General features: G+C 39.6%; 4 protein-coding genes across 10 annotated transcripts in view; 3 read left to right on the forward strand and 1 right to left on the reverse strand.

Moving 5' to 3' along the window:
* Positions 1-313: 313 nt before the first annotated feature.
* On the forward strand, positions 314-30,968 carry Acbd5 (acyl-CoA binding domain containing 5). 5 transcript variants are annotated; one of them, XM_090319038.1, is made up of 14 exons: positions 314-409; positions 1,758-1,926; positions 9,348-9,468; positions 11,196-11,268; positions 14,219-14,333; positions 14,572-14,604; positions 15,650-15,784; positions 17,462-17,659; positions 20,477-20,583; positions 23,210-23,474; positions 23,867-24,066; positions 25,084-25,128; positions 25,665-25,771; positions 29,065-30,968. In XM_090319038.1, exons 1-14 carry the CDS (start codon positions 314-316, stop codon positions 29,078-29,080), a joined length of 1,680 nt encoding a protein of 559 aa, XP_090175164.1. In that variant the 3' UTR covers positions 29,081-30,968. The 5 variants fall into 5 exon arrangements, with proteins under 5 accessions (XP_090175164.1, XP_090175165.1, XP_090175166.1 ...); XM_090319040.1 differs by lacking the exon at positions 314-409 and adding an exon at positions 1,466-1,557; XM_090319039.1 differs by lacking the exon at positions 14,572-14,604.
* A 2,420-nt stretch (positions 30,969-33,388) lies between these two features.
* Positions 33,389-57,083, reverse strand: Mastl (microtubule associated serine/threonine kinase like). 2 transcript variants are annotated; one of them, XM_090319037.1, is made up of 12 exons: positions 56,853-57,083; positions 55,232-55,369; positions 53,768-53,907; positions 53,239-53,327; positions 51,670-51,776; positions 50,979-51,129; positions 49,519-49,691; positions 46,681-47,820; positions 44,506-44,644; positions 40,724-40,837; positions 39,443-39,544; positions 33,389-34,519 (listed from the first exon to the last, which is right to left on the reverse strand). In XM_090319037.1, exons 1-12 carry the CDS (start codon positions 57,036-57,038, stop codon positions 34,362-34,364), a joined length of 2,637 nt encoding a protein of 878 aa, XP_090175163.1. In that variant the 5' UTR covers positions 57,039-57,083; the 3' UTR covers positions 33,389-34,361. The 2 variants fall into 2 exon arrangements, with proteins under 2 accessions (XP_090175163.1, XP_090175161.1); XM_090319035.1 differs by having other exon boundaries at positions 44,506-44,647.
* A 127-nt stretch (positions 57,084-57,210) lies between these two features.
* Positions 57,211-92,189, forward strand: Yme1l1 (YME1 like 1 ATPase). 2 transcript variants are annotated; one of them, XM_090319063.1, is made up of 19 exons: positions 57,211-57,588; positions 62,895-63,026; positions 64,904-65,066; positions 66,923-67,021; positions 68,416-68,525; positions 70,066-70,216; positions 71,062-71,145; positions 74,341-74,423; positions 76,956-77,046; positions 78,828-78,980; positions 80,191-80,323; positions 82,156-82,218; positions 83,912-84,024; positions 85,200-85,355; positions 87,641-87,792; positions 88,459-88,585; positions 88,679-88,752; positions 90,255-90,341; positions 91,540-92,189. In XM_090319063.1, the coding sequence occupies exons 1-19, from the start codon at positions 57,559-57,561 to the stop codon at positions 91,681-91,683; spliced, it is 2,145 nt and encodes a 714-aa protein (XP_090175189.1). In that variant the 5' UTR covers positions 57,211-57,558; the 3' UTR covers positions 91,684-92,189. The 2 variants fall into 2 exon arrangements, with proteins under 2 accessions (XP_090175189.1, XP_090175188.1); XM_090319062.1 differs by lacking the exon at positions 57,211-57,588 and adding an exon at positions 58,014-58,183.
* Positions 92,190-132,999: 40,810 nt separating this feature from the next.
* Positions 133,000-144,179, forward strand: part of Epc1 (enhancer of polycomb 1) — an 86,780-nt gene continuing 75,600 nt past the window's right edge. Inside the window, exon 1 of the mRNA XM_090319066.1 lies at positions 133,000-133,200. Within this exon, the coding sequence (XP_090175192.1) occupies positions 133,198-133,200 (3 nt within the window). The 5' untranslated portion in view covers positions 133,000-133,197. The remainder of the gene's footprint in view (positions 133,201-144,179) is intronic.

The raw sequence follows: 144,179 nt of genomic DNA on the forward strand, positions 1-144,179 counted from the left end.
CATCAGATTCTCAGTAATGGCAGTCCTTATTCCCTAAATAGCACTCTGCACTCCAGCACATGATGTCAAAGTTAACAGGCAGCAAGAAATTAAGCCCCCTAATCTCCAATTCAAGCGGAGGTACACCAGAAGACCCCTCAAAGGAGCCACTGAGAGTCCCTCTGGGAGGAAGCGGATTGATGTAGTCCTGGGAAGGATGACAAAACGCGACCCAGCGGGATGGAGACATTTCCACCAAAATAAAAATTGTTCCGGCAAGACCGGAAGAGGCGGGAGGAACGCCGGGGGCGGAAGGAAGAGTGCGGAAGTGCCGATGGGAGAGGACTACATTTCCCATAATCCCGCGGGGCTGGGCGAGGGGCGGGCGTCGGGGACATTACCGGACGGGCCTTGTCCCGCAAGTAACAAGGTAAAGGCCGGTATCGCGGCTCCGAGACAAGGAGTGACTTTCGATCCACATCTAGTTTTGCATTAGTCACCCTCTTGATCCATGTGGAGCTGACGTGAACGACGTTTTTAACCGGGCGGCTTCGAGGCTTCCGGGCCGCGGGACTCCAGTCCCACCCCCTTTGGTACCCCCTCTCCGGGTTCCCCTCAAGCCTGGGGGTGCTCTGTAAGTGCCCGGGGGCGCCGCGGTTTGTGCTGGTGGGCGCAGGCCCGGGGGTACCCCTTTCCGGGACCACCAGCCATACGGTTTCTCCTTACTGTGTCCCGAAGCCTAAAGTCCTAAGCAGGGCAGCAGTTAGGCTGTGTCGCGGCTTCCCGGGGTTTCCGACGTGGGGCGGTGACGGGGACCTCCCGTCCTCCCTCCCGGCCCAGTGGCTGGCGACCTTTGCTCTCGGGTCGCCGGCTGCTCGGACGTCCCGGTCGGGGTTTAGAGGAAGCCGTCCAGGGTGAGCGGGCCAAGCCCTACTAAACACCTCCTTAATCCTTCGGAAGACCTAGCCCCCGAGGTTTTAGGGTGGTGCCCGGGGGCGCCGAGCTGAGCGGTGGGGATCTAAGATCCTCAGCTGGTGACCCCCCCAAGTTTTAGCCTCTCGGAGCCCCCCCGCGCAGGGCCGGCTCCGGAGACGGCGGGGGTCAATTTTCATTTTTGTTTTTGTCCTACTTTCCGAGCGGTCCCCGGGCACGCTGCCGGCCTGAGGTCCAGACGCAGAACCCCGCCGCATCCCCTAAACGCGCCCCTTGTTCATCGGGCGCTATCGCTTCGATCCAGCCTGGCTCGGTTTTCCCCACCCGAGCACCGGGGGACCCGGTGAAGACGGGTCCCGGGCCCCTAGGACGGCCGTCTGCTCTGCGCTCTCTCCCTTCCTCCCTCCCTCTTCCCGGTTCTCCGCGGCGGCCGCCGTGCGTCACGGCGGGGCGGGCGGGCGGGGTCTGCCGCGCCGTGGCGACCGCGGGCGCGGGTGGGACCTCGGGGGACTCCGGGGCGGGAGCGGGGCGGACGCCCGGGACCCTCGGCTGCGGCATGGGGGGTGTGGCCGCTCGGCAGGCATCCCCGGGCGGGGAGAGCTTCTCCGCGACCACGCTCGGCTACTAGAGATGCTCTTCCTCGCGGTGAGTCTACCCATCCTCGTGGGCCGGGTTTTCGGCTTTTAGTCACGCCCTCGGGGAGGAGGAGGAGGAGGAGGAAGGATCCGGGCCCCCGCGATCCGAGGCGGCTTGGATAGGGCAGGGCAAAGGAGAGCTGACCAGCTGCGCCCGGGGGCCTCCACCCCTTGGGGCTGGTTGAACGGCGGCTGCACTCCATGTTCCAGTTTCATGCGGGCTCCTGGGAAAGCTGGTGCTGCTGCTGCTGCCTGATTCCCGCCGTCACACCTGGGGATCGGGGCCGGCGCTGGCAGCTGGCGATGGCGGACACACGATCGGTGCACGAAACCAGGTTCGAGGCTGCGGTGAAGGTGATCCAGAGTTTGCCGAAAAATGGTACGTGCCCTGCCCCCCCACCCCCACTCTGGAGAAGCTTTCGGCGGAGGCCCCAGTGTCTAACGCTCCCTGTCTCCCTAGTCTAGCCTACTTCTTTTTTTCTTTCTTTCTGTTGAAAAGGAATGTCATGGGAGGGGAAGTTTTAAATGGAGAGCAGGTGCCTGAAAGCAGCCTGAGCCCCGCGAATGAAATCACCCAAAAGTGAAGCAGTCTGTATGCATGTAAACAAATCCTCTCAGGATAGGATTTGAGTAGGGATAGACTTGTCAGGTGTTGCCTTAGCAAAGACCACAACTGAAACCCTTGTGAACTTCTGATAGGAAAGGAAAGAACGCCTATCCATGTGTACAACGCTTTATTTTTATCCTCATGTATATGTTGACTACTTTTGTACAGTTAATTCTATCATGCTAGTGTTCCCTTTATGAATTTTTCATTCTAGATGATCTTTTACACCTTGGGAGAAAAGGCAGAGCTAATGCCTTGTACTTAAGGTGCCTTTTCTCTTTATTGTTGGTTTTCAATAACTTGATGTGTCTACATGTGATTTTCTTATTTTTTTCTTTTACAATTTGCAGAGCTTTCTGCATGTGTTATTTTTGTGTGACCAGTTCTTAGAAGTTGTCAGCCTTTTAATTTTTCTTTTTTCACTTTCTATTTTTTTTCCCGGTCTGTGGGACTTGAACCTTGGGCCTGGGTGTTGTCCCTGAGCTCTTCAGCTCAAGTCTATTGCCCTGCCCCTAGGGACACTTCTGATTTTCTGGTGTTAATTGGCCATAAGAATCTCACGAACTTTAGTGCACAGGCTGGCTTTAAAGCTTGATCCTCAGATCCCAGGGTCCTTGAGTAGCTAGGATTACGGGCCTGAGCCACCGGGCCCAGCTTAGCCTTAATTTTTTTTTTTTTTTTTTTTTGGCCAGTCCTGGGCTTGAGCTCAGGGCCTGAGCACTGTCCTTGGACTTTCTCAAGACTAGAGCTCTACCACTTGAGCCTCAGCACCATTTCCGGCTTTTTTCTATGTATGTAGTACCAAGGAATCGAACCCGGGTCTTCGTGCATGCTAGGCAAGCATGCTACCACTAGGCCAAACTCCCGGCCCGCCTTTACTTTTTATTTACTTTTTCGGTTCTAAGTGGAGAAGCCTGAAAAGGGAGACACTTTTCAAGTCATGTCCTCATAAATTATATGATTAATTTTCCCCTACAATTATTATTATTATTATTAGTGTCAGTGCTGGGGCTTCAACTCAGGGCCTGGGTGCTGTCCCTGAGGTTTTTTTTTTGCCTCTGATAGCACTGTACCACTTGAGCTACAGCTCCACTTCCAGTTGTTGTTGTTGGTTTTTTGTTTTGTTTTGTTGGTGATTAATTAACACCTGGCCACAATAAATTACTTTGTGTGTGCTAGGCAGGCACTCTGCCACTAGGCTAAACTCCAGGCCCCTAAACTATTTTTCTTTCTTCCTTTCTTTCTTTTCTTTTTTTGGTGGGTCATGGAGCTTGAATTTAGCCTGGGCTCTGGGCACTGTCCCTGAACTCTTGAGCTCAAGGCTCCTACCCTACCCTTGAGCCAAGCACCACTTCCCATTTTCTAGAGGTAAACTAGAGATTAGAGTTCTTTTCTGCCCAGGCTGGCTTTGAACCCCGATCCTCAGATCACAGCCTCCTGAGTAGCTAGGATTACAGGTGTGAGCCACCGCACCAGCAAACTAATTTTTTTTTAATGCTTTTAAGCATTATTACCAAGTCAGAGCTGTAAACCCAAGAAAATACCACATGAATATACTGTTCTGTTATTTAATATGTTCTGGGTTTTCATTAGTTATCATTTGGCTAAGTAATCAATATTCAACACAGTTCACTCAATTAAAAGTTTATTAAAGGCCAGGCCCACTGGCTCATGCCTGTAATCCTAGTTACTCAGGAGGCTGAGATCTGAGGATCGCAGTTCAAAGCCAGCCCAGGCACTAAAAAGTCCATGAAACTCTTATCTCCAATTAATCACCAGAAAACTGGAAGTCGTGTTGTGGCTCAAAGTGATCAAGCATTAGCCTTTAGCTGAAGTGCTCAGGGACAGCACTTATGCTCAGAGTTCTAGCCCGATGACCAACAACAAAATGTTCATTAAAGCCGGTGTAGTGGGGACGGGGAGTTAGGCCTAGTGGTAGAGAGCTTGCCTAGCATGCATGAAGACCTGGGTTTGATTCTTCAGTACCACATACATAGAAAAAAAGCCAGAAGTGGGGGGCCGGGAGTTTGGCCTAGTGGTAGAGTGCTTGCCCAGCATGCATGAAGACCTGGGTTCGATTCCTTGGTACCCCACATACATAGCAAAAAGCCGGAAGTGGTGCTGAGGCTCAAGTGGTAGAGTGCTAGCCTTGAGAAAGTCCAAGGACAGTGCTCAAGCCCTGAGCTCAAGCCCAGGACTGGCAAAAAAAAAAAAAAGCCAGAAGTGGTGGTGAGGCTCAAGTGGTAGTGTGCTAGCCTTGAGAAAGCCCAAGGACAGTGCTCAGGCCCTGAGCTCAAGCCTAGGACTGGCAAAAAACAAAACAAAAAAAAACAAAAAAAGCCAGTGAGGTAACTCATACCTGTAATCCTAACCACTGTGGAGGCTGAGATCTAAGGATCTTGGTTCAAAACCAGCCCAGGGACTAATGTCTGAAGTCTTTTAAAAATTGATAAAGCGGGCGGGGAGTTTGGCCTAGTGGTAGAGAGCTTGCCTAGCATGCATGAAGACCCGGGTTCGATTCCTTGGTACCACATACATAGAAAAAAGCCAGAAGTGGTGCAGAGCTCAAGTGGTAGAGCTCTAGCCTTGAGAAAGTCCAAGGACATTACTCAGGCCCTGAGTTCAAGCCCAGGACTGGCCAAAAAAAAAAATTGATAAAGCTGGATAGATTTGATGTCTTTAGTCTACTTAAAAAACTTAGCTTCTGGAGCAGGGAGTTTGGCCTAGTGGTTGAGAGTGTTTGCCTAGCATGCAGGAATACCCAGGTTCGATTCCTCGGTACTACATGCATAAAAAAAGCAGGAAATGGTGCTGTGCCATCAAGTGGCAGAGTTCTAGCCTTGAGAAATCCCAAGGACAGTGCTCAGGCCCTGAGTTCAAGCCCTGACACTGGCAAATAAAAACAATATTAGTCTTCTGTTCAAGAAGTAATGTACCTACTATCTGATTAATGTAACTGTAACCCCTCTGTATATCACCCCAACAATAAAAAATTATCTTCTATTAAGAAATCTGTGAAAATTGGTTTGTAATTATTTTTTTTAATGTGAGTTCTGTGGGGCTTGAACTCAGATCTTTGCTTAAGGCTAGAACTCTACCACTTGAGCCACAGCTTTCTGTCTGTCTTTTTTTGTTGTTGTTAGTTTTTTTTTAAATTTATTTATTATTTATTTATTTTCCAGTGTTAGGCTTGAGCTCAGGGCCTGAGCCCTGTTCTTGGACTTTCTCAAGGCTAGAGCTCTACCACTTGAGCCTTAGCACCACTTGTAGCTTTTTTCTATGTATGTGATACGGAGGAATCAAACCCAGGTCTTCGTGCATGCTAGGCAAGCACTCTACCACTAGGCCAAACTCCTAGCCGCCCCTCGTTAATTAGTTTTAAGAATTTCCTGGACTTTCCTGACCCAGGCTGGCTTCAAACTGAGATCCTCAGATCTGTCTCCTGAGTAGCTAGTATTAAAGGTGTGAGAATAACAGGCTCCTGGAAAAATTTGCATTTCTCTTACTTGAAAAAGTATTGTAAGCTTGTAATCCCAGCTTCTTGGGAAGCTTGAGCAGGCAAATGACAACTTTGAAGTCAACACACATGCACACACAGATAGGAATTGCAGATAACTTGTCAGGGTAAATTAGTGGTACAGTGGTTGAGATTCTAGCTGTCATGAGCATGTGAACAATTCACCAATAGGCACTTTATTGATTAAAATAGTTTAGCACAATTACTATATTCTAATCCTAAACTGCCTAATTCTAGGCTGCCTAACCGGCACACCTGCTGGGCTCACCTCTCTGAGGTCTCTTAGTCCCAGGGTCCATCAGAGTCTGTTGCTCGATGAGGAACAAGCCACCAGCCCTGATGCATGCCATCTTCCTCGAGGGTCCCCTCAGACAAGGAGCTGCTCCAGCAGGCCAAAGGTTCTGGAACCTCACTGGCCAGCAGAAGAGCTGTTCCTTCTTCTGGGTCCTTTGTTTATACCCATCCTTGGCTCCTCCTTCCTGGCCCAAACTCTGCCTTGCTGGATTTGGATTGGCTACGTCCTGGCCCAAACTCCTTCTTGCTTGATTTAGATTGGTTATGCCTATGGATGCCTCTCTCCTGATTGGTTATGTCCAGAAAAGTCTCTTCCTTGGTGTGCTGGTGGCTTACTCTAGCTGGTTCCATGGTTACACTATCTATATGGTCATGTGCCTTGACTGGCTGTTTTCTTGGTTGCTCTATCCCTATGGCTTTGTGCTGTTTTATCTCTATGGCCATATTCTTTTAGGCACAGTTTTGCCTTGTCAGTATATTTCTTTAAGTATATTATCTGTATGGCATTCCATTGCTTTTCATTCTAATCATACTCATTATTACCCCCTGTTCTACCTTCACCTTTTTTTTTTTTTAACGTTTCTGGAGCTTGAACTCAGGGCATTGGTACTGTCTTTGAGCTTTCTCAAGGCTAGTGCTCTACCACTTGAGCCACAGTACCACTTCAGGCTTTTTCTGTGTATGTGGTACTGAGGAATTGAACCCAGGGCTTTGTGCATGCTAGGCAAGCAGTCTACCAACTAGGCCAAACTCCTGGCCCCTCTACTGAAGTTACTATTTGTTACATTTGATTTGCATTACATATTGATTATCATTCTTCCCTGTATTTTTCCACTCTGCTTTATAAAGAGCAACTGGATCATGGAAATCCTGTCACTAATAGAATTTTTTTTTTGCCAGTCCTGGGACTTGAACTCAGGGCCTACACACTATCCTTGGGCTTTCACAAGGCTACAGCTCTACCACCTGAGCCGCAGCACCACTTCCAGTTTGTTCTATGTATGTAGTGATGAAGAATCAAACCCGGGTCTTTGTGTATGCTAGGCAAGCAATCTACCACTAGGCCAAACTCCCAGCCATTCTAATAGATACTTTTAATTATGTATATATTATATAAATAATTATTACCATTATTTTAGAATTAATTATGCACTCTTCACCAGACCTGAAACACCGGCTCTGAACTTGTCTATGGTAATGTCCATGGCTTTTATAAATTACTAGGTTTTGATTACAGGTTATGTCTTTTTATTATACAAGGTTTAGTATAGAGGGGTTTGTGGGTTCATTTTTACACTTTGTTTTAAAATTTCAGAGATTCAGACTCAAGCAATATATCTGATCCTTTTGCTCCTTGGTTCCTTCTTTACCACCTGAGTCATGCCTCTAACTTCCAGAGTTGGTTTATTTTGTTTTGGTCCATCCTGGGGCTTGAACTCTGGGCCTTGGTGCTGTCCCTGAGTTCTTCAGCTCAAGGTTACTGTTCTACCACTTGAGCCCCAGTCTCACTTCCCATTTTGTAGTGATTAATTGGAGATAAGAGTCTCAACGTTCTTAGTGCCTGGGCTGGCTTTGAAACACAATCCTCAGATCTCAGCCTCCTGAGTAGCTAGGATTACAGGCATGAGCCACTGCGCCCAGCTATTTTTTTTTTTTTGCCAGTCCTAGGGCTTGAACTTAGGGCCTGGGCTTTGTCCTTGGGCTTTCTCAAGGCTAGAACTACCACTTGAACCACAGGACCACTTTTGGCTTTTCCTATGTATGTGGTACCAAGGAATTGAACCCAAGTCTTCGTGCATGCTAAGCAAACACCTTACCACTACATCAAACTCCTGGTCCTGCCATGCTGTCTTTTTTTTTTTTTTAATTTTTATTGTAATTAATAGAGGGGTTACAGTTATATTCACCAGATAGAAGAAGCATTACTTCACACACATTGATACCCCTTGCCATGCTATCTTATCCCCCATTTTTTAATGTTTTATTACATTTATTTTAGAAAGGTTTTTCAAAGATTTTTTTATTCTTTTGTCTATGTTGTTATCTTTTATAAAATTGTATTATGAAGTAGTTTTATAAAGAGGTTACAATTCTGTAAGACAGGTTATGAGAACAATGCATCTTGGTCAGTGTCATGCCTTGCATCATGACCTTCATTCTTCCCCCTCCCATCTGTACCCCAAGTTATGTAGTTCAGTTGTGTTTTTTGTTTTTATTGTCAGGATTATACATAGAGGGGTTAATATTTCCCATCTTTATGCTTTCAATTTCCAGCTTCTGAATAACAAGGATTACCAAAGTAAACTACACCCAGCCTCCTTTTAATTTTATATATATATAATTTTCAATGCATATTCTATAATCCTTTATATATTGATATTGTTTTGGAAATATTATTTTGTATATCTTCTTTTTTTGCTGGTCCTGGGGCTTGAACTCAGGGCCTGAGTACTATCCTTGGGTTTCTCAAGGCTAGCGCTCTACCACATGAGCCACAGCACCACTTCTGGATTTTTCTATGTATGTGGTACTGAGGAATCAAACTTGGGTCTTTGTGCATGCTAGGCAAGCACTGTACCACTAGGCCAAACTCCTGGCCCCACTGTTGCACTTTTATTATACATGTAATTTTTATTTATGCTAATCAAGTTTGATTTGTCATTTGTTATGTTTTACATAGTGTTAATATACTTTTTAACTATTTATTTTTATTTATTTATTTTTGCCAGTTCTGGGGCTTGAACTCAGGGCCTGAGCACGGTCCTTGAGCTTTCTCAAGGCTACAGCTCTACCACTTGATCCACAGAATCACTTCCAGCTTTTTTCTATGTATGTGGTACTAAGGAATCAAATCTGGGTCTTCGTGCATGTTAGGCAAGCACTCTACCACTAGGCTAAACTCTTAGCCTACATTTGAACATTTTAATGATTATTTTGGTTACATCGTTAAGGTATTCATTTATTTTATTTTAGTTGTTGAACTATGCTTAGCAGTTACTGAAGTTTTAGATTTCAGAAGTTTTTTGTTTGTTTTGTTTTTGTTTGCCAGTCCTAGGCCTTTAACTCAGTGCCTGAGCATTGTCCTTGGGCTATCTCAAGGCAAGAGCTCTACCACTTGAGCCACAGCACCACTTCCAGCTTTTTTCTATGTATATGGTACCAAGGAATTGAACCTGGGTCTTCTTGCATGCTTGGCAAGCACTCTACCACTAGGCCAAACTCCTGGCTCCTGGATTTCAGAGTTTTATGAACTCAAAGGAGTAGAGAAATAAATTTTAGTTTCTAAGGTAAAAATAGATGATCTGAACTACTAATTCAGTATAAAATAGCTATTAGTACAGTATGGTTAAGCTATCAGGTTATCTGTTAATATTTCCAACAGGATCATTCCAGCCAACAAATGAAATGATGCTCAAGTTTTATAGTTTCTATAAACAAGCAACTGAAGGACCCTGTAAACTTTCAAGGCCTGGATTCTGGGATCCTATTGGAAGATATAAATGGTAAGTTTACTTAGAGAACTAAGAGAAACTTCATTTTAATGCTATAATTATCTTACTGCTATTACTTATAGTGTTATATATTATTCTGTGCATACAGTGTTCTAGATACTACACAGAACTTTTATCCTCCAGAAGTTCTTAATACAGTTTTACATAAATCAGGAAAGACGCGAAGGAGACTATAAAACCAGGAGGGGTTAGTATAGTATAGGCATATCACTGATGGAAAGCATCTTTCGTTGATTTTTCTCTCTCTTACAATGTGAACCACCAGTGCTTTGCTTCTCCACATTATATTTCTTAATCTTTTCTTTTGTGAAGTTGCTTTTTTTTCCCCTCCAAAGAACTCCTAAACATAGCAGGGCGTGGGTGGCTCATACCTGTATTTCTAGTTACTCAGGAGGCTGAGAGCTGAGGTTCAAAGCCAAACCAGGCACAGACCATGAGACTATTATCTCCAAATAACCACTGGAAAACCAGAAGTGGTACTATGGTTCAAAGTGGTAGAGCACTGGACCTAAGCTGACAAGCTCAGGGACAGTGTCACGCTCAAAGTTCAAACCCCATGACTGACAAAAGAAAAAGGTAAAAAAAAAAAACAAAACTCCTAAACAAAATCCTGCCACACAAAAAAGTAATGCCTTTTGTGCTTGTTTAGGGACATTGTTTGCTTTGGCCCTGTAAGATAATATGTAACTAGGAATATGCTCAGGTATTGCCACATGAATTTTTATCTAAGCTGTCACTTCAGAACCACTCTGCTTGTATAGAAAGTGATCATTTTTTTTTTGCCAGTCCTTAGGCCTTGAAATCAGTGCCTCAGGACTGTCCTTGGACTTTCTCAAGTCTAGAGCTCTACCACTTGAGCCACAGTATCACTTCTGGTTTTTTCTATGTATGTGTTACCAAGGAATCGAGCCTGGGTCTTTGTGCGTGCTAGACAAGACTCTATTACTAGGCCAAACTCCCAGCCCGATTTTTAATTTTTTTTTTAAGGACTGTCCTTTAAGACATGTACTCTACTACTTTAGCCATAGTGTCTCTTCTAGCTTTTTTGAGTAGTTTATTGGAGATAAGCGTCTCATGGTGTTTCCTGTCTGGGCTGGCTTTGGACTGTGCTCCTTAGATCTCAGCCTCCTGAGTAGCTAGGATTACAGGTGTGAGCCACTGGTGCGCCTGGCTGTTCTAGTTACTTTTCACACACAGTCTCCTGTTTTGCCCAGTTAGATCCCTGGAGTTCATTCCTCCTGGTTTTAGCTTTTACCCTTAGCTGGAATGACAGGCCTATGCCAACACACCTAGGAATTGTTTGTAAAGGGGTCTTTCAAACTTTTGCCTGGACTATGAACTGCAGTTCTCCTCATTTCAGTCTCATCTAGCTAGGACTACAAGTATAAGCTACTGTGAGCTCCAGCTAGACTAAGATTTGAACTCACTGAGAGTTACTTTCAATCATTGGCTGGCATGAGTCACGTTTCCAGCTCATCTATTACTGTTCTTTATTATGATGTAAAAGTTTTTAGGAAATATTTATGAAAAGCTTATAGTCTCTGTGGTTTCTTAATATATGGATGAGTGAAATACCTAATTGTTTTAAAAATTTCCAGTCTAGTAACTCTTCTAGTTTCCTTTAAGGTGACACATTTATTGAAAAGAAGTGCTTGAAATATATAATGACTTAAAGTAAAACTTATTTTAAATAATTAATAAAAATAATTTATTTCTAGGGATGCTTGGAATTCATTGGGTGATATGACTAAAGAGGAGGCAATGATTGCATATGTTGAAGAAATGAAAAAGGTAAGGAAAATAATTCATATTGGATAATAAAAGTATGTGAAGAAGATCTAGTTTGTTTATATTTTCTTGGCATTGTTGGGAATTGAGCCCAGGGCCTGATGCATGCAGTATTTCACAGTAAGCTACATTTATAACTGCTCTTAATTGTTTGTTTGTGTGTTAGCCAATCCTGGAGGTTGAATTCAGAGCCTACAATCTGCCTCTTAGCTTTTTCACTCAAAGCTGACGCTCTACCACTTGAGCCACAGATCTACTTTTTGAAATAAGAGTCTCATAGCTTTTCCTGCCTGGGCTGACTTCCAACGATGATCCTCAGAAATCAGACTTCTAAGTAGCTAGGATTGCAGGCATGAGCCAGTTTTCTTGTGGTTAATTGGAGATAAGAGTTTCAATGACTTTTGTGCAGGGCTGACTGAACCATGATCCCCAGATCTCAGCCTCCTGAGTAGCTAGGATTATAGGCATGTGCCATCAGCGCCTGGCTTATACTTGGCTTATTTTTATCAGCCAATGTAGGTAGTTGTTTCAAGGAACAATAGCATAGTATGTCACTGTAAGTCATGGATTATTAAATTTATTAGGGTTTTTTCTACTTTATTGAAGTTCATGTTAGGGTGAGTGTTTTTTCATAAAGATGTTTCACATTGTGGTCATAATGTTATTACAGGCATGATATACTGGTGACTGAGTTAGTCATAGCTTTTTGTCCTAATAAATCTTAGAACTAGAAAGAGAATTTCCAAATCTGTCTTATCTCCTTCCAGCTCATTGGCTGCCTTTCACTGTGGTCTTCTCTCTGTCTTTTTTTTTTTTTTTTTGCCAGTCCTGGGCTTGAGCTCAGGGCCTGAGCACTGTCCTTGGACTTCCTCAAGGCTAGAGCTCTACCACTTGAGCCTCAGCATCATTCCGGCTTTTTCTTTTGTATGTATGTGGTACCGAGGAATCTAACCCGGGCCTTTGTGCATGCTAGGCAAGCACTCTACCACTAGGCCAAACTCCCGGCCCTTGTCTCCGTCTTTTTTTCGTACCAATTCTTTATCTTCCATACCTGATGACTTTAATGCCCAGCTGGCATTTTTTGACACAGGACAATCTGGAGTGCATTGCCCATAGTAGCCTTGGGTTTTCCACAACTAACCCCCGCCAGGCTTGGCCTGGCTCCTCTTCTCTGCTCCCCCCCCATCCTCCCCCGTTCTCTCTCCCATTTCCTTGCCCTCTACCCTCACGGCTGTTTTCTAATCTCTTTATACACAGTTCAAAGTTGTGTCCTTTGTTACATTTTCACAATCTTTATTTAGTGGACTTTAATACAGAGGGCAGACATGAACTCTGTTGACTAATCAGGAACACAGAAACAAAGGACTCTTTCAAAGGGAGTGAGAAAGAGAATCTGAAGCCTTTTGGATTTGGTAACTGTTTCTGTTACATTAAATGTATAATAGAAGCCGGGCGGAGTGGCTAACGCCTGTAATCCTAGCTACCAGGAGACTGAGGATCAAGGTTCAAAGCCAGCTCGGACACTGAAGTCCATGACACTCTTATCTCCAATTAACCACCAGAGAACTGGAAGGGATGCTGTGGTTCCAGGGGTATGGCGGTAGCCTTGAGCTGTTCAAGCCCCAGGACCAACTCGGGCTCCCACCCCCTCCCCCGCAAAAAAAAATGTAGTATAGAGGTTGGGCAATGTGTCTCTCATGCCTGTAATCGATCAATCAATCATAGCTAAACTACTGTGGAGGCTGAGATCTGAGGATCACATGATTCAAAGGCAGGCAAGGCAGAAAAGTCTGTGAGACTCTCTTATCTTCAATTAACCAGCAGAAAGCCAGAAGTAGATCTATAGTTCAAATAGTAGAGTGCCAACCTGGAGTGCAAATTTTAAGCTACAGTACTCAGGGGCTCAGTTCAAGTCCTACTACTAGAATATATAAACACAAACAGACACTTCAGTATATATTTCTATATTACAACACAGAATTCCCACATTGAAGTTTTACCCATTTCTCATATCCAGTTCTACTAATAAATGATAATGACATAGTCACAGTTTAATGGTATAGTTGTAGTTTCAAGGGAGGTGATGAAGAATGTGTATTGTCTTTTTTTTTTTTTTTTTGTCAGTCCTGGGGCTTGAATTCAAGGCCTGGACACTGTTCTTAAACTTCTTTTGCTCAAAACTAGCATCCTACCACTTGAGCCACAGCTCCACTTTAAGCTTTTTCTCTTTATGTAGTACTGAGGAATTGAATCCAAGGCTTCATGCATGATAGGCTGGCACTCTCCCACTAGGCCACCGTCCTGGCCCCCAGTATGTGATTTAATGTTTCACATGGTTCAAATGGTCAAAGAGTACTTTTTTTTTTTTTTTTTTGCCAGTCCTGGGCTTAAGCTCAGGGCCTGAGCACTGTCCTTGGATTTTCCTCAAGGCTAGAGCTCTACCACTTGAGCCTCAGCACCACTTCCGGCTTTTTTCTAGGTATGTGGTACCGAGGAATCGAACCCGGGTCTTCGTGCATGTTAGGCAAGCACTTTAACCACTAGGCCAAACTCCCGGCCTCAAAGAGTACTTTTGGATCATTAATTAGGTATGAGTTTTTTTCTAGGAGTATATGTGCATTAAATATGCAATTAATCTAGATCCCTTGGCAGTCTATTAATGAATTTCAACTGTCAAAATTATTAATAGGGGCTGAGAGTTTGACCTAGTGGTGCTTGCCTAGCATGCACGAAGACTGGGGTTCGATTCTTTGGTACCACATACATAGAAAGAGCTAGAAGTGCTAGGACAGTGGCTCAAGTGGTAGAGCCCTAGCCTTGAGAAAGCCCAAGGACAATGCTCAGGCCCTGGCCAAAAAATATTAATAAATTGGAAAGCATAAATTACTTGGTAGGAATAGAGATTAAATGAATAGTTTATGATTTCACAATATTTGTCTCCTTTTGATTACAGATTATTGAAACTATGCCTATGACTGATAAAGTTGAAGAACTGCTGCAAGTCATAGGTCCATTTTATGAAATTGTAGAAGATAAACATTGTGGCAGGAGTTCTGACTTAACCTCAGGTTGGACTTTTTTTTTTTACCTTTTTCTATTTTTTTGAGATAGGGTCTTACTCTAGTTCAGGCTATCCTTGCTAGCCTATATTAGCCTTAAATTCACAATTTTCCTGCCCTTAGCCTCCCAAGTACTGGGACTACAGGTGTGCGCCATTGTGCTTGACTCTTGGTTAACCTCTAAAATTTAACAACTAACCTATTATGCTTATATGTCTAATTTTTTCTTTTACTTTTTACATGCTAGTCCGATTGGAGAAAATCTCTAAATACTTAGAAGGTAGGAATAATGAAATCCACATAAAATTTTAGTATTTCCAGGCAAGACAATTCTGCATGAATTTATATAGCATGTAAATTTGTCACTCAGGAATTTTCAATCAAACACATTATATGAAGTTCTAAATAGTATAAACTTTTTTTTTTTGCTGGTCATGGGGCTTGAACTCAGTCTGGGCATTGTCCCTGAGCTCTTCAGCTCAAAGCTACCACCCTACCCTTGATCCAAGCCCCACTTCCTTTTTTCTAGAGGTTAATTGCAGATAAGAGTCTCAGATCCTTTTGTGCCTGGGCTGGCTTTGAACCTTGATCTCAGCCTCCTGAGTAGCTAGGGTTACAAGCATGAGCCCATGCGCCCAGCACTATAAACTTTTAAGGTTTAAATCCTTAATAAGTTATGAAAACATCCTATATGGTTGCTTTAGCATATACAAAATTATAGCAATTTACAGTGGTGTTTTACTGAATTATTTTCTATGTTGCTTTATAAATTATATTACAATACCATGGATTAAATGATTTTCTAGTTAATTTTAAACATGGGTATGTTTATAGGATGGTTTAACTCTAACATAGCAAGATAATCTAAGACATCAAGTAACTTGCTTTTTTTGTATGTATTGTGTGTGTGTGTGTGTGTGTGTGTGTGTGTTTGATATATTTGAATGCTGGTACTGGGACTTGAACTCAGGGCCTGGATACTGTTCTTGAGCTTTTTCACTCAAGGTCTAGGCTCTACTGCTTAAGTCACAGCTCTTCTTCTTTTTGTTGGTTAATTGGAGTTAGCTTCACCAACTTTTTTGCCTGTGCAGAATTTGAACAGTGATCCTCAGATCTCAGCTTAAATAAGCTTTGAACCTGGCTTTGAACAGGGATCTTCAGATCTCAGCCTCCTCAGTAGCTATGATTATAAGCGTGAGCCACCACCACCAGTGCCAGGCTTAAAATTCAAGAATATTAATTCAGAATTGTTTTATTTATTAAAAAATTAAAATTTTGCAATCTTTTATTACATTAGTGATGTAAGTGGTTAATTTATGTTTTAGATCTTGGTAATGTTCTAACTTCTACTCCAAATGCCAAAACTGTTAACGGCAAAGCAGAAAGCAGTGACAGTGGAGCGGAGTCTGAGGAAGATGAGGCTGAAGAAGAAGCAAAGGGAGTAAAACAAATTGATAATGGTAAGTTTGGATATCAGGTTACAACCTAGCCTTGAGCAAAATAATGAAGCTCCAGGACACTGCCCAGACCCTGAGTTTAATTCCTAGGACTGGCAAAAAAAAAGGCTATTTAGACATTGTTATAAGTAGATACTGTATGAGATTAGTGCCCATCATGGGAGGTCACCTGTTAATCAAATGGCTCTAATACATTAAGCATACATTAAACAGTGTTATTTGAAGTCTGACAAGAATAGATAGGCACAGTGTGTAGCTCGCACCTGTAATCCTAGCTACTCAGGAGGCTGAGATCTGAGGATCACAGTTCAAAGCCAGTCCGGGGACTAAAGTCCAGGAGACTCTTATCTCCAATTAACCACTAGAAAACTGGAAGTAGTGCTGTGGTTCCAGGGGTAGGGTGGTAGCCTTGAGCTGAAGAGCCCAGTCTCAGAGTTTAAAAAAAAAAAAAAAAAGTACTACATTCCACGAATGTAGTATTTAAAAGGTGGTGTTTCTGATACAGAGATGTATATGTTACCAAGAATCAGAAACAATTTATCAATTTAACAATTTATCTTATCAAGATTAAAGTAGACCCCAGATAATAGAATTCAGGTACGTTAATTGTGCGTTTATGCGCGTTTGCACATGCAGGTTCATGACTGTGTGCCAGTGACAGTACTAGGACTTGAACTCAGGGCCTCAGGCTCTTACTTGACATTATGCCTCTTAAACCATACCTCTACTTCTGCCTTTTTGTTGGTTAATTTGAGATAAAAGTCTCACCAACGAAGTGGCTCTTTGGCTCAAAGTGATAGAGCACTAGCCTTGAGCTAAAGAGCTCAGGGACAGAGCCCAGGCACAGAGTTCAAGCCCCACAACTGGGAATCTGGCCTAGTAGTAGAGTGCTTGCCTAGCATGCATGAAGACCAGGGTTCAATTCCTCAGTACCATATACAGAGAACAAGTCAGAAGTGGTACTGTGGCTCAAGTGGTAAAGCCCAAAGACAGTGCTCAGTCCCTGAGGTCAAGCTCCAGGACTGGCAAAAAAAAAAAAAAAAAAAAGAAAACTCTCACAGAACTGGCCCCCTGAGAAATTATTTTCTTTAATTTTATTGTTGGGGTAATGTATAGAGCAGCTACAGTTACATTCATCAGTGGGTGCATTACTTCTTGCACATTGATAACCCCTTTTCATGTTTTTGTCCCCGTTTCCCACTCCCACCCCCTCGGGAATTATTTTCTTAAGAGACTGTAGAATAAATGATTATATTACATTATTGCATTAATAATCCATTCCCATTAATATTCAGTTTTAAAGTAAATCTCACTTTTTAGGTGAGTTCTTTGAATACAGTACTTTTTCAAAGAGTGCTTCAACTCTCTGATCCAGGTAGGAAAACCTTTAGAGGGAAATGACTAATGGCTGTTGGAATATTCCATTCAGGGGCCTACTGATAAGAGTGCTTGCTTAGCATGCATGAGCCCTAGATTCAATTCTTTGGTATCACATACACTGAAAAAGCCAGAAGTGGTGCTGTGGCTCAAGTGGTAGAGTGGTAGCTTTGAGAAAGCCCAAGGACAGTGTCCAGGCCCTGAGTTTAAGCCTCAGAACTGATTAAAAAAAAAAAGGGAAAGAATATTATTTGCAGAAGGTAACTTACTATGAACTTTTCTGAATCTCTCTTCTACTTAAAGATAAGAAAATAAAGAAACCAACAGATAAGAATTTGGAACTTATTGTCACTAATGGCTATGACAAAGACAGCTTTGTTCAGAACATGCAGCATGACATTCACCCTGCTTCTTCCCTAAAAGACAGAAATGCTGAAGAAGGAAAACCTACACAGCAGAACTTGGAGATAACTGCAAACGTTGTTTTCTGTGTTCATGAAGGTATCTTCAAATACTTTTTAGCCATTTTCCCATGACTCAAATATTCTTTTAGTAATTGGGGGATATTTAGGAATGATTAAAAAAACTTATTGAGTAACATCTTAAGAGTATATTAATAGTATGAGTATTTGGCTTTGAAGACCTCAAATACAACTGGACATGGTAACATATACAGGACTCCAGGCATTCACATACAAACAGTTGTACTAAAGGAGGATATTTTTAGGAGAGGAATCCAAAGGCTGAACAGATAAAATATTTATCCAAATGAATTATCTGAATTGCAGAAAATAGAAATCATAGACTTTGTTATTGTCAATTGTTGCTTGTTGTTCCCTCCCTTCTTTCTCTCTCTCTCTCTCTCTCTCTCTCTCTCTCATCTTTTTAGGTGGGAATGTGGTACAGAAGCAGAAGGAGAGAAGGGTGAACAAATGCAGTTATAGTATTTGGTAGATACTATGGAAAATGAATTATGCAATTTGGGGGCAGGGACAGCAGGGGAAAACTGGGGGTAAGCAAAGAAGAGTTGACATTGTCTAAGTCCTTAACTGACTTATGAAATGGTAACCCTCTGTACAATACCTTAACAACAACAATGCAGTTACATATCTATCACTTGAAAAGCGTGTCTAACTTTGAGAGGCAGAATTAGGACCAGGATCTTTTCCCCCTTAAGACATGGTTTTACTCTGCAGCCCAGGCTGGTTGTCAATTTCCATCATGCCTCTGTCTCCACAACTTTTTTTTTTTGCCCGTCCAGGGGCTTGAACTCAGGGCCTGGGCACTGTCCTTGGGCTTTCTCAAGGCTAGTTGCTCTGCCACTTGAGCCACAGTACCACTTTTGGCTTTTTTTCTGTGTATGTGGTACCAAGGAATTAAACCCATGGCTTTGTGCATAGTAGACAAGCCCTCTACCCTAGGCCATAGTCCCAGCTCCAGAACTTTTATTATGACATAGGGTTATTATGTTCTTATATGGTAGTTTAAAATCTTTGACATTTTTATTCCTGATTTTTGTTGTTTTTTGAAAGCACTGAGGATTGAATTCAAGACCTTGTGCTTTCAGGTCAAGTGCTCTACCATTTCAACCATAGCTTCAGTTTTTCTGATTCCTTTCCTCCTTTTCATGTACTGGTGTTTGACCTCAGGACCTATAGTTTTGCTTGGCTTTTACACTCATAGGTGGTGAGTCATACCTCCATTTCCAGCTTTTTGCTGGCTATTGGAAATAATCTTTAGGATTTGTCTGCCAGAGCTGGCTCTGAACCTCAGATCTCAGCCTCTTCAGCAGCTAAAATGACAGGCATGAGCTCCTGGCTCTTGGCCTGACATTTACCTTGCAGTTATATAAGGCGTTTGCTTTCTAATCAGGAAAATAAATTATAGTCCTTTTCCTTCTTTTTCTTTTCTTTTTTTGTTTTGATTTTGGGGCTTGAACCCAGGGCTTGGGAATAGTCCCTGAGCTTTTTTGCTCAAGCCTAGTGGTCTACCACATTTGAGTCACAGCACCACTTCTGGTTTTCTGGTGATTAATTGTAGATTAGAATTGCATAGACTTTTCTGCCCCAATTGGCTTCAAACCATGATCCTCAGATCTCAATCTCCTGAGTAGCTAGGATTATAGGCATGAGTCACTGACCCTTGGCTAGCCTTTATATTTAGATGTCTAGAGGGAATCTATAGTATGTCTGTACAGAATCATTAATGTTGCTGTCATTCTATCCAGAAGTCAATGGGTAAGAAGTTTGAATATTTACATTTAAAATTAGACTTCCTGTGTGGTAGTTATATGATTATATGATTATTAAATTTTCTAAAGTTTTATCCAGAAGGAAGCTTCATAGAATTCAATAAAAAAGGCTTTGCAATGTTTTCAAATAAGAATTATTGACATAAAGTTTCAGTAAGTAAAAAAAAAAAAATGACTTAGGGCCAGGAGTTTGGCCTAGTGGTAGAGTGCTTGCCTAAGCATGCATGAAGACCCAAGTTTGATTCCTTGGTACCACATACACAGAAAAGGCTGGAAGTGTTGCTATGGCTCAAGTGGTAGAGCTCTAGCCTTGAGAAAGCCCAAGGACAGTGCTCAGGCCCTGAGTTCACACCCAGGACTGGCAAAAAAAAAAAAAAAAAAAAAAAAGACTTAAAACATGGTTCATGCTTGTAAACCTAACTACTCAGGAGGTTGAGATCTGAGGATGCGTTTCAAAGCCAGCCTGGGCATGAAAGTCTATGAGACTCCTATCTCCAATTAACCACCATTGGAAGTGGTGCTGTGGCTCAAGTGGCAGAGCACTAATCTTGAGCTGAAGAGCTCAGGGTCAGCACTCAGGCCCAGAGTTCAAGCCCCACAACTGACAAAGCTTGTTTTAAAAAAGTAGTTGTGGCCGGGAATTTAGCCTAGTGGTACAGTGCTTGCCTAGCATGCACGAAGACCTGGGGTTCGATTCCTTGGTACCACATACATAGCAAAAAAGCCGGAAATAGTACTGAGGCTCAAGTGGTAGAGCTCTAGCCTTGAGAAAGTCCAAGGACAGTGCTCAGGCCCTGAGCTCAAGCCCAGGACTGGCAAAAAAAAAATAGTAGTTGTATGACTGGAATTCCAGCACTTAAGAGGCTGAGTCAGGAGGATTGTGAATTTGAGGCTAATATGGGATAGATGAATGGACAGATAGATAGAAAGTGTGACTTGAAAAAATCAAATTCGTCTCTCAGTATGAACATAATATACAGCTGATTAAGTTTGAAAATGGAATATTAAGATGTATTTTTCTTCCATTAGAGTATAATTATCCTACCTGGAAATTTGTTCATATTTAGATATAAATGATGATCATGTTGAAGATATTTCAGGAATTCAGCATTTGACAAGTGATTCAGACAGTGAAGTTTACTGTGATTCTATGGAACAGTTTGGACAAGAAGAGGTAAAAATGACATTTTTTGATTGGTAAGGTTTCAAAGTGGTATATCAGAATGTTCTTTACAACTTCTGTTAATAGCTGATGTACATTCTGTTTATCACTTTGAAAAACATACTCTTAAAATGTTTGATAATTTATATTTTATGGCATAAAGTATATATAATTCTAAAGTATTCAAAGAAAATTTAGTAATAGTTAATTTTCTATTATAATTTGAAATATATGCATATTTATTGATGTGTCCTGGGAGATATTGGGCAAGGATACAGATGATAAACAATTTATGTAAGCACCTTGATGAAAACTTTGACTAATGAAATGGAATAATTTGCAAACAAATAAATCTGTGTCTCACATTGACTATACTCCATTGTACTACAGTTTTTAGTAGAAGCCAGGTGCCAGTGGCCCATGGGGTAACCTAGTTATTCAGGAGGCTGAGATTTGAGGATCATGATTTGAAGCCAGCTGAGGCAGGAGAGCCCATGAGACATTTATCCTCTATCTCCACTTAACTACCAAAAGACCAAAAGTGGAGGTGTGGTTCAAGTGGGATAACATGTTCCTTAGGTGAAAAAACTGAGGGACAATGCCTAGGCCCTGAGTTCTAGCCCCAGTACTGGCACACTCACACACAGTGGAAAAATCAAATTTTAGTTAAGTTTTAACAACGAGAAAAAATCCTTTAAAGATCACAGAAAGTCTATAATTTTTCTTTCTGTAAGAACTTTCTGGTAATAATAAAATTATTTTAGAAAAAATATCTGGTTTTGCCATCTTTATATCGATCCTATCCACTCCTGTTGAACTAAAGATTTAGTTCAAGGTATCTGTCATTTATCTTTTGCCTTCCTGAAATAATGCTTTTTAACTTTCTGTGTTTCCCTCTTTTCATTTACAAATGTAGTTGAATTTGTTTTAAAGCAGGTAAAAACTTTTTTAATTTTTTATTGTAATTAATAAAAGGGTTACATGATATTTGCCAGATAGAAGGTGCATTAATTCACATACATTGATACCCTTTCATATGTCTTGGTACCCATTACCCTCTCTCCCCCCTTTTTTTTTGCCAGTCCTGGGGGCTGAACCCAGGGCCTGAGCACTGTCCTTTGGGCTTTCCTCAAGGCCATTGCTCTACCACTTGAACCACAGCACCACTTCTGGCTTTTCTATTATGTGGTATTGAGAAATCAAACCTGGGTCTTCATGCATGCTAGGCAAGCAGTCTACCACAAGGCCAAACTCCCAACCCCAAAGAATTACTTTCTGTGTGTGCATCATGGGGCTTGAACTTGGCCTGGGCACTGTCCCTGAGTCCTTCAGTTCAAGGATACCGCCCTACCCTTGAGCCAGGCTCCACTTCCTGTTTTCTAGAGGATAATTGGAGATGAGTCTCAGGTCCTTTTGTGCCCGGGCTGGGTTTGAACCTTGATCCTCAGATCTCAGCCTCCTGAGTAGCTAGGATGACAGGTGTGGGCCTTTCTACCCACCTCCAAAGAATCTTTAAACGTCAAAGGAGTAGCACAGATGGACAAAACAATGACAAACCATGTGCCAGTGGCTCATACCTATAATCTTTGACACTCAGGAAGCTATGACCCACAGGATCGATGTTCAAAGACAATCTGGGGAGGAAAGTTCCAAGGGACTGTATCTCCAATTAATCAGCAAAATGCTGGACTGGAGATGTTATTCACATAACAGAACACCAGCTTTGATCAAGAAAATAGAGTGAAAACAAGAGGCCCTGGGTTCAAGCCACAGAACCTACATAACGTGTGTGCACATGTGTGTGCTTGCATGCACACATAACACACATACTTTTATAAAGAGAGCTGAAGGCCAGTGGTCCACACTTGTAATCTTAGCTACTGAGGAGGCTGAGATCTGAGTATTGTGGCTCAAAATCAACTTGGGCAAGAAAGTCTTTGAGACACTTATCTCCAGTTAATCACAGAAAAAGCTGGAAGTGGTGCTGTAGCTCAAGTGGTACAGTGCTTACCTTGAGCAAAAGGAGGTTAGGGATAGGGACCAGGCCTAGAGTTCAAGGCCGAAGACCAGCCCCCCCCCCAAAAAAAGATAAATAGGCCAAACTGAAATGAGTGAAAACTGAAAATAATAAATGATAAAAAAAAACCAACCCTCTAGATTCCATTTTTTCCTCACATTTTTCCTCATTTCTACCACATTTTTTTTTTGTATCTAGGAAGTCAGATACAGATTGAACAAACTTTTAGGAAAAGAATATTTCCAACAATAACACAAAACTGCCAGTTTAGAAAAACATTATTTATTTCACCATGAAAATTTTACACTGTATAATTTATGTTCATGTCAACTGGGTACTGATTCATGCATGTAATCCTTAGTAAGGAGGTTGAGATCTGAGGATCATGGTTCGAAGCAAGCACAGGCAGAAAAGTCTGTGAGACTCTTATCTTCACTACACTACTCAGAAAAGGCTAGAAGTGGTGCTGTGGCTCAAGTGGTAGAGTGCTAGCCTTGAGCACAAAGCAGCTCAGGGAAAGTGCCCTGGAGTTCAATCTCCAGGACTGGCAACCAACCAACCAACCAACAACCCAAAACAATTTATGTTCACTTTTAATGAAGCTTCATTTTATATTTGTAGTCTTTTGACAGCTTGACATCAAATAATGGACCCTTCCAATATGACTTGGCTGCTCATCCCAATCAGCACTTGGGAAACGGCGGTGTTCCTGAAGACGGTCAAGGACTTCCTGGAAATGGCACCATGGGGAATGCGCAAATGGAAGCAGTTGAAGGAAAAGGTGAAGTAAAGTGTGGAGGAGAAGATGGCAGAAATAACAGTGGAACACCACACCGTGAGAAGCGAGCTGGTGAGACTGAGGAGTTCTCTGTCAGAAGAGGAAGAGGTGTGTATCACCTTACCCACTGTGCTTTTTCTTTTTTCTTTCTCTCCCCCTCCCCCTCCCAGTTCTGGAGCTTGAACTGAGGGCCTGAGCCCTGTCCTTGGGCTTTCTCAAGGCTAGAGCTCTACCACTTTAACCACAGCACCACATCTGGCTTTTTCTATGTATGTGATATTGAATTGAACCCCAGTCTTCGTGCATACTAGGCAAACACTCTACCACTAGGTCAACCTCCCAGCCCCTGGCTATGTATTTCTTTAATCCTAAAAGTTATGTCATGGTTGCTTTTATTCTATTTTGGACATTAAGCTTTAAAGAAATAACAGGAACGTGAATATAGTGTCTATTTTTGTAAGTTTCATTTAAGTCTAACTTGTGTTACTGCCTTAAAATAGGACATAGAACTCCACACTTGAGTGAAGGATCCAAGGGCCGGCAGATGGGAAGTGGAGGTGATGGAGAGCGCTGGGGTTCAGACAGAGGGTCAAGAGGCAGCCTCAATGAGCAGATTGCTCTTGTGCTCATGAGATTGCAGGAAGATATGCAGAATGTCCTTCAGAGACTTCATAAACTGGAAACTCTTACTGCTTCTCAGGTAAGGCTTCTGAATTGGTCTCTTCACTCCTTGATCCTTGTAAAATTGTGTAATCTGTGCTGCTTAGATTTACAGAAATCATGAATTTTGGGGGTTTTTATGAACAGTAAAAAGGATCTATTGGAAATACTGCCCTAAAAGCTAAATACCACTTAAAATAACAGGAAGTTTTCAGAACATAAAATAGCAGTACTCCATTGTGGGAAATGATCAGATACCTGGGATCAGAAAAATAATTGCTGCAGTTCAATGAACTAATAATGAAACTTTTACTAGTGCATTACAGTTTATTATTAAAAAATCCTGGCTGGGCTCAGTGGGTCACACCTGTAACCTTAGCTACTCAGGAGGCTGAGATCTGAGGACTGTGGTTCCAAACCAGCACTGGCACTAAAGTCTGTGAGACTCTTATTTCCAATTAACCACAAAAAACCGGAAGTGATGCTGTGGCTTCAGGGGTAGGGCGTAGCCAGACCCAGAGTTGAAGTCCCACGACTGACAATTAAAAAAAAAAAAAAAAAAAAAGTCCTGCTTTTGAGCCAGTCATGGTGGTAGATATCTGCAATCCCAGTTATTTGGGAGGTTAAAGGAGGATTGCAGGTGTAAGTCCTGCCCAGGCTACACAGTAAGTTGAAGGCCAATCTGCACCTCAAGAAAAGGGATAAGGATATAGCTCCCTGGTAGATTATGTGATGAGCATGTTTGTGAAGCCCAGGAGTATCCTCCATACTGACCAACAAACAATTGTAATCCTATCTACTCAGGAGGCTGACATCTGAGGTTCACAGTTAAAAGCCAGCCTGGGTATCCATGACACTCCAGTTAACCACCAGAAAAATGGAAGTGGCACTGTGGCTCAAAGTAGAAGAGTGCTAGTAGCCTTGAGCAAAAAATGCTCAGAGAGGGTACTCAGGGCCTAAGTTCAAGCCCCATGACACACACACACACACACACAATGTATGTTTGTTTGTTTTTTTCATTTTATCAAGTCTAAGTCATTTTGATCTGTATTCACAGGCAAAATCGGCAGCACTGCAGACTAGTAACCAGTCCTCCTCAAAGGTAAGAAATGGTTTTGTAAAATCTGTCAGGGGCCAGGAGCATGGCCTAGTGGTACAGTGCTTGCCTAGCATGCATGAAGCCCTGGGTTTGATTCTTCAGTACCACATATGCAGAAAAAAAGCCCAAAATGGCGCAGTAGCTCAAGTAGTACAGCACTAGCCTTGAGAAATCCCAAGGACAGTGCCCAGACCCTGAGTTAAAGATCCAGAACTGGCATAAATGAATGAATGAATGAATGAATGAATGTCAGGGTTTTATACAATTTACAACAGATTTAGATTATATGAGCTACTTATATCTTTTCAAATAAAATATACCATTTAAATCATTACAATTACAAAAGTCTTTTGGGATATGTTTAAGTATTTTTGGGATATGTTTAAGTATTTTTTACAGGGTGCTGAATTATGCTCTGGAATAAATACCTTCCCTTTATATCAGGAGTAAGATTTGTCAGTGGTTTTATTTATAAAATTCTGCTGTGTTTTTAAGTTTGTGTATGTAATAGTAAACTAATGACAGTTTCCCTCCCTCAGCAACCATCATGGTGGCCCTTTGAGATGTCTCCTGGTGCATTAACTTTTGCTATTATATGGCCTTTCATTGCCCAGTGGTTGGTGCATTTATATTATCAAAGAAGAAGGTAATACTATAGTTTAATATTTTGCAATGGTATATAAACTCGTACAACATACAGTAGACAGTACTTAGGCAGCAACTGAGGAAGTAGATCTAGTTCATGGACCGAACATTCAAATTGATCTTGAAGTGACAAAACTTGCGAAATATCTACTAGATTTCTGAGTACTTGTTAGACTTGAACATTTTTCACTTATAAACATCTGAGTTTTACATTTTTAATTTACATAATAAGGTAAAGACTCTATGCTTAGGTTTTATGACTTTTTGTTTTTCTTTCTTTTTGGGGGGGGGGGGGGTTACCAGTCCTGGGGCTTGAGCTTAGGCCCTGAGCATTGTCCTTGGACTTTCTCAAGGCTAGCGTTCTACCACTTGAGCCAAGACATTACTTCTGGATTTTTCTCTGTATGTTGTACTGAGGAAACAAACCCAGGTCTTTGTGCATGCTAGGCAAACACTACCACTAGGCCAAACTCCCAGCCCCAAGGGTTATGACTTGAGGAAATAATGCTCTTAAAATCTAATGCTTATTTTGGGGCCTTGTGATGATAACAGGAAGGGCTAAACAAACAACACTTGCTGCTTATTTTCTATCTACCTTTGAAATACAGAAATTGACAGTTGAAGAATGTTAACCTGGCGTTTGTATCTAGATTTAGGGATTACTATGAGAATAGAATGCCAGTTTGGTTTGACAGGAGGTAACTCAAATAGGTCTGATAATAACAGACTAAAATCTCTATAAGAGCCTTGAGGCTCTCTAGTCAGAAATAAACTGGAGGCCAAGAAATTCCTTGAATTTAAAAAATATTGTTAGCTGAAAGCTGTAGAAACCAAATTACTGTTGATTGTTGGGTGGATAGGCCAGTATTTTCTGAGTGCTCCACTAGTTGTGTGTTCAGTGTTTCATCACCATGTCACAGAAGTCACAACATGTGGGCGAAAGCAATGGGACAGTAATAAGAATGTGTAGTAGACACAGTCTCAAAAATCTATCAATCTAAATATTTACAAGTTTCTTAAGTATTCCTTCCTCAGTCTCCTACATTCTAGGATTATAGTGTGCTATTCTTATTATGTAAAAGGGTTAAGCAATGCTCTAATACTTCAGTTACCATATGGACAGACCGAAATTCCCATGTTGAATGAGCTATTTCAGTCTTGTTCACCCTTCCCCCCTTTCAGTTTGTTGGTTGTGAGGCTTGAACTCAGTGCCTAGGTTCTGTCCCTTAGCTTTTTTGCTCAAAGCTATCACTCTACCACTTTGAGCAATATGGATAATATGGATAATGGGAGGGGGGAATTCACAGAAAACAGAAAAGGTAGCAGGACTTAATTCACTCTGTTCCTCACCAAGCAACACCCTTCCTACTGGCTACACATGAAGATTCTTTCCTCCCCCTATGGATTTGACTTTTGTTAGTACTGTCTGTCTGCCCCCCAGCCTAAATAGTATTCCTACTGTTATGGATACATAAAATCCTGCCTTAAAAAGAAGAGTTATTGGGTCAGGAGTGTGGCCTAGTGGTAGAATGCTTGTCTAGCATGCATGAAGACTCAGGTTCAATTCCTTGGTACCACATACATAGAAAATGCAAGTCCCAGGAGTTAAGTCCCAGGACTGGGAAAAAAAGGAAGGAAGGGAAGGAGGGAGGGAGGGAGAGACAGGGAAATTATCTTTGGGGTTACCAATTCTGTTTTAAGTATTTAGCGTTTCGTTCATTTGTTTACTTCAGTGCTAAGTATTAGAACTTGAGTTATTTTTTCTGTCTTTGGTCTGTTACCCCCCTCAAAAAAAAAAAATACCCACAAATGTCTTAAGAGCTTGAAGCTTGAGGTTTTTGCCAGTCCTGGGGCTTGAACTCAGGGCCTGGGCACTGTCCTTGGTCTTTCTCAAGGCTAGGGCTCTACCACTTGAGCCACAGCATCATGTCTGGCCTTTTCTGAGTATGTGGTACCAAGGAATCAAACCCAGGTCTTGTGCATGCTAGGCAAGTACTGTACCACTAGGCCATGCTCCCGGCTCAGTTCTGAGGTTTTGAAAAGTAATCATTTCTGTTTATTCTATTGTATTAGAAGACTGGGGATTCTAAAACCAAATTTTGCACCCTATTTTAAGTCTGCAAATGACTGTGTAGCAATCCATATCACATGGGTTTTTAATAAGTATTACTTAATGTCAGGCACTACAGCTCTCGGGCAAATGGTCTTTAGAACCACCCACATCTGTCTTGCCTGTGTCTATCTTTTTAAGGCTGTTCCTCTTGGGCTCATTTTCTTCCTGCTTCAGGGATCATCTTTTGTTTGGTGAAAAAAAAAAGATCTGATTGTTTATGTTGTCATTGAAGCCAAGTTGGTATAACTAAGAGGATTGCTGCAGAGGCAAGGAATAATCTGATTATTTAAAAAAAAACATTCCTGCCACCAAGGGGATTGCATAAGAGTATTTCTACACAGAGGAATTAGTTTGTAACCAGAGTTTCAGGCATTTTGGCATCTTGAGTGCTAAGGAGAATATGGAGATTTTATAGCAGTTAAGCCTTCACAGATTGTTGTCTTTGTTAACAAAGTTATCTTTCTTACAGATAGCTCATTCAGTCTGCTATCAGTAAAATCTGCCCTATATCTATCTGTCAGTCTTCTAACTGTAAGTCTGTTTATCAAGATAGACAAAGAGCCTAGAGCAAAAGAAGTTCGAGGATAAAGCCCAGCCTCTGAGTTTAAGCCCTAGAGCCAAAAACAAACAAAACAAAGCAAAATACTACACAAAGACAAAACTGAGTGGTGATGGTATAGCCTGTGGTAGAGTGTAAACTTAGCATGCAAGATGTCCCAGGTTCAGTTCTACCACTATACATTTTACAAATGGATAAATAAATCTGATAAAATTAGCAGAAGTTGGGTGGGGAGCGTGGCCTACTGGCAGAGTGCTTGCCTAGAATGCACAAAGCCCTGGGTTCAATTCCTTAGTACCACCTACTCAGAAAAAGCCAGAAGTGGTGCTGTGGCTCAAGTGGCAGAGTGCTAGCCTTAAGCAAAAAGTATTCAAGGACAGCCTAGGCCCTGAGTTCAAGCTCCAGAACTGGCAAAAAAAAAATAATAATAATAATTGACACAAGTTATTGTCGCTTCTTTATTGGGCAAAGTCATACTACCATTTGTAACTTTGTATGTGTGTGTTTTTTTTTAAACTGAAATGTTGCCGTTACTATCCAGCACATTCTTTGGTAGAGATGTGCTTCATATTCATGTTACATTATTCTCATAGGAAATTGGTTTTTACTTTCTTTTTTAAAGAAAACTGAAGAAATAATTTTACCCAAGAAGACTGCTGGGCCTGGATGACTTAAGAATGAAATGGATGTGGAATTCACAAGAAAATCTTAGTTTGTGATAATTACATTTCTTTTGTTGTTGTTGTCCAGTAATTTGGTTTGTGTACATATATACATATATATTTTTTGCACTACACAATAATAACATTTTAAGGACTCATATCGCTGATACTTGAATAATCAGTCCCAATTAGGTTATCTAAGAAACATACAAGGATTTACCCTACTCTTGAACTTGAGAGACATTACGTTATAAATTATTGGTAATGTTTACCTGATTATGTCCCATAGAAAAATATAAGCTGCTTTCCCAAGGCAGTTGTGATTATAAGATCAGATATATAAGAGAATATTTTTAATTTTTAATTTTCTGAACTAAAAATGAGAAAGAATGCAAACTAAGTATGAATTTCAAATAAGGTTGAATTGATTGATATTATTGACAGATGGCTATGCCAAGTAGTAGGAAACTGCCAAAAGAAGAATCTTCTAGGCTCCTTTCTGGGCAGGATGTAATCTTCTTGGACACTTATAACTCAGAGTGATGTTTAGACAACATAACTAAAAATCAGAGTCCTTTACACTAATTTTTGCAAATAATTCACCAAACATACGTAACCTGCTGATGTAAATTATGAAGAATGAAAAAAAATTTAAATCCTAGTGTAGATTTAAAAGTATATTCCAGGCTTGCACATGATTAATAAGATTTTAATTTAATCATATACATTTCTTCCTTTATAATCATTTTTTTCTGTGAGGATATCTAGTTTCTGCTTCATAGGGTGCTTTGAAATATACAATGAAAACTTATTTATACTGTTTTTACCAAGGTTATAAAGGACACATGAAAATCACTTTCTGCAACTGGTGAACCACACAGACTGGACTCTTAACCTCTTAGTGCCTCAGTTTTTCCTTCGGGGTATAATATATGTATGTACCTACTTCACAAGAGTACTGGACAGATTTTCAAGAGAATGGACTATATGCTTCCATGTTGTAAGGCATGTCTAAATAATGGAAATTTAAGTCTATCTATCCCACCCTGCTTCATCTTTAGACCAAAAGCAAGATCTTTGAAAACTGTATTTGGAAAATTGTTTTTCCTCTATACCTTCCTAAGCTCCTGCTCACTTTGCTGTTCTTTGTACTTTACTGATTTCTTTGGTTTAAAGTTTTTCAAGCAAATGGTTTCAGCATTCGAGGTACGTACGATGTTGCCATTAGCATTGTGTTCAGAGTGTTAAAAGAGAAAGAATCCAATTCTTATGTACAAGGTAGAGCTTTGAAGAAAAAGTATGAAAACACAATTTGCTTTACCTAAACTCTTTTTCTTTCATGGTAACTTGGTGATTTAAAGAAAGAAATTTAAATCCCATCTTGATTATAATATGTCTGCCTAAAAGGATCTACTAATTATTGTTGAAAAAGTAACTATCCTCTACTTGCTTAGAAAAAAAATGAAGCAAGAAACTGAATTATGTGAAAAAATAAAGTTTAGATCTGTGGATTAGAGCTTCTTTTTGAAAATTAGATATCAACTTGGTATCAGAAAATGGTGGCTTTTTCTGAGTCTACAAATGAGTGAAATGCAAATTAAGACTAAAAACATTACAAAAGTCAAGGTTAACTAACTCCTAGGGATAACTTGCATCTTATTCCAAAGTTTTATTTTATAGTTTGAAAAGCACTTTACACACAGGTCTTGTATATAAAAGTAAAGATGTAATTATAGGGTATAGTACTAATGTTTTGTTTAATAAGAACCTCATTTTGAATCTTAAATTGACAGCTATTGTATTTTTTTAATGATCAACTTTTCTGTTTCCTTATTGTAAAACTGAATTAAAAATAAAAGGTTAATGAGAAATGACATGTTTTTTTTTGGTGGGTTGTGGGGCTTGAACTCTGGGTCTGGGCGCTGTCCTTGAGCTCAGCTCAAGGTTACCGCCCTACCCCTTGAGCCATACCTCATTTCTGGTTTTATGGTTGTTCATTGGAGATAAGAGTCTCACAGACTTCAGTGCCTGAGCTGGCTTTGAACCTCAATCCTCAGATCTCTCAGCCTCTTGAGTAGCTAGGATTACAGGTGTGAGCCACCATGCTTGGCTGAATAAACTCTTAAACATCTTGAATATATACCATTGGTCTTATAACTTAGTGAAATAATTTTGGTTTTAATGCATATAACTAAACATGTAATGGTAAAAATGTTGTTAATCTCTTTTTTTTTTTGCCAGTCCTGGGGCTTGAACTCGGTGCCTGAGCACTGTTGTTGGGCTTTCTCAAGGCTAGACCTCTACCCTTTGAGCCACAGCACCACTTCCAGCTTTTTTCTATTTATGTAGTACCAAAGAATTGCACCCAGGTCTTTGTGCATGCTAGGCAAGCACTCTACCACTAGGCCAAACTCCCAGCCCCCTTCTGTATTTTTTTTTTTTTTAAGATATAAGTGCTGGTAATCCTAGCTACTCTCTCTGAAGGCTGAAATCTGAGGATAAGGGTTTAAAGCCAGCCCAAATAGGATCCTGAGCTTTCAGCATCCAGAGCAACTAGAAACCAGCTCAAGCAAGAAAGTCAGCAGTCACGAGCAGCTGGCAGTGGTAATATTTTAAAAGTTCTGTACTACTAAGGAATCAAACTTAGGTCTTCATATATGCTAGGCAAGCACTCGACCACTAATCTACACTCCAGCTCCCCATGCTTATATTTCAGGGGAAAAATGAAAGTAAAGATATGGCTAAAACCTCTTCATTTAAGCTGGGTAGACAACAGTAGTAGCTCATGTTTATAATCCTAGCTATTTAGGAAGCTAAGATATGAGGATCATGATTCCAAGCAAACCTGGACAGAGAAATCAGACTTCATCTCCAATTAACCAGAAAAAGGTGAGAGGTGTGGGTCAAATAGTTGAACACAAGCTGCGAACAAAAAAGCTGAGTAAACAGTACAAGACCTTGAGTTCAAGCCCCAGTACTCACTCTTTCTCTCGCACTTCATAAAACAACAACAACAACTCTGGTTTACATAGTGTTTTCAACAAAGAACAAAACATTTGCAGAGAGGATAGGACAAGGAAAAATAATTCCAAGGGTGAGGGACTTTGGGAGGGTAAATAGATAGACACTTTCTATATTCTGGTCCTGATGGTTGGCTACAACTCTAATGTCTCCAGTAACAGAGAATTTATATCCTACCTGCAGAAAGACAAGGATAAAATTTTTCCTATACAGCACTAGCCTTCAGCTGAAGAGCTAGGGGACAGCGTCCAGGCCTAGAGTTCAAGTCACACGACTGACCAAAAAGAAAAAAAAATCCTGTTTGGTGCTTCTTCTTTGGCTTTAGCTAAAAGATGCTTACATCAAAGAGACAAATTCTTAAAAAAAAAAAAAAAAAGCAGATTTCTGAGTGGTCAGTGTTCTCTTATTATTCTTGTTTCTTCCCTTTTTTTTTTTCTTAACAAGAATTTGAGCTTATGACTTGGCGAAATTTAGACAGCACATCATTTAATATCTATAAATGTCATTACAACATGCCAAACCTGGTAGCAGAATTTCAGGTGACTGTAGCTGCACATGCCAGGTGTCTAATGGCAAACGGTAAAGATTCTGCATCAAAAAATCAGCTCACAGGCTGGGAGTTTGGCCTAGTGGTAGAGTGCTTGCTAGCATGCACGAAGACCCGGGTTCGATTCCTCGGCACCACATACATAGAAAAAAGCTGGAAGTGGTACTGAGGCTCAAGTGGTAGAGAGCTAAGCCTTGAGAAAGTCCAAGGACAGTGCTCAGGCCCTGAGCCCAAGCCCAGGACTGGCAAAATAATAATAATAATAATAATAATCAGCTCATTGTACAATTCTATTTTCCAGTATGATTTTAAGTCCCTGATAAGACTGAAATCCTGGACAGTGACTGGCTTGTTCTTTAATCTGCTCTGCTCATTCCAATTCTCCAAAATAAACATCAGTAATAATTTCCAATACCCAGTGCTCCGAATTAACCTGCTTTTAAATGTAGAAGGAATGGTTTTAGCCATCTGTCTTTTATTTCTACTACTTAAAACAGCATAAAAGGACAATCGTTAATTCTATGCTCTCAAATAGGCAAAAAAGGTAACTCATTGAAGTTATAACACTATTTTATATTTTATTAGGAGGATAACTATTAGGAACATTAAAATCTAGTAGTTATTATAAAATTAAATTCAACCAAACCATTAACCCATGGTTTCAATGACATAACATTGATTATAAGGGTCAATGTAATTATTTAAACTCTCACTGTAATACAGTCAAGTCTGCATTATCCTCATCAACTATATTTTAATAAAGTTGAGTGGTAATGTAAAAACACTAAAACCAATGTGCAAATGAACAACAGTATTTAATAGACTATTCACCTATGGTATTTTGAAACTTAAATTTTGCTCTTTTAAAAGTTATATGTGCTGAAAGCCTCAATGATTTAAGATATGGACCTGTTAGCAAATCTTGATATGTGCATTTTGAAAACAGTTATTTTGACAGATAACCTGCTTGTTCTAATTATTTTTACTGAGAAAAGTAAATTGTTATTTTAAGGATAAATCTGATAAGTTACAAATGATGGTAAGATTGAAAAGCATCACATTTTCTATAAAAATTGAACAAGGTATTAAAACTGCTTACAGTGGATCATACTAACCTCCCCATACTATTTTAAACAAATATGTAATATAGATACAAACACCAAAAGCAGTTAAGGCAGCAAAACAATATCATCATTAAATAAACTAAAACCTTGGTCTTTATTACTCATTTCTCAAAGGAGTTACACTGCTGAGTGAAGGAATTTTCCAGCTACATTTTAGTTATACATGTGGCCTTAAATGGCTACCCTTGAGACCACAGTTTTATAGGCAGTTGTGTGCAAATAAATTACATTCAAATGAAATTGTACAATTTGGGGGGAGAAGACTTGTTATTTTAACACCAAACAGAATGGTAGACTGAAATCAACAGAGACCAACTTGAGACTCTACTTAGTGGTAATGTCATGCTAGTTCCATTGGTGCTTTACTTTTGATAAAGTGCAATAAACAAAATAAATAAGCTTTGAAGATTTATATACAGTTCTAGATTAACTTACTGACTCTATTCCTGACAGCATTTAAGTTCTGTGAAATCAGTTACATAGGTTAAAAGCTCAGTTGACTTGGGCACAAAATTATGAAAGCTTCTTCTACAACACAAGGTTAGATAAAAGGAATACTTATGTGCTATAAACTAAATCCAGATACGGTGAGGTGCTGAGCATTATTTCTGGCTTCAAAATAGGATGTGTCAGTTTCGTCATCTGGTTGAGGAATGAAAGGCATAGTCTGATGCTGGAGATTTTCCCAGTCCACATCACTGAAGAGAGGATGATGTTTCAGTTCTTAGGGGAAAAATAGGTGTCAGACAAAACAGGATGGTCTAACTTCTTTACTTCAGTAGGTCCCACTTTGACGAATTTATAGAAGGTCTCACACATACTTTGCCCTACTTTATGATGTGCCAATTTCAGTGATGTTTGTTTAATGTCTGTCTCTCTGTTCAGCCACTTACTTTACAAAAGCACTCAGTGTATTTTGTCACCTGGCATGTGATAGGAGTCTGGTTTATATTTAAGAAAGTGAATGATTAGCCTTAACAGAAATGACCTCTCTCACTGCCGTCAGTTTTTCTCAACAATTCCTGACTTAAGAGAAGACAGCCTGTCTTGCTTCTTTCTTCCTGATCCACTTGCCAATACACTGGAATCTTTAGATACTGTTAGATAGAAGAGGATCTTTTTCTCCCCAGTGCCCCATCCTCTTTTCTTTTGTCTGTTGTGGGGCTTGAACTCAGGGATTGAACCTCAGCTAAAAGAGAATGTTCTACCACTTTGAGCCACAGTGCCACTTCCAATTTTCTAGTGAAGGCAAAAGTCACATGGACTTTCTCATGCATGCCTTTGAACTGTGATCCTCAGATCTCAACCTCCTGAGTAGCTTGGATTAAAGGCATGAGACACTGGTGCTTGGCAGGAATATATCTTAATATTCAAAATAAATAACTGAACATGGATTACATTAAAAAAATACTTTAGAGCTAGGCACTGGTGGCTGTCATCTGTAATCTTAGCTACTGAGGAGGATAAAATTTGAGGATCAAGGCTCAAAGGCAGCCCAGGCAGAAAAGTCCAAAGATTCTATCTCTAACCAGACCAAAAAAAAAAGCTAGCGTGGAGGTATGGTTTAAGTGATAGAGTTATTATAAGCCAATAACTAGAAAAGTGAGAGTGCAGGTCCCTGAGTTCCAGGAACTGGCACATGCGCAAACACACACACACACACACACACACACACACACACACACACACACACACACACACACACCCCTAAAACTCCAACAGGATAGAAGAAAAATATTCTTATGAATAACACCATAGATTTTTGTTTCTATAACAATTTCTATGAGAAGCAGGTTATGGGGTATTTAAACAGTTGTTTCAATTTTTTAAACAGTTGTTTAAATTAAAAAGTAAATTCTGGGGCTGGGAGCGTAGCCTAGTGGTTGAGTGTTCACCTAGCATGCATGAATCCCTGGGTTAGATTCTTCAGTACCACATACTCAGAAAAAGCCGGAAATGGTGCTGTGGCTCAAGTGGGAGAGCACTTGCCTTGAGGAAAGCCCAAAGACCCTGAGTTCAAGCCCAGGACTGGCAAACAAAACAAAACAACAAATAAATTTCGTGCTGGCTCTAGGGTGAACTCAGGGCACTATACCTGAGTTTGGGTTTTTTTTTTTCCACTCAAAGCTAGTGCTCTACTTCTTGTTGAGCCACCGTTCCATTTTCAGCTTTTGGTAGTTTAGTGGAGCTAAAAGTCTTATGGACTTTCCTGCCCAGTCCGGATATGAACTGCTATCCTCAGTCTCCTGAGGAGCTAAGATTGCAAGTATGAGCCACTCATGTGTGGTCAGTTGTCTCAACTCTCAAATTAGAATTCCTTTGGGCATTGAGTTTAAATAGAAATAAGCAATTACAAAGAATGATTATCATAAAGTTTTTCATCCCATCTAGATATCAGAGGTTAAGAGTTATAAGCTATAATTTTGCTTCTTTGTCTTATGATTCTGGCAGTAGAAAAATCTGAAAACATTACAACATACAATTCCTTTGCCCATTAGAATATCACTATAGCCTGACCATTTCTTAAAACTATTGCTTATCATGAATGTGGACAGAAAGAACCTTAAACTTTTGAATTTTTTTTTTCACATTCTGGGGGCTTGAACTCTAGACCTGGGCACAGTCCTTGAGCTTTTGTGCTCAAGGTTAGCACTCTATCACTTGAACCACAGCTCAACTTCCAGCTTTTTCTGAATAGTTAATTGTAGGTAAGACTCTTTTGGACTTTCCTGCCAGGGCTAGTTTTGAACTGTGATCCTTAGTTCTCAGACTCCTGAGTAGCTAGGATTATAGGTGTAAGCCACTAGCACTCATTTAATCAATTAACTAATTAATTAATTTATTTATTTTGGCAGTCCTGGGGCTTGAATTCAGAGCCTGGGCACTGTTCTTGGGCTTTCACAAGGCTATCACTCTACCACTTAAGCCATAACACCTCTTTAGTTCCCCCCCCCCCCCCCCCCCCCAGTATATGTGGTACTGAGGAATCTAACCCAGGGCTTCATGCGTGCTAGGCAAACACTCTACCACTAGGCTGTGCTCCCAGCCCAGCAATATATATGTATACAAGTATGTACATGTACACACACACACACACAATTTTTTTTTTTTTGGTAGTCGGTCCTGTGGCTTGAACTCAGGGCCTGAGCACTGACCTTGGGCTTTTTCAAGGCTAGGGAGCTCTACCACTTGAACCACAGCATCACTTCTGGCTTTTTCTTTGTATGTGGTATCAAGGAATTGAACCAAGGAATCTTGGTGCATTCTAGGCAAGCAATCTACCACTAGACCAAACTCCCGGTCCTCCAGCAATATTTTTATAATTATTTTTCCCCTTTTGCTTCGTTTTGTTTTTGTTTTTTTGTAAAGTAAGGTAGGTTGGTGTTTAGAATCTGATCATTTTTTTGAGGAGCGGGGGCGAAGAGGAGGCTTGGTCCTGAAGCCTTCACTCTGGGCCTGAGTGCTGTACCTGAGCTCTGTTTGCTCAGGTTAGAACTCTACCATTTAAGCAACAGTGCCACTTGTAGAGTTTTCTGTTGTTTAATTAAAGATAAGAGTCTCACGTATTTTCCTGCTTTGAATCACAAGCCTCAGTTTTCAGTCTCCTGAGTAGCTAGGATTATAGGCATGAGCCACCAGTGCCTGGCTTAATAATAAATTCTTTACTCAGTTTGAAACTGGTTAAATGCATTTCCATAGGCAATGTCTGGCATAAAGTTAACATAAGTTAACCTAAACAAACAAAAAAACCGTGAATCTTCCCTTATGAATGGTAGTGTTTTAGAATATCAATTTATCTGATACATTGCATTCAGATACTCCTTTCTATTCTGAAATAACATTGCAAGTACTCAAAATGTCTAAACCCAATTTGCAATTCAAATCTATATGAGTTTCAAGTAGCTTAATCATCTAAGTCTTAGATATCTAGAGAAAGCAAAATATGAATTTTTAAATGGCTGACTCCTCACTTCACATCCATTTCTGTTCAAAAATTCTTGAATTCAGGGCCTAGGCACTGTCATGAGCTCCTTTTGCTCAAGGCTAGCACTCCAGCACTTGAGCCACACCACTATTTCTGGCTTTATCTGGGTATGTGGTACCAAAGAACTGAACCCAGGGCTTTTTGCATGCTAGGCAAGTACTACCAGTAGGCCATATTCCTGGCCCTGTAGCTATGGCTTTTTATTATTACTCTGCTTTATCTTTCCTCATTGTACTTACCACAACATGGACCTAATGCTATTTCTTCACCGGTTTTCTTCCCATCAATAAGGTAAATTCCATAAGGAAAGGGATTTGTGTGGGATCTATTTCCTAGGGTAACCCCAGGCAACACTGCCAAACATCCCAAAGTCACTCAATAGGTTCAAGGGCTTCAATAAACCAACTGTTGAAGTTTATAACAGGATACCAATTCATTTATACCATTAGCCTATTTCTAAGTATACTATACTTCACATGGAAATGCATTTTACGACATAATGATTACTTGTCTGTATATTACCATACCCTATTACTAAAAAAGACTTTTTTTTTTAGGTATTAGGATTGAATCTAGAGTTTTGCAAACACTGAGCACACTCTCTAGCACTGAGCTGGGTTCTCAGCACTACAAAAATGGTTTCAGCCAGGCACTGGGTGGCTCACACCTGTAATCCTAGCTATTCAGGAGGCGGAGATCTAAGGATAGTAATTTGAAGCCAGCCCAGGCAGGAAGGTCTGTGAAACTCATCTCCAATTAACTACCAAAAAAGCTAGAAATGGAGCTGCGGTATAAGTGGTAGAGGGCTAGCCTTGAGCACAAAAACTCAGGGACAGTAATAAGGCCCTGAGTTCAAGCTGATTAATACAAATATAAATTTCTTAATGATATTTTTATATGATAGTTTTAAAATTAAGGCTTATTATATTTCATATTGAGACCATAGATTGAATCATAACGTACCAGAACCAAAAGGACAATAATGTTTTATCAGTTATGTGGAAATTGCTTTGCAGAAGGATGAGGCTAGAGATGTGGATTAAATATCAGAACAGTTGCTTAGTAGGCTCAGGGCCCTGAGTTCAAATCCCAGTACAATAAAAAATTAAGCAATAACAAATTATCAAACAGAGGTATTCATAATACATATTTCTGCTTTTGTTGATAGTTGACTTTTAACAAGAACGATGAAACACCAAAGACTTTCAGGTACAAGAGTCAACTTCAGTGTGAATACCTAAATTTGACATTACTGAATTTTAAGGTGGAATAAAGACAAATATAGTTAATGTATACCTAAAGGCAGAAAAGAAATACAATCGACCAGCAGTTTGGCATAGTGCTAAGAGTGCTTGCCTAGCCTGCACGAAGACCCCGGTTCGATTCTTCGGTACCACATACGTAGAAAAAGCTGGAAGAGGTAAAGTGGCTCAAGTGGCAGAGTACTAGCCTTAAGAAAAGCCCTAGGACAGTGCTCAGGCCCTGAGTTCAAGCCCCACAACTAGGAAACAAACAAACAAACAACAAAAAGGAATGCAATTATCTTTTTACTCATTAGTAGTCAGATTATCTGCAGTAACGTACTGGAACTTGATGTTATTAATAAGCAGCACATGGAAGAAACCAAGGATAAAATAATGGACTGACAAAAAAACCATTACCTTTCATTCCAGCTCTCTTGGTATCATCAATGGTTAGAAGTATTTCCACTGCATTTTGAGCACTGTCAGATAACTTTTCTTCATCTTCTGGCCAGGGGATATCTATTAATACAAATATAACCCACTGCTTAAAACTAAACAGTGATAAAATAATGGATCTCTATGAAGTCCTGGGGATCCAATCTAAGACCTCACTGAGCTACAGATACAAGGCCTTAATGATTTGTTATGATAGTACTGGGATTTGAACTTAAGGCCTTATACTTAGCAAGCAGATGCTCTATCACTTGAGCCCCACCCTATCCCATTTTGCTTCATGTTTTTGCCTAAGCTAGACTCAGACCACGACCCTACCTATGCCTCCCATATAACTAGAATTATGGGCACCTGTTATACAGGCTTGTTGCTTGAGATGGGGTTATTCTAATGTTTTGCAAGGGCTGGCCTTGAAAATGATCTTTCTGATCACCTCCCAGTAACTGAAATTATAGATATTACAGACTTCCCCTCTGTCTCCCTCCCTGTTCCTCCCTCCCTCCCTCCATCTCTTCTATATATGTATTTTTAATTTTTTTTTTTTGGTGCCATTTCTGGGGCCTGAACTTAGGGTCTTGGTACCTTCCCTCAGCTTTTGTGCTCAAGACTAGTGCTCTACCACTTGAGCCACAGCTATCCTTCCGGCCTTTTGGTAGTTAATTGGAGATGGAGATAAGAATCTCAATTAACTTATCTGCCCTGCTGCTTTTGAACTCCAGTCTTAAGATGACAGTCTCTTGGGATGGGAGTGTGGCCTAGTGGTAGAGTGCTTGCCTAGCATGTACCAAGCCCTGGGTTCGATTCCTTAAAACCACATACACAGAAAAAGCTGGAAGTAGAACTGTGGCTCAAGTAGTAGAGCGCTAGCCTTGAGCAAAAAGAAGCTCAGGAACAGTGCCCAGGCCCTGGGTTCAAGCCCCAGGAGTGGCAAAAACAAAACAAAACCCATGATCACAGTTTCCTGAGTGCTGAGATTGATTACAATTACAGGCACGAACCACTGGCTCTGGGCTTGAATCTATTTATTTTTTTGCCAGTCCTGAGGCTTGAACTCAGGGTATGAGCACTTGAGCTTTCTCAAGGCTAGTGCTCTACCACTTGAGCCACAGCACCACTTCTGGCTTTTTCTTTATATGTGGTACCTAGGAACTGAACCTGGGTCTTTGTGCATGCTTGGCAAGTACTCTACCGCTAGGCCAAACTCCTGGCCCCTTAAATCTATGTTAATATTAGAAAAAGAATCACCTCTTTTCAGAATGTTCTGGAATACTTGCTGTGCTGTTTCATCATTGAACGGGGGGATTCCTGTTAGAAATTCAAACAAGCACACTCCTAGTGCCCACCAGTCTACTGCAGGACCTGGAATTCAAGAGGCAAACATTAAGCTGCTTTGCAAGCACTTTCTACAGACAAATGATCCAGTGCAACATTAGTACACAGATATTTTTGCACACTCACGACCTTCAATTCCTAAGACTTTCTTCTGTTCTCATAAAGTTAAAAAAAAATCCCAAGGTATCTTCATTTGGGCAGTGTTAATTACTTTCTTCTATTTCCCAAGAAACTACTCAAGTTATTTATTTTTGTTGCTTGTTCTTTCTGGGGCTTAAACTCAGGGCCACCTGATCTTGTTCAGCTTTTTTGCTAAATACTAGCTCTCTACCACTTGTGTCATACTGCTTCAGTTCTGGCTTTTTGCTGGTAATTTGGAGATCAGAGTCCTACAGATTTCTTTCCCTGGACCTGGCTTTAAATCAAGATCCTTGTATCTCAATCTCTTGAGTAGCTACGGTTACAGATTATTGAGACATCAATCAGTATCTGGTTACTAGAGCTATTTAAAAGAACTTAAAGCCATCTTTTTTAATGATTAATATTTCTGATCTTCTGTATATTTTATAAGTGGCTTTGTACTTAACGACATACAGGGATAAACTATCAAAAATATTCATTTGAACTATGGCTTTGAAGAGGTACTAATTTTCAAATAGCATCTTTACTGGAAAGAACATTTATGTACTTTTTGAGACAGGGCCTCACTTTGTTGCCTAGGCTGGGCTCAGACACTAGAGATTCTCCTACTGTAGTCTCCAGAGTAGCTGAGGACTACAAGTTTGTAGCACTGTACTCAGCTATACAAAAATCTCTTCCTTTATTTTTGCCAGTCCTGGGGCTTGAACTTGGGGCTTGAGCACTGTTTTGGGCTTTCTCAAGGCTAGAGCTCTACCACTTGAGCTACAGCACCACTTCTGGCATTTTCTGTGTATGTGGTACGGAGGAATCAAACCCAGGTCTTCATGCATGCTAGGCAGGCACTCTACCTCTAGGCCAAACTCCTGGCCCCTCTTCCTTTATTATTTTATTTGTGGAATAGTGGTGCTTGAACTCGTCTGGGCACTGTCCCTGAGCTCTTCAGCTCAAGGCTACCACCCTACCCTTGAGCCAAGCCTCACTTCCCATTTTCTAGAGGATAACTGGAGATAAGAGTCTCAGGTCCCTTTGTATCTGGGCTGGCTTTGAACCTTGATCCTCAGATCTCAGCCTCCTGAGTAGCAAGGATTATAGGTGTGAGCCTGGCTTCCTTTCCTTTTTTTGAGACACAGTCTCCACAGCCTGGGCTTGAGCTCACAAATTTCCTACTTATGCCTTCCACATGCTGGTATTATAAGTGCATATTATTATTTTATTATTTCCAGCTTTAATGATCATTTTAAACACTGCCTTACTGGTTTATATTTTTGTTCAGTTATGTTTAACAATAAGTATTTCCTAAGCCAAGGTTAATTTCACCTTGAAAGATGATTAACTTAAATAAAATTCTAGACTAAGAACACTAGTGTACTACTAGATTTGCCTGTAAATTATATTTTAAAGACAGGTTTACAAAATTCATTGTGGTTAAGCAACTGCCACCATCCATTAAAAAAAAGAAGAGAAGCATTGTGGAATCTGCCAATAGGAAAAACAACTGCATGCATTTAGTGCCTTTTCACCCACAAGCCATGTAGCCTGTGCTTCCTTATGGATTATAAGGTACTAATACTCTTATAGGCTTCAGTTATTAGAGTAACCACCAAAAACACATAGACCATGACAGTTAGTACCCTATTAAGCAGCATGGGAAAGAATTATTCCAATGGATTAATATAACCAAATAGCAGGAAAGCAGGAAGAAATCAGGAAAACATATATTCGTAATTTACTTAGGTTAGAAATTAGAACCCTTTTTCCAGCATAGCCAAAAATGTACTGATGTTAAAACATACCAAATTTCTCCACAGATATGTCCACCCATTCCCAGAAATATAAGTCAAAGTCTAATAAGATCACATATCGTGATAAATCTTAGCAATTTTATGACATATAAGCCAGAGAAAAAGGACAATTTCATTTTATATTCATAGCTTTCTAATTTATTACCTATTCCTGTAATTTGTAGGGTTTATCCTATTATTTCTATGCTCTAATGAAAATGAAATTTAAAAATTTTGAAAATTAAAAACACTTTTGTAGCTAATCTTACATTTTAAAAATCAAGATTATTTCTGCTGTTGTCATCAAAAGGGCTTTATCTTCATTCTATGATAACTTTAAAGTATTAAAACAAGCAACATGCCTATTTGTCTATTTTCTGATAACCATGACTTTACATGTCTTCCTGTTCATAATGTAGAGAAGACATTTGGATTCACAAACGAGATGAAAGACAAAAAATTATGCAGTGTGATCTAGTTATACTTTGACTGCTGACTTTCATGTGCCTTGTTTGCCATTATGACTTTATAGATAAGCCTACTTACCTGAAGTGGAAAACCCTGCATGTAAGAAAACAGTAGTTAGTATTAAAATGATCAGATCAAGGCTTACATGAACAAAGCTTTGGGTTTGATCTCCAACACTACTATCTATCTAATTAGAGAATATAGTCAATGTGTCTATTTCTAATATTGTAGAGACTATTAATAACAGCAATAGAGTGCTTCCAAGGAATTTGGTCTGCAGAAAACACACCATTTTAAAGAAATTTTCTCAAGTTTTTATAGTGGAGACAAATTTAACAATTTCAACAAACCAGAATGTCATAAATTTCAAATGAAGGGCCTCCCATGTGCTATATCCTTAGTTCCAGAATAACATAGCTTTACACAATTTATAATGAGATGGTGTAGAAGTAAATATCTCTCAGTAGTTGAAGGGTTGCTGTATCAAAGATGTGACAAAGTAATGAGGATAAAAAAATTTGAAAGTTGAGAGACTGGTTTCCTCCAGCTATATAAAAACACATGTGTAAAATAAGACTTAAAAATAAAAGGAATAAGGAAGGAACTATTGAATAACAATCAAGTAAGAGGGATGAGACTCAGACTGTTAAATTTGGCAGTAAGGACTCTGGAAATAATTACAGTTGTACATGGCGACACATATCTATAATCCTAGCATTTGAGAGGCTGACAGAGAATGATGAAGTGACCAAGGCCAATCTGAGATATATACATAGCTGCAGTCCAACTACTTCATACATGTAATCCTAGCAACTCAGGAGGCTGAGATTTGAGGATCTTGGTTCAAAGCTAGCCCAGGCAGGAAAGTCCATGATATGAGATTCTTTTTTTTTTTTTTTTTGCCAGTCCTGGGCTTGAGCTCAGGGCCTGAGCACTGTCCTTGGACTTTCTCAAGGCCAGAGCTCTACCACTTGAGCCTCAGCACCACTTCTGGCTTTTTTCTATATATATGTGGTACCGAGGAATCGAACCCGGGTCTTCATGCATGCTAGGCAAGCACTTTAACCACTAGGCCAAACTCCCGGCCCCGATATGAGATTCTTATCTATAATTAACCACCAGAAAGTTGGAAGTGGAACTGTGGCTCAAAGTGGTAGAGTGCTAGATTTGAGCACAAAAACTCAAAAACAGTGTCCAGGCCCTGAGTTAAGCCCTATTACCAACCAAAAAAAAATTTTTTAAGCAATTTTACTTAAAAAAAAATGACGTAGTAATAGATAAGTGAAAGCCCAAAAGCATGCTTACCATGAGCTGTACCCAATAAGAGCTCAGGTGCCAGGTAGTCTGGGGTTCCTAGAATCCTCCCATCATCCACTGGGGCTGCCCCTCTTCTCACACTCTTTGGAGTACGGTACGAAGTTCCTGACTTGACATTATTTGGGGTCTGCTAATTTAAAAAGAATTTTAAGAGGAAACCAAAATCTTATTATTTCTACAGTGGATAGAAGACGTATTGAAATAACACCCAAAAGCTAGAAACAGGCTGCTAGGCATAACTTCCTTGACCATGGATTTAAAAATAAACTCATACTAGTTACAATAAAAATAAAAGATAAACTCAAGGGCCGGGAGTTTGGCCTAGTGGTAGAGAGCTTGCCTAGTATGCACGAAGACCCGGGTTCAATTCCTCGGTACTACATACATAGAAAAAAAGGCAGAAGTGGTGCTGTGGCTTAAGTGGTAGAGTTCTGGCCTTGAGAAAGTCCAAGGACAGTGCTCAGGACCTAAGCTCAAGGCCCAGGACTGGCAAAAAAAAAAAAAAAAGATAAACTCATACTCGTTATGAAAAAGCTTTTATATGTAAAGTCCTAATATAATTATTGCCTCATAGCATCGTGAGAAGCATGGCAAGGTAAACACAGGCTCCGAGGTTAAGGAACTACTAAGGACCTTACCAATTTCTGAAGAATAAACCCAAGCCTCACAACTTAAAATGCTTTTTCTAATGTCTCTCCAGTGGAAGAAAAAAAGAAGTAAATTTTTGATCTATGAAAATAAAGTTTTGGGGACTGGGAGTTTGGCCTAGTGGTAGAGTGCTTGCGTAGCTTGCACGAAGACCCAGGTTCAATTCATCAATACCACATACATAGAAAAAAGCTAGAAGTGGTGCTGAGGCTCAAGTGGTAGAGCTCTAGTCTTGAAAAAGTCCAAGGACAGTGCTCAGGCCCTGAGCTCAAGCCCAGGACTGGGCCCCCCTCCCAAAAAAAAAAGTTTTGGCTAAGTGTGCCTGAGTGTGCATGTCTACAATCTTAGCTACTCAGGAGGAGGAGATAGGAGGACAATGATTTGAGACCAGCCTGAACAAGTCTTAGCAAGAAGACCCTATTACAAACAAACATGTTAAGCATGCTGATGCATACCTATAGTTCCAGCTAAATGGGAGGTGGAGTTAGGATAATCAAGGCGTAATGGCATCCTAGGGAAAAAATTATAAGATCTTATCTGGAAAGCAAACTAAAAGGTCAAGTGGTAATTTGCTTAGCAAATGTAAAAAAACTGAATTTAAACACTAGTAATGCCACAAAAGGGGAAAACCATAAAAAATAATATTTTAATATACCGTATGTGAAACAAATTCCAACTTTTTTTTTTTGTTAGTTGTAGGGCCTGAGCGTTGTTCCTGAGCACTTCAGCTCAAGGTTATCACCCTACTTCTTGAGCCACAGCACCACTTCTGGTTTTCTGATGGTTAACTGGAGATAAGTCTCATGGACTTTAGTGCCTGGGCTGGCTCCGAACCGAAATCCTCAGATCTCAGCCTCCTGAGTAGCTAGGATTACAGACGTGAACCACTGCACCCAGCTCCAACTTTTTTTCCTCTAAAAAAGATTATCTAAATATATCCTTGGAAGACAGTAAGGCAGAGGGCAGAGTAGACTTTCAGTCTGTATCTCAGTATTGCTGTGTGATCATATTGGTTATATTTTCTTAGGGAAAAACATGCAGTTATAAAAATGGAATTATTATTAAGAATAATAAAAAAGAAAAAGCATTGAGCATTAAAAAGAATCATTGTTGGACACTGGCTTACATCTATAATTCTAGTTACTCTGGAAGCTGAGATCTGAGGATGTAAGTTCAAAGCCAGCCCAGGCAGAATTGGAGCTGTGGCTCAAGTGGTAGAGTATTAGCTTTGAGCAGAAAAGCTCAGGGACCATGCCCAGACTCTGACTTCAAGCCCCAGGACTGGCACAAAAATAAATAAAATAAAAATTTTTTAAATCAAAAGAATAAGAAATCATTACTTCTAGATATATTTTTCTGGATTGAAACTTCCAACACCCCATAGATTCTCAACAAAACCATATAAACTGATACCATATGGTTCCTCCAAGAAGCGAATTTCTATCTTCCTAGTTTAGATTCCTAATTTTCAAAGAATAACATAGAATGTCATTTCCAAAAAACATGATAATGTACCTGATACGGCACCCAAGATCTTCGTTTTTGAATAGGGGTTACAGCCATGGGATATGAGCCACTATAAACACCTGAAACTTCCATTGCATCCAAAGAAGTAATGCTCATCTTGGATGGTTCTGAGTTATTTGATGCATTAATATGACTGTTAAAACTTCGAAAAGCTACAGCATTTCTCTTAGAGATAGTTAATGTATTCAACACTTCTGAAGAAGGAGCTAAAATTTTTTGGTTGCTGTCTTGGATGGCAGAGTTCCCATCACCTGTTGGAAAGGTCTTTTCTTGACAGTTTGGTGATACAATAAGATCTTCAATATTTGATTCTTCAAAAGAAGATTCTTTGATGCTTTTATCAGGATCTAAGGACTGCCTTTCTAGTGAGCTTTCCATCATAGAAATCCCAGGAAAAGATGAATCTGAGTCCATACATATACTTTTAGGAGCTTGATCATCATCAGAACAGGCAGAAGTAGAATTTAGGTCATCCTTCTGATTCATCTTTTCACAATCTTCATCCAGCTCACACATGAGGTTTTTTGCTATCATGGGAATACATAATTTTTCTGGTGTTTGTTGTCTATCAGTCAAAAAATCAACAATGTTCTCCTTATTGGCACCGTCCTTTTTTTGATTTCTATGTAGTGAGAGCTTAAGATTCTGGACTTCAGTGGTTAAGCTAGTACTTTGATCTGTATAGCAATCTATCATTTCATCATTATGCTTATACTCTACACAATTTTTTTTATTCTGCATGATTTCCTGACAAGGACTGGAGTCAATCAATTGAAAATTTCTTTTTAAATTTCTTTTTCCAAGGGGCTCTTCAAATGCACCACTAGAATCCATAGCCCACTGATGTGAGTGGTAGAAACCAGACTGTTTTTTGTCAGTGGTCATGTTTACATTATTAATGTCCAGTTCTCTTGCTTCCCAGGAAGCCTCACCAGAGAAGCATTTATTAGCAAGTTTTATATAAGAGCTTCCAGTGGCAGGATTGACACTGCTGTTATGAATGGGAGAAAGGGCTAATTCAAGCCCCTTTTTATGGAAAGTTTTAGTCTCAATGGCATCTGTAGATTTCATACAGAACTTCTCAACTGTATTCCAACTTATTGTAGAGTCCAATGCCTTGTCACTTTCCTAAGTAGGAGAAAATGTGTTTTTTTTTTAGTAGTATAAAGCTGATATTCTTTAACCTTATAACCTATAACCACCTACATAGGATAAATAACTCCATAAACTACTACACTTTGTATATACACTTTCAAATGGAGCTAAAGAACAATGCTAAAATGCTAACGAAGAATTTAAAAAAAATCACTGCATAAACTTATACACATTACTTTGAAACACTGATCAAAATTTAAGTCTATTTTCCTCAAACACATTTTCATACTGCACATATTATTAAACGGAACAAATTAACAGGTAAATTTGGAGGAAAAGCTACATTATCTATTTGGGAACAGAGGTATGGAGGATTCTGTTTTGAATTGTACATCCATTAGGCTTGAGATCTAGTCCCTGAAAAATTAGAAACCAAAAATAGTTAGTTAATCTGTATTACTTTACATTAGCAATAAACCCCAAAATAGCAGGAATTAAAAACCACTGCCAATAAACAAACTGATGATGCACTGGAAACAAAATGTCTGAAGTCCACTCTTTGTGGATACTCATCAGAACTTTGCAAATAATTTTGCAATTTGGTGCATAGTAAGCAGGATTTTTTTGAGAACATTCAATTTGTGTGACTCTTTAGTACTCACTTATAGTGCCTATTTTCAATTTATAAATATGAAATGCCAATGCCATCATTAACTTATTTAGAAAGGGGCGTAGTCACAAGTCTGAAAGAAAATTCTTGAATTATAACTAATCATTTTTCAAGCAAAAAAATGCTGATCTTGAGGATGAGTACAAGGTTATAGGATGGTTCCTATGGTTTACTATTACTCTTCTGATATAACTTTTGAAGTGCTACCATAATCTGGTCATTTGTTCCTCAAAATGCACACAGGGAGGAAAAAGGTAAAGCTGTTTGGAATAATATACAATATGATTTTTAGGACATGAGGGATGAATACTAGGAACAGAAAATGTGGATAGAAAATGTTTATCTTACAGCATATGGCACTCTTATCACAGCTTGTACAAAGAAAAATGATTTAGAAGCCCTACTTTATCTAAAGTTAAATTTGCCCTTATAGAAACTAATATCCAATAATAATGAAGAAACTAGAGTGCTGAGAATAAGAAAATATAATCCAAATTATTTAATCAATGGAAGGTTTACTCTAACAAGACTATTTCATCAGAGTCAAATGAAGGAGACCATATAATTTACATTTTAGTTTTCAAAATCATTATGGGTAATCTATCAGTTTTGATAACTTTAATAACAAAAGGCAAAAAGTAACATATAAATTAAGCAAAATACTTTAAACTAAACCCATTTGTTTGGCAGGCACCACCCATTCTACTTTTTGTTCTAAAAGCTAATTCTGAAGAGTTGTCATTTTACTAACTGAAGAATTATTGGGAAGCAGTACAGAAGGAAGTAGTAGTTTCAAGATCATATAGATTTTTTAAAAAAACACAAATACTTCAACAAGGTGAGGTCTATATCATGGTAGGGAATTAAGAGACAAAGTCTACCTATACATGCCTAGAGGCCAAAATTCAAAGAGGATATCCAGGATAATAATTTTTGATAAAGATCTTGACTGTCATTCATTCATGTAAACATTTCCTCATAGAATTTACATGAAAAAGCATTTTTCCATCATTAACTTGGCAAACATAATTGGACTGAGGTTAAAATAATTGCTTTCTGACCTGGCTGTCATTTTCCCACTTGGGACTGCTGTGGCATTCTGACTCCACACTGGACACAAAGGTGTGGGATTGGCTACTGGCACTAGATGTCCCCAGCCTTTTCCTAGACTGTAGCAGATTAGAAGTTAAACATTTCACAGGCACTCCTGGTTTGGAGGTAAGTGTCTCAAGACCTATAGGAGAGCAAATATTGAATCATGTTAAAGCTTTCTTAATTCCTTACAGAGGCTGAAACTTTACAGGTATTTATTTATTTATTTATTGCCAGTCCTGGGCTTAGACTCAGGGCCTGAGCACTGTCCTTACGACTTCTCAAGGCTAGAGCTCTACCACTTGAGCCTCAGCACCACTTCTGGCTTTTTTCTATGTACGTGGTACTGAGGAATAGAACCCGGGTCTTCGTGCATGCTAGGCAAGTACTCTACCACTAGGCCAAACTCCTGGCCCTTCACAGGTAACTATATGATGTCCTACATATCAGAATGATTGCTTTATAAGTATGATCTGACCATATGGACAGTTGCAGGTATTTCTAGAATTATTTTCATTATGTATAGATTCATAAATGGTTTCAATGCTTTGAGAAAGCTCAAGGACAGTGCCTAGGCCTTGAGTTGAAACCCCAGAACTGGCAAAAAAAAAAAAAAATTGGGGGCCCAGAGTTTGGCCTAATGGTAGAGTGCTTGCAAAGACCCAGGTTTAATTCCATGGTACCACACACATAGAGAAAGCTAGAAGTGGTGCTATGGCTCAACTGGTAGAGTTCTAGCCTTGAGAAAGCCCAAGGACAGTGCTCAGGATCTGAGTTCAAGCTCCAGGACTGGCAAAAAAAAAAGAGAGAGAGAGAAAGAGAAAGAAGACTTACTATATTTAGAGAAAAAGTTCAGGGGATAATTATATTTGTAATCAAGTCTTAGCTTACTCACTAAGGTGCAATCAAATATTTTCAAGTATTAGTTTTCTCACTTGTTAACTCTATAAATGTCCTAGATATATAACTTCCTTCCTTCCTTCCTTCCTGTCTTTTTTTTTTTTTTTTTTTTTTGCCAGTCCCGGGGCTTGCACTCAGGGCCTGAGCACTGTCCTTGGGCTTTCTCAAGGCTAGCTTCTATCACTGAGCCACAGCACCACTTCTGGCTTTTTCTATGTATGTAGTACCAAGGAATCAAACCCATTTCTTTGTGCATGCTAAGCAAACACTCTTACCACTAGGACTAACTCCCAGTCCATGCATAGCTTTCTTGAGGTCCAAAATCAAAATAAGGCAAGGTCTACGAGAACAACTTACACTGACCATTCAAAGCATTAAGTATATTCCTAAGAAGATGAACAAGATTTTATAGAAATGTCCAATGTATACAATATATATATATAAAATTATATATAAATTGACAACTGAAATTTAAAAGTTTTTTTTCTTTTAAGGACACAATAAAATAAACTTTTTCCTTTATACTCACATGAGTTTACTTCTTTGCTAGAACAAGGAGTAATCCCTTTTTGATCTATAGACATAGGACAAATTAATCCTTGAGAAAGTTGTGATGTTTCAAATTGAGGGGTTGAAAGGATATCTGCAGGCTCTTGACTTTTTTCTGCACTTGGTGTGAACTATTAAAAGCAGAAATGTAAAACAAATATATTTATCTTAAGAAAAGAATCATCTAATACAGTTATACCATGTAAGTAGACAGGTTTCATACTTGATATTGTCATCTAGATACTTTTTAAAATAAAAAGATAAAAGTATCTTAAATGAACATATATATATATATATACATATTTATTTTTTTGTCAGCCATGGGCTTGAACTCTGGGGCCTGGATACTGTTCCTGAGCTCTTCAGCTCAAGGCTAACACTCTACCATTTGAGCTATAGCACCACTTCTGGTTTTCTGGTGGTTAATTGGAGATAAGAGTCTCACAGACATGAGTGCCTGGGGTGGCTTTGAACTATAATCCTCAGATTTCAGCTTCCTGAAGTAACGAGGATTACAGGCATGAGCCACTGGCACTCTGTGAGAAATATGTTTTTAAATAAAAATCTAGATCTTATTTAAATTTAGATCTTTTTGTCATTTTAAAGGAGACTTTAAATTTTAAGTGGTAATTATGAAATGGTATGTTACATAAATTTTATCAAGTACTTACAAATCCCAAAGAACTGATGAGAGATAATATTTGTCCTGGGGTTCTTGAGTAATCTTGTTTAGGTTTAGCCATTGATGGTGTTGTAAGGATATCCATCATATTGATATCTATGCACAAAACCAAAAGTACATGAATTTCTTTAAAACCCTCCATTGTCACCAGAGAGCTGTGGCTCAAGTGGTAGAGCACTAGCCTTGAGCAGAAAAGCTCATGGACACTGCTCGGGCCCTAAGCTCAAGCCGGCCAGTGCATGTACACACACACTTCCCAAAACCTGTGATTGTCATTCAGCAAGTCAGTGATCACTTGTTTAGAATTTGGCCCTCTTTTTAAATTTTTTTCTGTCAGTCATGGGGCTTGAACTCTGGGCCTGGGCACTGTTGCTGAGCTCTTCAGCTCCACTTCCCATTTTCTGGTGGTTAATTGGAGATAAGTGCCTCAAGGACTTTCATGGCCGGTCTGGCTTTGAACCACAATCCTCAGATTTCAGTCTCCTAAGTAGCTAGGGTCCCAGGAATGAGCAACCAGCGACTGGCTCCCTCTTTCTTCACTATTAACCTTACCTACAAAACTGGTAGTTTTTAGGGGTGGGAGTTTGGCCTAGTGGTAAGAGTGCTTGCCTAGTATGCACGAAGACCTGGGTTCGATTTCTCAGCACTATATACACAGAAAAAGCCAAAAGTGGTGCTGTTGCTCAAGTGGAAGGCTCTAGCCTTCAGCTCAAGGCTACCACCCCCTGTTCTGTGAGCCACAGTGCTACTTCCAGTTTTTCGGTGGTTAATTGGAGAATAGTGTGTCACGGACTTTAGTTCTTGGGTTGGTTTTGAACCATGACCCTCAAATCTCAGCATCCTAAGTAGTTAGGATTACGGCTTAGCAGACTTTCTTGAGGAACCACTTAGCTAATTTATAATTCCCCAAGAAAAACTTCAGTATGTATTTTTAGAGTCTTATTTCTAGATCAGTATTCCTTTTTGATGCACTTAATAGTGCAAAATAGTTCATTTATTCTATTTGCATTATTATTAAATAAACATATACAAACATGTGTGAATTATATGTTCACTTTCTTTATCAAGGTGTTGATAATGGAATTGAACCCAGAGTTTCGTGCATTCTAGACAAGCACTCTACCACTAGGCCACACTCCTGGAGCTTGAACTCAGGACCTGGGCACTGTCCTTGGCTTTCTTAAGGCTAGCACTCTACCACTTGAGCCACAGAGCCACTTCTGGCTTTTTCTGTGTATGTGGTACCCAGGAATTGAACCTAGGGCTTCACGCATGCTAGGCTGGCACTCTATCACTAGACCACGTTCTTGGCCCTGAATATCTCTTTTGAAGATCAAAAACTAATCATTCTTCATTCTCCATTTCTTTTTTTAGTGCTAGAGATAGAACCCAGGGCCTTGTGCATGGTAAGTTACACTGTCCTGGAGCTACAGCCATAACTTCCTCCCACCATTTTTCATGTTTAACAGAGAATGCCACCCCCACCCCCATCATCACATATCTTTTGGGATAAATAACAGTCACATTTTAAAAGACACATGCCTGCTGTTTTCCTTACCTCTATTCAAAGTAACTTTGGAAAGGCCAAAATCTGTCAGCTTAATATGACCCTCATTGGAAATAAGCATGTTGTCTGGTTTCAAATCCCTGCATATATAAAAGGCAAATAGGAGATAAGTAAAAATAAGAGCTAGTTTTGATGTGAGAATGTAGGTATATGTGTGTGTGTGTGTGTGTGTGTGTGTGTGTGTGTGTGTGTGTATGTGTAGCACTCATACTTGAGCCATACCTCAAGTGCTACAAAACCAGCATTGAATAGGGAAAAAAAGAGGCAAATGAGAGTGAGAAGCCCCAAGTTAAAGCCCTAGTATCAGCACAATACATAGATAGATAGATAAGATAGTCAGACACACATACACACACATACACACAAACACAAAGGCAAAACAAGAATTTTCAAAATTTTTCAACTCATACAAGCTACCGCCAAATTTTAGATAAGCTGGAAATGGGCAAGTGGGTAATGTAAATCACTAATGTAAATCATTAATTAAGATTTTAATTAGTTAATTAAAGCCAGGCTTTACCTGTGGATGATTCCATGTCTATGTAGGTAATCTAGAGCCAGTGCTACTTCAGAAATATATTTTACAGCCATTTCTTCATCAAAATAGCCATATATATGTAGGAGAGACTTGACATCTCCACCAATAAGATATTCCATTACCTATCAAGAAGGAATTTCATATTCTGATATAAAATTATCAGTACTTTAAAATGGAGTCATTGAAACATTAAATATCTTTTAGAAATAGTCCTGTAAGAAATTACTTTCTTTTTCCTTCTTAAGATTAAAACGATGGAATTCTATGATGACATCAAAAAGGATGTTACCATTAAGTAGAAAAAAATTAGTTAAATGATAATATTTATAATATGATCACAGTTTACCACTCATTTTAACTTCATTTTGTTAAACAAAAACAAAACAAATGCCTTACTTTTCTTGAATTAGTCTTAATTCAGGGGTAGGGAGTGGCCAGAGGAAAGGTGCTTATCTTTGCTTGTAGATACCCATTGATTTTCCTTACTGCTCAGTCATTAAGTCACATTTAGCATCAGTCTAGGTATACTGGAAGGCTTACTGAAAGACTGGCAATTAACTAAATCTTCAGGTACCAGAAGAGTTCATAGATTAAGAATCATTTTTATCGGGCCAGGAGTGTAGCCTAGTGGTAGAGTGCTGGACTAGCATGCATGAAGCCCTGGTTTCAAGGCTAGCAGAGTGCTAGCCTTGAGCAAAAGGTATCGAAGGACAATGCCCAGGCCCTGAGTTAACACACCTGAAAGTATTCTTGAGATTAACAGTTAGATCAGTAGACTTTGACAAAGCTCATTTGATACTTCCCTCATCTCCTTTTAAAGCAAGTAGCTCATAATCATTTAGTTAAGAGCTGTTAAGGGGGCTGGGAATGTGGCCTAGTGGTAGAGTTCTTGCCTAGCATTCATGAAGCCCTGTGTTTGATTCCTCAGTACCACATAAACAGAAAAAGCTGGAAGTAGTTCTATGGCTCAAGTGGTAGAGTGCTAGCCTTGAGCTCAGGGACAATGCCCAGGCCCTTATAGTTCAAGCCCCAGAACTGGCACAAAAAAAAAGAAAGCCAGAGGGAGGTTGGTGGGGGAGACTTAAGTCCCTGAGGTAGAGGACAGTCTGACTCCATACTACCTGAGAAAGCTGCAATATCAACCTTTCATGAGCCTCTAGATCCAATTTATCTTGTAGATTTCAGACTTGCAAGCCTCCATAGTACCGTGAGCAGGTTCCTTAAAAACTCTGCATTCTCTTTCTTTGCACATATACATATATACAAACCCACATCATATTGGTACTTTTTCTTTACAGAACTCTAATAATACAAGTAAATTGGTCAAGGTCATAAAGCTAGTGAGTGTCAGAGCTGGAATCCAAATACAAATACAATGAACCTAGATACTGTGTTCCTTAATCACTGCATTCAGTGATTACTAAAGAAAGGTTAAGATTTACTCACCAAATAGACATTGCTTGCTGACTGCAGTGAATAGTACAAGTGGACAATGAAAGGACTTTTGCTTAGTGCCAGTGCATCTCTTTCAGCTTGTACCTGATGAGTCATATTTTTGTTGATCATGTCTGCTTTTTTAACAACCTATAATAGATAATATGACAACAGACACACTTATTTTATGTTTTATGACAAAATACTCTTAGTGCCCAAAATATTCTTAGTTGCCATCATTAAATAACCAAGAATGATGGACCAGGAGTGTGGCCTAGTGGTAGAGTGCTTGACTAAGAGGCAGAAAGCCCTGGGTTCAATACTTTGGTGCTACATACACAGAAAAAGCTGGAAGTGGTGCTGTGGCAAAAGTGGTAGAGCACTAGCCTCAAGAAACCTCAAGGACAGTGCCCAAGCCCTGACTTCAAGCCCCAGGAATGGCAAAAATAAATAGGTGTATATATACATATATGTATATAAAATCAATAATGAGAAAAGATAGTTATCATCTTGACCTCACCTTGCCAAGAAGAAAATGCTAGAAAAATAGCTAGGATGGTAAAACAAACAAAAAATAAGAAAATATTATCCTCAAGACACTTAGTATTGAGTATCAATACACCCGATATTAACAAAAGGAATTAAATAGATGTTCCCTGACTTATCCACCCCAACCCCTGAACCTGGAACACAAGAAAACTAAAGCTGGACAAAGTGGCTCACATCTGTAATCCAACTTAGCTACTCAGCAGTCAGAGACTGGTAGGAACATAGATTTGGGTGAACCTTGACCAATAAGTCAGCAGGACCTCATCTCAACCAATGAGCCGAGACTTGTGGTGCAAATTGTCATCTGAGTTATGTGGGAGGTCTAAATAGGAGACTCACAGTCCAGGCATGCCTGGGCAAAAATGAGACCTTATCCAAGAAGATAAAGCAAAAAGAGCAGGGAGAATGGCTCAATTGGTAAAGCATCTTTCAAATTAATTATGACATCCTGAGGTCAAAGACCATTTTTACAAAAAAATACATGTCATGTATACTGTGAATTATATTAATATATTACACTATTCAAAATTACATATATATTTGTAATTACATACCATCCATGCATGTTAACATTACCTACACTAATATTCACACACGTACATCCCTAGATTGGATCCCTAGCACTGTAAACAAAACAAAAATAAATTAGAAGGGAATTGATAAAAGCAAGCCAGTGATGTGATATTATTTGTCTCTGTGAGGGTGTGTTTGTCTTTAAAGACCTAAGGTCTTCACATTTTTTATTTTTTTTAATTTATTTATTTATTGCCAGTCCTGGGGCTTGAACTCAGGGCCTGGGCACCATCCTTGTGCTTTCTCAAGGATGGAGCTTCTACCCCTTTGAGCTACAGCCTCACTTCCAGAAGGTACATACTAGGAACAGCTCTGACTCACTGAAAGAATTTCATAACAAGCCGGGCGTGGAGGACTACATGACGAGACCCCTGTCCCCAAAACTGAACAAAGAAGCACACCCTGCCAGGGCGAACGGTCTGGTGGTCGGGTTGCAGCCAGCTGCAGAGCCCCTTGAGGTGCCCGCCGTTGCGGCGCACGGGCCAACGCCTGGTCTCTGTCTACTTCCTACCTTCACCGCGTACAGCTTGCCGCCTTTCTGCCCCAGGTACACTTTCCCGAAAGCGCCGCGGCTAATGGGTTTCACTATGGTGAATTCCTCAATGGAGGGAGGTCTCGGGACTGGGATCCTATTCACGGAGTGTTCACTCGACGCGCCTCCGCCTCCATTCTCCTCGTCCCCCGCGGTGGGCTCCATCGAAGGACAGGTACCCGGCAGACGGAAGCAGGACGGCGGCGGCCAAGGTGCCGCACCCGGAGGGAGCTCCCGCCAACAAGGTTCAAAGCGAGGCCCCGCCCCCAACGCGCGCCGTCCGTGACGTCACGGCGCTACGCACCGCGCGAAGCCACGCCCCCACCCCGCCGTCCCCTAGTAGATGTTGGAGGGCCGGGCCCTGTGGGAGTGTGGTCTCGAGCTTCTGGACCATCTCGAGCTCTCCTCTGGCTCTCCACTGACATCTATTGTGATGAGGGTGGAACTGCAAACCATTCTTGGCCCTGGAGAAAAAGGACAACCCGGACTTGAAATCTGAATCGCGAGATTCGTAAAGATAACCGCCCAGCTTCCAAATGAGTCTGATGGGAACTGGTCCCTGTCAAGACCTGCCATTTTTTCTTCCCTTCGCGATCTCCCACCCCCGCAAGAGATGTAAACCAGTTTGGACTGTTCGGTAAAGCAATGGCCAAGGGTGGGGTTTGGAAGCTGCTGTCGTCACAGAATGTGGAGAAGCTGGATGAGCAGGAAGCAGGTGGCTGGCCCTGTCCTCTTTTAACTTTTGAAAGCGTGTAGTTTGCTTGAATCAGACTTAGGATCCCAGAGGATTTCAGTTCATTGTGAGGACGAAGAGTAATCAATTGTAGTCAAGAGAAAAAATATCATATAAGCCCAAGGGTTCATTGAACGGGAATGTTAGGGAAGCTCTAGAAAGGCTGGAAGGTTTCACAGGGATGAATGCCGTTCCCTTTTTAAAAGCTCAAAAAAAAAAAAAAGTCCTACAAAACAACTCCAGTGCGTTTTGGGACTCAGCAGAAACGTGAGGGCGCCCAAGTTGGAGCGCTGACGGACTGGGTGGTGGGGTTCACTCGCCCCGGAAGTACTGTTGCGTTAGAGCCTTTGACTTCCGGGGTACTGTCGTCGTAGCAGCTGTAGGAAGGGGAGGCCATCTTCCATTTCGGGGCGGAGTGAGGGGGGGGGAAGACGGGAGGGAAGGAGAGAAGGAGAAAGCCGGAGGGCTCAGCGCCTCCCTGCCGGGCCGAGGACCGCGGGGTAGTTTCGGCGAGGCGGGCGAGGTTGCTGAGGCTCCGGAAGACATGTTTTCCCTGTCGAGCACGGTGCAGCCCCAGGTGAGCCCGGCCTTCTGTCCCTTTTCCTTCGCGTCCCTGCCCGCGGCTGTTTCCTAGCTGCCCGGGTAGGGTCGGTTCCTTCCTCCCCACCCCCCTCCCCACGACGAAGTGAACCCAGGTGGGAAGCGAAGAACCCAGGGCGAGTCCCGGGACTCGGGCGGGGCCGGGGACGTGCCGGGGCCCACGACCGAGTCCGGGGATGGAGCCGGTGGCTCCCCGGGTTGACAGCGTGTGATTGCCGCTGCTTTGTTCAGGGTCGGACGCTCGGGGCTGGGGGCGGCGGGGGCCGACGTGTACGCCGAGGATATAATGTTCTTTTCATCCTTCCGTTTGCTCGGTTAAAAATAAAACCGAAAAACACCTTCCTCCCCCTACCTTTTAAATGGAACTTCGCAGAAACATGCCGTATAATTTGAATAACCACTGTGATTGTTGTTGTTTGGCCAGAATTGACTAAAACTACCTATGTGTACGTACGTATACATACCGGCTTTATATTTATCTATTTATTTATAGTCGTTAAAATTTTGATCCAGCCCCGCCTCCATTGTTTTGTAAAGCAGAAGAAAAGGCAAAGAAAAATGGTTCCAAGGAGTTTGGATACATTACTCACTCTCAGAGATAGTCGCTTGTGACAATATTTTGTTCTTGATTTCGTTTTTTTTAAGAAATCGCTTTTATGGCACTTTAAAAAAAAAATTTTTTTTTTAAGACAGGCATCTTGCAGTGGTAGACCAAGTGGTCTCGAATTCCCAGTACTCTTTTGAGTACTGGGATTGAAGGATGAGGCTTTTAGCACTGCACCACCATACCAGGCTAGACGGTAACATTTTGATAGACCCTCTGACCTTTCCTTCAAAGAGAAATACTTTTGAGAACATTTCAAAGTTAAATCACCTTTAGCTCCTTGGTTTAAGAATATGATTTATGTTACTTGATTTTACTTTGGTTTACTTTTTTTTGGTACTGGGGCTTAATCTCAGGACCTTTTGAATTCACTTGGTCTTTTCAGTCACAGCTGGAAAACTACCACTTGAGTCATGTCTCCTGTTTTGGCTTTTTGCTGGTTAATTGGAGGTAAGATTCCCTAGGATACATATACTTTTTTTTGGTGGGGTATGGCCGGGAGGTTGGTCCTAAGGCTTGACCTCAGGGCCTAAGCACTGTTCCTGAGTTCTTTTGCTCAAGGCTCTACCACTTTGAGCCACAGTACCACTTCCAATTTTTTTTTTTTTGGTAGTTCATGGGACTTGAACTTTGGGCCTGGGTCCTGTCCACCTGAGCTCTTCAGCTCAAAACTGGCGCTCTACCACTTGAGCCACAGCACCACTTCCAGATTTTCCTGAGTACTTTATTGGAGGTAACTTTTATGGAGTACTTTACTGGAGTGTCACAGATTTGTCTGCCTGAGCTGGCTTTGAACTGTGATCCTATGATCTCAGCCTCCTGAGTAGCTAAGACTACAGGCATAAGGCTGAGAGCCACCAGCACCCAGCTAGCAAATGTAGTTTTTTGTTTGTTTTGTCAGTCATAGGGCTTGAACTCTGGACCTGGCAACTATCCCTGAGCTCTTCAGCTCAAAGCTAGTGCTCTATGACCTTGAGTCACAGCACCACTTCCGATTTTCTGGTGGTTAATTGGAAATAACCTGGGCTGGCTTTGAACCATGATCCTCAGATCTCAGTCTCTCTGAGTAGCTAGCATTACAGCTGTGAGCCACTAGCACCGGGCTGCAAATGTAGTTTTAATACTAGTGATACCAGGTTAAGGTAAATAAATTAACCAAGAGAAGAGATATTTCTAGCATACAAAGGCTATCAAGATTCTGAGTAGGGAACAAAAATAAAGCTGTGGTTAGCAGAGATTATAATGTTTAAAGAGAGCAATGTCAGATTAGGGTGAAACTTTTTTTTTTGTCAGTCATGGGGCTTGAACTCTGGGTGAAGTGAAATTTAAGACAACTAAGAGAGTTTGGTTTTACATGTGTTCAGAACCTTTCATGATCATAAACTGGACACTGGTGGCTCTTGGGTCTTATGCCTGTAATTCCAGCTACTTAGGAGGCTGAGATCTGAGTGTTACAGTTCAGGAAAGGCCTGTGACTTGATCTCCAATTGAGCACCAAAAAAGCTCCAAGTGGAGCTGTGGCTCAAATAATAAAGAGCTAACCTTGAGCAAAAACTCTCAGGGACAATGCCTAGGCCTCAAGTTTAAACCCCAGGACCAGCAAAAAAAAAAAAAAAAAGGCAAAAATAAAACAGAAAACATGATCATGCTTTCACTTTAATAGATCACTCTGACTTCTTGCTATGTGGATAACATAAGAAGGCAAAAGTGGAATTATTGTGGATCAAGGATGCCCCCAGTCCAAGAAAGGGATTACTTCACTAATACAGCAGTAATGATCATGGAAAGACATACAGAGCTACAGAGCTGTTTCGATTTGATCAACTGGATACAGGAAGGTGCTGTTCACCAAAATGAGTGTTTTAGAGGAGTCCTACCAATTATTTGAAAAGAAAAAGTCAGATACAGACTCTTGAATATAGTATTAAGCTGTTTGAAACTAAACCTTTTACCTTAGTTCAAGAAGGCTTGACTTTGAGAAGTAACTGTCATGATGGAAGACATCACATGATAAAAGAGCAAGAGGGAGAGACCCTACTTCTTTGATGCATTAATGTATTCATAAAGGCAAGATCCTTGTGACCCACCTTCCTCCCCAACCCCCTTTCCCTTTTGGCTTTTTATTGTGATTGTTGGTTTGTTTGTGTTGAGGGTTGAACTCAAGCCTTGAGCTTATTAGGGAGATGTTATACCACTTGAGCCATGCCTCAGTCCTTTTTGGTATTAAGTTCCAGGCTCCTTTTACTTACGCTTTTGTAGTGCATAACCATGCCCAGCTATTGGTTAAGATGGGATTTTGCTAATTTGCTGCCCTTGCTGGCCTGTAATTGAAATCTTTCCTATCTCTGCCTCCTCAGTACCTAGGACTTGGGCTTCTCTTGGATTTGAGTCAGGATTTCCCTGTGGTAGGAGACAGTCCTTGAATTTCTGCTGCCTTAGCTGCCTTAGTGTTGCTGTGGTAGGCTGTACCAACAGCTTTTAATAACTCAGATTTGTGCTAAGGGTGTGTTTCAATTAAGATTCTATGTTCAAATTCTAGTACCACAAAAAAAAGTAAATAAGTAATGAAAGCCTCTTAATATTGTCATAATGGTACCTAAGCATCAACATGAATTTTAGGAGAAACACACCTGAAACTGTATCAGAGAGTGTAGTTGTAACCAATTTTTAATTTTTTAAGTAAGATAAGCAAAACAAATTACACGCCTTGATTTATGATAAAAAATCATTTTCCTTTATTCAACCAATTATTTAGCACTCACTTCATATATATACTTTGCTTAACTGGGACACAGTATTTAATAATAAATAAAAACCCTTTGTCACACTGGTTGGAGACTATATCATTAAAAAGCTAACTTCTTTGATCTTGTTGACATAGACCTATAAAGTCATGTGTGTAAATGTGGGTATGTATATTTCAGAGTTTGAGCTTGGGCCTTGCTCTCAATCAGCTTTCTTGCTCACAGCTTCTGCTACCACTGGAGTCATACTTCTAACCCCTCATTTTATTGGAGATGAGTCTCAAAGATTTTTTTACCCAGGCTGTCTTGGAACTGAAGTCCTCCAGAACTCATCCTCCTCCTGAGTAGCTAAGATTGGAGGTGTAAGTTACTAGTTTCCAACCTGTGAAATGCTTGAAATTTTCTGGGTTATAATTCACAATCCCCTCTTTGATCACATCTGTGTTGGATATATTATGGTAACTTTTTAGGCTCCCTAAATGCCAGTGTAGGGATTCCATTGTAATCACTTAGAAAACAAAGAGATCGCAGAGTGTACTTTTATTCCCATATCTCTAGGGAGGGAAAAGCAGGACTGGAAGAGTTCCATTATAGCAACTCTTAAAAGACAGCAAAGAATGTCATGTGCTACCTCCAGTAAAGGACTAGTGACCTTTTCATACATATGCATCTTCAAGTTGCTGTTCATTTCTGTCTTACAGTCAAGTATACAAAGTTTTCCTGAGTTCTGTGAGCCTTTCTAATGAATTCTCAAACATGAGAGTATTGTGGGAACTCTGTTTATACCTTGTTGGTTAGGTATATGAATGGTCTGGGACTTGTGACTTATCTCCAATTAAACACCAGAAAACCAGAAGTGGCACTGTGGATCAAGGGGTAGGGTTGTAGCCTAGTGACAGCTCAGTGACAGGGGCACAGGCCAGGAGTTCAAGCCCCACAACCAACACACACACACACATACACACACACACACACACACACAAACTAAAAATTCCTGGAAGGTAGTTGCATGAGAATTATATGTATTTTAATACTTTAAATTCATATATCCAGCATAGTATCTGGAAAATATAGATTAGTTTTCTTCTACCATCATTAAATGGGTACTGAGAATTTTTTTAATGCTAGTTCTGAGACTTGAACTCAGGGCCTGGGGTAAATCTCTTAGGTTTTTTTCGCTCAAGGCTGTGTGCGTGTGTACTCCTAAGCTATACTTTAAGCCCAATATATAGTTTTGCTAAACATATGTTTTAAGATGTACTATGTCCTTACAAGAAAATGGAGATTATTTCTGTTTTTATTTTTTAAAAGTACTTAATTTTACCTTTTTTTCCCCCTAGGTTACAGTTCCTCTCAGTCATCTCATCAATGCCTTCCATTCACCAAAAAACCCATCTTTTTCTGCTACTGCATCAGTTTCTCAAAACCAGCACCGAGATATAGTTCCTGAGCGTGAGGCTCCTAGCAGTGAGGTAATACTTTTTTATCCAAGGTGTATGAAAAAGCCATTTTTGTTTTGTATTGTGTTTTTGGTTTTTTTGTTTGTTTGTTTTTGCCAGTCCTGGGGCTTGAACTCAGGGCCTGAATACTGTCCTCGGGCTTTCCTCAAGGCTAGAGCTCTGTCACTTGAGCCACAGCACCACTTCCGGTTTTTTCTATGTATATGGTACCAAGGAATTGAACAAGGGTCTTCACGCATGCTAGGCAAGCACTCTACCTCTAGGCCAAACTCCTGGCCCTCAATATAAAATTTTAATTTGTCTTTGCTGTCTTTGCTCTTTTATTTGCCCAGCTATTGCTGATTCTTTCTATAGTGATGGTCCTTTGCTGACCCAGAGTACAGTCAAAGAGAACCATGGTACTGAAAGTACCACAAAGTTAAGTTTAGACATTATAGTAAGTGATTAACAACTAATAATAAAATAGAACAATTAAACAATATAATATAATGTAAATTATATGAGTGCAATCTCTGGCAAAATGACCTGGTGTGCTATACTTCACTCAGAAAGTACTGTCTTATGTTCTTGCCATTTTAAATGTTTATCAGAATGGTGTTACATGAGAGTGCTTGAGTGGAGAAAGGGAAAAAAATATAAAGCATTTGATTTGAATTAATTTGATTTTTTAAAAAATTGTAATGCTGACAATGGGGCTTGAATTCAAGGCTCGTGCATACCTTCACTTTTTTCCTAGTGCTCTGCTACTTTGACCACACCCCTACTTTCAGCTATTTGCTGGTTCACTGGGTATAAAAGTCTGTTGGACCTCTTACCAGGCTTGCTTTTTCACCCAGGCAGGCTTTTCAGCCTCCTGAGTGAATAGCTATGATTGCCGGTGGGAACCATCAGCCCCTGGCATTTCATTTGATTTCCTATTTCTGTGAGTCCTAATGTTTAGAAGTTCAATAGTCTTCTGATGTGAATGAGGATTTTTCCCTTATTCATAACAAAATGTCTTCTATTTAAAGATATCCTTGGAGATAAAGCGTTTTTTTAAATTAGCATATATTAGTAATACAGAGTGGGAGGTTGTGGTTAAATTTCTGCCTGCTTATAGTATATCCCAATCAATCTTACTCTCTTTATGGGATATAGTTGTTTGTTTGCTGTTTTTAACCTTTATTAAATCATACATGGTTGACCTCTGTCAAATCAAGAATATTAAATATTTTCACCAAGGTGTATTTTAAATAGTAAAATGTTAATGTATTTGTTAGATTAAAATACCTGCATTGTGTGCTGGGTAATACTAGCTACTCAGGAATCAGAGGTAGGATAATCACTGGTCAGAGTCAACTTGGGCAAAAGTTAGCAAATTCTATCTCAAAAAAACAATTTGGAGCTGGCACGGTGATACACATCTGTAATCCTAACTACTCAAGAGGCTGAGATCTGAGGATCATGGTTCAAAGCCAGCCTGGGCACTAAAGAATGTGAGACTCTTATCTCCAATTAACCACTAAAAAATGGGAAGTGGAGTTGTGGTTCAAGGGGTGGGGTGGTAGCCTTGAGCTGAAGAGCTCAGGGACAGCACTCAGGACCAGAGTTCAACTCCCAAGCCCCACAGAAAAACAACAACAACAAAAAAAACCCCACTATGTGAGAGAGGTTGGGTAGGAGGATTGCCAGCCAAAGCTGACAGACAAAAGCCAGTGCCTCCATTGTAAAAAACAACCTAAAGCAAAAAGGATTGTGTATATGGCATAATTGGTAGTGTACTAGCCCAGCAAGTAGTACCTCAGTCTTGCAGGGGAAATTAAACTCCATATTGTTTCTGATGTTAAATAATCCTTCAATTGAATATCTTAATAATATTATGTTTATTTGGTTGACTTAATCTTTTTCAGCCTGCACTTAATTTAAGGGACCTTGGAATATCTGAATTAAGAATTGGGCATATTGACCAACTGATAGAAAATCTACTTCCTGGATTTTATAAAGGCAAAAATGTATCTTCTCATTGGCATACATCTCATGTCTCTGCACAGTCCTTCTTTGAAAATAAATATGGTATGGTAATGCATTTGTGGTTCCAATAAATAACTTTTATTAGCATTTATTGTGGGATAGCTTTCCTGTTTTCTTTATTGTTTTTATTGAGAACTTTGATTTCTCTTTGTAAGCGCAGTAGGATAAAATGTTATGATCATGACTCTAGAGAGAAGTTTCTTTTCTTTTTAAAAGTAAGTTTGTAGTGATGCTGGGCACTGGTGGCTCATGCCTGTAATCCTAGCTCTTCAGGAGTCTAAATTCTGATGCTTAAAGCTAACCTAAACAGGAAAGTCCATGAGACTCTTTTATCTCCAGTTAACAACCAAAAAGCTGAAAGTGGAGCTGTGGCTTAAGTGGAAGAGATTAGCCCTGAGCAAAAAAGCTCAGGGACAGTGCCCAGTACTTAATTCAAGCCATAGGACGAGCATTGGTAAAAAGTTTATATTGAAATGCTAAATTTACCGAAATAAAGTTTCAAAAATGCAGAGGATTTCTATATCCCGTTCACTTCCCCTAATATTGACATCTTCATAAAAGACACAATACATTTGTCTAAATAAGAAATTGACATTAGTTTAGCAAAGTTTAAATCACTACTTTTTCTACTAGTGTTCTGTGTCTTAGACTTCAAGGCAGCATGGCAATTGATATTTATTAAAGATGATTTTTTTTATTATAGTTGACACAAGTCATTAGATTCCAAGTAACATTGTAATTTCTGGACTATATTTATGTAGAAATAGTCTACATATTATATCATCTATTATAACAAATGGGCCTATACTGCAGTCTGTTGAAAGGGATGTTAGATTCATGAAGTTTCTTTTTGTGGCAGTGCTGAGGATTGAATCTAGGTTATGGTGCACGCTAGGCAATGCTATATCACTGTTCTTTATTCCCAGCCCACAAGTTAAACAAGGATGTTAAAGCCTTATTATAACAATGAAATATCTGTTTTATGTTGATGGAAGAATTAATTTTTGAGCTTCTAGGCTTGAACTCAATCTATTTTTTTATACCTCTTTTTGAAGTACTTAGCACATAGTAAATGATTAGTAGAGTAAATTTTTTGTTATTATTACTCTTAAAAATTTGTGTTTAATTTAAGGTTTTTGCAGATACTGCTAGGTGCTTGCTTTGTTTAAACTCATATATCTCTTTGCTTGTTTAAAAGCCAATCTAACTGCAATCTAACTAGAACACATAAATGATAAACATCTAAGATCTTACAATCTTAGATACAAAGAAAATGGAATAGGCTGGGAGTTTAGCCTAGTGGTAGAGTGCTTGCCTAGCATGCTCAAACACCTGGGTTTGATTCTTCAGTATCACTTACATAGAAAAGGCCAGAAATGGTGCTGTGGCTCAAGTGGAGAGCTCTAGCCTTGAGGAAAAAAACCCAAGGACAGTCAGTGTTCGGGCCATAAGTTCAAACCACAGAACTGGCAGCAAAAAAAAAAAAAAGGGAATAGATTAATCAAGATTTAGGAAGAATTACTGAAATGTTCATAGCATATGGCTATGGAAAAAAAATCTTTGTGTATCTAGTGGTTATGGAAGCTTTAAGTGGAACAGATAATTTTAGCATTTGTGTGTGTGTGTGTGTGTGTTACCTCTGCTTATTTGAATTTAGTTTCATGTATAGCCTTATTCACATATCAGATAAGAAAAGCAGTATATATAGTGATAGTAAAATTTAAAAGCTGTGATACGTAGATTATGGTTTTATAAAAGCATAGTCAATATATGGACAAATAAAAAGTGGAACTTACTATATTGTAATTTTTTAAATTGTATAAAATTATTTATTTCCTTTGATTTTTATGTTCTTAGTTTGGCAACTAGGAAATTTACTTTTTGTAATTTCCCTTTAGGTTACATAGATATGTTTAGTGCTTTACGTTCCTCTTGCTTGTACAGACAACATTCAAGAACTATTCAGAACATTTGTTCAGATCTTCAGTACTGGCCAGGTATGAAACAGCTGTATTTATATTGAAAAATACAACATATTTATTTAATAAGATTGGTCTTTCTTAGCAGTTGCTAAGCATAGTGGGCCTTGTTTAGTATAAGTAGTTTTGAGTAAATTCTTTATTTTTCTTTGGTAGTAACTTTCTGAGCCCAAACTGCTTTTAAACTCAGTAGTCCTCTTGCCTTAGCCACCAAGTGCACCAAGTATGCACTCACTATGCCTTGCTTGCTTGCCTTTTTTTTTTTTTTTTTCTTTTTTGTTAGTCATGGGACTTGAGCTCTTCAGCTCAAGGCTACCACTCTATCACTTGAGCCACAGTACCACTTATGGTTTTCTGGTGGTTATTTGGAGATTGCCCAGGGTGGCCTTGAATCTCAGTCCTCAGATCTCAGCCTCCTGAGTAGCTAGGCTTACAGACGTGAGCCACAGCACCTGGTAAGACAGTGTTTTGTATTTGATACTTTTACTTTAAACATTTTGTAATCATCTAGAAAATATAAAGTCAATTTATAATTTTGATCAGTTCTACTTTAATGACCTGGCTTGTTTTTTTTTTTAAGATGTCAGAATTTATCAGTATTCTGTTTTCAAAATTTAAGTCTGTGCATCAACAGCTCATGTGTGTACTGTTAGCTACTTGGAAGGCTGAGATCTAAGCATTGTAGTTTGAAGACAGCCTGGACAGGAAGATATGTGAGACTCTTATCTCCAGTTCACCACTAAAAAGGAATCAGAAGTAAAGCTCTGGCTAAAGTGGTAGAGCACTAGCCTTGAGCAAAAAAGCTCAGAGACAGCGCTCAGGCCTTGAATTTAAGCTCCAAGACTGGTATACACATGCACAAAATTTAAGATCCCTTGACTACTTACTCTCCCATTAAGATATAATGTACAAAAATCTTAAAATTTAAAAAAAGTAATAACAAAAACTCTGAAAAGCACATTGAAATGACAAAAGAACTGCATTGAAAATTTCGATACCGGGCCCAGTGTGGTGTTATGCATCTCTGTAGTCCTCATTTCTGGGAAGTGGATACTCATTCAAGGCCAGCCTAGGCAGAAAGTTAGCAAGGCCCTGTCTCAACAAACAAGCTGGCCATGATGGTACAGGCCTGTAATTCCATCTTGTCAGGAGGTGCAGAAGAAACCTCAAAATCTAAGACTAGTCCTAAGCAAAAGTGGTCTTTGGAAATAGCTAAAGCAAAAAGAGCTGGAGGCATTGCTCAGGTTTCAGATCACCTATCTATTGGGCATGAAACCCTGAATTCAAACTCAGGTATACCAAAACAAAACTTATATAATAGGTGGGATTTACAGTTAAGATCACATTTATCCATCCCTTAGGCAGTTTTTGTTTGGAACAATTTACAAAGTAAATGGTACTGTTTTGTTCAGTTTTTATACAGTCTCGAGGTTTTAAGACTTTGAAATCGAGGACACGACGTCTACAGTCCACCTCGGAGAGATTAGCAGAATCACAAAATACGGCGCCATCATTTGTGAAGGTAATTAGATTTCTTTTTGCTGACCAGAAATGATTTTCTACTAAAATAGTGAGGACCTTCAGGTGTTAGATTTGTATGTTGTTGGGTTCCCCCCATTCTTTCCACCTATGATGAGGAATTAATAAATGTATATCCATGAGCATATAACTTTTGGGCACTTGCCTTATCTGTGTGTGCTTGTCATATGCAGCTTTTTTTTTTCATGTTAATCTATAACTGCTTACGTACTCTGTACTGATGAATAGCCTTTACGTAAGCTAGTACACGTGGTGTTCAATATCTATTTATGTTTTTCCTTATCTCCAATGTCTCCTAATCACTAAATTCTATAGTTCCAACCTGACTCTTCCTCCTTCCTTTTTTCTCTTCCTCATTCATTCTTTCCTTAATGCTGGACTTTAAACTTGAGTTTTACACATGATAAGCAATCTACCAATGACCTAATCTTTGTTTTGGCATATATATACTATAATTAATTCTTGCCTAGATAACTATATTCTTTTTTATATTTTGTATGTTTCTAGTCTTGTTCCCTTCAGTCTTGTCTTCAGATCTCCAACTCCCAGTGCTTCTAAAGTGACAGTCTAATTGCATTAGTCTCCTTTATTACCCACCCATCCTGGTTTAACACTGTTTACTTATTTCATCTCTACTCATCATATTTCTGTTCTCATCTTTCAGGGTATCACACTCTATTCCCCTATCTTCAGCCTGAGCACTGACCTTGGGCTTTCCCAAGGCTAGCTTTCTACCACTTGAGCCACAGCACTACTTCTGGCTTTTTCTGTGTATGTGGTACTGAGGAATCGAACCCAGGTCTTCGTGCATGCTAGGCAAACACTACCACTAGGCCAAACTCCCAGCCCTATTCCTTTATCTTGTAGACATTTAAGTCTTAGCAGTTCTGTTTCTTCTGTCATATTGTTCTTCATGTTTGTTCTCTGTGTATAGTTCTTTTCCCCACTTCCCACCCATTTGGTTTTTTGTTTTGTTTTGTTTTGTTTTCAGATAGTCACTGTGTATCCTAGGCTAGCATTGAAATCTTTTTTTCTGAGTACTGTGATTACAAGTGTGTACCACCACACTTGGCTGTGTGGTTTTGATGCCCTGTTCTCTTTAAGGTCTTTGGTGTCTTCCATTATAACATTTATTTTACTACAATACTAGTGATTCTAATATGTATGTCTTTCTTCAGTAGACAGAAAACTGTCAGATCACTCATTTTATCTTCATATCCTCAGAACTCACACAAGGCCTAGTATATAGTAAACATTTTGAAGCTTTTCCTCAAGCAAATATAAAGTTGTGTGAACATCAAGGAATTAAAACCCTAAGATTACTTGACCTGTTTTCAGTATAGTATTTTTACATATTTTTCATATTATTAGTTAATGGATACAGGTATAAGTTTTACTCTTAGTATCCTAGTCCTTGGTAAAAGAATTTATTATTGACTTTCTTCATTAGCAATACAAATTCTTGATTAGAGAATATCACTGTTGGTGCAGTCAACCAATGCTGTTATGTTTTATGTATTTAGGGGTTTCTTTTGCGGGACAGAGGATCAGATGTTGAAAGTTTAGACAAACTCATGAGAACTAAAAATATACCTGAAGCTCACCAAGATGCATTTAAAACTGGTTTTGCAGAGGGTTTTCTGAAAGCTCAAGCACTAACACAAAAAACCAATGGTAAGTTGATTTGAGAAAAATAATTGAAAAGATGGCCCAGTCTGCTATGTAAAAATGTAAATTTTCTAATAGCATCCATTTTACATTGGTAATTTCACTATATTTACAACTGAAGCTAGATGACCTATATTCCTAGGTACTTGTGAGGCAGAGTTTGAGAGGATTAGTTTTAGGCTAGCTAAAAGAAAACCACAAGACTATTTGGGGAAACTAGAAGCAAAAAGGGGTAGAGTATGACTCAAATTGTAGAAAGCCTACCTAGTAAGTGTGAGGCCCTGAGTTCAAACCACAGTACTACCTAAAACAACAGCACACAATTTAAGCTATATGGAAATGAAATGCTGTTGGCGGTTTTTGGTTTGTTTTGTCCATCATGGGGCTTGAATGCTGGGCCTCGGCACTGTCCCTCAGCTCTTCAGCTCAAGGCTAGTGCTCTACCACTTTGAGCCACAGCACCACTTCTGGTTTTCTAGTGGTTAATTGGAGATAAGATTCCCACAGTGTTTCATGCCCAGACTGGCTTTGAACTGTGATCCTCAGATTTCAGCCTCCTGAGTAGCTAGGATTATAGGTGTGAGCCACCAGCATGGCTCTGTTGGCAGTTTTATTTTCTTTAAAAAAAAAAAAAAAAGCCAATCATGGAGAGAAGCATGTGGCATATGTGGCCTCATGAAGTGTTAGAGAACCAGCGTGTTAAAGAAAAGCATGTCAATTATACAAAAAAATGCCAGATTCAAAAACTACATGTGATGAACTACTGAGTTATCTAACCCAGTAAGTCATTTAATTGGGCTAACATATGTTATTGGTAACATTTGATTTAAGTCTTTCCGTGTCTCTTCCAGATTCCCTAAGGCGAACTCGTCTGATTCTCTTTGTTCTGCTGCTACTTGGCCTTTATGGACTCTTAAAAAACCCATTTTTATCTGGTAAAGTTTATCTGACTTGCTATATATTTTTCCCCTCAAACATCTGACATTGGTTCTTGTTTCTCAGACCTAGCAGTTTTAAAAAGTCACTTGAGATAGTAGTTTCAACAGGGGTAGAGAAGATGGGGCAGTGGTCTCCTGAAAGAAAGGTGACAATGTGATTTAAGTCTTTTACATATTACATATAGTACCAGGCCAGAAGTCTAGCCATCAGGGCCATGCTGATAACTGGAATGAGCTGGAAGCTTCCTCAGCCCACCCATAGTTGTCTGAAAGAGACAACAGTTTCCTTCCTGGGCATCTTTGTCTGGTTGAGCAGTGTAGAAGGTGTCATTTTTGCATATCCCCCTTCCCATCCTGCATTGAGAACTATCTTTCAATGTCATCATAGAGCTGGCCTGATCCAGTTCCTTGAATGTCTGCAGATTGTACTTGAAAAAACTCTTTAGTTATCAGATTCTGGTCTTTAGTTTTCAGTTATCTGATAACACATTAATTATCAGAGGTGTTCATCTTCATGTGCTAGAACTGTTTAAACTTCTAAGCAGGCAGTCTGCATTCTCAAAACAGGGACATCTTGGGTACTTCCCCAAATGCTCGAGAGTCTCAGTGCCCAGTGGATCACCTTTAGTTTCTAGCCCCAAAAGAAGCCCCCTCTCCCAGACCTTCTTCCCATGTAATAAGTGAAAGCATGGGCTGCCAGCAGCTCCAGCTGCTGCTTATTGGATGCACTCCATTTATTTCTAGACAGTCTTCACTTCACCTTCAGCCAAAGAAAACTCCGTAATCTTTGTCTGAACCTCCTTCCGTTACAACTTCATAGGGAAATATGAAGGTCATGAAGGCTGAGTGGTTCTTGTCCATTGCCCTCTTGAGGTCTGTATATGTTAAGTAAAGTGCAATAAAGCCAGCTTTAAGTGGCTCCTCCGCTTGCCTTTTTTTTTTGTTTTGTTTTGTTTTTTTTGGCAAGTCCTGGGAACTTGAACAGTGCTCTTGCCTGAGCACTGTCCTTGGGATTTTTCTCAAGGCTAGAGCTCTACCACTTGAGCCACAGCACCACTTCCAGCTTTTTCTTGTATGTGGTACTGAGGAATCAGTTTCAGGGCTTCATCCATGCTAGGCAAGCACTCTACCATTAGGCCATGCTCCCAGCCCAAGTAGCTCCTTCTTAATATTACCTTTTTGTTTTTTGTTTTCTTTTTATTTAAATAGAGGAAATCCTTTATTTAAACATGTAACACCCAACAGCCACTACCTTTGCCAGAGAAGTCCCTGAAGCAATTGCCTGCCAAGTTAATGTTAAAAGTCTTTGTACTTTCTGGGGTCCAGGAGTTTGGCCTAGTGGTAGAATGCTTGCCTAGGATGCACGAAGACCTGGGTTCGATTGCTCAGTACCATATATGTAGAAAAAAACTGGAAGTGGTGCTATGGCTCAAGTCATAGAGAAATCCCAAGGACATTCCTCAGGTCCTGAGTTCAAGGCCCAGGACTAGCAAAAAAAAAAAAAAAAAGTCTTTGTACTTTCTGTCATACCCTTAGCCCTTCAGGAGCTCAGAGAAATCATCTATTTTATATGTTTATTATTTTCTAGGCTATGTAGTTCCTTTTCTCTGAATTGTATCTATCCTCTGAAGTTTCCACCTACACTCACATTGTTGTTGAATGGATCTTGCTGTCCTCACTCTACTCCCACAGCTGGTCAATGGCTCCTTTGGCGCTGCTGCAACTAAGCCTGTCTTGTTAATTTTTTTTATTTCTTTTCTTTTCTTGGTTATTCTAACTCATAGAGAAAAAGACTTATTTATACGCTGACAATGTAGTGTAGATGCCCTTTTTGATTACTGTAATAAAATACAAAGGCTACATACTTTGTAAGGAAAAAAGTTTATTTAGCTCAAAGTTTGGATCCTCAAGGGCATGACCCCTGGTATAGGTTAGGCTTTGGTAAGGACCTCATGATGTATTGCATCCCAAGTGAGAAAGAAGTACATACAAGAGGAAGAGGTCACATGGTGAGACAAAGTTAAGGACAGCTGGGGAGGTACCAGGCTTATTCTTTTTAGAACGATCCTCTTGTGAGAACTAGCTCAGGAATCCACAGCCTTTCTGAAGCACTGCTCATGGACTTGCCTATAGGCTGTACTTCTGAAAGTCTGCCCCCGTCAGCATCTCTGCACTGTCCACCAGCCTCCCAACACAGAAACCACATGCTCAAACATGGTGAAGCCTTTCATGTTTAATTGGGGCTGTAGTTTTGTAGATCTTTAGAAAATTATACCTGTTTAATGATCAAATTTTTAAATTACATACAAAGTTTATAATGGCAAAAAAAGGAAAATCTTTTTCAAAGATAAAATGAGTCCAGTATTTTTCTCAATTTGCAGGTCTACGAATAAATGATCTTTAAAAAATAGCTAAATCTTGGTGTCTTTTCTAAAATTACTATCTTAAGTTGCTTCTTATATACTGTTGATGTGTGTTAAAGCTTTTGTAAAAAATAATAAAGTTAATTATCTTTTTAAACTCTTTAGATAGTTGTACAAAAGGGTTTCAGTTCAGTATATCAGATTATGTATATACCACAGCAATGTGCCTCTTCCCATCTATCCCAACTCCACCCATCACCTCATTCCTTAGTTATGTTTTCACATATGTTTATCCAGTACTATGCCCATATTCACTCCTCATTCTTCTATTTATCCCTGCAGCATCCCCCTCAGACAAGACCTTTTTATTTTTTATTTTTGTTTTTTGTTTTTGCCAGTCCTGGGCTTGAGTGCAGGGCCTGAGCACTGTCCTTGGACTTTCTCAAGGCTAGAGCTCTACCACTTGAGCCTCAGCACCACTTCTGGCTTTTTTCTATGTATGTGGTACCAAGGAATCGAACCCAGGTCTTCGTGCATGGTAGTCAAAGCACTCTACCACTAAGCCAAACTCCGGCCCCTTATTTTTTATTTTTATTTTTTGCTTTGAATTTTATTGGTGGTACTGTAATTGGAACTCAGGTTTTGTACTTGTTCTGGCAGGAGCTCTGTTTCTTGATTATGGTCTAGAATTCAGAAGACCTGATTTCTCTTTTTTCTGATAGTGTATATTCAGTCTCTTCAACATTTAATTTTTCTTATTTGTCTTGTATATAAAAATTAAGGTGGTTGGAGTTTTATTAATCTACCAGGTATTATTTATTTTTTTTAGTTCGTTTCCGGACAACCACAGGGCTTGATTCTGCAGTAGATCCTGTCCAGATGAAAAATGTCACCTTTGAACATGTTAAAGGGGTAAGTTTTCTTTGTCTCCTCTGTACATTATCTAGTGGATATTCTTTTTGTTTTGTTTTGTTTTGTTTTTGGCCAGTCCTGGGCTTGAGCTCAGGGCCTGAGCACTGTTCTGAGACATTCTCAAGGCTAGAGCTCTACCACTTCAGCCTCAGTGCCACTTTCAGCTTTTTTTCCATGTATTTGGTACCAAGGAATCGAAGCCAGGTCTTCATGCATGCTAGGCAAGCACTCTACCACTAGGCCAAACTCCTATCTAGTGGATATTCTGTTAATAAGGTCAACATTGGAGTTTAAGTTTGTTTTAGATTAGGTAAAATTCTGTCTTACAAATATGGGAAATTACAGTGTTTTTAGAGTAAATGGTAACAGTAGATCAAATCTTGTTTCATTGTAGAGATTAGTATTAGTTTGTGATGGAGCCAGCATCATTTTATAGTGGAATGATTCAGGTCTCAGAAGCCAAGTAGACCTGGGAACATTGCCCTGCTTAGGAACATTGTACCTACTTAGCAAGTGCAGAGCCCTGAGTTCAAACTCCTGTACTCCAAAAAGGAACAAAAAACAAAACCTCAAAAGAGGATAACATTTCAAATTCATTTTTATACTTATTGGCTATGTGTCCTTGAACTATTTAGCTTCTCACAAATAACACATGTACTTGACACATAGTAATCAGTAAATAACATTTCTTTATTTTTTGTTTTTTGTCGATCATAGGGCTTGGACTTTGGGCCTGAGTGCTGTCCCTGAGCTCTTCAGATTCAGGATACCACCCAACGCTTTGGGCCTCAGCTCCACTTCTGGTTTTATAGGGGTTAATTGGAGATAAGAGTTTCACAGTCTTTAGTGCCCGGCTGGCTTTGGACTGCAATCCTCAGATCTCAGCCTTCTGAGTAGCTAGGATTACAGATGTGAACTACTGATCCTGGCTTTATTGGTTTCTTATATTAATCTTGTAACTCCACTATTTACAACACATAGACAGGTTTGGTGCTAGTGATTCACACCTGTAATCCTAGCTACTCAGGGGGATATGATCTGAAGATCACAGCTCCAAGCCAGCCTGGGAAAGAAAGTCTGTGAGACTCTTACCTCCACATAACCCCCTGAAAACTGGAAATGGCTTTGTACCTTATCAGAGTGGTAAAGTGCTAGCCTTAAGTGAAAAATCTAACAGCACCCAGGCCCTGAATTCAAGCCCCATAACTGACATACATACATACTACAGACAATGTAGTAATTATGATTCAGTAATTATAATAGGTCAATGCTAGATTAATGAATATAGCCAATGAATGAATATAATATTTAATATTATCTGTAACTAACCTGTTTGGCATGCTATGATAGAAACAAATTTCTGTTCTCTCGAAGTTTGTTCCTAAAAGCAGGAATTAAATGCTACTCTATATAATAAAAATAGAGTGCATTAATGGGTACCTAGATCTAAGCCCCACACGAGCAGGAAGTAACCAGACTGGTTTCAAGTTTCTATTCCCCCAAAGATTTTAGGGTTTCAAGCCCTGAAGTGGGGATTGATACGTAGCAACTAGTCAGGAGCAATGAGGAAATGGCAAAAGGTCTCTTGATGGAAACTTTAATTGCACTAAAGTTTTCTAACCAGTTTAAGTGGTACAACAAAGTCATGGAATATCACAAGATGAGTACTCTACCTACTTAAGGACTAAGGTAGATCAGTAAATAGTTCTGAGCCAGTAGATCTGAACTGGTCAGTAAGCATGCCTAAAAGGTCAAATGGAGTTTAGTAAACTTTCCCCATCCTTGGGACACTTGTCCGTGGAGGACTAATCTGGGAAAAGACTTACTGCTCTAAGCCTTTTACACTTCCACAAAAACTTGTGTTGGATAAACTAATTGTCATTCTGTCCCCAGAGGTGACCCTTCCCCACTTTCAGTCTATAAAAATCTACTTCCGAATGAATTCTTCCTAACACTTTCACTAAAAAAAAGGAGTACATTAATGGATGATAAAAGTACTGTGGGGAAAATCAGAATAAGTGAAAATTCTTTCAGTGGGTTGTAATGTCTTTTTATTTGGAAGCTTTAGTTTAGAGTATGATTACAGTATCATGATAGTAAGAAAAATAATAATAAAAATAGCCAGATGCTGGTGTTCACACCTGTGTAATTCTAGCTACTCAGAAGGCCAAGATCTGATAATCATGATTGGAAGCCACAGATCAGAAGAAAAGTCCAGAAAAGTCCGTGAGACTCCTTTAGCTTTAAATATAACCAGCAAAAAGTCAGAAGTGGTGCTGTGGCTCAAGTGGTAGAGTGCTAGATTTGAGCAAAAATATTCAGACAGTGCCCCAGCCCTGCCTTAAGCCCTGAGTTAAAGCCCCAGAACTGGCCAAAAGAAAAAAAGAGAGAGAATGTTTTTATATATTTCATCATAATGAAATATATAAAAGGCCCAGTTAATTCCCTGTCCAAATTAAATTTATAATTTGCCAAAAAAAGTTTTGATTAACCAAATCTAATCAACATTATTTATAAATTGTATCACTTTAGGTAGAGGAAGCCAAACAAGAATTACAAGAAGTTGTTGAATTCTTGAAAAATCCCCAAAAATTTACTGCACTTGGAGGTAAACTCCCAAAAGGTAAGATATTTTCACTTTTATCATGACTTAATGGCAGTGTACTAATTATATTTCATTACATCTTAAAGATTAATATTTCTTTTTATATTTGTGCTGTCTTGGTGTTTGAAATCAAAGTCTGGGAGCTATTCTCAAGCTTTTTTTGCTCAAGGCTAACATTTTTCTACTTGAGCCACAGCTCTACCTCCAGTTCTTTTGGCTGTTAAATGGTCTTTCCTACCTAGGTTGGCCTTGAACCACGATCTTCAGATCTCAGCCTTCTGAGTAGGTAGAATTACAGGTGTGTGTTATCAGCACCCAGCTAACTTTTCTTCTTTCCTCCCTCCCTCCCTTCCTTTCTTGTTTGTCCCAGGGCTTGAACTTAGGGCCTGAGCACTGTACTGGGACTTTCTCAAGGCTAGAGCTCTGCCATTTGAGCCACAGCACCACCTCTGGCTTTTTCTACCTATGTGGTGTGAGGAATGGAACCTATTCGTTCTTCCTGAGTGCATGCTAGTCAAGCACTCTACTATTAGGCCAAACTCCCAGCCTACTTTTTTTTTTTTTGGTGCTACTCCTAAGGTACTATTCCTGGGCTTTTGCTCGAAGCTAGTGTTTTCTAGTATTTGAGCTATGTTCCAGTTCTAACTTGTAGTTGTTAAATTGAATATTAAGAATCTCACATATTTTTTCTGCTCTTGCTGATTTTGAACCGTCTCCCTCAAGAGCTAAGCCTCTTGAGTACCTAGGATTACAAGCAGGAGCCACTAGCACCCAGCTATTTCTTAATTGCTGTTTTCAAAAATAGTTCTATAACCAATTTTTAACAAATTGGCTCTCATTAGTTACAGAGGGAAATTTTAATGGTCACATTTCCACACATGTTCTACAACCACTTTTTAAAAAGCAGCACTGTATCAGTATAATTTCTGAAAGAAGCATTTCTTCCAATTTATTAAAATAATGGCATATGTTGACATTTCAGCACATGCAGACTATATAGCATATAACATATAACCTAAAATAAGACTGTTCACTTTTTTATCTTATTTGCCCTCCCTATTACCTCCTTTTGCCAAATCTCCCTTCTCTTTCACTACTTCCTTTAACCCTCCCAATTAGTTCTGCGTTTAGGTCCATTTCTGTTTTGTTTGTATTTATGAATCTAGATTCTACATGTAAGAGAATATGTACTATATTTGTCTTTCTAACTCCAGCTTACTGAACATGATGATTTCAGTTTTATGCATTTTTTAAAAGATGACAGTTATATTCTATATTCTTCTTTCCTTTCTTATATATATACACATGTTATCCATATATGTACATATATACACATATACATATATCTGCAAAATATTTCTTGATAGGCACCTAGACCAATTACATAGCTTAATGTGACAGTACTGTTGTACACATGGGTGTGCAGTTATGTCTAGTGTATGCTGACTTACATTCTTTTGGATATGTACCCAAAAGTGCACACATATTTATACTCTGTTCCAATTAATTTTACTCCCTCTGTGCATACTACCTATCCCAATCTTCTAAACAGTATCCCCAACAGGTTTCCTTGTTCCATTTTTAGAGTTGCAAATAATCAACAGTATTTAACCAAAGATGACAAGTATAAGGCACTCAGCTTGCACATATTACAAATCTGTTGTATTGTGTTTAAAAATATTGATTATTGCTGCCCCTTGAACCTCAAAATTAAATACATTAATAATTATTTGTTTAATAGGTTCATACCAAAGGATCTGTGTTTAAATTTTAGTCATTCCTTTTTACTTTTCTTCTAGGAATTCTCTTAGTCGGACCACCTGGAACAGGAAAGACACTTCTTGCCCGAGCTGTTGCAGGCGAAGCTGATGTTCCTTTTTATTATGCTTCTGGATCAGAATTTGATGAGATGTTTGTGGGTGTAGGAGCCAGCCGTATCAGAAATCTTTTTAGTATGTTTTTATATGCCTTTGTACTGTGTTAGATCTTGTTAATTTTAGAGAAGAATCATTCATATTCTTTCCTCACAAATTGCTTGCATTAGGGTAGCATGGAATTCTAGTTTTCATTAACGTAACATATAACCTAAAATAAGCCTATACGCTTTGTAAATAGAGTGAAACATCTTTTTTTTTAATCAGTTGTGGGGCTTGAAATTAGGGTCTGGGTGCTGTCTCTGAGCCTCTTCTGCTCAAGAGCAGCTCTCTACCATTTAGAGCCACAGCTCCACTTTTGGTTTTTGAGTGGTTAATTGGTGATAAGAGTCTCATGGGGACTTTTCTGCCTGGGCTGGCTATAAAGCACAGTGCTCATAACTCAGCCTCTTGAGTAGCTAGGATTACAGTCATGAGCCACTAGCACTCGGCAAGTGATCTAATGATGGGCAAGTAACTCTAGTGGAAGTGAGGTTTGGGGCTGTGTAAAGTTTGTTTTTCCATTTTAAACATCAGTTCTGTATTATGTGATAAAGAGCTATTTATTTAACTTTTGACCAGTCCTAAGACCTTGAACTCAGGACCTCAGCACTGTCATTGGGCTTTCTCAAGGTTGTTGCTCTACCACTTGAGCCACAGAACCACTGCTAGCTTTTTCTGTGTATGTGGTAATGAGGAATGGAATCCAGGGCTTTGTGCATACTGGGCAAGCACTCTACTACTAGGCCCACCCTCCGATCTGTAATAAAGAGTTATTATTAACCTCAAAACTGGTTATATGTAAATTTGTATGTTAGAAGGAATGAGTAGCTAGTTGTCTTTGTTTTATAACATTGTCTAGGCCCACCTACCATATTGGTATTCTGTGCTAGTATTATATGCACTAGTATATAAACTCATGCTATTAAAGAAAAATGGCTGGGACGGGGAGTGTGGCCTAGTGGTAGAGTGCTTGCCTAGCATGCATGAAGATCCAGGTTCAACTCCTTGGTACCGCATACATAGAAAAGGCTGGAAGTGGCGCTGTGACTCAAGTTCAGTGTTCTGGCCCTGAGTTCAAGCCTCAGGACTGTCAAAAAAAAAAAAACGGGAGGCTTTTTTTTTTTTGTATTTCCTCCTTGTAAATATTTTGGTCCTTTGATAATTTTACAGATTTTAGTACATAGGTGGTTTTGTTTTTAAAATGTTAATTTCTTTTCATTTATTTGAACCTCTTTTATTTTCTTAGGGGAAGCAAAAGCAAATGCTCCTTGCGTTATATTTATTGATGAACTAGACTCTGTTGGTGGGAAAAGGATTGAGTCTCCAATGCATCCTTATTCAAGGCAGACTATAAATCAACTTCTTGCTGAAATGGATGGGTAATTGAGTCTTTTGTCTGTGAATATGATGTATTTTCAAAATTAGCTGTTATTCTGTTTTAGAAACTGCTTATAATACAGTTGCCTTCCAGCATTTGATAAGAGACTTTATCTTATACAACTTGTTGCTATAAAATAATTGATAACGTCTAATAACTATGAAAAGATTTTATGTATCAGCAACAGAGTTGTCCCTTTCAAAACATCAAGCCAAGTTTTTCCTTGGTATTGTTTCCATTATTGGTTATTTGATATATCAGCTTCTCTTTTTAAGTTTGTTATATATATTTGATGTATTATGGTTACAATAAAAAAGGCAGAAATTCAAACTGAAACTAGTACTCTGTTTAAGTACTCTGTTTAAAGAAGTAAAGATGAGGGCCGGGAGTTTGGCCTAGTGGTAGAGTGCTTGCCTAGCAGGCACGAAGACCCAGGTTCAATTCCGCAGTACCACATACAGAGAAAAAAGCAAGAAGTGGTGCTGAGGCTCAAGTAGTAGAGCTCTAGTCTTGAGTAAGTTCAAGGATAGTGCTCAGGCTCTGAGGTCAGGCCCAGGACTGACAAAAATAAAAAAAAAATAAAATAAAAAAAAGAAGTAAAGATGATTCAATGATAAAGTACCTGTCTGATACTTATGAGGTCCTGGGACTTGAACTCAGGGCCTGAGTGTTATCCTTAAGCTTTATGTGCTCAAAGCTAGCATTCTACCGCTTAAGTCACAGCTCTACTTCCAGCTTTTTGGTGGATTATGAATTTCATGGACTTTCCTGCACAGGCCGGATTTGAACTGTGATCGTCAGAAATGAACCTCCTCAGTCACCAGATCCCAACCAGTACATTTTTATTATTATTTTTCAATTGTGGGGCTTGAACTCAGAGCCTGGGTGCTCTCCCTGAGTTCTCAGCACCACTTCTGGCTTTTTTTCTATGTATGTGGTACTGAGGAATCGAACCCGGGTCTTCGTGCATGCTAGGCAAAGCACTCTGCCACTAGGCCAAACTCCCCGCCCCTCTCCCTGAGTTCTTTTGCTTAAGGCTAACTAACACTCTTATCACTTGAACCACAATGCCACTTTGGCTTTTTCTGTTTATGTGGTACTGAGGAATCAAACCCAGGGCTTCGTGCATGCTAGGCAAGCACTCCTACTAAGCCACATTCCTAGCCCTAGTACATAATTTTCCATGTACTTTATGAATAGCATTAAATGTATGAAATGTTATTCATAATATAGAAGGCAAAGAGCAGTTAGTTCACAAGACATATATATGTAAGTCAGTTTTAGCAAATTTGAAACTAAATAGTTTAGGAGCCAGCAATTTGAATTGCAAGCTTCAAAGTGAATTTAAAATGCAGTCAGGCATCTGAGCACCAGGGATTTATATGTGTAATCCTAGTTACTCAGGAAGCTGAGAAATTAGGATTGAGGCTTGAGTCCAGTCCAGGGAGCAAAGTCCATAAGACTCTTGCCGACAGTTAAGCCATCAAAAAGCTGCAAGTGGACAGGTGGCTCAATTGGTAAAGTACCAGTTGTCAGTGAAAAAGCATAGGGACAGCTTTCAGACCCTGCATTCAAGTCATAGTACCAGTGTAACACACACACACACACACACACACACACACACACACACACACACACGGTAATTGTGCAAATTTTTGTGTTGTTGCTGCTCTTACTTGATTTTCCTAAATTGAGCAGGTATATGATTGGTTATCTACATTCACTCACTTTTCTTGGCTGTTACTTGGTTAGTGTTACAGTCTTATATAGATGATTGGTATGTAAGTACTATGTGTATTCAATAAAAACATGCTTTTTCCCCCCTTTAAATAGTTTTAAACCCAATGAAGGCGTGATCATTATAGGAGCTACAAATTTCCCAGAGGCATTAGACAAGTGAGTATACAAAGAAAAACTTTATGGTTGAGTATGGCTGGAGAGATAGGGGTCTTACTATGCACAAGGCCCTGATATAATTGTGTGTGATACTTTTTAAAAAATGAGAGAGAGTATGTGTGTGTGTGTCTGTGTGTCTGTGTCTGTGTCTGTGTCTGTGTCTGTGTCTGTGTCTGTGTCTGAGTGCTGGTGGCTCATACCTTTAATCCTGGCTGCTCAGAAGATATGAGAATTGAAGTTCAAAGCAGGAAAGTCATAAAACTTTTGTCTCCAATTAACCACAAGAAAACTGAAAGTAGAGCTATGTCTCGAAGTGGTAGAGTGCTAGCCTTGAACAGAAAAGCTCAGGGACAGCACTTAGGCCCAGAGTTTAAGCCCCGTGAGTGAGCAAAAAAAAAAAAAAATATTGTGAAATATACATCCACACTACATTGTGCTAAGAGAACAAACCTACCACAAATTGTACAATTGTACAGCTCCATTTCTGTGAAATACTTAGAATAAGTATATATAACTATGGATGTTTTTTGCAAGGGAGACAATATTCTAAAGTCAAATGTGATGCTTGTACAAGTCAAAATATTACAGACCAATGAGATTTGCTTTGAACTGTGTGAGGTTTTTCTTTTTATCTTTTTCTTTTTTGCCAGTACTGGGGCTTGAACTCAGAGCCTGAGCACTGTCCTTGGACTGTCTCAAAGCTACTGTTCTACCACTTGAACCACCGCCTGGATTTTTTTTTTATTAAAGAATTTAGTAACGCTGATTTTTACATCATATTTCAAATGACATGTTTATCAAACTGGATTCTTTTTTATATCACAAAAATTTTAGATGTGAACCATTTTAAGAATATGATTCATTTGGGGCTGGGAGAATGGCCTAGTGATAGAGTGCTTGCCTAGCATGCACGAAGCCCTGGGTTCAATTCCTTGGCACAATATACATAGAAAAGGCTGGAAGTGGTGCTGTGGCTCAAGTGGTAGAGTGCTAGCCTTGAGAATGCCCAAGGATAGTGCCCAGCCTCTGAGTTCAAGCTCCAGTGCTGGCAAAAAAATATATAGATACACATATATATATATTTTTTATATGTATATATATATTCATTTACTGTAGCACAATTAGCTTTACATGAAAATTATTATTGGAAGCTTTAAAATTTTTATTACAGAAATATTTTTTGTGATCAGTATTCCACAGTCTAACACTATATTACAGTCTAGATGGGTATTTGGTTCTAATAGTCTGTGTAGAATTATTTGTTCCTTCTCTAACCTGCTTGCATATACTTATTTCTAGAGTTATATGCTATCATAGATGTTTACACATACATCTAAATGAACTTGTACCTTTTGTTACTCTGTATATCTTGTTTCTTTGCAGTTGCTTTCTAGACAGGATATCAGTATATAGCCCAAGTTGGCTTAGACCTTGTTATATAGCTCATCCTGGACCTGACCCTCGTTTTTTCACCACTCAAATGATGAGATCGTTGACATGTAATATCATACCCAGCTTCTTTTTATTAGAACTATAATTAGTTATTTTTGAACATTTGTTCAGAACACTTTCTGATCTACATTTGATATTGTCTTCCCATAATAGGTTTATGTAAGAGTATGTGTGTGTGCGTGCACACTGGCGCACATATGGTGAGCTGATTAATTTGGTTTTTTGTTTACATTTCTTTTAGTGCCTTAATACGTCCTGGTCGTTTTGACATGCAAGTTACAGTTCCAAGGCCAGATGTGAAAGGTCGAACTGAAATTTTGAAGTGGTATCTGAATAAAATCAAATTTGATAAGTGTAAGACAATCCTTATTATCTCTACAAAATGATTTTGTATCTACTGACACTGTTTATGGTCCCTACTTGATTTGACCAGTTCATTAACCTTTTGAAATGTATAAGTCCATTTTCTTTTTCAAATACAAGTGTAAAAAACTGAATAATAGTCTCTTGAAAGAAAAGTAAAATATAAAGCATGACACAACAAAAGTATTATGGTCCCTTTAACTTATGGTGAAAATTTTAAAGCTGCAGTATTTTCAGATATAACTCAAATCAGTTCATAAAACTAGTTTACTGGAGGCCAGGAGTTTGGCCTATTGGTAGAGTGCTTGCCTAACATGAAGACCTGGGTTCAATTCCTTGGTACCACACAAAAAGCCAGAAATGGTGATGTGGCTCAAGTGGTCGAGCTCACTAGCCTTAAGAAAGCCCAAGGACAGAGCTCATGTCCTGAGTTCAAGCCCCAGGACTGGGGACGGTGGGGGGGTGGGGGAAGACTAGCTTGGCACAGTAGCTCTCACCTGTAACCCTAGCTACTCAGGACATATTTCAAAATCAAATTCAGGGATTTTTTATTTTATAGTCAGGGTGGTTGTATAGGTTGTGTTAGATTGTATTTTATATTTTAACTAATTTCATTTCAAACACCTTAGTTTTCAGAAAGCTAGTTAAAATTACAACTTTTTAAAATTTTTTTCCCTCAGTTGTAATTTTTTTTTAAGTTGATTTTTTTTTTTTTTCCAGTCCTGGGCTTGAGCTCAGGGCCTGACCACTGTCATTGGGTTTTCTCAAGGCCTCAGCTCTACCACTTGAGCCTCAGCACCACTTCCAGCTTTTTTCTATGTATGTGGTACTGAGGAATCGAACCTAGGTCTTCGTGCATGCTAGGCAAGCACTCTACCACTAGGCCAAACTCCTAGCCCCCTCAGTTGTAATTTTAATGGCATATTTAGTAAATTATGTTGTAGCTTTGAGTATTTCAAGTTATAGATGAAAATAGTGAGAATTTTTCCTTTAAAATATGAATTCTGTGATTCTGTGTTTGATAGCTCTTCCTGGCCTAGAACTTATGATCTTCCTTTTTTTTTTTTAAATCACTCCAATGATGACATCATTACCATGTAGTACCAAATTCAAATTCTCTTCTTTTAGCTGTTTTGGACTTTTAATAGTGTTTTTTCTTTATATAGCTGTTGACCCAGAAATCATAGCTCGAGGGACTGTTGGATTTTCTGGAGCAGAATTGGAGAATCTGGTGAACCAAGCTGCACTAAAGGCAGCTGTTGATGGCAAAGAAATGGTTACCATGAAGGAATTAGAGTTTTCCAAAGATAAAATTCTAATGGGTATGTTATTCTTTGTTTTGGGTTATTTTTCTTGTCTTTTAAATTCTTAGAGAATAAATCCTCTCACTCTGTTGCTATTTGTACTTATTCAAACAACTAAGGGTTTTTTTGTATGTTAAATTTCATTTTACTTTAAACTGCAGTGTCGGGCCGGGAATTTGGCCTAGTGGTTAAAGTGCTTGCCTAGCATGCATGAAGACCCGGGTTCGATTCCTCGATACCACATACATAGAAAAAAGCTGGAAGTGGTGCTGAGGCTCAAGTGGTAGAGCTCTAGCCTTGAGAAAGTCCAAGGACAGTGCTCAGGCCCTGAGCCCAAGCCCAGGACTGGCAAAAAACAAAAACAAAAAAAAAAAACTGCAGTGTCTTGAGTATTTAAAATTCATTTTAAAATATTTGCAATGAGTCAATTGCCAATAAACTAAGATTTTCATTAGAATACTCATCACTGGTACACTGCTCAATTTGTTGTACATTTATTGCATTTTTCTTTAGACCTCTTTTTATCTCACATGAAAAGGTTATTAAAAGAAAAAAAAAAAAAGCCTGGTGCAGTGGCTCATGCCCATAATCCTAGCTACTCAGGAGGCTTAGATCTGAGGACCAAGGTTTAAAGCCAGCCCAGGCACTAAAGTCTGTGAGACTTATCTCCAAGACTAGAAAACCAGAAGTGGTGCTGTGGCTCAAGGGGTAGGGTGGTAGCTGTGAGCTTAAGAGCTCAGTAACAACACTCGGCCCCGAGTTCAAGCCCCATGACCGATGAAAAAGAAAAGAAAGTGTATGAACCAGGCATAGGTGACTCATACCCGTAATTCTAGCTAATTAGACTGAGTTTAGAGGGTGTCAGTAAGCCAGCTCAGGCAGAAAATTCCACAAAACTCCATCTTCAAAATAATCAGCAAAACGCTGTTTCAGATGCCTGGCTCCAATGGAGTGTTCTAGCACTTGATAGAATACATGCTAGCTAAGAGCAAACTAGTTGAGCAAGAGCACAAAGCCTTGAGTTTAAGCCTCAGTACCCATACGTATCAAAAACAACAGCAAAACAAACCCCAGCAGAGTAAATTGCTGATATAGTACTTGCCTAGCATGGGCAAGGTCTTGGGTTTCATCCATGGCATTATCAAAGAAGAAAAGAAAGGTCATAGGAACATGAAAATATACCCTTGAAAGCAGGTTAAAGTTTAGCCTCTTAAAGATGTCAGTGATGTATGGTCTGCGTCTGTAGTTCAGTGTTAGAGTGCTTGCCTTCAGTATTTGAGACCCAGAATTAGATCCCCCACACTAAAAAAAAGTTTATTTGATTATAATAGTGAATGTGATAGGGTGTTCATGCTTTTCCTCTTGTCCAGCATTCTGAAAGGTTGGTTAATTTTAATTACTCCACTTAATTTTGATTTTTAAATCTTAGATTCATTTAGAAACAGATTATAACTTGTATTCATATGACAGTTTTATTTGCCAGTAATAATTATGTAGTTTTCTAAGAATAGAATAATTATGCTTTTCCTTTTGTTTTTACAGCTTCTAAGTTGCTACAATTTTTGTTTATTTATTTATTTATTTGCTAGTTCTGGGCTTGAGTTCAGGGCCTGAGCACTGTCCTTGGGTTATCTCAACGCTACAGCTCTACCACTTGAGCCTCAGCATCACTTCTGGCTTTTTTCTATGTATGTGGTACCAAAGAATCGAACCCAGGTCTTCATGCGTGCTAGGCAAGCACTCTACCACTAGGCCAAACTCCCGGTCCTACAATTTTTATTACGGATTGAATTTTGTTGATTTTTAAACCATCCGTGTCTATAAAATTATTACTCTTAAGAATGACTTGAACCATGGAGCCAGGTGCTGGTGGCTCACACCTGTAATCCTTGCTCCTCAGTAGGCAGAGAGCTGAGAATTGTGATTTGAAGCCAGCCTGGGCAGAAAAATCCCCATAGGATTCTTATCTCCAGTTAATCACTCAAAAATCAGAAGTGAAGCTGAGGTTAAAAGTGGTAGAGCACTAGCCTTGAGTAAAAGAGCTCAGGAGACAGCACCCAAAGCAAATATTGCATGTACTAAAGCCAACAGATTCATTGGTTTATCTTTCCCCCAGCCCCTTTCTCCATTTTCTCTCTCTGTCTTTTTTTGAGTCAGTCTCACTGTGTAGTCCAGCCTGGCCTGGAACTTTTAATCCTCCTTCCTCAGCCTCCTGGGGTTCTGAATTATATAGGCTTGTACCTCCACTACCAGCATTTAAATATACCTTCCTAATATAATATTTACTTAAACTTTTATCTTAGGGCCTGAACGAAGAAGTGTGGAAATTGATAATAAAAACAAAACTATTACAGCATATCATGAATCTGGTCATGCTATTATTGCATACTACACAAAGGATGCGATGCCAATCAACAAAGCTACAATCATGCCACGAGGGCCAACACTTGGACATGTAAGTTTCTTTTTTGCCAGTCCTGGGGCTTGAACTCAGGGCCCAGGCACTGTCCTTGGGCTATTCTCAAAGCTAACACTCTACCCTTGAGCACTCTACCACTTTTGGCTTTTTTTTTTTTTTTTCTGTGTATATGGTCCTGAAGAATTGAACCCAAGGCTTCACATATGCTAGGCAAACATTCTACCACTATGCCACCCTCCCAGCCCCCTGTAAGTTTCTTGTAGGTTCTCAGTACTGTGGATAAAACCTAACCTGAGCTTGCACTCAGCAAGTGCTCTATTGAGCTGTGTTCATAGTCTCAGAATCTTGTAGTATTTTATTTACTTACAAATGAAATTTCTAGAAAATTATGTAGATTATTGATTTACTACGAACTATTTCCTTAGTTTTTGATATATCTGGTTCCTGAACCAGTTTGCAATCAAGTACTTTTGTGAAATTTTCCTGTTAGTGAAAGGTCGTTTTATTGTATATATATATATATATAATAGACCACTAAGCTACATTCCTGGCCCTTAAAATTTTTTGTTTTGTCATTAGTCTTTTCACCACCATCATATTAAATACTGTTTATGGTAGAAATAAATGATAATTCTAGTTTTGAATGAAACAATTGTACAACTTTGCTTGAATGCTTTCTTTGGTTATTATCCCATTGTCTAGGTGTCATTGTTGCCTGAGAATGACAGATGGAATGAAACTAGAGCACAGCTGCTTGCACAAATGGATGTTAGTATGGGAGGAAGAGTAGCAGAGGAACTTATATTTGGAACTGACCATATTACAACAGGTTGAGTTTTAGATAACGCTTTTTTGCCTTAAATTTCTGTTTGTTGATTTGGCAATATTTTTGAAAATTAACTTGTACTATTTTTAATCTTAGGTGCTTCTAGTGATTTTGATAATGCAACAAAAATAGCTAAGCGGATGGTTACAAAATTTGGAATGAGTGAAAAGGTAACAGTTACATTTTATAAATTGAACCTTTTTGGAGATCTAGTGTGTGTGTGTGTGCTTTTCTTTAATGTTGGCTATATTAGTTATACAGGTAGGTATTTCCCGTATACATTTCTGTGTACATTATATTGTATTCCAATCAATTTCACTCCTTCTGTTACACTCTCCATACCCTTTCCCTATTAATTTACAATGTATACCTTTCTTCCATGTCATTTCACATACATTTGAAAATGTTAATTGTAAATAATCCAGTACTATAAAACTAAAGCACTCTTTTTTTTTTTTTTTTTTTTTTTTTTTTTTGCCAGTGTTGGGCTTGGGCTCAGGGCCTGAGCATTGTTCTTGGACTTTCTCAAGGCTAGAGCTCTACCACTTGAGCCTCAGCACCACTTCCAGCTTTTTTCTATGTATGTGGTGCCGAGGAATTGAACTCGGGTCTTCGTGCATGCTAGGCAAGCACTCTACCACTAGGCCAAACTCCCGGCTCCTAAAGCTGTTCAGAATTAACCATTCAGACACCAGCTGTGACCTGCATTAAGTGATAAAGCTTAATAAGTAAATTCTTGAGCTTGTTTGTATGTCATAAAAGAGCCTACTTTTTAAGCTTCTTTGTCTTTTCTCTGTATTTTACATTCCCACACTACACTTTTCCCTTGAAGTACTTTGACTTTTTGTGAATTATAGTTTTCTAGATTTGGAATCATTGCTGGAATTTTCTGAGAAGGCACTCATAACCAAACTTGAAATAATTTAAATTTTTTCTCCTGTTTCCATTTAAATATTTTGATTTTAGTTCTTATAGTATCAGGAGACATTGTGAGCTTTCTTTGCCTTAGGGATCCCTCCTCTCCCTTCCTTTCAGTACCTGGCTTCAACCCAGTAGCTCTCTGCTCTGCAGCCTGGTTTGTTCCATTAGTTGGTCATGTCTCCCAGCCTAGCTTTTTGCTTGTTAATTGGAAATGAATCTTGGAAACATTTGCCAGGCTAGAAACCTTACTTAATCCTCTGACATCAACCTCAAGTGAGGATTACAGATATGAGTCACAGGGCTCTCAGTTTAAAAGCAATTTTTGAATTTAGTGTGTAGTTTCAGAAGAATGATCCTTAAAAACATTTTTTTTTTCAGTCGTGGAGATTGAACTCTGGGCCTGTGCACTGTACCTGAGCTCTTCAGTGCAAGGCTACCGCCCTACCCCTGGAGACACAGTGCCACTTCTGGTTTTCTAGTGGTTAATTGGAAAGAAGAGTCTTATGGTCTTTAGTGCTAGGTTTTTAGTGCTTCTGCTGGCATTGAACCACAATCCTCAGATCTCAGCCTCCTGAGTAGCTAGGATTACAGGTGTGAGCCACTGTGCCTAGCTTCTTAAAAACATTTTTACATTGTGTTTTCCTCTTTCGTCATATTTCATTTCTTATGTATAAGTTAGTACTTATGTATAAGTTAGTACTTGTCATTTCAGAGATTTCCTATTCAACTACTTTCTTCCCTTGGATTTTAGCTTGGAGTGATGACCTACAGTGATACAGCTAAACTGAGTCCTGAAACTCAGTCTGCCATTGAACAAGAAATAAGAATTCTTCTGAGGGTAATATTTTTTTGAGCTTATTTATTTTTCAGATATAATATGCCTAAATAGATGCTTGAAAAAAATGATTATTAGGTCTCAAGGCCTTGAGTTTAATCCATAGTACTGTGAAAATGATGATAATCACTTGTGCTATTAATTGATTAAACAAGTGGTCCTTGGCTATATATAGCTGGTGATAGGTGGCTTGAGAGTTCATTTCTGCATGTTGATTTTGAGAGACCTTAGATTTCAAGTTAAAATTAGGTATGTGGTGGTACAGGCCTTTGATCCTAGCACTTGGAGGGCTGCAGCAGGAGAATTCCAAGTTTGAGGCCAGCATGGGTTACATGACAGAACTCTTGTCTCAAAAAATGAGCAAACAGGGACCGGGAGTTTGGCACAGTGGTAGAGTGCTTGCCTAGCATTCACGAAGACCCAGGTTTGATTCCTCGGTACCACATACATAGAAAAAGCCAGGAGTGGTACTGTGGCTCAAGTGCTAGAGCTCTAGCCTTGAGACAGCCCAAGGACAGTACTTAGGCCTCGATTTCAAGCCCCAGAACTGGAAAAATAAAATTAGACTTTGTCAAGTCTAAGGACAATGCCCAGGCCCTGAGCCCAAGACTGGCGAGAAAACAAAGCAAGAAATAAAGAAAAAGGTCTGAAGCTTAATGAAAAGGTCACTTGTGTAATACACTGGATGTTGAAATTACCCATCTCAAGTCTCAGAATGGCAAGAAAGAGCAAACTGAGTCTTGGGAATGAGGAAATGTATTAGGATATTGGCTAGATGCTAAAGTGTAGGGGCTTTCTTCAAAGGAATAATATCTTCTACAGTACTGTATTAGGGAGCTGGGATATAGCTCAGTGGCAAAGTACGGGTTACTAAATGTAAATCCTGAGACAGCCCAAGGACAGTACTTAGGCCCCGATTTCAAGCCCCAGAACTGGAAAAATAAAATTAAAATAACAACAATGTATCTAGGACAAAAGTGAACAAATAACACTTCATACAGCTTAAGGAAGGTAGTGTGACCCAAGAAGAGCCAAGTTTCGATTCATTCAAGGTAGAGGAGGTGCCTTAGAGTAGTTTCAGCAAAGAGAATAAATATTTAAGAAAGCCAAGGAGTCTTAAGATTCATGCGTTTTATTTATTGCCTCTAGTGTGCGCTTCCCTATATTCTCTGCTTCTTACATGTGTGCTTTTCTATTTTAGGAGTCATATGAAAGAGCAAAGCATATCTTGAAAACTCATGCAAAAGAGCATAAGAATTTAGCAGAAGCTTTATTGACCTATGAGACTTTGGATGCCAAAGAGATTCAAATTGTTCTTGAGGGGAAGAAATTGGAACTGAGATGATAACTCTTTTGATATGGATACATTGCTGGTTTTATTGGAAGAATATAAGTAGCATTGTAGTAACCTCCTTTTGCATCGCTTCTCCCACCCCATTTTTGACTTGGTATAATTCAAAGATGTGAAACACTTTGTCAGTCTTTTGTCACATTTATCTAATTTTGGTTATTCTTATGATGGTATCTATTTCAAATTAGCAACTATAGCAAATATATTTTAAAAAATAAAGAACTATCAGGATTGAAAACAGATGGTTTGAGAAATGACAGTTATGTTGGAAGTAAGTAATGCTTATGTTGGAAGTAAGTAATGCTTTTATAGTTGGCTACTCTAAGCTATGAATAAAAAAATATTGTGCCTTTAGCTTCTGGTATTTTCCATTTGTAAGCTAACCTAATAGAAGAGTTATCTTTCTGTTTGGATAACATTTTGGTAATACATTGGTGGCTGGTAAGTCATATATCTCCATCAGTGGAAGCATTATTAAAATAATCTTTTTTGTTTGTCTATTTGCTTTTTGTTCATTTGTTTTGCCAGCCCTGGGGCTTGAACTCAAGGTCTAGGCACTGTCCTTGGCCTTTCTCAAGGCGAGAGGTCCACCACTTGAGCCACAGCACCACTTTTGTCTTTCTGTGTATGTGGAACCAAGGAATTGAACCTGAGTCTTCATGCATGCTAGGCAAAGCACTCTACCACTAAGTCAAACTCCCTGCCCCTTATTAAGATAATCTTAATTGTGCACCAGATTGATTATTTTTTAACTAGCATTAGTTTTATGGGGTGGGTCTTTGGGACATTTCCTAACATACAAACGATATTCTTTTTTTTTTTTCCAGTGGTTGTGGGACTTGAACTCTGGGCCTACGTGCTATCTCTGAGCTCTTCAGCTCAAGGCTACCATAGCACCACTTCCAGTTTTCTGGTGATTTATTGGAGCCAAGAGGCTCATGGACTTTTTAGTGCCTGGGCTGGCTTTGAACCACAATCCTCAGATCTTAGCCTCTTGAGTAGCTAGGATTACAGCCATGAGGCACTGTGCCTGGCTTCATACATATGATATTCTAATACATGTCCTAACCCCTTCTAACACTCTTTTACAACCCCTCCTCCCCCCAGCCTTTACCTATTTTTATTATGTTGTGTTTTGTGTTGTTTTTCCAGTCCTGGGGCTTGAACCAGGTCACTGTCCTTGAGAAAGCTTTAGGAGAGTGCTCTACCCTTGCCACAGCTCTACTTCTGGCTTTTTCTGTGTATGTGTAACTAAGGGATCAAACCCTGGTCTTTGTGTATGCTAGGCAAGTAGGCCACGCTCCCAGCCTCCTATTGTTGGATTTTAAGTGGCTAAGGATGTTGCAGCAGGGTGCACAGGGAATCAGAAGTCTGACAGGCAAGCACACAGAGCAGGTAGGTGGTTCCTTTTGTATCCTAACCCAGCAGGCCCTGCTCCTCTGCTCGGATTAGTTGAGCTCAGGTTCACAGTCTTCCAAGAGATGTGGCTTTATTAATGGAATGTAACTAAAATGTAATCAACAAAGGCCAAGTAGGGACTTGTCAGAATAATCATTCTCCCAAGGTTGACAGAAAGGAAGCAACCTACTTTGATAGAAAAGAACTTTCTCACAGAAGGGAAGCCTACTTGAAAGTGGGGAATACCAATCCACGTGAGAGGGCACTACACTAGAAAGTACCAGGCAGAGCTTCACCCCTGGCCCTGTAGGAAAATTTCATTGGCTTGGGTGCACAAGATTCAGAGGAGGGGTGACTGGCCCCTTGACCTTGGGCCCCAGGAGCCCACGGTTGAAATGGGGACTTGTTTAGCCAGTACATGGATGGAGCTCTCAGTTGTAACATATCCATTGGTCCCATTCACTGGCAAGGAAATCAGCCAGGGGACCACTGGCTCCCAGGCTTACACACACAGTCTTTTCGTCAAACTCGAAGTGTGCCATGTATGGTAGCTACCTGGTGTCCTATACTTAACCAGACTGCCAAATCCTACAGGGCAGAGATCTTTCCAAATTGGGAGCCCAGATCACCTTCACCCAAGGGGAGCTAAACTGCTTGCCTGTTTGTCAGGTCCAAGGCAATCCTGCTAGAGTGGCTGAGAAATCCTCCCACTGAGGCCTACCACAGGAGGCCAGGATCCTCCACAGATGGAATTCAGAAGGGCAACAACCCAGTAAATAGGCATGTGGACCAGATGGCAAGGGAAGGTCCCATTGCCACAGAACTTAGGGTGACCCAAGTTCCAAGTCAAAGTATAGCCAAAAGCAAGGGAAATTTTCCTATGATTTATATAACGCGTTAAACAGGAAATAATTTTAAGTTATAAATGCTACCTATGTTTGGTTGCTTAGGTGTCTGCCAAACACGTAATTAGAATGGCAACCTTGACTTGGTCCAGGACTCTAGAGAGTATCCTCACTTAGAAGCTAAACCATGTGTACTTTCAGCCTTAGCCATCTTGCTCATTTTCTCAGTTAGTCTTTAAAGAAAGAAAATGTATTAGGTTAGTCACACTTATTGAATGAATAACTTGATTCTTGCTTTTTATAAAGTTGACTTAAAAATTAGATCACCAGTGAATATCTTTTTTAAATAATTTGTTTCTCTCATCTGCACAGATAATTATGACTCCTGTTCAGCAAACTGAAGACAAAAATTACAGCATAAATATGAAACCTAGTGGAAATATAATTGTTGGCCAGGTACTCCTTCAAGTTCTCATTTGAAGGTCATAGATTTAAGGTAATAGTCATTGTTAGGAAAATGGAGGAGAAAGGAAAAGGGAAAAAGTCAGACTTCATTCTCAACAGGCTAGGACTGTTTTTTGAGGTACTGCAGCAAGGGGCAACAAGCTTTCCCAAACCATGGAGGTTTGTTCAAGGTGGTGGGACCAGAGTGGTTTTTTTCTTTTTTCTTTTTCGCTTGTGGGGCTTAAACTCACAGCCTGGGTGCTGTCCCTGAGCCTCTTTGTGCTCAAGGATTGCACTCTACCACTTTGAGCCACAGCATCACTTCCAGTTTTTGAGTAGTTAATTGGACATAAGAGTCGCTCAGGGACTTTTCTGCCTGGGCTGGCTACAAACCCCAATCCTCAGATGTCAGTCTCCTGAATAGCTAGGATTACAGCCGTGAGTCACTGGCGCCCAGCTAAGGAGCTAGAGGTTACAATTGAGTTTCATGTAAGGAGTGACTATAGACACAGGCAGCTAATAGGGCATTTCTTCACCCAGGTTCTCCGGCCATTTTAGTGTTCAAACCTTGCCTAGATGGTTTGACTTTCACAGAATCCACTTCTGTGTTCCAGCGTCTTTAACCCATTCCTGTCCTCACACAGATTGTCCTGCCTGTGTCAAGAACATCTATATATACCTAGGGTAATGGTGTGGGGGGAGAAGGTTAGAAAGAGGGGGGTTGCCAAGGGCCAATCTTTCTCTTGGAATAAAGTTCTATCAAGTGATAAACTTATGAAGATATCCAACAAAGACACCTCTAGAGTTTACTAAGATGTTTTTATTGCATCTCCATGAAAAATTTGGTGTTGGTCTTTAAGCCTCTCATGAATCCTATAAAAATTGCAAAGGCAAAAAATACTCATGTTTCCCTAAAGGACAGCAACATGACTTACCTTAAAAAGGGTGGGGGGAGTTTGGCCTAGTGGTAGAGTGCTTGCCTAGTATGCATAAAGACCCAGGTTTGATTCCTCAGTACCACATACATACAAAGCTGAAAGTGGTGCTGTGGCTCAAGTGGTAGAGCTCAGCCCCTGAGTTCATGCACAAGGACTGGCAAAAAAAAAATTTAAAAATTACCTCAGATGTAGGTGGCTCACACCTGTAATCCTAAACTACTCAAAAGACTGCAATCTGGGGACCAAAGTTGGAAGCCAACCCCGAGAGGAAAGTCTGGGAGAAAACTGGAAGTGGAGCTGTGGCTCAAAGTAGTAGAGCTCTGCCTTGAGAGAAAGAGCACAGGGACACCACCCCAGCCATGAGTTCAGGTCCCATAACCACTAAAAAATAGATATGAGTAAAATTCCCATGAAAGTATAATTTCTCATAGTGTTTAAACATTCAGGTTTGATTCCTCAGTATCACATACATACAAAAGCCAGAAGTGGTGTTAAGGCTCAAGTGGTAGAGCGCTAGCTTTGAGGGAAAAGCCCGAGGACAGTGCTCAGTCTCTGAGTTCAAGCCCCAGGACTGGCGGGAAAAAAAAAAAGGGAGAAAAATTTGTATTTAGGAAACTCGTTTAGGGATTTAAAGATACCACTCTTAGAAGACATTTTGCATTCTCCATCTGGGAGAAATTAAAATGACACTGAAGAATAAATAGAGCCAAAACATCAAAACATCTAGGGATGGTTTCTGACAATCAGAACTGAAGCACTTACTTGGACAACTGGCACATAACATCCTTACCCAGGCACCAATGGTTGGGCCTCCCCTCCTCTTCCATACAAACTCTTATTGCCAAGGAATTATTCTTACCACATTAGGAGTTACCTGTATCCCACTATCTCACGGAAGTATACCTTCAAGTAGAAAAGCTGAGGACAGTTTGTCCTCATACTCCCTCTCGTGGTACCAATAAAGATTACAACCCAGGAAAGTTAATTTAAGGAATGTTTAATCCTGACTACAGGATCAGTAGTTCAACCCTTTGTATAAATGAGGCAACACACTGAAATTTCATAGGCTTGAACTCAGGGTCTGGGCGCTGGCCCTGAGTCTCTTTGTACTCAAAGATAGCACTACCACAGAAGCCACAGTGCCACTTCCAGCTTTTTCTGAGTAGTTCATTGGAGATAGAGTCTCATGGACTTTTCTGCTTAGTTGGCTTTGAAAAGTGAACCTCAAATCTCAACCACCCGAGCAGCTATGGTTACAGATGTGAGCCATGGCTGCCTGGCTGGATTTTCTTCTTTCTTAGTGTTTTTCTAATAATTTCTCTTTATATGAAATGATCCCACATTGTTAAATTAATAAATTACTTGGTTAGGGCTGTTGGAATTGAACTCTAGTTAGAAATGGCCCAGGAATGGCTGGGGATGTGGTGGTATGAGGAACTTAGCAAGGCAAAATTTACTGCTTCTGAAGGGTGTGACAGCCAAAAATCTGGCAAGCAAGCAAGCAAGCTACTCCCTTTTTTAATCCTTAACCCAGCTGGCCCCACCCCTCTGCTCACATTGGCTAAGCTCAGTTTCACAATCTGCATAAGAACATGTCTTAACAGGATGTACCTACAATTCAAGATGTCTTAAAGTGTTGAGGAAAAGGATGTATGTAACTAAATTATAATTAACAAGGGCCAAGCCATCTGGCCAAAACAAGAACACTTCAGAAAAATTGATTCTTTCAGAAGTAACAGAAAGAAAGCAAATTGCTTTGATAGAAACAAACACTTTTGTTGGGGGGGGGGTCAATGGTGGGACTTGAACTCTGGGCCTGTGCACTGTCCCAGAGCTCTTCAGCTCAAGGCTACCACTCTACCACTTGATAAGTATAACACCACTTCTGGCTTTTCCTGTTTATATGGTATTGAAGAATCAAACCCTGGACTTTGTACACTCTACCACAAAGTCACATTCCCAGCCCTATTTTCAGGGCTTTCCGAGTTAGGCACTACCAGGCCCATGTGAACAGAGAAGCTAGAGAAGCTAGAGAAGCGTGTTCAGTTGTAAAACAGCATGTGTTGTCAGTAATCCTTTTAACTTTCAAACCCAGAAGCAAAGAGAAACGAAAATTAAGGCTGTATTTTCTGGAAAGGAGATGCCAGAAGGAAGTAAAAGTTCATCAGACTTCTAGATTATTGTTCTAGAGATTTCTTAGGTTTGGAAATCTGGGAGTTCTCTTGTTATACTTATCTATTCAATTGTACTTTTCTATGAGTTCCATCAGAATGCTTGAACCCATGGCCTGGGCACTGTCCCTGAGCTGCTTTGGCTCAAGCTAGAATTCGACCACTTGAGCCACAGCTCCACTTTTGGCTTTTTTAGTAAATAACTGGAGAAGGAAGTCTCATGGACTTTCCTGCCTAGGCTGGCTTTGAACTTCCATCCTTAGATCTCAGCCTCCTGAATTAGTTAGGATTACAGGTGTAAGCTACCAGCATGTGTCTCTATTTTATTCTTAATTATAATTTCTATCTTTTGGTTAATGGTTCATATTTACAAAAACAATGTTTTCACTCTTTCTTTGAATTCTGTTTATTTGTTCATTTTGCAGTGCTGGGGATCACACCTGTATTTCCTTCCCGTCTCTCTGGCTAGAAGTCCTTAGCCAGGCATGGTGGTTCTCGCCTATAATCCTAGCTACTCAGGAGGCTGAAATCTGAGGATCAGGGTTCAAAGTCATCCTGGGCACAAAAGGATCTGAGACTCTTATCTCCAATTAACTTCTAGAAAATGGGAAGTAGAGCTTGGCTCAAGGAGTAGGGTGGTAGCCTTGAACTGAAGAGCTAAAGGACAGTGCCCAGGCCGGCCGAGTTCAAGCCTCATGACCCACATACACATACACCCCCCCACACACACACACATACACACATACACAAAGCCCTTTTTCTTTGACTTACTTCATTAAAAACACTGTCTTTAGCTGGGTGCTGGTGGTTCATGCCTGGCTTCTATCAAGATCTTGAATAAGTATTTGTAAATATCCATGGCCAGGGCTTATTAGATAGATTGCATCAGACTCAATAGGGAGGAAGCCTGGATGTTAATTATTCAGAACTGTCCCTAGGTCATTATGATACATGTACTAGTTGAGAAGCAGAGTATCGTTTTAATTTCATCTGTCATCTAAATGACAAATCTCATTATCATTTGGGGATTTTTGCCGAAAGGAAGAAATGGAAAGACCCAGTCACTTACTGAAAACTGCATTTAATTTCCATCAGTAAGGTCAGAACAGGGACCAGCAAATTCAAAATGAAACAATTTCATTATATAAAAATGCAAAATAAGGGCCAGGCTCTGGTGGCTCATGCCTGTAATCCTAGCTGCTCAGCCAGAAAAGTCTGTTGGACTCCCATCTCCAGTTAACTACCAAAAAAGCCAGAAGTGGATCTGTGGTTCAAGTGGTAGAATGCTAGTCTTGAGCTGAAAAGCTAAGTGACAGCACTTGGGCTTTGAGTTCAACAAGCCTCAGGATTGACTCACAAAATACAAAATTAAATATCTTCCCATTTCTTAGCAAGACATTGTAGATTTAATAGCAGAGTTTAAATTCTTATGTAAGTGGTTGTTTCTTCCAGAAAAGAGCAATATGGGCGTGAATTATGAGATCATCTCCTTTGTTTAACACATAATCACCACTAGGTGGTGATGTAGAGGGATTCTAGGGAAGAGTCTTAAAATTGTTCTCTGAGAGTGTAACTACATTTCTTTCCCAAACTGAATTATTATCTCCAACAATGGAGAGCAATATACCTATCCACATGAGCTGGAAGCAATAGTTTTAAAAATAAACTCTTTTTCTAGCATTTTCTCTTAAGTACCTAATTTCTAAACTGACCTGGGTGTCTGTGATCACATTCCCTTTTTTTTTGGTGAGGGAGTATTGAGGGGGTCATGGGGCTTGAACCTGGCCTGGGTGTTGTTCCTGAGCTCTTCAGCTCAAGGCTACTACCCTACCATCACATTCCCTTTTCAAATTTTCATTTCCCACTGCTGAGAGATAAACAAGTCCCTTTAATATAACATCCCCAGAACAACGAGATTTCCATTCATTGTAAAGTGATTTGGCATTTTTGCACTTTGAGACAAAGCGCAAAGACAAATTTTGTTTTCCTATATGTTTTTACAGTAATTATTTTTTTTTGCCAGTCCTCGGGCTTGAACTCAGGGCCTAGGCACTGTCCTTGGACACTTTTTGCTCAAGGCTAGCCCCCTGCCACTTGAGCCACAACATCACTTTTGACTTTTCCTGTGTATGTGGTAGAGAGGAATTGAATTCAGGCCTTCACACATGCTAAGTGATCACTCTACCACTAAGCTACACACCCAGCCCCACAGTAACTAATTTTTTTTTTAAGCTTGTTTTTAAAACTTTGAAGAAAAAGAGCAGACAAATGGCTTAGTGGTAAAGATCTTGAAGCCTCTAGGTTCCATTTCCATCAATTAAAAAGAAAAGCAGAGATTCCCTTCTTGAACACTTGTTAAACTTGTCATTTGAAATATGATGTAAAAATCAATGTTAATAAATTCTTTAATAATAATAAAAAACTTCACTCTTTAAAAACAGAATAATTTTTTAAAAAAAACACAAAGTTTTCCATTTAACAAATTCAGGGTTTTCTCAGCCTTTTTTTTCTTCTTTGCCCTGGATATATAAAAGATATCATCTAATGTATCATCAAAAGAACCAGTATTTAGAGCAGTCCACACTTGTAATCCTAATAACTCAGGAGGCTGAGATCAGAGGTTTATGTTTCAATCCTCAGTCTGGGCAGGAAAGTCTATGAAACTTATCTCCAGTTAACCACCAAAAAGCCATACATGGAATTGTTGCTAAAGTGGCAGAATACTAGCCTTAAGCTCAGTACCCATACTCTTAGTTCAAGCCCTAGGTCTGACACACACACACTCACACACAAAACAAAAAAATATTTAAAGTTAAATCATGAACAATTAAGTTATTCCAAATATTTTTATTTAGGAAATGCTTGCTCTTCTTGTGTAAAATGGGTTCTACATATCAGTTAAAACAGACTGAATAATTTGGAAAAAGGACTAGGCTGTCCCTTCTTGGATTTTGCATAAGTGTTTGCATTGTGACCAGGGCGAGTGTCAACCATTGATATAGCTCTGCCCTAGAGTACACAGCAAGTGACTCTTGCTTTTGGCATCCAGGACCCTTGAATCAGAAGCAGACTCTAAGAATAGCCACATGGGGCTCTGCTGGTGAGGTCTATGGGTGTTGCACCAAGAAATAGATGGTAAATTCAGGGATTCAAGATAAGCATTCACGAATTTCAGCAATCCCATACACTTCACTGAGATAAAAGTGTGGGTGTGGGTGTGTGGATACTCACACTTGAACTCAAGGGCTGAACACTGTCTTTGAGCTATTTTTTTCTCTCTCAAAACTAGGGCTTTACCACTTGAGCCATAACTCTACTTCCAGCTTTTTGGCTGATAATTGGAGATAAGAATCTCACAGATGGGCCGGGAGTTTGGCCTAGTGGTAGAGTGCTTGCCTAGCATGCACGAAGACCTGGGTTCGATTCCTCGGCACCAAATACATAGGAAAAAAAAAAAGCCAGAAGTGGTGCTGAAGCTCAAGTGGTAGAGCTCTAGCCTTGAGAAAGTCCAAGGACAGTGCTCAGGCCCTGAGCTCAAGCCCAGCACTGGCAAAAAAAAAAAAAGAAAAAGAAAAAAGAATCTCACAGACTTTCTTGCCTGAGCTGGCTTTGAACTACAATCCTCAGATCTCAGCCTCCTCAGCAGCAAGAATTATAAGTATGAACCACTGGGGCCTGTTTATAAATGCATTTTTATTTTTGTTAGTCATGGATTTTGAACTCAGGGCCTGCGCACTGCCCTAAGCTTTTTCACTCAAGGCTAGCTCTCATCTACTTTGAGCCACAGCATCACTTCCAGTTTTTTTTGGTAGTTTAGAGATAAAGAATCTCACAGGCATTCTTGCCTGACTTCAAACCAGGATCTTCAGATCTTAGCCTCCTTCTAGCTCCTGAGTAGTTAGAGTTATAGGCATGAGCCACTGACACCTGTCAATAAATGCATTTTTATCCTAGGCATTTAAATCCATCTCATGAGAAAATTGTTGGCTCCTACAGCTCAGAGAGACAAATGATGCATGTTTTCTCTTATATGTGGAAACTAGGTCTAAAATACAGCCATGTATGACAATATACACTGGAGTCAATGCATTCACAAACAAACCGAACACTCAATGTTAAGTTTCAACTGGGGAGTTGAAACTTATTTTGGGAGGGAGGAGTGGGAAAAAGGGAGCACAAGGATGGAGGGAGGAAGGGTGAGTGAGCAAATGCAGTCATAATACTCAATGTGCATTATGTAAAAATAAACTATGTGACTTGAGGGAAGGAATAGCAGGGGAGAAGTGGGGAGAAGGAAGGAAGGGGTGACATTGACCAAGAAGTATTGTGCTTAGGGCTGGGAGCTTAGTCTAGTGGTACAGTGCTTGCCTAGCATGCACGAAGATCCGGGTTCAATTCCTCGGTTCCACATACATAGAAAAAAGCTGGAAGTGGTGCTGAGGCTCAAGTGGTAGAGCTCTAGCCTTGAGAAAGTCCAAGGACAGTGCTCAGGCTCAGGGCTGCCCCCCCCCCCAAAAAAAAGTGTTGTGCTTATAACCTGACTTGTGGAATTGTAACGCCTCTGTACAACTACTTAATAACAATTTAAAGAAATTGTTAGTTCCTCTTTCCCTTAGAGCTGTGTTCTTGTCACTCCTACAAGGATCAATGACACTTTTTATCTGTAGTAGAAGAGTCACCCCCTTCCAATGGCCAGATGTAAAGCAGAGCAGTCCTGTGCAGATGAGAGGGTTTATTTTTATTTTTAGAAAATTCTAGAGAACTATATGAATGTGCACAATTATCCATGTAAGAATAAACATTAAGCTGGCATGGTGGCTCACACTTGTAATCCTAGCTACTCAGGAGGCTGAGATCTGAGGATCACGGTTCAAAGCCAGCCCAGGCACTAAAGAATTTGAGATACATATCTCCAATCAATCATTAAAAAAACAGGAAGTGGGGCTGAAGAGCTCAAGGACGGCACCCAGGCCCAGAGTTCAAGCCCTATGACCCCCACAATAATAATAATAATAATAAAGTAAACATTTAGTCAGGCACTGGTGGCTCACACCTATAATCCTAGATAGTCAGGAGACTGAGCTCTGAGGATTGCAGCTCAAAGCTAGCATAGGCAGGAAACTCTTATCTCCAATAAAGTGCCAGAAAGCTAGCAGTGGAGCTGTAGTTCAAGTGGTAAAGTGCTAGCCTTGAACAAAGAAAAGCTCAGAGACAGTGCCCAGGCCCTGAGTTCAAGCCCAAGAACTGGAGCACACGTGTACATGGGCTTGCACACACACACACACACACACATGAGTAAATACGTTAATTTTCTTTTTGAAGAAAGGATAGAATGCATTGGACTCTCTTACAGCATCTATTTGAATGAATTCTTTTGCATGCCCGAACCACATGGCACCTCACACACAAGCAAGTGCTCTCTGCTGAAATCCATCCCTGCCTACGGAAGTCTTTGCATAGGAGGAATTTGGCCTTTGGATTTCTCACTCAGTCTCTCTCTGTCTCCCTCTGTCTCTGTCTCTGTCTCTCTCTCTTGTTTGTCAGTCCTGGGGACTGAATTCAGTGCTTCAGTGCCTGGGCACTGTCTCTGAGCTTTTTTTTTTTTGCTCAAGGTTATCCCTCCACCACTTGAGTCCCAGTGCCATTTCTGGCCTTTTCTGGGTATGTGGTACTGAGGAATCAAACCCAGGGCTACATGGATGCCAGGCAAGCACTCTACCACTAGGCCACACTCCCAGCCCTCCTCATATTTCAATAGAAGATTCAAATGGTTATTTGAGAAGATACTTAAGAGGCTTCCAGTAGACTCTGCAAAGGGTTTACAACTGTTTCTGCTGGTATTACAGGTATTACAAGTGCTAGTGAAAAGCACAACACTCCAGTGAAATGAAATAATACATTCATACCTATTTTGGAATGCGTTTTAGTGATTAAGGATTTCAGTGAGGCTTAACCTTTTTTTATTCTGTTGAGACAGTCTTTGTTATGTTGTTCTGGTTGGCCTCAATCTTACAATCCTCCCTCTCCAGCTTCCCAGGTAAACCCCACCATATCTAGTTAGTCTTTTCTTCATAGTGTAATGTCTCCCAATTCTGCTTATAATTTATAATGCACTATAAGTATGATTGGCACAATTTAAAAATATTTCTCAACATACACAAACAAGGGTCATCATTCAACCCACCATCCTTTGTGTTAAATTAAATGTAGTAGTGGTTCACACCTGTAATCCTAGTTACTCAGGAGGCAGAGACTGGAGGGCAATGGTTTGAAGCTAGTCTGGGCAGTGTAGTCTGTGAGACTTTCATCTGCAGTTGACCATCCCCCAAAAGCCACAAGTAGAGTTGTGGTTCAAGTGGTAGAGCAGTAGCTTTGAGCAAAAAAGTTCAGGGACAGCTCCTGAACTGGCTTTGAGTTCAAGAGCCAGGACAGGCACACATACATGCAGGCACACACACACACACACACACACACACACACACATACACATTTGACAGAAGATATTGATACATATATGCAAAATGATAGCAATTGGTAAATTATTTCTGATTTGTAAGTTTTGCCAATAAATACATATTAGAACTATTACATTTATACTCGTTTTAGAAATCATAGATTCTGGGGATAGAGCTTGGGCCTGTTAGCTCAAGCTTATAATCCTAGATATTCAGGAAGCTGAGATTCAGAGGATCAAGATTTAAAGCCAGCACAAGTAGAAAAGTCTATGAGACTCTATCTCCAAAAATAATCAGCAAAAAGATGGGCTAGAGGGGCCGGGAGTTTAGCCTAGTGGTAAAGTGCTTGCCTAGCATGCATGAAGACCAGGTTAGATTCCTCGGTACCACATACATAGAAAAAAGCCAGAAATGGTGCTGAGGCTCAAGTGGTAGAGCTCTAAGCTTGGGAAGAACCCAAGGACAGTGCTCAGGCCCGAAGTCCAAGCCCAAGACTAGGTAATCAGCCAAAGAAGTATAAGGTCTTGAGTTCAAACTCTGATACGAGGAAGGAAAAATGGAAAAGGAAACAGAAAAGGTATAGTATAAGTGCATATTGTTAAAAATAATCAAATCAGTTTGTCTTAGTTAAAATTTAAGAGAAAGCTAGGTGCCACCTGTAATCCTACCTACTCAGGGGCCTGAGATCTGAGGATAGCAGTTCAAAGCCAGCCTGGGCAGAAATGTCTGAGACTCATACCTCCAACTAAACAGCAAATACAGCTGTGACTCAAGTGGTAGAGTACTTGCCTTGTGCAAAGCAGCTTAACTATAGTGCCCAGGCCCTGAGTTCAAGCCCCAGGACCAGAAAAAAAAAAATCCAATGCAAATGTTAGCACTTAATACAAAGTCTATTTGCTAGTGTTAGTGAAAGTTAAGTAGAATCAAATAAATAAAAATATATTGAATGGGGGCCAGGAGTTTGGCCTAGTGGTAGAGTGCTTGCCTAGCATGCACGATGACCCAGGCTTGATTCCTCGGTACCACATATATAGAAAAAAGCCGGAAGTGGTGCTAAGGCTCAAGCGGTAGAGCTCTAGCCTTGAAAAAGTCCAAGAACAGTGCTCAGGCCCTGAGCTCAAGCCCAGGACTGGCAAAAAAAAAAAAATAATAATAATATATATATTATATATGTATATATATATATATAAAATGTTCTAAAATGTTAAGAGAATCAACTTCTAAACAATAAAGGAAAAACTCACTTTGAATTGAAATGCCTGAAAATAACAAATGTTACATTTGAAGATATGGTTTGGTGAACCCAAGATCAGAGTATTTGATGTATGTATAACCTGAGTTTGGTCAAACAGCCTACATCATAGCAAGGCAGAGCCATATTGAAGCTGTCTTCAGTGAATATCAACACACATGCTGACATCCTATGGCAGGTGCTGCAATTCCTTCACAAAATCTATTCTACAGGCTCTGCTCACTATACCACACTTTAGGCAGGGCTGAGAAAAGAACCGGATGTTTCATTATTCAAGAGAATGGAAGTGATGCCATCAAATTATCTATCTGAAACCTTAGAAGCAACTTAATCGTCAAGCACCCACCACTCCAAGTACCAAAGTATAACTCTGTGGCAAGAAAACAGTATTTTGTTCTTCTTTTATCTCAAATCATTCCATGTACATTTCCTAGTGTGCATAAGTCCTCTTAATTTAAATCAGAATTCATGGGCTGGGGGATGGGGGGTGAGTGTTAGAGGACTGGCCTCGGCTTGCTGGGAGACCTGCGTTCAATTCCTAACACCAATGAATCAAGTCCAGAGGCTTGTCCCCGCCTCCCCCACCGGTAAACCATATAAAAAAGAAACTGTTCCATGCAGACACATGTGTCCATCTGCCATGTGTTACATAAACACCCCTCAAGTATTTTTCTTTTAACATTTTTCCCCCTGCTGTATAAGGAGTTGGGTTTTACTTTGATACATCGAATGTTTTGCTTTCAGGCTGGAAGGCGTCTTAGGTCTGCCCCAGGCCCTGGGTTCGATCCCCCCCCCACTCCCAGGCTGGCCTTGTGGGCAGCAGTGTGGATCTTTCCGGAAGCTCTGTCTCTGGGGACGTGTGCAGCCATCAGCATCCACACCCACAGCCCACAGCTCGGGCAGGTCCTGCGCGGGCAAGGCGGGGCGGGTAGAAACCCCTCACCCACTCCCGATCTCGAAGACTGGGGTGCCTTCCCTCCCTCCTTGGCCTGCGGCCGCCGCCCACGGCCACATCCAAGTACATGTTTCCCAAACAAGGCGGCTGGAGACCAAGTGTGCGCGAGTGCGCCTGCGCGAGGGCTCGTCCCCTCCCCCTTCCTCCTCCCCCTTGGGGTGGCCGCTGACGGCACAGGGCGCTCATTGCGCATGTGCGAGTTCCGGCCAGTTCAATCTCAGCTCTCTTGCAGAGCTGGCCTCCCTTCCCACGTCGAAGGCGAGGGGCTGGGAGACTCGCCTTGCCCCCGAGGAAAGGCAGGCCGCGCGTGGCCCAGGGTTCAGCGGATCTTGAGGATGCTGAGGGCCTCGTCTCCAAGGGAACCGTCCTCCCTCCCTGTTCACTCTTCCACATTCTCCAGGCCCCAGGCAGACCCCACGGGAGTTTAGCTGACGCCTGTGACAGAAGGCTGTGACTCCAGAGATGGCGACAGTGTGTCCCCAAGTGAAACCGTGCAAGGGCCCCAGATCCAAATGGAAGGCACACTCTCCTCCCCCTTGGAGGAGTCTTCTGATCACCTCCTCTTTCCTTTCCTTTTCTCTATTGAATCTCTAATGAGTTGTTTTGATGCATGGTGTAATATTTAGGAACTATTTTTTTTTATCATTGACTTCTAGAAATCCATCTTCCCCCACTTTAACTGGCAAATGTAGTCATTATATTCAATGTACATTATGTAAAAAAGATGTAACTTGAGGGGACATACACACAGAGAAAAATAAAACCCATTTGAAATATATGCAGTTGAAAGAATAATCTACTTACTGTACCAATATCACTTGCAGACTCATTTTTGTGTTTGAGCCTTTTACATGATATTGTATTAAACTGTCAATGTAAGCCTGAAAGTGGACTTTCTTAGCCTAACTTTTAAAACGAGAAAATTAGATACAGAAATGACAAATAAGTTGTCCGTTAAGTTCTCACAGACGCTAATTAGTAGAGGGCAATAACCAATTTCCTCATAGCAGAAAATAACAATTTGGAGTATGGGGGATGGAGGGTAGTCTACATTTCTGCCTTATTTTCATTCTTTTTTTTCCTTCTAACTTTACTGAATTCTGAGCAGAAAACTTAAAAAAACAATAAGCCTAGCATCTATAGAGAAAGTTGCAGCCAGAAACTTTTAAGTTTCTTTACTTTATTAGTATAATATTTATGTGCCTTATAGAAATTGGCCTGAAAATATGGTTATGAGCTGAACATGACAAAATTTTCCTTCAGGAGAAATTTAAGGCTGGGAGCTTGGTTTCAACTTTTTTGAAGACAACACCAGTTTGCTAGTCCTTTTTTTAAAATGTAATTTAACTGAGGAAATGGTATCACTCAATGTCAGAGAGGAGTGGCACACTCAAATCAAGCAAACTTGTAGGAAGTATAACAAAGGGCTGTTTGTGAAGGGGTGGGTAGGGTAGAAGGAAGCCATGGGGACAGTGGACCTTTGTGGCTGATGGCCCTGGGGATTAGCCACCAGGAGGTCTGCGAGTGGACAAAAGAGTGATCAGAACTGTTACTAAACCTCAGAGAGGGAGGACTGCCTGGCTGATGCTGTGTTCTTTGGCCATGGAGAACAGCCAATTTTCAGTGAGCCAGCTGGGTGACAGTCCAACCTCCTTCTCCTGTCTTTCTTTGGATCTCTTTGCTAGGACAAAGTAGCAAAGAAAGCAAACTGAGTTTGAAAAGGCAGCTAGAATGAGTTCAGTTCACAGACTGGTTTAACATGTTGCAGGTCATAGGTGAAAATAATTTTACAGATGAATTGGCAACTGAAACAAGTTTTCTATTTTTTAAAATATATTAGAAAAGACATTCCTAAATTTTAGCAGATGTGTGTCAAGTTTTGCCATAATAATGTGACATCCCAAACAACCCCCAAAACCCAGTCACTTACAATAATAAACATTTTATTTTCACCCTCAAGCTCTGGTTTACATTAACTGAGTGTGGGCCCAGGTTCAAGTTTGGGCCCATGTGGACTTCCCATGCTAGACTTGAGACTCAGTGATGACCTTGAACATGCACATGGCTGGGCACACCAGAGAAAAGACAGAGGTCAAGATGTTGCTAAGCCTCTGCTTGGAACTGTCATCATGTACTGGTACTGCACTCCACTCACCATCGGAAAGCATTTAACTAAAGCCTAGTATCAATGAAGTGGGAAAGGAAAAGGAGAGGAGGGGTAGAATAAATGCTTGCTAAATGACAGTTTATTATGCTCAGTAAAACTGCTCCTACAAATATGCTTTTCATAGATGTATGCAGCCATTGTCACTATAAAAGTGGACGTACTGTCTTCATGTCCCTATTCCCCCCTCTCTGCTTACTGAATACCCCTTTGATCTTATATGTTGTGCCAAACTCATTTATCATCTACATTACTAAAAGGAACCACGGGAGCTGGGGATGTGGCTTAATGGTAGAGTGCTTGCCTAGCAGGTATGAAGCCCTGGGTTCAATTCTTCAGTACCACAGAAAACGCTGGAAGTGGCACTGTAGCTACAGTGGTAAAGAGCTAGCCTTGAGCAAAAGAAGCTCAGGGACAGTGCCCAGGCCCTGAGTTCAAGCCCCAGGACTGGAACAAAAAACAAAAAATAAAAGAAACCATGAAGATGAGCACGTGTGTGTGTGTGTGTGTGTGTGTGTGTGTGTGTGTGTGTGTGTGTGTCCGTGTCCTGGGACTTGAGCTAAGGTCCTGGGCGCTGTCCTTAAGCTTCTTTTGCTCAAGGCTAGTGCTCTACTAGCAGTTGAGCCATAGTGTGCGCTCGCGCGCTCTCTCTCTCTCTCTCTCTCTCTCTCTCTCTCTCTCTCTCTCTCTCTCTCTCTCTCTCTCTCTCTCTCTCTCTCTCTCTTGTTTTGGTGCTTAATTGGAGATAAGAGTTCCCTGCATAGGCTGGTTTCAAACCCCAATCTTCAGATTTTATCCTCTTGAGTAGCTAGGATTACAGGCATGAGACACTAGTGCCTGGCTGATAAGTACTATGAATAAAAATGAAGAAAAGGTAACCATCACATTTTTTCTGCCTGGAAGCATTTTTGTTCATATTTCCAGAATAGATGAGCATCTGGTACAAAACAGAAAAAGTAATAAGAGATTAGACACGGTTCCCTAGTAACCATTGCAGAGCCCTCTTTAAATCATTAGCTGAAGAAATCGACTTTTAAAACTTGTCAGCAAGGTTCCTCAAGATTTTATACCCACCATTTTCTTACAGTACACCTGCAATTAAAATGTGTTTGCTCCAGCTCGTTATAAAGATTCAAACCAGTAATTTTGTTAACTCAGAGGTCACAGTTCAAGGCCAGCCCAGGCAAAGAAGGGCCAGTGGTTGAGTACAGTGGCAATGTTGTCACCCCAAACCACAGGGGAAGACAATTTGTGAAACTAAATACTAACCAAAGTGTCCAATCTAACCGTTACTATCTGGAATTAAAAACTAAAACAAAAAGCCCCGTTTTCATTTCCTGGAATTAATTTTCTTTTTTTTTTTTGTCAGTCAGTTGTAGGGGCCTTGAACTCTGGTCTGGGCACTGTGCCTGAGCTCTTCAGCTCAAGACTAGAGAGAGCTCTACTGCTTGAGCCAGAGCACCACTTTCTGGATTTTTCTGTTTTTGTGGTATGAGGGAATTGAACCCAGAGCTTTGTGCATGCTAGGCAAGCACTCTACCACTAAGCCACACTTCCAGCACCTGTTAATAGGTGCTGTGGTCTAGTGGTTGCCTAGCATGCTTGCCTAGCATGCATGAAGTCCCAGGTTCAATTCCTCGGTACCACATACATAAGAAAAAGCCGGAAGTGGTGCTGAGGCTCAAGTGGTAGAGCTCTAGCCTTGAGAAAGTCCAAGGACAGTGCTCAGGCCCTGAGCTCAAGCACAGGACTGGCAAAAAAATATAGATAGATAGATAGATAGATAGATAGATAAATAATAGATCTCTTAAAACACCATTTGTTCAGATACTGTAACAGTATCTCATCCCTTAGGAGGAAAAAAATAAAAGATTAACCAAAGTACATTTGATTAGAGGGCTTGGAGTAGAGTTTTCAGAGATGGCTTATAAAGTCTTCTTTCAATTTGAACTCAACACTTCCCCACCATAAGTATTACAGCTTTTTTATTTCTCTGCCTTCCAGAAGATGAACTGAGCTTGAGAAAATGTAAGCCACTTTCTTAAGGTCACTTGACCAGAATCTGGGCCTGTGAGGCCTGTGATGCAGTTCCAAAGACTGGGTCCTTTGATGTTGCTACAATGCTGCTTGGTTTAGAATCTATTTAGACACATGACATCCAGATTTTTCATTTATTCTGGCTGTGTGAGCAAGTCCCATACTTGATCCTAATTCAGTGAGTCTCTGTATTTCTACCTTTCATATATAGATCTTTAATATTTATTTGTTTGTTTGTTTATTCATTTATTTATTTATTTTCTGTCCTGGGGCTTGAACTCAGAGTCTGAGCACTGTCCTTGGGCTTTCTCAAGCCTAATGCTCTACCACTTGAGCCATAACACCATTTCCAGCTTTTTCTATGCATATGTTACCAAGGAATTGAATCCAGGTCTTTGTGCATGCTAGGCAAGCACTCTACCAATAGGCTAAACTCCTGGCCCTATTTATTATTTTTTTAGGGTCTCTAAACCTATGCAATCTACACACATTCCATCTCTTGATCTCCTTTCCTTTCTGACTCTATTTCAATTATTTTGGCCTCTTTGTTGGCCAAATACAGTAAACATACTGTTGTTCCAGGGCCTTTGCACTAAATGTTTCCTCTGCTCAAAATATAATCTCCTTTTGTTTGTTGTTTTTTTGACAAACTCTTTTCAGGTAAATTTATTTACAATTTCAAGCACTGCAGCCAATCTGATTCTTCCCTATCCCCTGTCCTATTTTGTTTTCTTCTATCCCATCCATTATCCAGTAGATATTATGTTTATCTATTCATTTTGTCTGATTCTCCCCCAAAAGAAGTAAACATTTTATAGGGTAGGAATTTTCTCTTTGCTTTCTTATATATTTCGAATACCTCAAATAGGACCTGAAGATAGTAGGTACTTGGTATATGTTTCTGAAACAAGTGAATAAACACATTGTTATTCTTTTTTAGTCTTCTAGATTTGAAAGTGCATTGTTCATTAGGCATGTCTTTTAATTACCACATTCCTGTTGTACAGCCTATACTATTATTTCTATACCTCCTAGCAACAAAAACAGAGAAATGAATCACAGTAATTCAAGAACGTTATTGAAATTGGAATGTATAATTTGAAAACAAGGATGATTTATGCTTATACTTTACACAAAAATGAATAATATATATAACATTTGTAAATATATGAAGCCATGAAGAAAAGATGATTATTAAAGCTAGAGGAATAAAGATCTAAAATATAAATGTGCGTAATATATATGGGGTTCAGTGTGTTTACACACAAATAAACTGACTAAAGCAGGGCATATTAAGAGAGTAAGCCAAAGGGACAACTCTTCTGAACAATGAATGCACTATTTATCAAAACAAATAACAAATATTTTGGGGTATGGGCAAAAGGAGGCAGAGGAAAGGAGAGAGGAAAGATGAGCAAATGCATCCATTATATTAAATACATATTATATAAAAACTATGATACTTGAGGGGAGGGAGGAGGGGGGAAATGGTGAAGAATGAAGACGTGACATTGACCAAGACACACTGTACTATAATAGCCTGACTTATGGGATTGTAAGCCTTTCCTTCAATTACGTAATAATAACACAAAGTGCAGAAAATACAACAGGTGCTTTGGAATAATGCCAAATAAAACTCTTAGAGAAGCAATAGATGATGTTTGTGTTGTGAAAGTCAAACAAATGTATAAGGTGAAGTTAAGATTTTAGCAGATAAATGAACACAGTGTGAGCTCCCCATTTACATAATGGTTGAACAATTTGGAAGTAAACATGGACAAAAATACTTCAACAAATTGAGAAAAAAAATGTAAATGCAGGAAAGAGTATAATGCCCTTATCTTGACAATTGCATAGCAATAATTAAAATGGCTATGATACTGTTAAGTGGAAAAGGCAGAACTGAATATGCTCTTATGTTCATATTTGCATTTTTAAAAACTTTTGGGCCAGTCCTGGGGCTTGAACTCAGGACTTAGGATTTGTTGCTGAACTTTTTTACTCTATCACTTAAGTCACAGTCCCATTACCTGCTTTTTGGTGGTTAACTGGAGATAAGAGACTCAGCTTCCTACATATGAGCTGCCAGCACCCAGCTCATATTCACATTTCAAGTTCACTTTATTGTTATCCTTACCTTTTACTTTGACATCAAATACCAGTTAGGTTTTATTTTTAAATTCTTGTTGCTTTAATTGACAAAGTATTCATGTTTCTGATTCTCTACCCCCCACCCCAGCACTATTAAGCTTTACAGTTTTGAGAAGCAAGATAGAATAGATTGGAAAGCTAGACCACCCAATCCGAATCCTGTCTCATCTTTCAGGTTGACCTTGGGCAAGTTATTCAAATGGCCTAATGTCTCCATCTTTAAATGGTATAAAGCAACAACAACAACACCAATCTCCAATTCATGCATTTATTGAAAGGAATAAGCAAGTTAATGTTTATAAAGCACTCAGAAAAGTACCTGGGTGGGCCAGGAGTTTGGCCTAGTGGTGGAGTGCTTGCCTAGCATGCACAGGTTCGATTCCTCAGTACCACATACATAGAAAAAAGCCAGAAATGGTGCTGGGGCTCAAGTGGTAGAGCTCTAGCCTTGAGAAAGTCCAGGGACAGTGTTCAGGCCCTGAGTTCTAGGCCCAGGACTGGCCAAAAAAAAAAAGAGAGAGAGAGAGAAAAGTACCTTGGCTGTTAATAATTATTCTCTCTCTCTCTCTCTGTCTCCCTCTGTCTCTCTGTCTCTGTCTCTCTCTGTGTCTCTGTCTCTGTCTCTGTCTCTGTCTCTGTCTCTGTCTCTCTCTCTCTCTCTCTCTCTCTCTCTCTCTCTCTCTCTCTGTCTCTCTCTGTCTCTCTCAATATTCAGTTTAAGATTCTCTTGATCAGCCAGGCACTGTGGCTCACTCCTATAATCCTAGCTACTAAGGAAGCTCAGATCTGAGGATCAAGGTTCAAAGCCAAGCCTGGGGAACTAAAGACGGTGAGACACTCATCTCTAATTAACCTCTAGAAAATGGGAAGTGGCACTGTGGATCAAGGGGTGATGTGGTAGCTTTGAGCTGAAGAGCTCAGGGGCAATGCCCAGGCCCAGAGTTCAAATCCCATGACCTACCAAAAAAAAAAAAAATGAAGGGCCTATTATGATACTTAGTTTTGTAGGTTTCAGACCGTGGCAAATGAATTGTTTCTTCTGGGCCGATAACAAAACTGCACATTTTGGTAGGAGCTCAGGATGGAATGGCCTGAATGAATGAAAAGAAAAAATGGGATCCTACTGTCCTTTTCATGGGTACACCTCCACAATTAAAACATCAGCTCCCAATGGCATCCAAGTAGGGGACCAAGTCTTTAAAAAATAGACTTTTCTGTTGTTGTTGGCCATGGGGCTTGAACACAGGTCCTGGGTGCTATCCCTGAGCTTTTTCTCTCAAGGTTAGTGTACTACCACTTTAAGCCTCAGCACCACTTCCAGTTTAACTGGAGATAAGAGTCTCATGAACTTTCCTGTCTGGGCTGGCTTCGAACTGAGATCCTCAGATCTCAGCCTCCTGAGTAGCTAGGATTACAGGCGAGAGTCATGGGCTCCTAACTAACAAATAAACTTTCGAGGAACATTTCAGATCCAATTATATCAAGGTTGAATTCAGTAAAAAGATGTATGCCTCAACAAACCCTAGAATCAAAGCACCATCAACCCTTAAGGCCTTCCCTAAGTTTTCAGGGAAAAGGCTAGGCATAGATTTCTTGCTAATGAACTCAGCAATGATTCCTTTTATTATACTTTTCCTAAGGCATTTCTGGGTCTTTCTTTGCTCCTCCATTATTAATATCCACAAGGAGAGTTTACAAATAATTATAAAAGTAAAAGGATGAAAAGATAGCATGTTGACAATGGGAGAATGATTTGGGTTGATAATGGAAAGAACTACATCAGATCTTAGTGTGAAATGAGCTAAATGAGCAAGAAAAGTAAGAAATACAGTTGATCCCAAATAGAATAGTCAATCATTTAATGTCTGGTGAGACTATATTATTATTGTTATTGTTATTGATTCAGTGATCAACCATTGGCCTGTGATTCCTTCACAGATGAATTCAAATTTATAAAGGTCTTCTACTACAGTGGGTTAATTAGCATTAATAAATAAAACAAAGAATACTGGAAATTGAAAAAGTTCTTTAAACCAAGGCTGAACAAGAGTTGGGCCATAAATAGTTGTGAAAACAGTGGTAGAATGAGAGTAGGTGGAGAACATTAGCCTTGAACTTCCCATCTCAGGAAAAAGCTGCTGTGAATATGTTCAAAAGCTGTAACTCTGCTTACTGTGGTTAGGACCTCTGCAGTCTACACAAATTCTAGAAGCCTCCCCACCCCCAAATACAAGAGAACCCTTCGTGACATGTGAAATGTATGTTTCCAAAGTCAACAGATGAATCTGAAATGATCATCAGAAATGATCATCAGGACTTCCACCTTTGGGATTAGTTGTTGGCTTTTTCTTCCACTCTGTTTCTCTACCACTGTCATTCACAGGACAGTTTCTGAGCTTTTCCTTCTAAGACTTACTACAGTTTTGGCTTTTCTTCCCCATTAAACTATCCCAAGTTTATACAGAGAACTCAGTTAAACTTTCCAGCTGTGAGCAAGGAGCACTCTCTTGTTGAATCTGGTATTTACTGGTGTCAGCTCCCTATCATACTGCTGACTCTTTGCTAACTTCTACTCTCCTTCCTGGCTGTAATCTAAAACCTTATAGTCTCTGGTTACTGCCAGCAATTGGCACAGGAAATCACCTCCACTTTTCTTTACAGATAATGGACTATAATGAATGTAGTAAATACTTTTACATCTTTTCAAATGGGAAACTTATGGCACTGAAAGTCCTATTGCTTACATACTGTTCTGTACTTTATGGAATAGTTTATGTAATTATTAGAAATAACCTCTTTGTCTGCAAAGAGTTTAATAGATGTATCAATATATTTGGCTTTGACATTTCCCTTTTTTTAAAAAAATTGTTCTATTATCTTTAAGTAGTTGTACAAAGGGGTTTCGATTTAACATGTCAGTTCATAAGTACAGTGTGTCTGGAGTACTGCAAACATTTTCTTAGTAGTAAATCGTATAGTAACACTATAAAGTCTTCCTTTAATGTGTTTTAGGAAAACTTGCCTTAAAGAAAAATTGAGGTAATAATCATGTAGATGACATGAAGATATAGCAAGCATTTTGATAACCAAAGGACAAAATTTGGACAGCATCAGTGTTTGGGGAAATACTGTAAAGTCATTGCACAATAATGATAGGGAAATTGAAATTTAAGGGTGGTTTATTCTATTTTCTGCCTAGTACTTAATGATCCTCACTGTGTCCTCTCATAAAGAGCATGTTATAAGGGATAAAGCCAAACCCAGACTTTCTGTTGTACTTTGAATCAGCAGCAGTTGACTCTTCCCCTCTACTGATAATTGAAGGAAGAATCTTACCACCAGTTTGAAATATCCAGAGAATATGCAGCAGAAGCAGATTTGAGTAATAGCCTTTTTATGGTTTATATAAAAACCATAAAACCGACCCAAATAAAGAAACCTAATGGGCTGGCCAGAGAGAGAATAACAATCTTTGTTTTTAACAGAGCCATAGTGGGGAAAAAGCTCCTTTGGTTTGGGGTGTGGGAGAGACAAAGTAGGGAGACAAAAGATCTGACTATAAAACCTTATCACCAAGTTCAGAATTAAAAAGAGGAAATTCTGTGCTTGCTTAAGATTGATTCACAATGGCAAAAATTGGGAAAAAAATGACATTAAGAAAAATCTTATAACTTTTTTGTTTTGTTTACAGAACTGGGGGCTCAAACCCAGGGTCTCCTATATTCTAGGTAGAAATTCTACCACTGCACTCTATTCCCATTCTCTTACAGCTTTATCAGCTTCCATTTCTATAGCTGAGTTATTAATGAAGAGAACAGTAATAACTAACCTAACTCAACTGTTAAAAGAGTGAATTGGGGGCAGGGAGTTTGACCTGGTGGTAGAGTGCCTGCCTAGCATGCAGGAAGACCTGGGTTCCATTCCTCAGTACCACATACATAGAAAAATCCAGAAGTGGTGCGGTGGCTCCGTGTAGAACACTAGCCTTGAGGAAAGTCCAAGGACAGTGCTCAGGCCATAAGCTCAAGCCCAGGACTGTCAAAAAAAAAAAAAAAAGAATGAATTGCATTTATATGAGTGATAGAATTCATATAAAGTACCAGATCAAACCAGGAGCTCAATATAAATGACTTCTGTCCCAAACCAAGAAAACTCAGATCAAGAGATGTGTCTAACTAGTTTGAGGAACATGGGTCAGTCTATTCTCTCAAAAATTTCCAAAAAGCAGAGCATGGTGGCTCACGCCTGTAATCCTAGCTACTCAGGAGGCTGAGATCTGAGGATCGCAGTTCAAAGCCAGACCAGGCACTAAAGTCCTTGAGACTCCTATCTCCAATTAATCACCAGTAAACCAGAAGTGGCACTGTGTCTCAAGGGGTAAAGCAGTAGCCTTGAGCCCAGGCCCAGAGTTCAAGTCCCCTAACTGACAAAATGAATAACTAACTAAATAACAATATATACATATATACATATATATATATGAGGTAGATTGTAAAAATTCACAAGTATATGATTATACCTAAAATTTCACAGTCAAGGGCTGGGAGCATGGCCTAGTGGTAGAGTGCTTTCCTAGCATGCACAAAGCCCTGGGTTCGATTCCTCAGTACCATATACATAGAAAAAGCCAGAAGTGGTGCTGTGGCTCAAGTGGTAAGTACTAGTCTTGAGAAAATGCAAGGACATGGGGCCGGGAGTTTGGCCTAGTGGTAGAGTGCTTGCCTAGCATGCACGAAGACCCGGGTTCAATTCCTTGGTATCCCACATACATAGCAAAAAGCTGGAAGTGGTGCTGAGGCTCAAGTGGTAGAGTGCTAGCCTTGAGAAAGTCCAAGGACAGTGCTCAAGCCCTGAGCCCAAGCCCACGACTGGCAAAAAAAAAAAAAAAAAAAAAAGAAAATGCAAGGACAGTGCAAGTCCAAGCCCCAGGACTTGCAGAAAAGAAAAAGAATTCACAATCCGGGAAAATACAAATGATTTATCATTTTAATTATAGAATTATAGACAAAAGTTAGGTGTCAGTGAACAAAAGTTAGGTGTCAGTGACTCATGCCTGTAATCCTAGTTATTCAGTAGGCTGAGATCTGAGGACCACGGTTTAAAACAAGCCTGTGCAGAAAGGTTTGTGAGAATCTTATCTCCAATAAACCACTCAGAAAAAGCCAGAAGTAGCACTGTGGCTCAAGTGGTAGATTGCTAGCCTTAAGCACAAAGAGGCTCAGGGACAGTGTCTAGGCCTTGAGTCCCAGAGCCAGGAAAAAAAAAGAATTACAGAAAAAAAATCAAGAAAAGTATAGGAAGTCAAGAGCAAAACAGAAAATGTAACATGGGTATCTAGGTCAGTACATCTTATACAAGTACTAAGGTGTACTAAAGTACAAACTTAGTTTTTATTTTATTTATTTATTTATTTATTTATTTATTTATTTTTGCCAGTCCTGGGCTTGAGCTCAGGGCCTGAGCACTGTCCTTGGGTTTTCTCAAGGCTAGAGCTCTACCACTTGAGCCTCAGCACCACTTCCGGCTTTTTTCTATGTATGTGGTACCGAGGAATCGAACCCGGGCCTGCGTGCATGCTAGGCAAGCACTTTAACCACTAGGCCAAACTCCCAGCCCTTCAATTCATCTTTAAAACAAGGAAAAATATTATCTAACTTTCAGGGTAAAGTTTAGGGACTAAGTAGGATAATAAATATGAACCAATATTTTCTAAACTTGTACATGTTACTTATTATTCGATGTATTAACTTACCCATAGAATAGCCTCCTTATGTTCACATTGAATTGCTGATCTGATTTTTACAGCTGGGATAATGAGCATTCCAAAGCAATGACTATTTGACTCTGGGATGCCCCTCCCAAAAGCCCGTGGATTGTAGAATAGTACTATCTACAATTACCTTATAGATAGTAAAACCTGCAAGACCCTCCCGCCCAGTGAGAGGTCTTCGAATTACTGGGAACTTGCAATTGAAGGACATAGTGTTTTCCACTTCCAGGTCATTCACTACCAACTGCTCATGAGCCTGAAATTGGAGCGTACCAATTATGAGCTGAAGCCTCTTATATGGTGGGAAAAACCTATTCCCTTCCTTCCTTCCTTCCTTCCTTCCTTCCTTCCTTCCTTCCTTCCTTCCTTCCTTCCTTCCTTCCTCCCTCCCTCCCTGCCTCCCTCCCTCCCCCTTCCTTTCTTTCTTCCTTTATTTGCCAGTCCTGGGGCTTGAACCCTGTGCCTGGGTGCATTCCCTGAGCTGCTTTTCTGTGCTCAAAGCTAGCGCTCTACCACTTGAGACACGGTGCCACTTCTGGCTTTTTTGAATAGTTCATTGGCGGTACCTTCCTGCCTGGGTTGGCTTTGAAAGGAAATCCTCAGATCTCTGTCTCCTGAGTAGCTAGGATTGCAGGTGTGAGCCACTGGTGCCTGGCTAAAACCTTTTTCTTTATAAACTCATTATCTCATGTATTTGTTACAATGGCACAAAGCTAACATAGGCACTCCTGTAATCATTAACATGTAATGAATTAGTACTTACAGTAATAGTAGATACTATTTTCTTTATTTGGATGAAGAAACAGGGACAGAAAGAGGTAAAGTAGGATATCCAAGTTTACTCATCTAGGGAGTTGTGTGCAAAGATTGGCACTGAGGAAATCGAATCCATTTTACAGAAAGATGAAATTTCTCTACCACTTTTTTTTCACCCAAGTTATTGTAAACCATTTGTTCAGACAACTTGCTGTCTTCATTTGCCTTCCCTTGGTATAAAGGCATCATTTACCTATTAAGTATACTTTAGTTCTGATCTCATTATCTGCACTACTCACTTAGAAGCACAAACGCAAGCCTGAAAAGCTCAAGGCAACACTTGGCTACAGAAGAGGTCACTCATGTGATTCAGAATATTGCCTATGTTGTATTTTAAATATGTTATATTGAACTGAAAATATAAATATTGTAAAATCCTCACAGACAGCACTATCTCTAGTTGGAGAAATTCATGAGACTGCTTAAAAAAAAGGGGGGGGCAGAGGCATCTTAGTGGGGCTGGGGATCGAACTCTGGATCTCAAATATGCTAGACAAGTACTCTTCCACTGGGCCACGGCCTCAACCTCCTTTCTGAAATTTGATGGACAACCCTATCCCTGTGTGTGGCCAATGAGGAAGCAGGGAAGTCCTGCCTCCTGTTAGTAAGCAAAGAATCTCCAGGGTTTCCTCTTTTCCTATCCTGTTACCTAGGGTTCTCTGCAGCATCTTGAGAGAAGGAGTCCAGTTGGACAGGACATAGTGTGTGTGTGTGTGTGTGTGTGTGTGTGTGTGTGTGTGTGTGTGTGTGTAGAGAGGGAGTGGAATTAGCTACACGTGACCCATGCTGGCCCCAAAGACCTCAGAATAATAGGAGGCCCTTTTGTACAGCAAATTCTCAGCATCATGCTTTTATCAGGTCCTAAGCCCAGAAGGATACAGTTGCTGCAGAAACATAGCTGCAGTGTTGGTTCAAACAGTTTTGTTTTTTTTTAAGTGCAAACTTCCTTATAAATCTTTCTTTGATTATGGCTTGCAAATTAAGATTTGATGTATTGGTTCTTCAAATATGTTCAACATAGCAAACTGACTTGAGATGCCTGTTAGTAAAAATTACATTTTTTTTTTTTTTTTGTCAATCCTGGGGCTTGAAGTCAGGGCCTGAGCACTGTCTTTGGGCTTTTCTCAAGGCTAGCACTCTACCACTTGAGCTACAGCACCACTTCTGGCTTTTTCTGTATATGGGACCGAGGAATTGAACCCAGGTCTTTGTGCATGGTAGGCAAGCACTCTACCACTAGGCCATGCTCCCAGCCCCCAAAATTACGTTTTAATAAACACTACTATGACAATACTGAATATATTGCAACAGAGAGGTCAAGAAGGAGTCTAGCACATCAGCATAATTCAGACAGATCTTTACTAGAAGTTCTTGAGAATGAAGTCTGGACCCTCAAATAGAGTAAAGCTAGCTCACTGTCAAGATGACTGAAACCTAATCATGGCCTCATCAAACACTGTACACTGAGCCCCAGACAAGCAATCTCTTAAAAGAACCCTCAGTGAAGAGAAATTGTGCTACTGTCATTTCCTTTTGGTAAGGAAAACCAGTACAAGTAAATGATGACAAGTCAATAATTAAGACTGAGAACGTCAAAGATGTACATAGCCAACAGATACCCACCATCAAGGCTGTATGTTTGTTTTTATAAAGTTTATCAAAGCCAGGCACTGGTGGCTCGTGTCTGTCCTATATTATTTCTTGTTTCACCTCTTCTTCTCTGAGACCTCATTTCCCTCATTTCCTAGGAATTCTATATTTTCATTCTGCCCGTTGTTCATCTTTCCCTGACTCCCAGGTGTTTCAAGCTCCAGTCAACCACATCCTTATAACCACATTAATTCATCCCAGATTTCTTTGGTAAATGATTAGCAAGCAAGCAATCTTATTATTTCATTGAAAGTAGCTTGCATGTGTCCTATGATTTTACAAATAATTTGGAACTGTAAAGTAGGGACAGTTTTTTTTAATGCCATTTTCAAAATCTCTGCTCCTTATTGAATAAGTATATAATTGTGTTAATTATGTAATCATTCTTGTCTGAGTTATTTTTGTGGTTGCTATTACATATACTTGTTCAGTTATATAATACAGGATTGCTGACTTGGCACCCTTTATTCTGAAAATTTGCCAACAGAAAAAAAAGGAGAAGGAAAGACATTGGAAAAAGATCTAAAAAAATTGAACTACAAGTATTGACTATACTCTATCTATCTATATATATGTATAAACATATAGACATATATATACTTAACATGCATTAGCATAAACATGTATTAACATATATGTATAAACACACAAACTTACATATGTTTACTTCCCCCAAATGGCTAATAAAGAATTCACAACACTTTTATCATATGGAAGAAAAGAAATACAATAGAAAAAAATATGTAAAAAGGTTAAGAGTCATTTAGGCTATAATTATTTTCACCAGTAAGAAAAACTGAGGCTAAATACCAATGGCTCATACCTATAATCCCAGCTATTTATTTAGGAGTCTGATATCAAAGAATTGCAGTTTGAAGCCAGCCCAGGAAAGTATAATTTTGAGACTCCATCTCCAATAAACTATCAAGTGAGAAAAAAAAAAAAAAGGCTGGAAGTAGAATTGTGACCCAAATGGTTGAGCAGTAGTCTTGAGCAAAAGAAGCTCAGAGACTTTGCTCAGGCCCTGAATTCAAGCCCTACAACCAGCACACACATTAATAATAATAATAATAATAAATAATAATAATAATAATAATAAAGAAAGAGAAAAAAGAGAGAAGGAGGGATTTCGAAAGCACAAGGTTCTGGTGGCTCAAGCCTGTAATTATGTAGGATCTCTAATCCTAATTATGTAGGATCTGAGGATCACAGTTTGAAGTCAGATCAGGTAGAAAAATCTGAGAGATTATCTTCAATTAACCAGCAAAAAGCTGGAATTGGAGGCATGGCTTTAGTGATAGAGCACCAGTCATGAGCAAAAAAGCTAATTGAGAATGCGAGGCCTTGACTTCAAACCCTGCTACCAGCACCAAATGAAAAAAAAAAAAATGAAACAGAGAGAGACAGAGACAGAGAGACAAAGAGACACAGAGAGACACAGAGAAAGAGAGAGAAAAGGTAACTTAAGAGCTAGAGTAGAGGGGCCGGGAGTTTGGCCTAGTGGTTAAAGTGCTTGCCTAGCATGCATGAAGACCCGGGTTTAATTCCTCGGTACCACATATAGAAAAAAGCTGGAAGTGGTGCTGAGGCTCAAGTGGTAGAGCTCTAGCCTTGAGAAAGTCCAAAGACAGTGAGTGCTCAGGCCCTGAGCCCAAGCCCAGGACTGGCAAAAAAAAAAAAAAAAAAAAAAAAAAAAAAAGAGCTAGAGTAGATTCTAGATGGTGATCTGCTGGTTGTGAAAAATAAATGTTCTTATTATGTATGTGTTAAATTACAGTTCTTTCAATGGTTAAAATATTGAAGTGAAGGACCAGGCATGATGGCTTATGCATGTAATCCTATCTGCACAGGAGGTGAGAAGATGGAAATTTTAAATCAGTCTAGGAAAAAGCAAGAGACTCAACTTGGAAAACAACCAAACCAAAGAGCTGAAGTCATGACTGGAGTGGTAGAGTGCCTGCCTAGTAAGTGTGAAGCCCTTAAGTTCAATTTTTACTACTGAAAACAAAACAAAAACCAAAACAAAACAGTGAACTATCATTATGGTAATCCTGCTTTCAGAAAGCTGTCTCTTTCTCTCCCTCCCTCCTCCCTCCCTCCCTCCCTCCCTCCTTCTTTCTTTATTTGTTTCTTTCTTTCTTTGTTTCTTTCTTCCTTCCTTCCTTTGTTTGTTTCTTTCTCTTTCTTTCTCTCTTTCTTTCTTTCTTTCTTTCTTTCTTTCTTTCTTTCTTTCTTTCTTTCTTTCTTTCTTTCTCTCTCTCTTTCTTTCTTTGTTTCTTTCTCTCTTTCTTTCTTTTCTCCAGTCCTAGGGCTTGAGCTCAGGGCCTGAGCACGTGTCTTGGGTCTTTCTCAAGGCTAGAGCTCTACCACTTAACCACAGCACCACTTCCGGCTTTTTCTAGGTATGTGGTATCCGGAATGAATCGAACCTGGTCTTCTGTGCATGCTAGGCAAGCACTGTAACCACTAGGCCAAACTCCCTAGTCTCTGATGGATTTTCTATAAGGCTATCCTTAATTAAAGAAAGCTATTTAGGATGATGGATGATTGGCATGAGAATCCCAGCATTAGGGATGGTGATGCACAGAGGATCATGCATGTGAAGTCAGCTTGAGCTCTACAGTATGATCTAAGCCAGCTTGTTCTACAGAGGGGAGACCTTGTAAGAAAATTAAGTAATTAATTAAAATTAGGTTATTAACTAAACAATATAGGCATTTTTTTTGGTGAATAAAGAAGATAAGAGACTTGAGGTTCTCTTGGACTGTTTCAAACATGATCAGATCTCCAGTCTCCAGTGAGCTAGATGAGGTGGTCGCCAGAGCCTTGCAAAGCAAATATGCACAGCTGACCTAGAGGATGGGGGACCAAGGGAAGGCCAAGGTCATTGGTTCAGTGTGTACTGACCTTCAATGACTTGGCCTTCCCTTGGTCCCCATCCTCTAGGTCAGTGTGATATTTGTTTGCAAGTCTGGCGACCACTCATTAGCTCACTGGGCTGGGTCTTCAAGTATGAAACGTCCAAAGAGAACTAAGTTCTTTTTTTTTTTTAAAAAAATGCTATATTGTTTAGTTAATAAACCTAATTTTAATTAATTACTTAATTTTCTTACAAGGTCTCCCTATGTAGAACAAGCTGGCTTAGAACTTACTGTAGAGCTCAAGCTGACTTCACATGCATGATCCTTGTGCATCACCATCCCTAATGCTGGGATTCTATGCATATCATACCATCTCATCCTAAATAGCTTTCTTTAATTAAGGATAGCTTATAAGAAAATCCATCCAGGGCTGGGAGTTTGGCCTAGTGGTTAAAGTGCTTGCCTAGCATGCATGAAGACCCAGGTTCGATTCCTCGGTACCACATACATAGAAAAAAGCCGGAAGTGGTGCTGAGGCTCAAGTGGTAGAGCTCTAGCCTTGAGAAAGTCCAAGAACAGTGCTCAGGCCCTGAGCTCAAGCCCAACACTGGCAAAAAAAAAAAAAAAAAGAAAGAAAATCCATCCACTGGGGTAATCTGAATGTTCAACTCAATAATGTTACATATACATATGTAAAAATGTACATCTGTGCACATCTCATTTGCATTCGTAACCACAACTCAGATGAAGACACAGGTTTCTTGTTTCTCATTAGCTCCTCCATTTTTGGTTGCAGTCCAATGCTACCCACAAAGCAATTAAAAGGTGGATTTGAGAGAGTAGCTCAGTTGCAGAGTGTTGGGTTAAGACTTTTCAACAGAATTAAGAAAAAGAAAAAAACAAAAGAAAAAAAGTAGCTTCTTTTTTGTAACAAAAACACTTTAAAGATCAGTCATTTTAATTTGCGGGATGGGGGGTAATTTAGTTGTGGAGAATAGATCCCCCCAAAAAATGATTTCAGTAAATAAGTTTATTTACTTTTCTGGTATGAGAGAAAAAGGCCAGAGGCAGGCCATGAGAGGCTGGTATGCAGGCTGCACAGAATCTAGTGCTGTTATTTCTCCTCGGCTACACTTACCTATGAACTCTGCTTGGATGTCATAATACCCTATGTGACTCCACCTGGGTGTAGTGAGCATTGTCCAAGCAGGAAGAAGAGCAAAGTTGAAGCTAAAGGCAGGGACTGTTGAGTCAGGCAGGCCCTATGCTTTCTTGAAATGATTTTGCTTATACTTGTACCTATCTCATTGGATAAAATTGTCATTCAATACAGTTTTGGGTGGAGAAGCCAAAATAAAATGGAAGTTTATGGACAAGAAGGAGGAATGTTGGTTAGTCAAGGAGCAATCTTGATTATATTAATGATCATACACGGCTCCATGAATGACTCCTCTTGGAAATGTCACTTTGTCTACAATGAATAAGTCTTGTAATAAGTAAATGAAACAAAAAAAATCCCACAGTAGGTAATGTGTCCTAAAATAAACACTCATATCCTCTTTGATAAAGGCACTAAAACATTTGGAAAAGAACATAGTGAAGCACTTCGGTATTATAAGTTTGAAAAAAAACATGACTTCATTATCTTAAGGTGAAATTACTAGAATTTCCCCAAGACTGCACAAAATTTAATGTGGTATAGATTTGTTCACTGGGGTCTACAGATGGAAATCTTATCATTGCCAAATTATAATTAATTATATCATTAAAAATATAAGCTTTGCCAGTCCAGAGAAGTCCGTTAGACTCATCTCCAACTAACAACCAAAAAACAGGAACTGTGGCTCAAAATGGTAGAGCATTAGTCTTGAGCAAGAGAGCCCAGGTTCTTATTTTAAGATTCATCACTGAACAAAACAAAACAAACCCACACACAATACATGCACATGTGTTAGCACATGCACACACACACACACACACACACACAGTATGATTAAGCTAAGAATAGATTTTTCTTAAACTATTTGAATAAGGTAAAAAGGCTACAGATTTACTATTTCGTTTTCACAATTATGAAAATAAAAATCTTTGAGCACAGAAAATGTTTCTTCTTCAAGTTGCAATATTCTGCTTAGTGGAAAACTAAACTAAGCTACTTATAATTTTTACCCTGCTTGGCATAATTGATCATGTGTTTGCTATAAAAATATTAACATGTTTGCTTATGAAGAGATGGGCCATAATACTTTTTAGTGCCAGTCCTGGGTTTGAACTCTGGGCCTGAGCATTGTCCTTGAGTTTTTCTGTTCAAGGATAGCATTCTGTCACTTGAACTACAGCACCACTTCTGGCTTTTTCTGAGTATATGGTACTGAGGAATTGAACCCAAGGCTTCCTGCATATTAGGCAAGCACTCTACCACTAGGCTATGCTCCCTGCTTGAAATAATAGTGTTTTTCTGAGTTTAAACCCTAGGACCACATGGAAGGTGCATTTTTTCTTTTTTTTGCCAGTCCTGGGGCTTGAACTTGACCTGAACACTGTCTTTGGGCTTTCTCAAGGCTAGTGTTCTACCAGTTGAGCCTGAGCACCAAGTCGGCTTTTTCTGTGAGTTTGCTACAGAGGAATCGAACCCAGGGCTTCATGCATGCTAGGTAAGCCCTCTACCATAAGGCTATGCTTCCGGCCCTGGAAGATATATATATATATATATATGTTTTGTTTTGTTTTTTGGCCAGTCCTGGGCTTGAACTCAGGGCCTGAGCACTGTCCTTGGACTTTCTCAAGGCTAGAGCTCTACCACTTGAGCCTCAGCACCACTTCCAGCTTTTTTTTCTATGTATGTGGTACTGAGGAATCAAACCTGGGTCTTCATGCATGCTAGGCAAGCACTCTACCACTAGGCCAAACTCCTGGCTCAGAAGATTTTTTTTTTTTGCTAGTTGTGGGGCTTGAACTTGGGGCCTGAGCACTGTCCTTGGGCTTTTCTCAAGGTTAGCACTCTGCCACTTGAACTACAGCACCCCTTCCAGCTTTTTCTATGTATGTGATACCAAGGAGTCGAACTTGGGTCTTTGTGCATGCTAGGCAAGCATTCTTACCACTAGGTCAGACTCCCAGCCCATGAAGATATATTTTTAAATAAAAAATACTCTCAGCAATTTTTGTCCACAAGTTATATAAAAGCACACATATACTTCTGTGTCTGTGTGCATATACATGTGTGTGTACAGATAAATCTTCATTTGCAATCTAGATTCAAGGTTAGTATGAGCCTTTATACATCAAAAAAGAAATATAATGATACCTTTTATTGTTGGAGTCATCAATAAGAAGTTGATAATTTAAAAGCATAGTTCCATGCTGGGAGGGTGGCCTAGAGCTAGAGTGCTTGCATAGTATACACAAAACCCTGGAGTCAATTCCTTGGTACTACACACACAGAAAAAGCCAGAAATGATGCTGTGGCTCAAGTGGCAGAGCATTAGCCTTGAGCAAAAAAAAAAGCTCAAGGGCAGTGCCCAGGTGCTGAGATCAAGCCCCAGAACTGACACAATAATTAAATTAAAAGCATAGTTCCTGGGGAGGGAAATGGGTACCAAGACATGTAAAAGGGTATCAATGTATGTGAATTAATGCACCTTCTATCTGGCAAATATCATGTAACCCTTTTACTAATTACAATAAAAAAATGCAAAAAAAAAAAGCATAGTTTCTGAGAAAATCTCTATACTGAATCAGCACTCCAGTTTTCATGTTGTAATACATGAAGTTTTCCCTACACACACACACACACACACACACACACACACACAAGAGAGAGAGAAAAAAAGAAAAGGAACAGTGAAAGTCAGTTGGGCATGTTGACACACGTGTGGGAAACTGAGGACGAGGAAGCAGGAGAGTCATGGTGATATAATGAGACTATTTCTAACAAAATGAAACAAAAGCTGAAGCCAGTCCTATGAAAGGGAAGCAGAAAACAGATTAATAATGTCTTCAATTCCTTTTGGTTTTTTTTTCTGGCCAGTCCTAGGGCTTGAACACAGGGCCTGAGCACTGTCTTTGGGCTTTCTCAAGATTAGCACTCTATCATTTGAGCCACAGCCCTACTTCCTGGCTTTTTCCATGTATGAGGTACTGAGGAATCGGAAGCTAGGACTGCATGCATGCTAGGTGAACACTCTACCACTAGGCCAAACGCCCAGCCTTCAATTCCTTCTTTTCAAATATTTTTCTAGGAATATATTGAATTTATGATATAATCTTCTTTGCATTATTTATCATTTTGTAAATGAAATGTGGATTTTAGAAACAACCAAACTGATGTAGCACTTAAAATTAGCATTGACTTTTTTTTTTTTTTTTGTCTCTAGGTCACCTCAGTTTCTCTTGACTTTATCACCATCAAAACCTCCAGAATCTAGGCCAGGTGCCAATGGCTCATGCCTATAATTCTAGATCCTTAAGAGGCTAAGATCTGAGGATGGTAGTTCAAGACCAGCCTGGGTAAGAAAGTCCATGAGACAGTCTCTCGAATAAACTACCAAAAGGTGGAAGTAGAGCTGTAGCTCAAGTGGTAGAGCACTAGCCTTCAGCAAAAGAAGCTCAGGAAGACACTGAAACCCTGGGGACTGGCAAAACAAACAAAAAGCCTCTTCCCTTAGGGCCTGGAGTGTGGCTCAACTGGTAGAGTGCTAGCCTTGAGAAAGGCCAAGGACAGTCAGTGGCCAGGCCCTCAGTTCAAGTCTCAGGAGAGGCCCTCTCCCACTCCTATACCAATCTGAATTCCCACAGCTTAGCTTCCAACTGCACAGTTATGGAGCTCCTTCTCACTATGGCGTTACCACTTTGCTCTTCATAATGGCATCTGTCCTACCTACCTTTCTGATCTCACCTAACACCATTTTCCCTTTCTCTTAATGTGTTGTGGCCATACTGGCCTCGTTGACCTCCTAGAAAATGCTCATCTCTCCATTCTGTGTCCATAGCCTCAGCCCGTTGTGACTTTTTCTCAGTCTGTGTTTGCTTGGGGTATTTTCCCAATTTGCCTCCTTCCTGTCCTTCAAGTTTTGCACAAATGCCATCTACTTAGCAGCAGCTTCCTCCCCAACTTATTTATGGGGTTATGGGTTTCTTTCCCTAAAATTCTCAAACACAGTGCTCTGTTTTGTTGATAGTGCTCAAAATGTTTAATTATGGGTGTTTGTTTGCTTTGCATTTTTATCTGTCTTTCCTTTAGATTTAAGCTCTAGGAAGGAGATGAACTATTAGCCGGTTCCTGTATATATTATTGTTTAATTACAGTTACATGAGTCAGGTAATGAATGCATTTCTGTTCATAGAGTGTCTTCTGTTCACTCCAAAGAACTAGTTTTCCGGTGCTTTTCTGTGATAATTGTGTGTGTGTGTGTATGTGTGTGTGTATAAGTAGGGAGAGTGGGCAGTATTTGGCATGCATTATACATTTATCATACATTTATTATTATTATACATTTATAAATTATCCTTCTAAAATCAGCAACAATATATATATTTTTTTTGCCAGTCCTGGGCTTGAGCTCAGGGCCTGAGCACTGTCCTTGGATTTTCTCAAGGCTAGAGCTCTACCACTTGAGCCTCAGCACCACTTCCGGCTTTTTTCTATGTATGTGGTACCGAGGAATCAAACCTGGGTCTTCATGCATGCTAGGCAAGCACTTTAACCACTAGGCCAAACTCCCGGCCCAATCAGCAACAATATTAAAACATAATAATCATGGTTGTTTTGCACTATTTGGTTAAGGACAGCTAGTAACATTTTGTTGTTGTTCGTGGGTCTTGAACTCTGGGCCTGGGCTCTGTCCTTGAGCTCTTCAGCTCAAGGCTCTACCATTTGAGCTACAGCTCCAACTTTTGGTTTTCTGGTGGTTAATTGGAGAAAAAAGTCTCACAGATTTTTGTGCCTGGGCTGGCTTTGAACTGCAATCCTCAGATCTCAGTTTCCTGAGTAGCTAGGATTACAGGCATGAGCCACAGGGACTTAGCTCCTTTCTTTTTTTTTTTTTTTGCCAGTTGTGGTGTTTGAACTCAGGACCTGATCATTGTCCTTGGACTTTTTCTCAAGACTAGAGCTCTATCACTTGAGCCATAGCACTACTTCCAGCTTTTTTCTATGTATGTGGTACTGAGGAATTGAACCCGGGTCTTCATGCATGCTAGGCAAGCACTCTACCACTAGGCCAAACTCCCGGCCCTCCTTTTTTTTTTTTTTTAAGTACAAATTTATTAAAAGTTTCAATCAGTATACACATATACAATATACTAGTTACATTAAATGCTATAAACCAGTGTGAGTTTAAGGAATGAGAAAATTACATTGAAGCTTTCAGAATCATTTTTTTCTATATATTAGTATTTTCTCAAATATGTAGATGAAAAGGATGAGGAAACTGTAAAGTGCACCAGAAATGGGGTCCCCAAATTACACATACATTAATCTTTTCTAACAGATGATAGGGGTGATGCACATTGTTATGTCTAAGCTGGAGGGTGATAATTTTCCAAAACATTTCTCCCTACCTTTTTACCTTTACCAACACAACAATAAAAGCAAAACAAAATACTTGAGCATATTATGAATATGATCTCAAATACATACAAAAATGATCCCACAGAAAGTATACAACTAGATATTCTTATCCAGATATAAGTATTTATATATGGTGCCAGTGGCTCACACCTGTAATCCTAGCTCCTCAGGAGATTGAGATCTGAGGATCACAGTTCAAAGCGATCCTGGGTAGGTAAGTCCATGAGATTCTTCTTCTTTACCCAAAGAACTTCTTTATCTCCAGAGAACTACTAGAAAGAGGGGAATGGAGCTGTGGCTCAAGTGGTAGGGTGCTAGCTTTGGGCAAAGAAGCTCAGGAACAGCACTCAAACTAAAACAAAAGATAAATGCAAGTATTTATGTGTGTGTATGCAAATGTGGATGTTCATATCCAGATATTTTCTGAGCTCATCATGGCTGTCCACCAAATATGTCTGAATCTAAATCTCTTTAAATTATATACTTCAGTTAATTAATAGATGAAACCTGTTAGAGATGGGGGTGGAGGGGACAGGTCAGATTCTATCTATTGGCCAGATCCACAGGCCTACAGATGACCTACTCCTGATCTCTCCAAATCTACAAGTGAAGCCTGTCTCCGAGTTACTAGACAGGCCCTGCATAGTCTAGTCACACTATAATTAGAAATATGTCCCTTCTCATTTTCAAAGTGTCCCATTGTAGACAGTAAATTATATAGTCACCCTGGCTATAGTGTTTAAATGAATGCTACCTATTGAATGCCAGACAGAAATGTCAGATGAACTTAAGTGTGTGTGTAAGAGCTCTTGAGGAATGTAGGCCAACTTTCCACTCCTTTTTTTTTTTTTTAAACCATGTTCTATCCTGGGCTTATTAGAAATTTAGCTGGTGGAGTCTTTTAACTCCCGTTCATTCCTGAGCACCAGGAAATTCTCTCTCTCTCTCTCTCTCTCTCTCTCTCTCTCTCTCTCTCTCTCTCTCTCTCTCTCTCTCTCTCTCTCTCTCTCTCTCTCTCTCTCTCTCTCTCCTCCCACTTCCTTTCTACCTTCCCTTTTTTCCTCTTGCCCTTCCATCCCTTCTTCACTTTCTCTCCTTTCCTTCCTCTGTCCCCCTCTTTTTCATTTCTCCTTTTATTCTTTTAGATTGAAATAAATCCTTGTTTGAATCCTCAACAATAACAACAACAAGAAAAAAAGAATGTCAGCTAATAAAGAAGTTTAGAGTGAATGTGTTCAGTGAACACATATGTATGTTGGACACCTATTGATAGTTGCTACCTTTTGTGACTCTACATTCCAGTCAATCACAATGTTGCATTTGTTTGCATTCATTTGGCTTTGCTGTTTTGTTTTTTTTTAACTTTGTTTTTGACTTGTCTTCTGGGTTTCAGTACTGGGGCTTGAATCCAGGGCCTCAGCTCTATCTAGAGCGCTTCCCACTTGGGCCACGCCCACAGCATTTTAAATTTCATTTAATTTCATTTTCTTTAGTTTCACACTTTTTCTTTATTTAAAAGCCTGGTTGCAAATACCCAATGCCCGACTTAGCTCACAGAGACCAGAGCATCGAATTTCCCAGCCCACTTAATTTGAAAGCTTGCCAAGAGAGGTGAAAGACCTTATAAATATGTAAAGCAGGAAGTTCAAATTACAGTCAAGTAAATCTCTGGTGATGGATGTTCTTTTCAAAACAATTAAAAAGACAAAACTTAAAAAACAAAGCAACATTTCTATGATTTCCACATACAAACGCACCCCTGTCTTTACCAAAGGCTTATCCTGAGTTCAGACTCCACAATGTACTTTTAGTACAGTATTTATTTTGGATTTTTTTACCACTTCCTGGAGGCCGGGAGGAGGTACAGGGGGAGGATCCAGAAAAACTCAGTGCCACAGCCATTTTGTTTGTAAGGCAGAGTGGGAGAATTCTGTCACCCAGGGAAGGTTGGTTGAGACACAAATTTTAAGGAGGGAGTGGGAGGAATCTTTTTTTTTGTTGTTGTTCAAACGTAACCACGAAACCCAGGAGTTTGTGTGTACCTTTAGTACAAACAGTCGTCATCCATGGTCAACAAATTGTGTTTTTTTTTTTTTCCTCCTAAAGAATGAAAACCCCTGGGAGCTAAAGGAGTCATCAATTTTGTACACCCGGGGTTTCTTTGGGTAACCCAGATGATAATCACATCAAACCAGCTGATGATGAAGATGATTTCTAAATCGGTCTGCATGGAGATTCTCTCTAGACCATTAAAAAAAAAAAAAAGCAAAACGAGAAAAGACACATTTGCGGAAGGGGGGCGGGGGAGCTCTTCCCCCACCAGCCCAGAGAGTTGCTGAAGATTGTTGGCCAGAGTATTTATTTATTTATTTATTTATTTCCCCCCCCCTCCCTCGCCCCCCTACGTGAAGAGGCAGCGGTTGGGGACTATTGTTTTGCAGTGTCACTTCATCCGCGGGCTTCGACTTTTTGTCACCGAGGTGGCTGTGCTTTTAAAAGCCCAGTGTAAAATGGCACACACACTGCATTTTCCCCCCCCCCACCCTCGTCCCCCCCGGAGCTGAGCTGCAGGAGGCGGGGCCCGGAGGGGGGGGGGGAAGAGTGCAGGGGGGGCGGGGCCTGAGGCGAGTGCAGGGGGCGGGGCCTGGGGAGAGCGCGGAGGGGGGGGCAGGGGGACCCGGGCCTCGCAGCCAATCAGCGCGCGCCTGCTTGCATCGCAAAGTTGTTAACCCCAGAGTCTTCTGGCTGCCGCCGCCTCCTCGGCTTTGGAATCTTCGGTGGCTATTTCTCCCATTTTTTTTCCCCCCCAGACGCCCACGGATCTTGGGGAGGGAGGAAAGCTTCCCCCATCCAGCCAGCGATCATGGAAGAAAGTATTACTTTTGATCTACCAAATATTTTAAAGATGTTTGAAGAGCCATATGCTGATGCCTGGGAGCTGTGTTTTTCGAGACAACCCAAGTACCCAGCTTATATTGTTACACATTTTCTTTTTCTTCAAGAACTGGCTTCTCCGTTTTGCCTACACGAATGGTAAGTTTGCCGTTTTTAAACAATTATGTCGTGAAATCTTTGAATGGGCCAACAGATACAAAGGATTTTCATCGCATTTCTTTCTTTTCTTTCTTTTTTTTTTTTTTAAAGACAAAAATCAATCTTTGTATTTTTCTTTAGCTTTGATCTCTGGCTGTTCCACCTAAGCTTATCTGGCTATTTTTTTTTTTTTTTTACCAAAATGAAAAGAAATCGGGCTTTTCCCCCTCTCTATTGTTAAAGCTAAGTGTGTTAATATAAATTATACTTTGATTGCTGTGAAGTATTAGGGGAACTCAGATATTTCAAGATGGATTTGTTTTGTGCAATCAGTGTTGCTAATACCAAATATGTGCGTATCCTCTTTATAAAAATTGTGTTACCTAATTTGTCAAGTACTAAATTATCAGCAGGCAAAGTATGGATGTGGTAGTTTTTTTTTTTTTAAATAGGCCTATTATGGTTCTCTTGTGAATACTAACTACAGAAAAGCTGCCCTTGGTATAATGAAGGTGGAGATTGACATAACCAGATTCATATTAAGTTATGGCTGTTTCTACATAGTGCTTCTTTTATCTGCTGACCAGACCCCAAACTTGTAGTTTATGTAGTTTATTTTTTTCAAATCTCTTCTTTAGTTAATCTTTTCAGATCAATCTTATTTTTCTTCCAAAAATAGGTACATTTTGGGAGACATTTTGTAATTTTAGGCATTTTTTGTCTAATTTTTTTCCTTTTTTTTTTTTCTTTTGCACACGATGGGAGATCTTTTTTGTTTCGCATTGATCTGTGTAGGTGGCGCTGTAGCGCTCCTCAACAATTTATGTCAGTTTCACTAAAAGAAAAAAAGAAGAAAAAAGAGGTGGGGCAAGATTTTATCTATTATCTGATCTGCTTTTCTTAAAGCAAGTTTGATTTGGTCAGTGGATATAATTCAGTTGCATTGTTGAGATGTTTTCTGTGAACTGTGAACTGTGGTGGAGTAGCCATGTCGTCATATCCAGTCCATGGAAGATCAGGACAAGCATGCAGTGGTGTTTGATCTGATCTTATTTATTGTCTCTAGGTCAGATTCGTCAATAATAAGCTGGTGGCTTCTTGTCTTTCTCCTCAGTTACATTTTGTATTTTCCTTGTATTATAAAATCATCCCTGGTGGTGCCTTTTCAGTGTCACAAAATATTTGAGTTTTAGCTCTCTCAACATTGTAAAAGTTGAATTTCATTTTGAACCTAGGGATTTCACAAATAACTATTCTGAGTTTTTCTTGAAAGATTTACTAGTACGTTGTCATGTAATAATACTTACATTATTTATTTCTTTTATTTTGAGATGTGATTTCAACCGAATTCACATATGCCTGGTTTTTTTTAAAAAAAAGAGCAAATATTATGAAATAAGATAATTAAAAATATGTGAGCAACTACTTTTAACTTTAGAAACATGGGTGTTCACATATCTAGGTGAAGGGTTATAGTTTTTCTATCTTTGTTTTTATTAAGAGTTATTTGACTAGAGACTGGGATTTAGGCCTAGATCTTCTCAAGAACAAAACTGTGTTATGATATGGCATAGATTTTACTGGTCTCCATAAACATATCAGCAGTGTATAAAACAGTAGGTATGTCCTTAGTTCAAAAAAAAAGTGGGAGAGAGCAGCAATTACACCCATTTAATATTTTTCCAGATAAAATAAAAACAACTGCAATAGCATCCTAGACCACATTTTCCATGTGATTGAATAGATTATTTCTTGAGAGACTGAAAATTTCAGGAGTTATAAAAGTGTCTTTATTCACTTTGAAGTACGTAAATGCTCTCATTAGTTAACCAGTTAGCAGTCTGAAGTAAAAGAATGTTCAAAAATGATGAAAAATAGGATTTCCTGTAACCTATATCTTTTCCCTTTGAACTTAGAAAATGATCGTGCAACTACCTCTATTTTGTTTAGACTTTGCTAACAACATTTTTAAAATGTCCATGGTAACATTTTTTTCTTGATAAAATGTAAAGATTTACAAGATTATAAGATTATTCTTCAAGGCTGGTTTTTGACATAATAGATTATTTATAGGATAAAACACTGCAGGTGTAAATATATTGTCTAACCTGGTTATGCTAGAGAGTTTAGTTCTCTGAAGTTGATCTACTAAATAAAATATACCTTCCAATGTGTTTATTGCTCAAATAGTTTGCTATTTAGAATGCTGATAGTTTTCATTTTATTCAATCTCTGATTCGGAGAATGTTTCTATAATTCTTAGTATAAAAACAAACATGCTCTGAAGTCCATATGAAGCTATGCAATGCTCTTTGTTCTCCTACATCATTGATTAGGAACTAACCATTATAGTTGAATCTTCACTTTCTTAAAAATCTCCCATCCATATTTATATGAAAGGTATTCTTCTATCTGTGATTCTTACTTATATCACTATGTATATAAGGAGATTAAGAATCCATGAGGTAAAACCAATATACTATTTTATATTATTCTCCATTTTAAAATCCACCCTGTGTTTCATTTTAGCTGTTGATTCTTTGCACATTAATCCATTTTTTCTTAATTGAAGATATTTGATAGACATGACTTCATGAGTTTGTTGAGAATAGGATTACAATTATAATGACAAGCTATGATTTAAATCATTTTTAAAAGCCCTGCATTAAATTTTGTGTATAGAGAACTAAATTTTTCATGATTGCAGTTGCTAGGTCATGGACAATAAAAAATTATTTTTCTTAAAAAATCTTGAAATGTCAGCTTAGTCAGTCAACAGTAACATACTTATTTCATTTTTTTGCATACCATTTTATCTGATCATAGCAAGGAGAAGGACTGTTTATATGAAAATGTCATACCATTAAAAAAAATTCCTTCCCAACCCTCTGAGGGAGGGAGGGGTTAATAAGTATTGAAATAGCCAAAAAAAAAAAAAAAAAAAAAAAACAGGTTGTAGAGAGAAGAAAGAAATGATGCCAAAGACATGGAGAATCTTCCAGTGAAATTCTAAACAATAAACCTCAGGAAAATGAACTTCAAATAATGGAGCTTGGTCAATAATAGAAACTGAGAATTCTATTGTGACTTCATGTAGTAAGCCAATATTATTTCCTGGCCAATAAACTTGTATTCATTAAAACTGCCAAATATTAAGGAATTTTCAGATTAACAAAACTCATCAATTACTGGGTAATAGTAGGATGAGTTAACAAAGGAAAGAAACACAAGACATTAAGATGATCTAAGATAAGATGTTGAAAATATTAGCTAGGACCAATCTAATCTTAGCTTGGAACTTGTTCAGAAAGAAGAATATTTACCCTTGGAAACCAAGCCCAAAATACGTATCTGAATTGTGTATATTTCCAATTTTACCTACTTCTTGCATGTATTTTTCCTACTTTACTGCTGTTTTCTATAAATATTACTGCTTTCCATAGACTGTACAGATATATACTGCTGTCTCCAGTATGGTTTTGCAAAGGAAAAGAAGATGGAAATAACACTCAAATTGGGTGTTTGTCTTACGATTTTGTTCTTTTTGATATTTCCAAAATGATTCTCCATTGGAGAATCTAAAGGAAAAATAATTCTTGCATTCTAAAAAAGATACAAACATTTTATTTTGGATTTGGTCAATGCTTATTTTATTTGGGAGTATTTTGTTGTAGACCCTCCCATCTATTGTGTGCCATCATGGTAAGATTCTGGACTATAATGTTAGGGAAAAAAGGGAGAAAGATCCCTGTTAATAGCAGGTTGATAGTCCAACATGACTCAGAGTTCTAAAAACACTTGAAAGCTAAGGTTTTAGATGTGTGGGTTGTCTATCAGGGGAAAAAAGGCAGTGAAGATTTTTGGAAGAAATTTTTTTTTTTTTTAAAAATGAAGACTGTTCACCCAGGATTTTACAAGTATCCTTGCACGGAAGGTCCATTATTTGGATATCACAGATGCAGACTTTGGGTGGAAAATGGCTCTCATGTTTTAGTCATCGCTGAAATACATACACAAACAGATGATTACCTAATCCAAATTCCTGTTGAAAGTGAGAAAGAAAACAATGGCTTATTTACTTAAGAGAGATTGAGGGGGTCTCTCTCCTATGAGATTGGGGCATAACTCTTTGCTATCTGACAAAATTTTTTGTTAATTAATTAATTAGCTAATTAATTAATTTCAGTGCTAGGGATTAAACCTAGTGCCGAGAGATGCCCAAACCATTTGTAAACATGACAGAGCTTTTATTTTTGCATTTTCCTCACATTGCCTTGAAAGAAACATCAAATAGCAACTGTGATGATGAAAGCAATACTATAAGTACTGAAATGTTGATCTGAAATCTTTATTTGTATTTAAAAATATTCTTAATTTCTAGTTATATATGTATTATTAAGCAGAAACTTTAAAGTAGTAAAACATTTTAATGAAGTTAATAGACTAGCTTTTTAGCTAAGGGTTACTAGGTGCAAAATTGGCTACATGTGATTTAAGAAGTATTTACAAGTCCCAAATTATTTTGTTACAGTACCAACTAATTCATACTGGCTAGATGTGCTGTTATTGCTGTTATCATTTAGTTTGTTTTCATGCTAATGTAGAACTCTTAAGAAGATATGTTCTTTCATCTTAATTAGTTGTCAGCTCACAGTGTTATGAAACATCAGCAGTTATGTCCCTTGCTAGAGTCTTGTCCTATCTTTTCATGTTAGTAATGTCTTTTCTTATAGTAACAAGATGGCTGCTTCAGTTCTAAGTATCATATATTGATACCACAAATTTCAAAGTGAGAATTCTTATTCTTCTTTTTCTTATAAAGAAAGAAATGCTTTCCCAGTAGCTTAGAACTGATAGGCCAGATTCATTGCACATACTCATACTAAAACCAGTCATTGACAAAATGAAAATGCTCATTATTTGTTTGGCTAGGAAAGAACACTTAGAAAGGGGGATGCCTGGTGCTGGCAGTGCTGCCTGGTGGTAGAGTGCTTACCTAGCATGCAGAAAACCCTGGGTGCGATTTCTCCACACCACATACACAGAAAAAGCCAAAAATGGTGCTGTGGCTCAAGTGGTAAATGGAGAACTAGCCTTGAGAAATTTAGGGACTGTGCCCAGGACTGGTAAAAAAAAAAAAAAAAAAAAAAAAGGAAGGAAGAAAGAAAAAAAGAAAGGTGATCGTGTGTGTGTGTGTGTGTGTGTGTGTGTGTGTGTGTGTGTATGTGAGAGAGAGAGAGAGAGAGAGAGAGAGAGAGAGAGAGAGAGAGAGAGAGAGAGAGAGAGAGAGAGAGAGAGAGAGAGAGAGATTGAGATTGTTCTGGGACTTCAACTCAAGCTTGGGCACTGTCCTTGAGTTTTTTGTGCCCAAAGTTACTGCTCTACTACTTGAGCCATAGTTCAGTTTTTGTCCTTCCTTCCTTCCTTCCTTCCTTTGGTGGTTAACTGGAGATAATAGTCTCATGGACTGGCCACCTTAGTAGTTAGTACAGGCATGAGCTACCCATGTTTTGCTCTGTGGGGTGTGTGTGTGTGTGTGTGTGTGTGTGTGTGTGTGTGTGTGTGATGCTGGGGATTTAATACAGGGCTTTATACTTTTTCTCTATTATAGCTACCATACCACAAATCATATCCCTATCCCCCTTTGCCTTGGTTAGTTTCAAGTGTGTTTTAGTCCCTGCTGGCCTGGGTCACTTGGACTTCTTCCACTTGTAGTTATGGATGACAGACCTGCACCATGTTGCCTAATTTTAGTCTTTCTCCTTCAGCTGGGATATCAGGCTGGTGGAATCTTTGTAAACTTCTTGTTGCCTGGCTGGCCTCAAACTGCAAAACCATGATTTCTGCTTACCAGGTAGCTCTAGTAGCCACACCCAGCTGTATAATTGTGTGTGTGTGTGTGTGTGTGTGTGTGTGTGTGTGTGTGTGTGTGTATCTGTCTGTCCTGATTCTTGAACTCAGAGCCTGGGCACTGTCCTGGAGCTTTTTGCTGAAGGCTAGTGCTCTACCACTTGAGCCACAGCTTCATTTCTGGTTTTTTGGTGGTTAATTGGAGATAAGGGTCTCACATAGTTTCCTGCCTGGACTTTGAAGCATGATCCTTAGATCTCAGCCTCCTGAGCAGCTAGAATTACAAGTGTGAGTCACTGGCACTCAGCTAGATATTTTTGAATGATAAAAAGTTAACATCTATTTTTTTTGTAGTGACCACACTAGTCTTAGGTGAGATATTTTTAAAAAAATGACAACACTTATTATTCTATCTTTAGCCTAAATATTTACTTTACTAGCTCCCTAAATCCTCACATAAAGTTAGTGGATAGAACAGGTGGATCCTGCCAAGGACTGGTGGCTCATGCTGCAATCCTAGCTACTCAGTAGGCTGAGATCTGAAGATCACAGTTTGAAGCCAGCTCTGGCAGGAAAGTGCATGAGACTCTTACCTCGAATTAACTACCAGGAAACTGGAAGTGGTGTGATGGTTCAACGTGGTACAGTCGCTAGCCTTGAGTGAAAAAAAAAAAACTCAAGGACAGTGCCAAGGCTCTGAGTTCAAGCCTACAACTGACAAAAAAAAAAAGAAAAGAAAAGAAAAGAAAAGAGCAAGTGTATCCATTTCACAGAAGAGGAACAGCTCTGAGGCGTGGCCAGGAAATTAAAACGTTAGACTTTGAGCCTAGAATTCTGAAATCAGAGCTTAGATATTTACTTTTCCTTTCCCTCTGTCACGTTAGATATTGTGTACCTTTGTGTTCTGTTAATTGAAACTTTTTTTTTTTTCATCAGTAGTGGGGTTTGAGCTCAGGGTCTCATGCTCATTTGGTATGCTTGCTTCTGGCTGCCACTCTACCACTTGAGCCACATCTCCAGCCCCTAAATTGATATATTTTTATTTATTTAATTCTTTGGTCAGTCATGGGGCTTAAACTCAGGACCCAAGCTCTTTGCTCAAGGCTAATGCTCTACTGCTTTGAGCCACAGTGCCACTTCTAGTTTTCTAATGGTTCACCGGAGATAAGAGTCTCATGGATTTTCTTGCCTGGGCTGGCTTTGAATTGTGATTCTTAGATCTCAGCCTCCTGAGTAGCTAAGATTTTAGGCATCAGCCACTGGCACCCACCAAGTTGACATATTTTAAATGTATAGTGTGCTATTCCTGTAGAATTCATTAATGAAATTACTCATTATTTTTACCACTCTTATAATCTTTTCGTGGAATGAGGAATGGGTTCTCCTAACTTGTCAGTGGTAGATATCTGAAATTTTTCTATGTTGAATTTCCTGAGGATCTACTAAGGTCACCTTCTGTCTTCAGAGACACCTGAGGGCATTCTTTCAAAAGCTAATTTTTACAAATTGCAAACTTCAGAAAGAAATATAAAAAGTTTCAAAATTTTGAAATTCTTCCTTGTTGGAGGAAGTGAATTCATGACTCATAATGTGAAATCCAAGTAGAATGTTTGACTTCTGTTTTACAACTTACAGGACTAATTTTCTGTCCTAAAATGCTTAATTCTTTATGAACTGTAGGTGATAAAGACGATTTCTCCTCCCACTCTGGAACATTTTGGGGGATTCACAATGCTCTCGATCAATGGATCTCAAATTTTAGAGGGGGGAGCATTATCACTTTATTAAAATGCTGCTTTCTGGATTCCAACCATAGTAAAGTCCTCAGTTCAGAAGTTTTGTAGTGACGTGTGAAAATCTGCATCTCTAAGAAGTTTCCAGATGACTTTAGTGTTACTTTTAGGGAACACCTGAAACTTTGCCTGAGAGTCAGTTGATACCTGCTATGATAAGTATTTTGGCCTTGAAATATATGCAAAAAATTTTAAAGTGTGGTCTAGTGGTAGAGTGTTTGCCTAGCATGGACGAAGCCCTGGGTTCTATTCCTTGGTACTACATACACAGAAGAAGCTGGAAGTGGTGTTGTAGTTCAAGTGGTAGAACACTAGCCTTGAGAAGGCTCAAGGACAGTGCCCAGGACCTGAGTTCAAGCCCCAGGACTGGCAAAAAAAAGAGAAGGAGAGTATCATTTATTAAGCAGCAAATATAATAATACATATAACAAATAATAAAACATTACAAATTGGAATCCTAGTTACTCAAGAGGCTCAGATCTGAGGATGACAGTTTGAAACCAGCCTAGGAAGGAAAGTCTGTTATGTTAGACACTTATTTTCAGTAAACTACCAAAAAGCTGAAATCAGAGCTCTGGCTCAAGTGGTAGAACCCTAGTTTTGGGCAAAAAAAAAAAAAGCTCAAGGACAGTGCCTAGGCTCTGTGTTCAAGCCTTGGGATTGTCTACCTGCCCCCCTGCCCAAAACAACAAGAATAACAACAACAAAAACAAATTGAGAACATACTGTATGGCTATATTAATAGAGTAGGGAGGATAACCTCAGGTGCACAGCTGAGCAAAGACATGAAGAAGGATAATGCTTCACATTCAAATTATAGTTCAAATCTACTTTACCAACAATTCATGTGTGTTTGTTTCCAACTTAAACACAAATCTTCAGTGGGAGCAAGACGGTTTTTTGTTTTTTGTTTGTTATTTTACTTTTTTTCTCCTCTCTATCATGATTTTGGTACATTTTGTCTTGTATGTAAGTTTATCTGTTTGGGAGAGCACTGAAACAGTGGGACAAATGGTGAAGGAATGGAGCAGTGATACTTCCTAGACACTATGTTGAAAATGAACTATGTAACTTATGGGGAAGGGAGGCTGGGAGGGAAAAATGGGGAGAAAACAGGGGGAGGTGACACTGTACAAAAAGAAATATACTCCTTACCTGACTTATGTAACTATAACCCCTCTGTACATCACCTTTACAATTAAAAAAAAAAAACTCAGCAATGGGGAAGGAAGATATTCTCAATTATCTTTGTTTAGGACTGCTACATAGATTCTCAGCCTTTTTGTTTGTTTGTTTGTTTGTTTTCCCCTAGTAAATTTTGTTAAATTAGACAAAAAAGACAAAGCAATCCATAATTTAGAAGTTCTTTTTAAAACATGCAATTTAGTTTGTTCAATAACAAGTCTCCTCTGCAAAGAACTTCTGTCTCTATGCCACCAGGATGCTTTTTAGCTAGATTTTATCCCACCAACCCTGAATGCCCCACATTTGTGAATAGGACATGATTTCTGTGAGACTGAGAGGAGAGGCTGTCATGCCAGTGGCCTATATTTAGCTTTGAAACTCAGTTCACTGTCACAATCCATTGGAAACTCTCCATCCACCAAAACAGAGGTCACAACCCCCGAGATGAAAAACCCTATAATCCGACAAGTAGCGAAGAGGACCTTGGCTAGGAGTTTAATTACTTCCCTGCTTCCCTATTAAACTAGAAGAAAGAAAATTTCAGTTCTGAAGGCCTCTCCTCATTTCCCCCCCAAAGAAACAAATTGTCAACATGAATGAAACAAACAGCAAATTCAATGTCTTTACTTTCCTCAGAATCTAATATATGCTATTAATTATACCCCTGAAGAGTTTGCTTAGAAAGGAAGTTACCTAAGGGGCCAGGAGTTTGGCCTAGTGGTAGACTGCTTGCCCAGTAGCACGAAGACCAGGGTTAAATTCCTTGGTACCACATACATAGAAAAGCTAGAAGTGGTACTGTAGCTCAAGTGCTAGAGTACTAGGCTTGAGAAAAGACCAGAGATAGTGCTAAGGCCATTCAGTCCCCAGGATTGGCAACAACAACAACAAAAAGAAGAGGAGGAGGAGGAGGAGGAAGAGGGGGAAGAGGGGGAGGAGGAAGAGGAAGAAGAAGAAGAAGAAGAAGAAGAAGAAGAAGAGGAGGAAGAGGAGGAGGAGGAGGAGGAGGAGGAGGAGGAAAGAGGAAGCAGCAGCAGCAGCAGCAGCAGTTACCCTAAATTGGCCCAGGAAGTAAGTTTAGTGTGGTGTAGTCTAAAAGGTCATCAAGCGAGGCATGGTGGCTCATGCCTGTAATCATAGCTCCTCAGGATACTGAGATGTGAGTATCTTGGTTCAAAGCCAGTCTAGGCAGGGAAGTCTGTGAGACTCTTCTGTCCAATTAAGCACCAAAAAAAGCCAAAAGTGGAGCTGTGGCTCAAGTGACAGGGTGCTGCTAGCCTTGAGCAGAAAAGCTCAGGGACAGCATCTAGGCCCTGAGTTCCAATTCAGTATATGTTTATTAATTAATACCTATTTTGGAAAAACTCTGGAACTGTGGTTGTCTAATGCAGTAGTTACTTGCCACATGTGTATTTAAAATGGCAATTTTAAATTTAAGGTTCAGTTCTTGGTTACACCATCCACATTTTGACTGGTTTGAAGTGACACTTAGGTAGTGACTTCACATTGGATAGCATGGATCTATTGAATATTCTTGTATAGAATGTTCCTAGCAAACCCATACCCTTGCCCTAGTGGTTCTCAATTTTGCCTGTGTGCATGCATGTATGCATTTTGCAATGCTGGGCAGTGAACCCAGGACTTTACAAGTGCTACACACTCTACTTCTGAGCTGTACTTCTAGCCCTGTGTGTACTTCTAGACCTGTAGAACAGTCCAGGAGCTTAAACAATGTAATACCTATGCCCAGATTTAATTGGTCTTCATGGGAGATACACACATGTATGTATATGTGTATGTATATTTCTAAAGCTTCCCACAAGATTCTAATAGGCAGGTACGGTTCAAAATTGCTAAGTTATAATCAGGTCAATGGCTATTAAACAAAAAATGAGGGAGGGGTACTACTTCTGACTTCTACCATCTCTTAGGTAGTGATGGACGCCCAAACTAAAAAATAATGAGTAAGCGGATGGTCAAACCAGTTCTGAAGAATGGAGTCATAAGTGGACTGAGGAAAACAAACCAATTATATAACATTTTCAGTTATGAGAAAAATTTATACCTTCCAGCATAACTCTTGTATATTAAAGAATTATGTTAGAATTTTTTTTGCCAGTCCTGGGGACTGAACGCAGGCCTGAGCCCTGT

This window comes from Megascapheus bottae, chromosome 26 (assembly GCF_031878675.1).
Source record: "Megascapheus bottae isolate mThoBot1 chromosome 26, mThoBot2.hap1, whole genome shotgun sequence".
Taxonomy (NCBI): domain Eukaryota; kingdom Metazoa; phylum Chordata; class Mammalia; order Rodentia; family Geomyidae; genus Megascapheus; species Megascapheus bottae.

Coding starts and splice junctions, on each gene's coding strand:
- Acbd5 (XM_090319038.1), top strand. CDS start 314: ATGGGAGAGGACTACATTTCCCATAATCCCGCGGGGCTGGGCGAGGGG. Junction 14,334..14,571: donor GAGTTCTGACTTAACCTCAG/GTTGGACTTTTT, acceptor TTTACATGCTAG/TCCGATTGGAGAAAATCTCT. Junction 17,660..20,476: donor TGTTTTCTGTGTTCATGAAG/GTATCTTCAAAT, acceptor GTTCATATTTAG/ATATAAATGATGATCATGTT.
- Mastl (XM_090319035.1), bottom strand. CDS start 57,038: ATGGAGCCCACCGCGGGGGACGAGGAGAATGGAGGCGGAGGCGCGTCG. Junction 40,838..44,505: donor CTTATTGGGTACAGCTCATG/GTAAGCATGCTT, acceptor CTTGAATTCCAG/GTCCTGCAGTAGACTGGTGG. Junction 39,545..40,723: donor CCAGAACATTCTGAAAAGAG/GTGATTCTTTTT, acceptor TTGTATTAATAG/ATATCCCCTGGCCAGAAGAT.
- Yme1l1 (XM_090319062.1), top strand. CDS start 58,151: ATGTTTTCCCTGTCGAGCACGGTGCAGCCCCAG. Junction 65,067..66,922: donor CTTCTTTGAAAATAAATATG/GTATGGTAATGC, acceptor ATTTCCCTTTAG/GTTACATAGATATGTTTAGT. Junction 88,586..88,678: donor AACTGACCATATTACAACAG/GTTGAGTTTTAG, acceptor TTTTAATCTTAG/GTGCTTCTAGTGATTTTGAT.